The sequence below is a fragment of the Crinia signifera genome, chromosome 6 (genome assembly GCF_055691185.1).
Source record: "Crinia signifera chromosome 6, ASM5569118v1, whole genome shotgun sequence".
Taxonomy (NCBI): domain Eukaryota; kingdom Metazoa; phylum Chordata; class Amphibia; order Anura; family Myobatrachidae; genus Crinia; species Crinia signifera.
In genome coordinates, this window is record NC_139222.1 from 164,260,831 (window position 1) to 164,405,009 (window position 144,179).

At 42.1% G+C, this 144,179-nt stretch overlaps 1 protein-coding gene across 1 annotated transcript; it reads right to left on the reverse strand.

The window, feature by feature from the left end:
- Positions 1-28,474: 28,474 nt before the first annotated feature.
- SLC12A5 (solute carrier family 12 member 5) lies at positions 28,475-100,876 on the reverse strand. Its single transcript, XM_083147886.1, has 26 exons — positions 100,684-100,876; positions 84,510-84,589; positions 82,734-82,865; positions 79,366-79,512; positions 70,460-70,514; positions 69,824-69,954; positions 66,919-67,160; positions 54,320-54,531; positions 53,019-53,183; positions 52,196-52,294; positions 50,736-50,793; positions 49,199-49,373; positions 46,920-47,038; positions 46,677-46,775; positions 46,332-46,451; positions 45,941-46,045; positions 45,659-45,827; positions 45,347-45,542; positions 45,023-45,192; positions 43,267-43,398; positions 41,419-41,526; positions 40,433-40,555; positions 40,098-40,285; positions 35,097-35,111; positions 34,401-34,534; positions 28,475-32,210 (listed from the first exon to the last, which is right to left on the reverse strand). Exons 1-26 carry the CDS (start codon positions 100,733-100,735, stop codon positions 32,119-32,121), a joined length of 3,318 nt encoding a protein of 1,105 aa, XP_083004012.1. The 5' UTR covers positions 100,736-100,876; the 3' UTR covers positions 28,475-32,118.
- Positions 100,877-144,179: the final 43,303 nt, after the last annotated feature.

A 144,179-nucleotide genomic window follows, 5' to 3' on the forward strand; every position in this document is an offset into this window, starting at 1 on the left:
GCTTAGTGCAAAGGGTAGGCCTCATACGCCGTGGCTAGTACCTTGTGCAACAAGCTAACGCCACCTGCAGCAATAAATAACAATATTTGAGAAAACAGAGTATAACAAAAGTATATAATTATTGATGCGTTATTTCAGTTTTAACAATATTGATGGACTTACGGTAGTACACCTTATTACGGACAGAATTTGTAAACCACTCACGAATATAGGGATTATGTCCTGCACTGATTAGCAGATGGGTGGATTGGTCCCTTGGAGTGGAGCCGGCGCAGATGGTGATGCTTGTAATCGGTGCTGGTACCTTGGTGTCCTTTGGTTGGCGCACAGCAGATGTTGATGCTTGCGATCGGTGTCCAAGTCCTGGTTCAGGATACCAATATTTGTATTCCACAAGTGGGAGGATGGAAGAGGGGTGCCTGTACCAAACGCGTTTCACTGGGGGATTCCCAGATTTTTCAAAGGTGTTGCTCCCTTAGTTTTGTCCCTGTATTTATACCCAGACCAAAATGGCCGTTAATTGGAACAGCTGTCAGCTGTTTATCCTGCACGCTGTGGAGTTAACTTAAAACTAAAAGAAGGAATAAATGAAAGAGAGGGACCAAGAATTAGCATTCATATCAACCTTCCATAATCAACACCATAAAGTACAGAAGATTGTTCTAAAAAACTACCATATCTTAAAACAGGATGCAGTCCTGAGTGAGGTTATTCCCCCAAAACCACAATTTATTTTTAAAAATATTACATCCTTAAAAAACATGTTAGCACCCAGTTTCCTAAAAGATAGGAGCACAAGCGATACCAGTAAGGGAAATACATGGCTGACACCGATCCATGGTTTCTTTAAATGTCGAAGAACAGGCTGTATAACATGTTCACATGTACAAAAAACAAAGTACCAGGACTAGTCCCCAAAATCTTCTTAAAAAGTTTCATGAATTGCAATTCAGACCATGTTATTTATATGTTGACCTGCGGTTGTAACCTACACTATGGGCGGTATTCAATGAGGCAGAATCGCCAAGTTTTATGGCGATTCTGTGTTTTTTTCGTGTGTGCCGGCGATTTTTGGAGCTGAAAAAGCGAATCACCCTATTCAACGACCTCTATTCGCCGATGACGACCGGTGAATGAAGCACCAATCGCCAAATGTTATTCTCTGCAAATCGCCGGTTTTTGTCTATAGGAATTTTCATGGGGATTCGCCGGTAGTCGACGGGAATCACCATGAATCGCCAAAAGTGTATTCAATGAGAAGTTGGCGATTCTTATTTCTTGTTTCATATCGCCGTTCCTCACCGAGTGTCCCTCGTCATCTTTTTATGGTGAACTTTTATAGGAACCTGTGAAATAATTGGTTTTAAGTGTTCAATTTAACTCTGCAAGTGTAATGTATTATTATTTGCTGCCCTTGTGTGATGTGATGGTCGTAGAAGTGCTATACAAATATATATTTAATTTTTTCTGGTATTTTTTTTTCTCCCACAAAGCACTGTTCTTACCCATGGTGCACCTCACTTACCCATGATTCTCCTCCCCACCTCACTCCTTCGTTTGGCCTTTGTGGAGATTACACAGCTTTTGCAGTCTGCTGTATTGGAATCGTTTTTTCAGGGTAATTTGCATTTTTCTTGCATTTCACTGCAATTTCTTACAGTACTGAAGCTGTTTAGGGAAACGCCGGATTGGCTGAGAATCGCCGTTGGGGGCGGCGATTCTCAGCCACGTTGAATAGGGTGACACAGCTAGTCCCGGCGACTTCCGACGAATCCCTACGCGTGTCAAAAAACCGGCGATTGGCTGGCGAATGTAAAATCTGAATCGCTGTGACCAACGATTCAGGTCATTGAATACCGCCCTATGTATGAAGGACAACACGAAAACTTAAAACCTGGTTTACTGAACACAGATGAAATATTGCCAATCGAGTCATGACACACAGTGTATCTAAACACTATTTAGAACACCTTGACAGTAACCCCTGTTGCTTAAAAATCATAGGCCTAGAATACATACCTGTTACGCCAAGAGGTGGAGATAGATACAGAAAACTGTGTGTTCAGGAAGTCTTCTGGATGTTTAAAATTGACTGTCTGTATCCTAAAGGCTTGAAGGAAGCAGAACTAAATGTGGTCTTCTAAAGAGTGAAGTTTAAAAGGTCCGACTTCAACCTTATTCATTATGTAACAGAATATGGAACATCCATTATGAGTAACTCTAAAATATTCAAGTAAAACAATAGAAGCAAATAAAATCAGTATGAAAACAAATGTATAAAGTTTAGTGATTTATTCATTTCATTGATTTTATTTTTTTTATATATATTTTTTTTTATATATATAAAATTCTTTATCTAATGGAAAACAAAAAGAAAAGTCCCAAGGCGCTACCTAGCACCTTCAGCCAGGCCTTCAAAAATAGGACCACCAACAAGTCCTTGTTTGGAGCAAATATTTAGAGAAATCAGGCACACGGCGATGGTGTTTTGTTCTTCCACCGAAGATTCGTTTTGATGGGGTTCTCTCGTGACCAGTAGAATATGTCAAAGAAAGAAAAGGGAGGGGAATATAGTGTCTATTGGTTCTAATTCAAAGGAACACAATCAGGGATAGAAATCAAGGGCCATAGAATGCATACCCTCACTCACATAGAGAAGGATAGGTACCCGTGCATAAAGGTTTCTTTATCGGTCGTACTCCGTGATAAAAGTGTTGTTTCCCTCCACCTGGTAAGATTGTACACATACCGTACTCACATTAAGTACACTTTCAACACTCGTATAAAGGTATCTTTGAACAATCAACGATCTTCTCAATCACTTTCCCATGAAGACGAACTCCAATACACATTCAAGAGAGGACGCCGGATGGATATATCAAAGGAAAACAAAAAGATGCAGTGTGTAGAGGGTCTTAACCCTAATACAAAGTAATCTAGAGGGACCCAAGGTGCGTACCCTCACTCACATGCAGCCAAAATATCCCATGTGCATAAAGGTTTCTTTTATTTGGGTCACACTTCGTGGTGAAAAAATGATTTCCTCCACCGGTAAGGTTATAAACATACCATACTCACATATAGTGCATATGGATACCACATATAAGGGTATCTTTTTAGGTGCAGGCTTGTCCTCTAGATAATGCAGAGCTCAAGCACATGGACTCCAATGTATAGTTTGTAAAAATAGAGAGGGTTCCTCTCAGTATAAAATATTTATTTATACATAAAACAGGTGCATAAAGTGCTATTTATTTGAACGCTTTAACCCCTTCCTGACAGAGCTAGTTTTTGCGTTCCTGACAGAGCCATTTTTTTCAAATCTGACATGTCTCACTTAAGTGGGGATAACTTTTTTTTGCTTTTACTTATCCCAGTGATTTTGAGATTGTTTTTTCGTGACACATTGTACTTCAAGTTAGTGGTAAATTTTCGTCGATACGGTCTGTGTTTTTTTGTGAAAAATACCAAAATATCGTGAAAAAATGGAAAATTTAGCGATTTGCAAAATGTTAAATTTTCTGCTTGTGAGACAAATAATCTTACCACTCAAAATAGTGAATAACTAACATAGACCATATGTCTACTTTATGTTGACATCATTATTTCAACTTCCTTTTAATTTTTTTGGACACTAGGAGGCTTACAATATGAATAGCAAATTCTCAATTTTTCAAGAAAATTTCAAACACTGATTTTTTTAGGGACCAGTTCAGTTCTGATGTGACTTTGAGGGACTTGTATGTGAGACACCCCCATAAATGATGCCATTTCAAAAACTGCACCCCTCACAGTATTCAAAACAGCATTTTGGAAGTTTGTTAACCCTTTAGGTGTTTCACAGGAATTAAAACAAAGTGTAGGTGAAATTTCAAAATTTCTTTTTTTTTGCAGATTTGCAATTTTAATACATTTTTCTAAGGAACACAGTACATTTTACTAGAGAAATGTGACTAAAAATTGATTCCCCCAATTCTTTTGTTTTCATAAATATCCTATATGTGGCCCTAGTGTGCACGGTGACCAAACCACAGGCTTCATAATAGAAGGAGCACCTACTTGATTTTGGAGCCTCCTTTTTATGAGATTATTTTTTAGGCACCATGTAGGTTTCTAGGCACCATAACATGCTAAAAGTTAGGAACCCCCCCACAAGTGACCCCATTTTGCAAACTACACCCCTCAGGGAATTCATCTAGGGGTATAGTGTACATTTCAAACCCGCAGGGGTTTCACCAATTGTGGTACAACTGGGCAGTGAAAATGAAAAATTATTTTTTTTACACAAAAATGCAGTTCTGGCTCCAAATTTGTCATTTTCAGAAGGTATGAAGGAGACAAAGCACCCCAAAATCTGTGCCCCAATTTCTCCCGAGTACGGCAATGCCTCACATGTGACCAAAAAATACCAGTTGGGTGCATGGCAGGACTCAAAAGGGAAGGAGTGATTTTTGGATTTTGCAGCTCAGATTCTGGTGGAATTTTGGTGGGTGCTATGTCGCATTAGCAAGACCCCCCAAGCACCAATACAGTGGAACCCCCCCACAAGTCACCCCATTTTGAAAACTACACCCCTCAGGGAATTCATCTAGGGGTATAGTGTACATTTCAAACCCCCAGGGGTTTCACCAATTTTGATACAAGTGGGCAGTGAAAATGAAAAATTACATTTTTTTACACAAAAATGCAGTTCTGGCTCAAAATTTTTCATTTTCAGAAGGTATGAAGGAGAAAAAGCACCCCAAAATCTGTGCCCCAATTTCTCCCGAGTACGGCAATGCCTCACATGTGACCAAAAAATACCAGTTGGGTGCATGGCAGGACTCAGAAGGGAAGGAGTGATTTTTGGATTTTGCAGCACAGATTCTGGTGGAATGAATGGTGGGTGCTATGTTGCACCAATACAGTGGAACCCCCCCACAAGTCACCCCATTTTGCAAACTACACCCCTCAGGGAATTCATCTAGGGGTATAGTGTACATTTCAAACCCCCAGGGGTTTCACCAATTTTGATACAAGTGGGCAGTGAAAATGAAAAATTACATTTTTTTACACAAAAATGCAGTTCTGGCTCACAATTTTTCATTTTCAGAAGGTATGAAGGAGAAAAAGCACCCCAAAATATGTGCCCCAATTTCTTCCGAGTACGGCAATGCCTCACATGTGACCAAAAAATACCAGTTGGGTGCATGGCAGGACTCAGAACGGAAGGAGTGATTTTTGGATTTTGCGGCTCAGATTCTGGTGGAATTTTGGTGGGTGCTATGTCGCATTAGCAAGACCCCCCAAGCACCAATACAGTGGAACCCCCCCACAAGTCACCCCATTTTGCAAACTACACCCCTCAGGGAATTCATCTAGGGGTATAGTGTACATTTAAAACCCCCAGGGGTTTCACCAATTTTGATACAAGTGGGCAGTGAACATGAAAAATTACATTTTTTACACAAAAATGCAGTTCTGGCTCAAAATTTTTCATTTTCAGAAGATATGAAGGAGAAAAAGCACCCCAAAATCTGTGCCCCAATTTCTCCCGAGTACGGCAATGCCTCACATGTGACCAAAAAATACCAGTTGGGTGCATGGCAGGACTCAAAAGGGAAGGAGTGATTTTTGGATTTTGCAGCTCAGATTCTGGTGGAATTTTGGTGGGTGCTATGTCGCATTAGCAAGACCCCCCAAGCACCAATACAGTGGAACCCCCCCACAAGTCACCCCATTTTGCAAACTACACCCCTCAGGGAATTCATCTAGGGGTATAGTGTACATTTCAAACCCCCAGGGGTTTCACCAATTTTGATACAAGTGGGCAGTGAAAATGAAAAATTACATTTTTTTACACAAAAATGCAGTTCTGGCTCAAAATTTTTCATTTTCAGAAGGTATGAAGGAGAAAAAGCACCCCAAAATCTGTGCCCCAATTTCTCCCGAGTACGGCAATGCCTCACATGTGACCAAAAAATACCAGTTGGGTGCATGGCAGGACTCAGAACGGAAGGAGTGATTTTTGGATTTTGCGGCTCAGATTCTGGTGGAATTTTGGTGGGTGCTATGTCGCATTAGCAAGACCCCCCAAGCACCAATACAGTGGAACCCCCCCACAAGTCACCCCATTTTGCAAACTACACCCCTCAGGGAATTCATCTAGGGGTATAGTGTACATTTAAAACCCCCAGGGGTTTCACCAATTTTGATACAAGTGGGCAGTGAACATGAAAAATTACATTTTTTACACAAAAATGCAGTTCTGGCTCAAAATTTTTCATTTTCAGAAGATATGAAGGAGAAAAAGCACCCCAAAATCTGTGCCCCAATTTCTCCCGAGTACGGCAATGCCTCACATGTGACCAAAAAATACCAGTTGGGTGCATGGCAGGACTCAAAAGGGAAGGAGTGATTTTTGGATTTTGCAGCTCAGATTCTGGTGGAATTTTGGTGGGTGCTATGTCGCATTAGCAAGACCCCCCAAGCACCAATACAGTGGAACCCCCCCACAAGTCACCCCATTTTGCAAACTACACCCCTCAGGGAATTCATCTAGGGGTATAGTGTACATTTAAAACCCCCAGGGGTTTCACCAATTTTGATACAAGTGGGCAGTGAAAAAGAAAAATTACATTTTTTACACAAAAATGCAGTTCTGGCTCAAAATTTTTCATTTTCAGAAGGTATGAAGGAGAAAAAGCACCCCAAAATCTGTGCCCCAATTTCTCCCGAGTACGGCAATGCCTCACATGTGACCAAAAAATACCAGTTGGGTGCATGGCAGGACTCAGAAGGGAAGGAGTGATTTTTGGATTTTGCAGCACAGATTCTGGTGGAATGAATGGTGGGTGCTATGTTGCACCAATACAGTGGAACCCCCCCACAAGTCACCCCATTTTGCAAACTACACCCCTCAGGGAATTCATCTAGGGGTATAGTGTACATTTCAAACCCCCAGGGGTTTCACCAATTTTGATACAAGTGGGCAGTGAAAATGAAAAATTACATTTTTTTACACAAAAATGCAGTTCTGGCTCAAAATATTTCATTTTCAGAAGGTATGAAGGAGAAAAAGCACCCCAAAATCTGTGCCCCAATTTCTCCCGAGTACGGCAATGCCTCATGTGTGACCAAAAAGTGGCAGGACTCAGAAGGGAAGGAGTGATATTTGGAGTTTGCAGCACAAATTCTGGTGGAATGATGGTGGGTGCTATGTCGCATTAGCAAGACCCCCCAAGCACCAATACAGTGGACCCCCCCCACAAGTGACCCCATTTTGCAAACTACACCCCTCAGGGAATTCATCTAGGGGTATAGTGTACATTTCAAACCCCCAGGGGTTTCACCAATTTTGATAAAACTGGGCAGTGAACATGAAAAATTACATTTTTTTACACAAAAATGCAGTTCTGGCTCAAAATTTTTCATTTTCACAAGGAATGAAGGAGAAAAAGCACCCCAAAATCTGTGCCCCAATATCTCCCGAGTACGGCAATGCCTCACATGTGACCAAAAAATACCAGTTGGGTGCATGGCAGGACTCAGAAGGGAAGGAGTGATTTTTGGATTTTGCGGCTCAGATTCTGGTGGAATGAATGGTGGGTGCTATGTGGCATTAGCAAGACCCCCGAAGCACGGTGAAATGATGAACCTAATATTCCATAGATGTGTGGTATATTTTAAAACACTCCTTTATACATAGGCCGGGTTTGTCGGGGCAAGTGTCACACTGGAAAATAGTTTGCTTTCTTATTCCCTTTTTATAGCAAACTTTGCACCTTTTTTGTGTCCTGCCCTTTTTTCCAGTGGAGGGGATTTCATCAGGAAAATGCTGCCCTGGTACAATACGGGGGCCAGTACTAGAAGTACTGGGGCCCTCTGCCTGCTGGTTCCCAAATATTAGGCCCTTTATGACTTCCTCTTGAAAGTGCATAAATGTCCCCCTCTGGCCGGTAGAACGGAATAGCACGTAAGCGTTATACAGTGCCATCTGGATGATATACACGGCCACCTTCTTGTACCAGATTTTTGTTTTCCGCAGGGCACTGTACGGCTTCAGTACCTGATCTGAAAGATCCACTCCGCCCATGTACCTATTGTAATCCAGGATACAATTAGGTTTGGAGGTGTGGGTACTGGTACCTCGTACAGGGACGGAGGTGGTACTGTCTCCGTGAATTGTTGTCAGTATAAGGACATCCCTCTTGTCCTTATATTTGACCAACAACATATTTTCGGTGCATATTCCCCTGCTTTCACCCCTTCTCATTACTTGGGCAATGTGCGTTTTTGGGAGGCCTCTTTGGTTCTTGCGCACAGTACCGCAAGCTGCTGTACCTCTTGAACCAAGGGCCTTAAACAGGGGGATGCTGGTGTAAAAGTTATCCACATAGAGGTGATAACCTTTATCCAGGAAGGGGTGCACTAAATCCCAGACAATTTTCCCACTAACACCTACGAGGGAGGGGGGGCATTCTGGCGGTAGAATTCTTGAATCCTTCCCTTCATAAACCCTAAACCTGTGGGTGTACCCTGAGGTGCTTTCACACAGCTTATACATTTTTATGCCATACCTTGCCCTCTTACTGGGAAGGTACTGGCGGAATTTAACCCTTCCTTTAAAATGTATAAGGGACTCGTCGATACAAATAAATTTTTCAGGGATGTACACCTCTTCAAATTTGGCACTGAAATGATCAATGACCGGCCTGACTTTGAATAGCCGGTCAAAGGTGGGATCATCTCTGGGTGGGCACTGTGCATTATCGGTGTAATGTATAAATTTAAGAATTGTCTCAAATCGAGTCCGGGGCATGGCCATACGGTAAAATGGAGTACTGTACAGAACATCTGTACTCCAATATTGCCTAATTTCTGGCTTTTTTACTATGCCCATATGAAACACCAGACCCCAAAACGTCATCATCTCTACTGCATCTACAGGGGTCCACCTAGCAAATGATGACGTGGGGTTTTGAGCAATAAACTGCTGGGCATATAAATTAGTTTGGTCCACCATTAAATTTATAAAATCATCAGAGAAAAATAATTTGAAAAAGTCAATTTCTCTGAGACCTGTGGAATCAAATTGGATTCCTGGCATGGCCAAAAACTCAGGAACCTGGGGCTCAAAATTGTCTGGTGGTGGGGTCCATACTAGATCAATTATTGGGGGGGGAATCTCAGCTGATCTACGGGGGCGTCTTTGAGGGGGTCCCTCATCAGCAGAGGAGGAAGAGGAGCTTAAGGCAAATCCTTCAAATTCCCCGCTTGCATCACTGCCTGTGTCAGAGTCAGAAGCAAGCATGGCATATGCCTCCTCCACTGAATACATTCTCCTGGATGATTGGGAGGACATTTGGGAGGACATTTGGGAGGACATTTGGGATGCCATTTTTATTTTTGTGTTACCGGTAGTGAAATGTTTCAACACGTGTATAGTGTAGGGGGGGGCACAAACTTTATTTCAATCCGGGGGGTATGTAGTGTGTAGTGTGTATGTGGTGCAGAAAAAAAAAAAAATGCTTTATACCAATAAAAAAAAAAAAAATGAAGGGGTTAAAAAAAAAAAAAATTGAAGGGGTTAAAAAAAAAAAAAAGGAAGGGGTTAAAAAAAAAAAAGGTCCTGCGCCAAAAATTGAGCACAGATGTTGGTCAGTAACGTCTGTCACTGAACAGCGCTCAAAGGCAACAGGAATTTGATCAAAAAAAAAATAAAAATAGATCAACCCTGTGCCGAAAAAGATGATCAGTGATGTACGTCACTGATCAGCGCACAGCGGCCACAGGACACCCACAAAATCACAGTGTGTGTAAAAAAAAAAATTAAAAAAATACCCCACAGCACACACACAAAAAAAAAGGTGATCAGTGATGCGACACTGATTACCAGTGAGGTGCAGCAGGTGCACAACCTTTGGTGCAACTGACAGGTATATATAAAAAAAAAAAAACCTCTGTACCCCCAAAAAAGTTGCTGATCACCTCAGATATAGTGATCAGCACAAAAGGCGGGGACAGCAGACACAAAATTTAGCACTCTCTATCACTATCTCTCTCTATCTCTCACTATCTAACACTATCTAACACTCTATGACACTGCAGCAGCAGCACTCACAGGTATATCTATATATAAAAAAAAACCTGCGCCCCCAAAAAGTTACTGATCAGTTAATTTATACTGATCAGCACAAAAGGAGGGGGCAGCAGTCAGTTATATAAAAAATATATAGCACAATCTGTCACTATCTCTCTCTATCTCTCTCTCTCTATCTCTCTCTATCTCTCTATAACTATCACACTGCAGCAGCACAAAATATAGCACTCTGTCAGTAGGCCTCTCTCTCTATCTCTCTCTCTCTATCTCTCTCTCTCTATCTATAACTATATCACACTGCAGCAGCACAAAATATAGCACTCTCTGACACTATCTCTCTCTCTATCTCTCTCTATCTCTCTCTATCTCTCTCTATCTCTCTCTTTCTATCTCTCTCTATCTCTCTCTCTCTATCTATCTCTATCTATCTCTCTATCTATCTAGCTAATACTAATACAGTGCAGCAGCACAATATCACAGTATGGCACAATTAAAGCACAGGATCCAGGATCCAGGAAGCAATCAGCAATCAGCAGCGATCAGGTAAGTATTGCAGCAAGTATTTCTGGTCAGTATGGCGGCAGGGGGGTACGGTGACCGCACTGCACGCTTTCCAGACCGGAATGGCGTCTGCAGTGCAGTCACCGTTAGTTTAAATCTCCCTCCTTGGCTGTGATTGGTCCGTCGGTCCGACGGACCAATCACGGCCTTTGGGGGCGGGCGGGGTGAGGTGGGGTGACACCAGTGTCACCCTTACACCCCGCGGTGATTGGTGCTGTACTTTACAGCACCAATCACCTCTGATCCCGTGTCACCGGCGAACGTTATTCGCCGGTGACACAGGAAAACGCTGTGAATGGCTGTTCACACTGAACAGCCAATCACAGCGATCGCCGACGGGGGGGCGGCATCGCAGCCCCCCCGGGGCATGCACGGACATGTCTGCTGTCAGGGACAGCAGACATGTTGAAACTGTCACCGCGTCTATAGACGCGGTGACAGTTTAAATCCATGACGTACATTTACGCCATGTGTCGGGAAGTGCTTCCCGACCATGACGTAAATGTACGTCAAATGTCGGGAAGGGGTTAAGGACCTTTGCGTTCCATAATGTAGATGGCCGTGCTTCCAGGAGTGAACCACCGGAAATAGAATATGCGTTCCAACGCCATGTTGGAATGCGTTCCAAATAGAACTGAATATTGGCGGTGTAACTGACTGCATCTCACAGTGAGATATCTACACTGTGAGGTAAAGGTACAACAGCGCCTAAACGAACGGTGGATACTTCAACATAAAAAAGTGGACACAAGTTATGGAAATCGTACCCGTTTAAAAACCAGAAGTACGTAATGCGTTCCAGCGCCATTTTTTCCCTTGCGTTCCACATGTAAAGCCACCCAAATCTCGGGCTCTATTGATACAAATTTACCCTGAGTTAATACTGGGCAAAATTATTTTAAAAAAAATCAATTACCCATGATCAGTAATAAAGTTAGAATTGACTTAACTGAATGAACGATAGGACCGTGACATCACTTCTGGCGGAAGTGCACGGACAGCTAATTGGTTAGCTCATTAGGACCTGTATAAATATCCCTACAGGTTGAACCTCTCTCCAGCCTTGACAAAGATAGGAGGACCTATCGAAACGCGTCGGTGGAGAGAGGTGCCAACCATTGTGAAATGTGACTGTAATGGATGGTGGAGTTCCGGTGCATGTGGCCACTGCACGGATCTAGGTACTGCCATTCATTTTCCATCTTTCAGTCACTATTGTACTCTGTCGTTTTATACACCTGTTTTATGTATAAATAAATATTTTATACTGAGAGGAACCCTCTCTTTATTTTTACAAACTATACATTGGAGTCCATGTGCTTGAGCTCTGCATTATCTAGAGGACAAGCCTGCACCTAAAAAGATACCCTTATATGTGGTATCCATATGCACTATATGTGAGTATGGTATGTTTATAACCTTACCGGTGGAGGAAATCATTTTTTCACCACGAAGTGTGACCCAAATAAAAGAAACCTTTATGCAAATGGGATATTTTGGCTGCATGTGAGTGAGCCTTGGGTCCCTCTAGATTACTTTGTATTAGGGTTAAGACCCTCTACACACTGCATCTTTTTGTTTTCCTTTGATATATCCATCCGGCGTCCTCTCTTGAATGTGTATTGGAGTTCGTCTTCATGGGAAAGTGATTGAGAAGATCGTTGATTGTTCAAAGATACCTTTTATACGAGTGTTGAAAGTGTACTTAATGTGAGTACGGTACGTGTACAATCTTACCAGGTGGAGGGAAACAACACTTTTATCACGGAGTACGACCGATAAAGAAACCTTTATGCACGGGTACCTATCCTTCTCTATGTGAGTGAGGGTATGCATTCTATGGAAACAAGGAAAATAAGGTCTTTGGCGCTAGGGGTCAGGTGCTGTATCTTGCTCCCCTGCAGCCACCGCAAAAGAGGATTGCCACCCTCTAAAAACAAAATACACAAGGAAAGAATTGCAGGGCGCTCAAGGGTGAACAAGAATTAAACAATTTATTAAAAAAAAACCAAAACACAATATTAAAACAACGAATACACAGTCATACAATGCATTTAAAATCTCATAAATCGTGCACCATTATATCTAGCTCTGGGAATTATTCGTGGCCAGAGGTTGGAGATTGATTCCTCAAATTAGAGGTGTTTGAGTCCCAGTATAATAACTGAATTTATTGGCCAATGTCCAGATTTGCTTAAGGTTCTCAAATGAGGGCTAGAGAAACAATAATGGACCGATGTCAAATGGCGCTGTTCTGTTAGTGCCCGTGCATGCAGAGGGCAAGGACTTCTGTCTGATGTCTGAGTGACAGTGTCCGTCCTGCCTCTACTTGGTGTTGGTTGCACGGCACAATATAATAAGCACAGTCAATACTTAAAAGTTTAGTGCGCCGTAGCGCTATCTCACCCCTTTCGTGCCGCTCAGCTGTCTCCACTGTGTTCACACAGATAGTGTTAGGGAAATATCCCGGCAGCGGCTGCTTCCTTTTGTATGTAAGCGTCAGGTTAAGTACCTTCCACGGCGCTCTGTCACTGCGTCCTTGCAGGTGATACAGGTGTGCGGCTGGAAAATCTGAAGTTCCTTTTGTGGAACGTGTTTCTCCGCTCACAGGGCGGCTTTCTCAACCAGAGTATCTGGTTGAGAAAGCCGCCCTGTGAGCGGAGAAACACGTTCCACAAAAGGACCCATAAAGGATACTAAAGAAGCACACCCCTGCTGCCGGCTTACGTCTTCCTGCAGAGCCGACTTCTTCAGATTTTCCAGCCGCACACCTGTATCACCTGCAAGGACGCAGTGACAGAGCGCCGTGGAAGGTACTTAACCTGACGCTTACATACAAAAGGAAGCAGCCGCTGCCGGGATATTTCCCTAACACTATCTGTGTGAACACAGTGGAGACAGCTGAGCGGCACGAAAGGGGTGAGATAGCGCTACGGCGCACTAAACTTTTAAGTATTGACTGTGCTTATTATATTGTGCCGTGCAACCAACACCAAGTAGAGGCAGGACGGACACTGTCACTCAGACATCAGACAGAAGTCCTTGCCCTCTGCATGCACGGGCACTAACAGAACAGCGCCATTTGACATCGGTCCATTATTGTTTCTCTAGCCCTCATTTGAGAACCTTAAGCAAATCTGGACATTGGCCAATAAATTCAGTTATTATACTGGGACTCAACACCTCTAATTTGAGGAATCAATCTCCAACCTCTGGCCACGAATAATTCCCAGAGCTAGATATAATGGTGCACCATTTATGAGATTTTAAATGCATTGTATGACTGTGTATTCGTTGTTTTAATATTGTGTTTTGGTTTTTTTAATAAATTGTTTAATTCTTGTTCACCCTTGAGCGCCCTGCAATTCTTTCCTTATGCATTCTATGGCCCTTGATTTCTATCCCTGATTGTGTTCCTTTGAATTAGAACCAATAGACACTATATTCCCCTCCCTTTTCTTTCTTTGACATATTCTACTGGTCACGAGAGAACCCCATCAAAACGAATCTTCGGTGGAAGAACAAAACACCATCGCCGTGTGCCTGATTTCTCTAAATATAAAAATTCTTTATCTGCCTGGCCTAGTATATGATCTTAAAAATATCTTACCATGTTTTATAAACACTTAATGCAACCATGTATCTTTAGATAATTGTGGGTGATTTTTATCTCTTTCTACCTATTACCATTTCTTTGTATCTCAGTAAAAATTATACTTATTGCAACACAAAAAGATCAGCATTCTGGGATTTGTAGTTTGCTTATATGTGGGACTGTACGCATAAGAAATAGTAATAAAAAGGGATGCATATACCCATGTATACAAAAGAAGATTCAATTTAGGTGTATAAGCTTACTAATAAGTACGATGCATAAAAAACTGAATCTATTTACATGATAATATATTCTGCCGATGTACGATGTGCATGTCACGTGACCCAGACACGCAGTCATACTGAGTTTTCCTACTAAGGAAAGAGAAACAAATTGACTCACAAATCAATAAAGTTTTTCTAGTCACGTGAGCGGACCTAAAACGAGGTCTGGAATACAAGCCAGACTGTCCGGATCACGTGAGCTGCTCAGAATCCCTGACCCTTCCGGGTTACGTAAGTAGGCTGGATCACCCGGTTTCCTTTTCGGAGGGTTTTTCAAATAACCCCAAAAGCTACAAGATTAATGCCACTAAAAATGAATACAGCGGGACCTCAGCGAAACGCGTTAGGTACAGGCACCCCTCTTCCATCCTCCCACTTGTGGAATACAAATATTGGTATCCTGAACCAGGACTTAGACACCGATCACAAGCATCAACATCTGCTGTGCGCCAACCAAAGGACACCAAGGTACCGGCACCGATTACAAGCATCACCATCTGCTGTGTGTCAAATTCAGGACACAAGTTGCCGGCTCCACTCCAAGGGACCAATCCACCTATCTGCTAACCAGTGCAGGACATAATCCCTATATTCGTGAGTGGTTTACAAATGCTGTCCTTAATAAGGTGTACTACTGTAAGTCCATCAATAGGAACAGGATCCTTACAAATGAGGAACTTTATTTAGGGGTGCCTATCCCATAATTATATTCACCAAAATGCTACCCTTCTTTTAACAAGTTCATTTTTTTTTTATTGTGTTTTTTTTATTCTGTACACAGTACCAGGGTAATGGGAAGAGAAGACTATGGAGAAGAAAAGGAACTTCTCATGATCCGAAACATACCACCTCATCAGTGAAGCATGGTGGTGGTAGTGTCATGGCGTGGGCATGTATGGCTGCCAATGGAACTGGTTTCCTTGTATGTATTGATAATGTGACTGCTGACAAAAGCAGCAGGATGAATTGTGAAGTGCCTATTATCTGCTCACATTCAGTCATATGCTTCGGAACTCATTGGACTGTGCTTCACAGTGCAGATGGACAATGATCTGAAGCATACTGCAAAAGCAACCAAAAAGTTTTTTTAAGGAAAATAAGTGGAATGTTATGTAATGGCCAAGTCAATCACCTCACCTGAATCTGAGCATGCATTTCACTTGATGAAGACAACTGACGGGAAAATGCCCCAAGAACAAGCAGGAACTGAAGACATTTGCAGTAGAGGTATGGCAGAGCATCACCAGGGATGAAACCCAGTGTATGGTGATGTCTATGCATTGCAGACTTCAATTGTAGCAAAGTGTTTGAAAGTGAATTTTTTTTTTTAGGATTGTTTAGTTTGTCCAATTACTTTTGGTCCCTTTAAAAAGTGGGAAGCACATATAAAAACTGTTGTACAGTAATTTCTACACCATTCACCAGATTTGGATGGAAATACCCTCAAATTAAAGCTGCAAGTCTGCAGTTAAAGCACATTTTGTTTGGTTTATTTGAAATCCATTGTGGTGGTGTTAGTCCAAAATATGAGAAGATATGTGTTGATGTCCCAATATTTATGGACCTGATTGCTGACTATATGTACAGTATACGTGTGTGTGTGTGTGTGTGTGTGTGTGTATATATCTCCTAAGCTCATCTGAAAGAGCACCTAAATGATTTTCGGTGGTAGTGACATGGTGTGTCATTGATTTGAGTTGGGAGGAAATATCTGCCACAACCTGGGAGAACACTGGGGCCATGGTGCTCTTAATGAATCCACAATATACCCGTATGTTACTGGGGAGCGGCATACCTTGTGCTGAGCATCTGTCTGATGTGTCAGCCGTGGGCGTCTTGCAGGCGGGGACAGAGGCTGGGTGCCGGCGTCCGCCTCCATGTTTGAATCTGTATGGCGCTTCTCATGTTGGGGCGGGAGTGCGGTGACCGTGGTTGTGGGAGTCCCGAAGCGGGGCATAGTGTTAGGAGATCTTCGGGTTTGGAGGCATTTTTGGGCATGATAGAGGATTAGTAGGCGGGTTGTGGTGGATAGCAGCCTAATGCCATGAACCTGGAAGTCTCCCCCTGTCTTTTTTTTTATTATTATTTATTTGTTTTTTTTCTGGTTTTTTTGTCATAAACAAAGCGATACATACAAAATAAAATACACAAATCAATACATGCATTAGTGTTTTAGGTAAGTCACAGGTCGTAACCTAAAAAAAAAAAAATTAAACGCAAAAACTTCAGTCTCCTTGTGAATATCATTAAAAAGCATGTCAAAATTTGAAGATTCACAAACTTATATCTCAGGGATCACGATTCTCCACTGGGTGATAACATGTGCTACTCAAGAGAGGTAGCACATCATTCGCTAATATGAGGAATAATTAATAAACCACCAACCAAATGAAATACCAAATAAAAATAGACATATATGAAACGAGAAACGTAGTTAAATAAGGGGAGGGGGGAGAGACATAGGGGAAGCACCTCTTGACTATTTATGACTGTTATTTTTGTAAGAAAATCACATCGTATAAAAACACAGTAATACAGATACAATTAGATATGAAACAGGGCTATGCGGTAGTTGTTAGGAGACTTGTAAGTAAAGACAAATTACGATATAGGTTTTAAGATGTGCATTCAAAAAGAGACATGATTTGGTCATGCTGTTCATATCCTAAGGCAGTGGTTCCCAAACTGTGTGCCGCGGCTCCCTGGGGTGCCACGGGACACTTGCAGGGGTGCCTCGGGTTGGTCGTCCAGGGCCAATTAAAATTAATTATGATCAATTATTTCTGGACAAAATCAGTGCTGGTGGCTGCCAATCATAAAATATGTACAATCAGAAGCAAATCCTGCCCTTTACCACATAACTGAACCTAAGAAGCACATATAAACACAATCTACTTAATTTGATATATATTTTTGGGGGCCTAGGGGTGCCGTGAACAAAATTCTGATACTCTAGGGTGCCGTGATTAGAAAAAGATTGGGAACCCCTGTCCTAAGGATTCAATAAACAGGCTCCATTTTTTTTATAGAATAGTCTGCCATCTTCCTCCATATTGGGTAAAGTAGAATAATGCTCCAGGGATAGGATGAATAAGCAGACATGCAGTGTGTCGAGCCTAGGTGGGGAGCAGACTATCCAGTTGGAGAGTGTTAATTTTTTGACAATGGTGAGGATCAGACATATTAATGGGATAAGATGTTAGATGTTTTTTGTTTCCAAAAGGAAACATTTTAACATTAGCATGGCCAAAGGGTCCATCTTCCACTGGAGTTTTAAAGTGTTATTGATGAACCTCAGAGTGTGAGTGTCAGAAAGTACTCGTTTCTTTGTCTGCAGTGCTGTTCATAGTTTACTGTGTTTATTGTTTGCTCTGTGAGACTTTTGTCTGTGACTGGGTCACTCCTGTCCCCGTTATTTGGCCTGGAGACGGTAGGTAGTCTCCCCTCCAGGTAGTCCCTTATTAGCTGTTTTCTCCTTTTGTCCTCACACCTCTGAAGATCGCTGATTCCTTGTCTCCTCATAAGACCTGGTTGCACCGGAGTTGGGGTGGACCTAATTCGCCCTTTCAAACGTGGCGATTAGAGGTGAAGGGCTCGACGTGGCCGTTCTAAACAGCGGTCCCAGCTGCTGGTTCACGCCTGAAATCAGAATTTTCCCAGATTCATTACAGAGTCTGTACCAGAACTTTTAAGTTTTGGGGCATGTCCAGAAGCAATGTATTAATAAATAATGCATTGGAAGTGCCACATTTCAAACACAGGTACCATGTGCGATCTCTGGTTGCGCAAGCTATATGGCCTGTGAAGGAACCACACTTGTTTCCTGCAGCTGCACAGAATGTAAGGATTTAAGAATCCTAGGGAGATTTTTTAGGTCTTGCTAAGTCTGTCTCCCAGGTTGACACACCATGCTCCCAGAGTTTATTCTTCTGGAGGAGAAGATAGTCCCAGTATAAAAGTCTAATCCTGTAAGGGGCAGTGGGCACAATAGCCACCAATGAAATTAAAGGGTCTGGAGTTAATGAGGAGTCATAAGGTGGTGGTAACGTTTGCACATAATGTCTTAACTGCAAATACATGAAAAAATCAGAATTCGATAAATTAAATTTCTCTACCAAAGAAGCAAATGAGTATTGTGCCACTTGGGTCAAACACATCCTTGATGGGTAATATCCCTTTTTTTTTTTTTTGCCACGGAGCAAATTTAACATTGTCCTGAGGGGTCTGGTATGAAATACTGACGCCGGAATCCTGACCGCCGCAATAGAGACAAGGGGGGCGTGGATTGGCCCCCCTTTGCGGGCTTGCTGCGCTCGCCATGCAGCCGGCCCGGTGCCTCACTACGCTCGGCACACTATTTTATTCTCCCTCTATGGGTGTCGTGGACACCCATAGAGGGACAAAGTGCCGGCATTCCGGCGTCGGTATTTCGACTGCCGGAATTCTGACCGCTGGCATATTGACCGCGTCCCGTCCTGAGCTGCTGGGAAGCACAGATTACCATAGAAAGCAAGAAAGCTGGAGTGTGCTGGATGACGCTTCAGGAGTTTGTTTCCAAATCACGAAGCCAAATAGGTGTCCCGGAACAATGGGTTGGATTTTATTTCTATGAATAAATTGCCCCGGAGGGTGTGAAGCAGCGCAGACCGTCTATAGATTGTAAGCTTGCAAGCAGGGCCCTCCTACCTCCCATGTTGGTTTGTATCTACCCAGTTTGTTTAATCACTGTTTTTTCCAATTGCTACACTATATAATAAACTAAATAAATAAAATAGGGTTGAAAGACAGCTTGTTCAAGAGAAAAAGTCAAGTAAGTAGAGTGAGAAAGTAGCCAATATGATACGTATCTGAATGTTGTGGCCCTCAAAAAGGCTTTGATGTCTGTGACTGCCATACCCCCATCCGCTCACTGTAATTTAGTTCAAGCCTAGCTATTCTCGTTTATTTTTGTTTCTTTTCCAGCCCGCAGAAATTTGGTAAAAAGTAGTTCACAGAGGATTTGGGGTATATCGGGAGCATTTGAATAATATATGATAACTTTGGAAATATAATACTCTTTAATACCGCCACTCTACCTTGCAGCGAGATTGGCATGTGGGTCCAAGATTGGAGGAGTGTGGCAATCTTTATAAACACTGGAACAAAGTTCACCGAGTAGATATCGGCCATATTTGGGGGTATGTGGATACCCAGATATTTCAAAGAAGAGCTATTAAGTTTGAAGGTTAAACGATCTGAAGAAGAGGATGAAGAAATGAGAGAAGCCGCTTTTGTGTTCAGAGGAAGGTGTTCATACTTGTCAGAATTTAATTTTGTAACCAGCAAAAGAGCTAAATCTGTATATCAGGCTCATAATGGCAGGTATCGAGAGCAGTGGGTTTGAGACCAAAATCAATATGCCAGCGAAAAGCGCAAACTTCAACTCCTGTGACGCTACCTCGATGCCCGTATAAATCTGTTTATTTCCATACATCCAGTGGTTCTATAACTAGCGCAAAAAGGAGGGGGGAAAGGGGGTCCCTGTCTGGATCCTCGTATAAGGGAGATTGGGTCTGAGAAGTATCCGTTACATATTAGTCTGGAAGTAGTACCTGAGTATAGAGATTGAAGTATAGTAATTAAGCAAGGAGAGAAGTTAAATTTGGAAAGAGTAAGAGGAGACCATATCAAATGCCTTTTCTACATCTAAAGTGAATAGGAAAGAGGCATGTGAACTTTCATGTGTGGATAGCCAGTGTATAGCTGAGATAACTTTGCTCATGTTGGATGTGGAGTGGCTACCGACTATGAATCCGTTTTGATCTGAATTAATTATATTTGGGAGAAGGATTTTGATACTGTTGGACAGTATGGAAGTAAACCATTTATAATAAACATTTAGAAGGGAAATGAGTCTATATGAGCCTGGAAGATGTGGATCACGGCTGGGTTTAGGGAATAGTCGTATAATAGCATTGTTGAAATATCTTGGGATGGTCTTAGAGGAGATAATATTATTAAAGATGGCTGTTAGCTGAGGTAGGAGTCTAGGTAGGAGAATTTTATAAAATTCCCCTGAAAAGCGATCGGGCCGGGGAATCTTAGTGGTTTTATTTGTTTAACAGCGTATTCCACTTCCTGTGGGTCAATAGGTAATCTCAGTCGTGTACTGATCCAGAGTATGGACAGTAATTATATCCCAGAAGGTGGATTTGGCCTCAACGTCCCAAGGGGGTTGGGAAAAAATATTTGTGTAGAATCTGGATAGTAGAGCAGCAATATCTGAGCCAGACCCTGCTAGAGAGCCATCAGGTTGTCTGATATTTTGAATTAGAGATGATGGAGAGCAGGTTTTCAGTAAACTGGATTATAGACAGCCAGTCTTGTTTCCAAATCTGTAAAAGCGATGGTCTCTATAGAAGGAGTGTTTGTCTCCCATGGCCGTTAATAAAGTGTCAATGTCCATTTTGGCCTTGTTGTAGCTAAGCTTGTGGGGGAGAGAAGGGGAATTTTTGTAATGTTGATATGCCGTGGACACCTTAGATTGGAGTATTTTATATTTATACCCCTTTCACATCGCCGACACGTTTTAAATACCGGTTAAGTCTCATTCAACATAGCAGTCAAACTGTTTCAACCCGAACACGTTTCAAGCCAGAGTGTCAACATTGCCTGTCATTTTAAAGGGGACAGCCTATCACTGCTCTGTAGCTTGTGTTGTTTGCCTGAAATACCGTTTCAGACACATTGTACACATTCACATTGCTCAAAAAACGGCAAGGAACCGTGTAGGACTCTGCTTTTTACACGGTTCGAAATACCAGTTAACTTTAAATGGTAAATCGGCTCTGGTGCATTCACAGTGCAGGCTTAAACGTTTTAAAATGAAAAAAAATCAGCAATTTACCGTTTTAAAAGTGCGATGTGAAAGGGGTATTAGTGTCAAATTCCTTTTTTTCTTAGAGGTCGTATTGTTCAATATGTTTCTCAAAGTGCCGCCTTTGAAGTCTGCCAAAACAAAGCTGGATCATTATCAAAGATCTCCCGATTATCAAGTCTAAACTTCTCCCTGACCGCCTCCATACGGTTGCGAAAACCAAAAGAAGAAGCCAAGTGTGTAGGAAAGCGCCAAATTTTAAATGCACCTATATCTAGGGAGATAGATAAAGGAAACCAAATAAAAGAATGGTCAGAGAAACATTGGTTCTGTATGCGCTTCCACAAAATTAGGCAACATACCCTCAAATACTAGTATATAACCAATTTGAGACAGTGAACTGTGCGCTGCAGAGTGGCACATGAATTCCCGGTCTGTAGTGTGTAAAGCTCTCCATGTATCTAGAAGTGCCAATTTTTTCAGCTAAGAATGGGACACCTACCCTAGGTGGCACTCTAGCATGCGATTTTAGAATTAGTGTCTAAATAGGAGGAGGAAATTACATTAAAATCTGATGAGGAGGAATATATGGTTATAAGGTGGTGAAAAAACTTTTTTGAGCATGAGTTGGGTGTATATATTTTCATAAAAATATATACTTGGAGGAATGCATAATCAAATCTTCTAACAAATATCGACCCTCTGTGGTCAAATGCTTTTTGACCCCATGTGCCTTGGAGGAGTATGGTGCGGAGGCTTAGCGCATAGCGCATTCTGTATCAAGCAGATGGGTCTCTTCTATCATTGCAAAGTCTAGGGCTTGCCTATTGAGATGCATTAAAAGCTTCTTTCTTTTAACGGGCAAGTGGATGCCACCCACGTTCCATGACGCTACCTTAATCACAGACATGTATCTTGATCAGGAATGGCAAATGAGGAAGACCAGAGACGCATTACACATAGAGAAAAACTGTTTTTTTTTTCACGAGAGGGGGACGACGACAACATATATCTAAGAATTGAAAATGGAGTCCAGCCAGTGGGCTCCCAACTAGGGTGGCCAATCCCGGGATCGGGATCGTCGGGATCCCGGGATTTGGCCCCCAAAACGCCGGGATTTCGATCCCGGGATTGGAATTTCCAATCCCGGGATTTCGGGATTAAACTGAGCATGCGCAGTTTAATGCCGGGCAGCGTCTGAGCACTCAGACGCTGCCCGGCTTCCCCATACCCCGCAGTGCGCAGCGTGACGAGGTCACGCTGCGCAGGGCACACGGCACAGCCGCACATCCACGGCTGCCCACCCGCCCGCCCACCCAGCGCTGACGGCCACCCACCCAGCGCTGACGGCCGGCCACCCGCCCTCCCACCCAGCACTCACGGCCGGCCACCCGCCCGCCCACCCTGCGCTCACGGGCACCCAGCGCTCCCTACCAACTACCCACCCAGCGGTCCCTGACAACCACCCCCACCCACCCAGCGGTCCCTGACAACCACCCACCCAGCGGTCCCTGACAACTACCCACCCCCACCCAGCGGTCCCTGACAACCGCCCACCCACCCAGCGGTCCCTGACAACCACCCACCCACCCAGCGATCGGGCGGCCAGGGTGTTTTTTATTATTAGGGAAGCCAATCCCGGGAATCCCGGGATTGAGCATTTTTCAATCCCGAATCCCGGGATTGAAAAAATGCCCCGGGATTGGCATCCCTACTCCCAACATTTCGTCTATAACTTTGACTTCCCAGTGTGCATATTGAAAACCGAACAATAAACATATTAAATGTTAACGGTGGTGGTGGCCCTGAACCAGGCATACCGTAATGTGAAAAAGGGCTGAAACAGAGAACTGCTCAACAGGACCAGTCTCTGTTGCCTACCACAAAGCTGTAAGATCAAAATATCAGGCAATAATATGTTACTATCATATAGCCATACATGGAGCTTGTATGTTGAGTACAGAGAAATAGTGTACTTAAGAATGGCAGCAAAAAGACACTCGGTTAGCAATAAAAAGCAAGAGAGAAAAAATACGTCACCCATCTCTGTATTTTTGTAGTATAGAAATGCTGCAGAGCATCTCAGTAACAACAACAATAATCGTTCAGTGCTGCATATACCAGTGTCCAGAGGTAGTATTATCGGGCTGTAAGGTAGGGGTATTCAATGTAACACAGCCAGTTGCTACAGGGTGGTAATGGTCTAATCAGCAGGGTCAGCTGCCTGTGCATCCTGCTCCAGGAAAAAGGATTCCGCATCAGCCGCATTGGTGAAGTCCGTAAATGTGGAACCATCAAATAGCCTCAGGTGGGATGGGTATAGGAGCGCAAACTTTCTTCCTGCTTGTGCCAGTTTAGAACATAAGGGTTGGAAAGCTTTTCTCGCACGGGTCAATTCGGGGGGGAGTAGTCTTGAAATATTAGGATCTTTTCATCATTCCAAGTTAAATACTTCTTGCAGCGTGATGCCACCCATATAGCTTCCTTGTGAATGTAATTAAGACCTTTAAATAGGACCATTCTAGGTCTAGTAGTAGTGGAAGCATGCAGTTCTCCCATCCTGTGGGCTCTTTCGACTATTAGGAGACGACATACATCTGTGATATCCAGCAATTTAGGCAGTGTCTGTTTTAAAAATACATAAAGTGCTGGGCCTTCAATGATTCAATTAGACCCACAACCCGCAGGTTGTTCCTGAATGAGCGGTTTTCAAGGTCATACAGTTTAGCCCAAACTTGAAATTCTGCCTTCTGTAATGGCAAAGTGGATGTTTGTAGCTCAGCAATGGCTTTAAAATTGTCCCCATTGGTATGCTCCACATGCACTACTCGCTTGGCCAGTTGTTAACATTGGCTTTTAATGTCTGCCACTGTCTGTTGCAGTGCTGCTGCATTAGCTTGTGCCTGCTCTGCAAACAGGCTGTACAGTCTGTGCAGTGGTCATCTTTGGACCATGCACACGGTCTTCCTCATTCTTTCTGCGCTGTCATTTCCCCGACATGGTGGGGAATAGAAACCTTTCCATATACTGCCCGGCTGTTGTGGAAGTTGGGACAGCTCGCAGAGTGGTGGGTAGGGTGAGCCTTGGGGGCTCTGGCAAGGTTTACAGCGTGTTCGGAGCAGAGCAGAGGTGAGAGGCGCCTTGAATCCGTCACATCGGAACTGGAATTCCCCCAGTAATTTCTTTTAAAAAAGCTGCCAAATTTATTGTGTGAGCAAGACATGAGACATGCTGGAATTTGCCCTGCTGTAATGTTTGCACAATATTGGTGGCGTTGTCAGATACCACAAATCCCCAGGAGGGTCTAAGTGGGATAAGCCATTGTGCAATGATTTCCCTCACATTCTCTAGGAGGTTCTCGACGTTGTGCCTTTTAGTGAAACTGGTGATACACAGCATAGCCTGCCTCGGAACAAGCTGACATTTCTAAGATGCTACGCTGATGCTGCTGTTGTTGCTGTGTTCGGTGGTACATCTTCCCAGTGAACTTTCACAGTCCAATAGTCCTTAGTTTGCCCTGAACCACTTGTCCACATGTCTGTGGTTAATTGGTCAGTGGGTACAACCGCATTTTTGTGACACGAAGGACACTGACATCTCTGTACATTCTGGGTATTGCCTGCCTTCTCTGGCATGATGAACGACTTCCAGCAGCAGTAGGTGTAGCACCGTAGGATCCTCCAGAGAGCATGACCTGGCCTGAAGGTCATGACCATTCCGATCCCCCCCAAAAAAAAGGACAGAGAAGAATGTCTTTTTTGTTGGCGCACAAAGATAAATTGAGAGAATTGTATAATTTTAAAATTACAATATTTTAATAAGTAGTATTTAAAATAGGTACTGTCCAATGAGTAAAATATCTCAGATATATAAAAAAGTTTTTAATTTCTTATCTTTTTAATTTTTGATAAACTTTATCAAAAATTAAAAAGATAAGAAATTATTTTTTTTTATATATATCTGAGATATTTCACTCATTGGACAGTACCTATTTTAAATACTACTTATTAAAATATTGTAATTTTAAAATTATACAATTCTCTCAATTTATCTTTGTGCGCCAACAAAAAAGACATTCTTCTCTGTCCTTTTTTTCCCATTGTAACATTTATTGTCTTTGGCTGCACCCCCTCTGAGTCTCACAGATAAGACCGTCTCGTTTGGGGCCAACTGGTGCTATAGCACCTGCCTGTGCGGACATCTTCCCCTTTTCCCTTGAAATTACCTACTTCCGATCCAGATTGAGGAGGAGGCGCTTGGGTACAACAGAAGGACAAAGGGATTTAAGTGTCACTGGACTGCTTACGCTCTTAGCCAAAGTATCTGAACTTAAAAGTGACTTATGAATGCGCAGCAGAAGTATTAGGGAGAATGTTCAAGAAAAAACAGAAAAAGCAGCGCTGTACAATTTTCTCTAATAATCATATACAATTTGCTGGAAAAGTATATGAAATTTATTGGCACATATAAAATATTGATCCGGATAGGAATAAAAAAATACACAATAAAAAACGAATTGATAAAATGAGGTGTGGTGGAAAAGCAACAATATAACCTGCACTGGAACGGGTGTGAGTCCTTGGAATGAGAGTCCTTGGGTGAACCAATGGGAGTTCCTTCTTTTAGAAGCCGCTGGAGGTTTGGAAGCCTTTTAGGAATTAGGGTAAGAAATACCCACACTTGAAGCCACCTCAACGATGTGTGTGGAGGAGAAGATTGTCCCAATTATAGATAGGTTCTTTCAGGTATAGGTACTCAGGTCCAGAGAAATCAGCAGGTGACAAAGTCCGATGGACGGATTAGAAGGATATGGTTCCACACAGCACCTATGCGTTTCGCTGACCTCTGTCAGCTTTATCAAGGTGTCTTGGAAAGTGTGCCTTGGGGGTATTTATACCCAAACTTCCTGTTTGCTAATTAGCATATACAATTGGTTCACTTGTAAATACTTACTTGTATTTACAAGTGAACCAATTGTATATGCTAATTAGCAAACAGGAAGTTTGGGTATAAATACCCCCAAGGCACACTTTCCAAGACACCTTGATAAAGCTGACAGAGGTCAGCGAAACGCGTAGGGGCTGTGGTGCTGTGGTGCTGTGTGGAACCATATCCTTCTAATCCGTCCATCGGACTTCGTCACCTGCTGATTTCTCTGGACCTGAGTACCTATACCTGAAAGAACCTATCTATAATTGGGACAATCTTCTCCTCCGCACACATCATTGAGGTGGCTTCAAGTGTGGGTATTTCTTATTTTTTTATTCCTATCCGGATCAATATTTTATATGTGCCAATAAATTTGTTATACTTTTCCAGCAAATTGGATTCACTTGTTACCTATTAGAGAAAAAATTTCTGTTTTTTCTTGTGTATCTTTATGAGGGAGCTGACTACTCCCTTTTTAGCAGCTGCTTAGCTATTGAGGAAACAGCCGGTGTTAAGCGCTCCTAATCAACCTCGGTTGAAAACTTTTTTGCTTCTTTAGGGAGAATGTTCCCTGGTGGTTAACATCCTTACTCCTACTAATTACAGCTTTAGCATAGGGCGAGACAGTTGTTGTCTGGATTGAGGTAGAAATAATTCCAGAACGATGATGTAGATCTTTTGGTCTTCTGTCCAGGCATGATGATGGATTTTTTTCACCCCATGGACAACTGTTTCGCCCGCTGCCTGATTTAAACAAACCACTTCACCATCAGAATCCTTATCATTTTCCTCCTCAGCGCCACACATCCTGGTGTAGTTCAACATATGACTAGTGGCAGCAGCTTCAGCACTAGGAAGTGGTTATTTACCTTTCCTTATTGTATACGCCAAATTGTTGTCCTCCATAATTTATTTGGAGCAAACACAAGGGCGGAAAACTACTACAGCACACAAATGGAACCCATTTAAATAATTTTGAGTGGAGCACCGCTCCAGCACATGGGTGGAACCCCCTTACTTAAATGGAGAAAACACATAGGGCAGAGTACTAATACAGAACATGGGTGCACTGGAACCCCTTTAATTATATTTTATAAAATTAAATGGAGCGAACACACAGGGCAGAACACCCCTACAGCACACGGATGGAACCCATTAATTAAATGGAGAAAACACATAGGGCAGAGTACTAATACAGAACATGGGTGCAGTGGAACCCCTTTAATTATATTTTATAAAATTAAATGGAGCAAACACACAGTGCAGAGCACCAATACAGAACACGGGTGCAATGGAACACCTTTAATTATTTAAAATTAAATGGAGTGAATATAAGGTGGAGCACCCCTATAGCACACAGGAGAACCCATGCATTTATTTGGAGCACACAATGCAGTGCCCCTGTAAAGTAAAGGTAAAGACAATGGCACCCCTTTTGTTTAAAGGGCACAGCAACACACAGAGCAGCGTTATAGCCCCAGAACTAGCAGCATAGGACACCACAGGATTTCTATACTGTAGCAAGTGTAATTTTGCAGGTTGGCAGCACAGGATACAATACAGGACAGGACTACACCCAATGCCATCCTCCACTCAGACAAATGCCAGACACGTCCATCCTGCTCCCTTTCCCCGGAAATGAAGATGCGCCGAGCCGCGTAGACCTATATAGGGTCTCGTGAGAATCTGACAGTGAGATGGCATATTGCCGTGAGCCATGCTCAGATTAAGAACTTGGGGAGGGGGGGTGTCTGAGATCTGTACCGGCTCATCCCTAGTAAACAAACCAAACGGTCACGTTCCTGCTCTGCCTGTTAACTGACTGGGATGCTGTTGAAATCCTGACGGCCAAAATCCCGGCACTTTGTCCCTCTTTAGGTGTCCACAACACCCATAAATTAGTGTGCCGAGTGTAGTGAGGACAGCGAGTTGTGTAGTCCACAGTGAGCCGTAGTGAGCACAGCGAGCCCGCAAGGGGGGGCCATCCACGCCCCCCCCTTGTTGGAATTTTGTACCAATCCCAACTGACCCTCTTATAGAGTAACCATATATAATCTGTGCTGTCTGGCCCTAAATGCTGCTGAAATTTCTGGCTTTATTTTGATGTTGTAATGCAGAAGTTAGTAAAATATTTACTACAGGCAACATTGAATACAACATTCAAAGGGTGTAAATAAAATGTAAGTTTATTGCATTTTGTGCTGACAGAAGTCTGAAAACAAATAAAATCGGCACATTAAAGCTGTATGAGTAAGTAAAGTAGCATTCAACCACAACGAATCACACTGTAATTAACTACACAAAACATAAAACTATTTCTGGAAGTTACACAAACAAAAAGCAGCAAGTCTATAGCAGTGTATCATTTGGTTTGGAACAATAGTATCTGTACATGGATTAAATCTATACCCTTTGTTATGAACACTAGTTTAAAGCATTTATTTACTAGCCACATAAGAGAACGCTTGTATTAGTAGGAAGTACATAAAACAGAGTGCATGGGGGGGGTCCTAGATCACATTTTTCTGTGGGACTTTCCGAAACACAATTAAATATGTGTGTATATATATTTATATTGCACAAATAGCACAACGTGAGTTTAAATCAATAGATAACTTGAAGCCTTGGGAGTCATTTTTTATTTTTTTTTCTAAAGTTACTGTGTCAGCCAGATAGCATTCTGGCTTTTGTAGTGCAACTTGTAAATGGGAATTGCTAAGTTGCCACATTAGCAAGTTCAAGTTTTACTCCTGCTCTCAAAATTATATATAACATGCCTGTTAGCAGCATAGTTGTAGTACTGGAAGGTTTTCATATAGACCTCCTACCAGCCCTGTAGCATCCTGTTAAGTAATGTCTGCCAACTCCAGTCTGTACTAATGGCTGAAGAGGGCCTAGGTCTCCCCATTCTACTTTTTTTTATTTTATTTTATTTTTTTTAAAGATGATTAAAACTGGTACCAAAATATTTTTTATTTATTTCTTTTTTTCAAAGGTCCCTGATATGTCTGCATAGAAGCAATAATGTGTGCGTTCCAACTCTGAGCTACACAAAATGAGTACTAGGTCTTAGCTGGTTTCTAAGTAATTTCTGGCCTCTGAGTAAGCTGCTCCTCACTACACAACAATAATGTGTATGAGTCATCTTCCAAGTGCATCTGCCTTGTTCAAACCAGTGCATGGTGATTAAAAGCCCTCCCTAGGTGTCCTTGGTAGTCCAGATTGGAGTTGGGCAGAGTTCAGAAAAAAATATGATTGCGTAATATTTTGATGTGAAATAATAATAAAAAGCCTTAACTTGCAAAGCACTTACACCACAACATATCCTTTTTCAAATTTTGTCCAGATGTATGTAACCAAGAAAACTCTCTTTTTCAGTTTTAGTAGTTGACTATGATCTACTCTAAGGAAACAGCATCTGGAGCAAAAAGAGAGCCAGTTTTTTACTCTTAGAGGCACTTCAAGGGAGATATAGCAAAACTCGTGTATGTACAAATGTCAAACAGCCTGTTCAACTGTACACCAGTGGTTGCTCCAAAAGGTGTAATGCACAGCTGCCAAAACTACGCCAACTGAAACTTGCTGAGTCAGAGTGCTGTTACCGGTCAGATTTAGATATTTGCACAAATAATTGCATGCTTGACGAAAAGTAAAAGGTCCCCTTAACCAAAATTTGCACTTCATTCTTTGACATGTGCATGCAAGGCTGGTGAATTTCTCATTTTACACAAGGCAAAATGGACTACACAACATCAAAACACCGCTACAGACATAGTTCCAGTCTGTCACAACTGCTAATGGTGAGCGTGCACCTCTAGTCAATTCTCCACAAAAATGGCATCCGTTTTCCTAAAAGTTTGATTCAAGATCAGAGTTGGACTTTCCTTCAACAGGTGACTTCATGCTGTAGTTCTCTGTTGGATTCATATGTCAGGTTCTCACAAATGGAATACATTTATTACAAATACTACACTTAACATGAAATCACCAGCCAAAAAAAAACATATCAGTCCTATATAGATTTTATTATGTACATTATAATTATGTGATGAGGTGCTTGAGCTGTTAATTAGATTTAAGTATTTTAATGTGCTACACATGAAAATCCATAAAACTTTGTCTTACATGCTCACGCTACCTTTTAAACATCAGTAATCTGCAGCCTAAATAAATCTCTGTTAATATATTAAAAGAAAAAAATATTTATTATATACAATGGTGGGGGGGGGGGTGTTATTTAACACAGTTGCCATGGATCTTTCTGCAATGTTACCATGGCACTTTAAACGTATAAGTTACGTATTTCTTGGGAGTGCTGATCTGAGATTACAGCACTAACTAATATACAATGGTACCTATATAAAAAGGACCCTACATTATACCTGCACTGACACGGGTAAATGATTGACACAAAATTAGGTGAGAGTAAATCAATCTTATCTAACACTGTTCTGGAAGACTGGTCCCTGGAGAGAATTCTTGACTAGAATATTCTAATTTGAAAGTTGATGTTTCAAAGTGTATGAACAATAGCAGCCTTTTATTATTTGATAGTGCTCCAGCAAACAAAATCACAGATCTCATTGTCACACACCAAACCGTGATCAATCCAATCAGTGTTACTAATTCTAGATGTAATGGGGAAAATAATGTTGTTGTGCAGAGGATGAGGACAAGAAGCAAGTGCAGAAATCACAGCTAAAATAAAGCAGATTAGAATGGTGTGAGATGGGTGTTAAATAAGCAGTCTATTCTACGCCATGCAATGTAAGACAATGGAAGCAGTTCACAGTCTCCGAAAGGTGCGGTGGTTTCCCTGCCACTAGTCTAAAACAACAAAAACTCTTGCCCCAGTCTGGTCTGCTTTTCTAAAATATTGGTGTATTCACTGCACATTTCCTCAGTGGCAAGCCTACAAAACAAAGGGTTCACTTAAAAGTAAAAGGCATTATACAATTGTTCTGTTTTTTTTGTTTTTGCATCAGATTATTATTGCAACATGCTCCTCGGCATCAGACAAGATATATATATATATATTTTTTTTTTCTCTTCGAGACAGCCCTTGCTTGATTTCCTACACAGCTATATGGTCCTTGCACAGCTTTGAATGCTGATTCAGTCCTCTTTCTCATTGCTTGTTCCTCATTTTGGGGTGTATGCTGTCTGAACAGTTAGTTTGTATGTAACCCTTTATCTGCTGTTCCACCAAGTCCTGACCAATCAAATTGCTGTAGCCGAGGAGAAAATAACGGCAGTCAAGAAAAGGGCATAGAGAGGAACATTTGGAACGGTAAAGCATGCTGGTGAATACTCCCCTCTCTCCCTTATCTTGTGACACCAGTGCCGTAATCAATGAAAATGATCTTTATCACCAAGAATGAAGATGGTGGAAATATCTCCTGCTTTTTGCCTGTACAACCCATGTGTTCTCCAAGTCTGTCAGGGAGCGATTGGTGTAACAGTGGATCACAGGATGCACAAAAAAGGGCCAGTTTTGATAGCATCTTAAGCAGTGCAGCTCAGTTTAAGAAACGTACATAGACTGTATGTAAAGATTTATATATTAACTTCATCAGTGGCACGCTGATGAAGGTATGAGAAACAGTTGCACTTGTGCTGGAATGGAAGATCTGGTGCTGCAGTTCACATGTAAGGGCATTAAAGGGGAATGATGGAAGCAAGTGAAGTTTCTGAGCACTGACCATAGGCCTCCCCACCATCTCTCCTGATCTCCTTCATGCCTTTTAGAATGTGGAGAGAGGTTCAAAGGCTCCTGCTAAGTGCAGCAAAAACTTCAGCCAGTTTCTGATGTTCAAGAATAGATAGTAATGACCTCACGTCCTCCCCCGCGAACCAACATTACCCGGTCCAGATGTTCTGTGAGGACTTCTAAAAATTCCATATCTGATGACAACTTCTTAAGGTATATAACACCAATATTAAAGGTATAAAAGTGTATACGACCATGTTCTCTCAATGTTTATGAAATAGACACCTTCGTTAATAAGCTTCCTGATACGTTTAAAGGGGGGGGGGGGGATTTTTAGAAAGGTTGGAAAAGTTGCCCATAGCAAGCTCAGTTACTGTCATTTTTGTAGCACTCCCTGTAAACTAACAGGAGCTGATTGCTATATCTCCCTCTAAGCCTGTAATTAAAAAAGTCAATGCTTACAATAGCAAAACAGGTGGACGCCCAAACACTCGAGCGACCGAATACGCCCGAACACCTCAATACCTGAGTGCTGGAGCATGCCTGAATGCCCGAGAATTCAGACACGCCCAAACACAATCAATTACCTGAAAGCCTGAACACCCAAAGTCGCCCGATCGCGCCCCAACTCCAAAATACTGAATGTTCCCAAGACCCAGAACTCTACTGAGCATGCAAAACCCGACCAAACACCCGAATCCATGAGCGCCTCAGCTCATCCGAACACCCCAGCGTGTGAACACACCTGAACACCTAAATCCCTGTGCGCCCGAGTGTGCAAACGTGCCCTGATAGCCCGAGTCCACAAACACGTCCCAAACAAGCCCTGTCCCCAAAAAATCTGATCGTGTGAATGTGGCCGAACGCACCCAAACACTTGAAGCCCTGAGTGCCCAAACTCGTCTGAGTATGAGAACGCGTCCGAACACCTGAGTGTGCGAACATGCCTGAGCACACCAAATACCAAACTGCACAAACGCTCCCAAGTGCCCGAATATCCAAGCATCCAAATGCACCTGAATCCATAAGCGTCCGGACTCCCCTAAATGCACCATAGCACCCGATCATGTGAATGTGGCCGAACGCCCCGTATACCTCACCTGAGCACACAAGTGGCCCAACCATGCCTGAATATCTGAGCAGCCGGACACACCCGAGCGACTGAGCACCTCAACTCCCATATATCCGAAGACCCGAGTCCCACAGATCTTTAGCTGTATCATCTGATCTTCCCTGCAGCAGGTAAGATCAAAACCCCCAGCAAAATATTTGCGGGAGTGCGCATTGGATCACAATCGTTCACTATTGTGAAAGGTTTGCAGTAAAAATCAGCCGAAAAATCGCTGTAATGTGTGAGCACCTCTTAGTGTGCCTTAAGAACCTTGTCTGCTCTTATAATACTAATTTTTGGTTACTGTTTAAGCATCAGAGATGTATTTCTGCCTAGGCTGAACACACAAATTTTATTGTTATGTATCAGATTAATATGTAAATGGAAACATGCAGCGCTATTAAAGAATCAAATCAATCAGTTTACTAAAAGACCTCTTTTTGTCTAAACTTGTTTATAAAGTCACTGTTTTAAAACAGTAAACTTGCGCTTCCCAATCTTTGTCTGCATGGCACTCATATACCCCTTTTTATCGCAAAGCCAGGTCAGACCCAGGATTTCCATCCTGGGTCCAGCACTCCCATTAAACCAGGGTCGCCCATTATACAGAGGGCAACCCGGGTTTAACCCTTTTTATAACCTGGGTTAAATTACCAGGTCGGTCGACCCGGGTTACAAGCTTTGGTGCTTTCATACGTTACCAACCCGGCAATAACCTGGGTCCAAGGTTCGATGTGAAAGGGGTATAATAGTCGAGATTTCAGTTGGGTCAATGCTTGAGCACACATGGTTAAATTAAAATAACAGGTATTATTAAATAACCTGCTCTCAAGTATGGATATGTTTAAATCCTGTACTGTTAGAGCTATATATCGGGTTTTTATGATTGCTACTTTTGCCCACAGCCACTGATCAGTTTCTAGCTATTATCTTCTAGAAGGTACTAGATAAATAAGTAGAATCTGATCAGTTGCTATAGACAATATCTTCACTTCTACAAACCCGCTCTTAAGTAAATATACCCCATAGTGTGCCTTAAGTACTGTCGCTGGGAACCCCTGCACTAATGTTTTAATGGCAGAGCAAGACTATAATGTTTGTATAGGAACAGCAATCATTGCCTAAAGCCGAGCTCATGATCAAAGCTAAATGGGCACCTGGTACCCTGTAGCTTAGCAAATGTCCTGTAGCGGTAAAACCCTCTCTCCCATATTTATAGCTTGCATCATTTAACTTGAGTTCAGTCAACTTACACTCCAACAGAAAAGGATACAGTTTTCATCCCCTTTCCTATTACGAGGTGGTCCAGGCATATTGAGCAGTACAAGTTTTGCATCGTGAGACTTTTTAACTATAACTTCGTTCAGTTTTACAGCTGTGTGCATCCTGCGAACATTTGACTGGTTCCTGGATAAAAAAGAAAAATAATGAAAATATATACCATGTAGCAGGTCCGGCACTCCAATAATGTGTAAATTGCTGGGGCGGGTGCCCGCTCGCTTAGCAGTAAACAGATCCAAAGAAAGAGCAGCACTCCATCCAAGTAGTTTTCAAAAATACATTTTATAGCACCACAGCAATGTTTCAATGCTTTCGCTTTCAAGCCTGATGACGATGCGAAACCATTGAAACATTGCTGTGGTGCTATAAAATTTATTTTTGAAAACTATATATATATATTCATCACCTAAAATAATAATCTTGCTAATGTAACATTTACTAAGGGGGAATTCATTTGTGGATGAAAGCGTCAATGCTGGCAATGACAGCCCAATTTGCACCCTTTTCCCAGGTTAATTTGCGACCCTTTTAATTAAAAGTGCCTGCTATTGGGTAGCAAACACTTTTATTGAGCAAGATCCCACCACAGTAATGTGTGTTTAATGTAGAGCTAACTTTGGCCGGGCGAATCTGATCAGCCACAATTGAGTTCCCTCCTATATATGTAAAACATTAAGGGCCGACTTACAAGTTCTCCCACTCACTTTGATTGCAAGGAGGAAGAGGGGAAAAAAATAACATATTAGTCTAAAAGGCAATTCCATATTTTCTGTAAGCTTAAGCATGTACTTAAACAAATAACTTTTGGTACTTATGTAGTAACTGGGCTGCCGATTTCTAAATCGGGTCGGATCGGGAGATCGCATCGCATCGCATGCGACCATGCGATTCGATGCGATGCGATGCGATGACCCGATGTTTAACATGGAATTCAATGGGAAAAATGGGTCCTTTTTTTATACCCCTACTATTCAAGTGGGCATGGAGTTGGATATAAACCTGTGGCGAGCGTAGCGAGCCACCGAGCCCGAAGCGTGGCGAGCGCAGCGAGCCCCGCGAGGGGACGCAGAATACTGTTTAAGAAATCTGCGTCCCCTCGCGGGGCTCGCTGCGCTCGCCACGCTTCGGGCTCGGTGGCTCGCTACGCTCGCCACAGGTTTATATCCAACTCCATGCCCACTTGGATAGTAGGGGTATGAAAAGGACCCCTTTTTCCCATTGAATTACATGTTAAAATAGACTTGGTCCATTTTAACATGTAATTCAATGGGAAAAAGGGGTCCTTTTCATACCCCTACTATCCAAGTGGGCATGGAGTTGGATATAAACCTGTGGCGAGCGTAGCGAGCCACCGAGCCCGAAGCGTGGCGAGCGCAGCGAGCCCCGCGAGGGGACGCAGAATACTGTTTAAGAAATCTGCGTCCCCTCGCGGGGCTCGCTGCGCTCGCCACGCTTCGGGCTCGGTGGCTCGCTACGCTCGCCACAGGTTTATATCCAACTCCATGCCCACTTGGATAGTAGGGGTATGAAAAACACATATCTCACTCAATCTCACTTGCATCTGACACATTAATGACAACTGTAGTTAAGGATTAATGATATATTTGTGACAGAAAATAAAGCAAACAAACAAATTAATGTGACTTATTAAGCAATGTTAAGGCATGCAGGATACGGCCAAATACATCATCGCCAGCTAGGGACTTGCGCCATACAAATTCGGTCATGTAGCTGGTCAGATTGCTGCGAGCTGTTCCACGATGGCACTTATTCCTCCACTTGACACAACCCCATAAACGTTCTATGTTCTGGGTGTGTGCCCCACTTTCTGGATCCACAAAGTTGAAGCGGTGGTTCACCCTGGCATGAGTGTAGCCAGCCGCCTCCAAATCAGTGGTTCGGTATGCTCGCCAGCAATCCGACATCACAGTGGACCCAGGTTCGATGTTAGCTTGAATAGCAGCCATCAGGGTTGCAGCATCTCTCTGGGCAACTGGCAGCATGAAGCATTGCCCAGTCTCTCTGCAGACACCGCCGAACACCCATTGCTGGGGAAGTAGTCGGCCCACATTGGACTTACGACGGACAAAAAGAGTCTCATCCACCTCGACCACTTTTCCTGGGCCTCCAATCTTGCGCTGCGGCTGAGCAAGAATATCCTGCTCACAGGCCTGACGCATAAACGCATTATATGCGACCACTGTCTTGATTGACAGATTCAGTTCCTTTTGACACAACTCCACTGATGTCAACTCCTGGCTCCACAAATATATGAAACGGACAATTGTGACAAAAGGGAGTCGGCACCCAGGACTAAATAGCGCAGCACGAACACTTTTTTTCTTGCCGCAAGCCTTGATATAACACCGCCACTTTTGATCAGCCATGTTCAGGCGCATGGGATGCCCGTTGTCGCAGGTGGCTGTGGTGGGCAGAAGGCCATGTTGCTGCAGGAAAAGAACAGCAGCTTCTTCAGTCTGCGGCAATGTAAACAGCCTTGCCGACGACGCAGCTGCTGACGTGGAAGCTGTAGCCATATCCGTATCCAAATCTCCTCCAAAATCACCTCTCTCAAAACAGCACTTTCTCCTCTCAAACACCCTCACATTTTACTCCTCCCTAACCTCCTAAAATACCCTTTCTCCCAATTTTTGCCACCTGTGCCAAAGCCTAAATTAAAAATTAGGTGCAATAGGTGAAAAATCGGGCCCATCGCATCGGATCGCATCGCATCGGATCGCATGCGATTTGGTTGTATGCGATGCGATGCGATATCGCATCGCATCGCATCGGATTGTATGCCTTAACTTAAGGCATACAATCCAAAAATCGGCAGCCCAGATACTACATAAGTACCTAACTTTTTTTTTCTATTTAGATTATTTCTGTAATACTAAAATGCAGTTTAAATGAAAATGTCATACTCCTGAGTCTGATTCTTTTGGTCAGGTACTTTGTGTGTACCATTAAAATGCCCTACATTTAATTGATGAAGTTCTACCTACTGTAAAGGCCTACAGTAATTCAGAACTATGGAAAAAGAGAAGGTGTGGACCATAGGCACTCACAGGGCCGCCAACAGATGGGTGCTGTGGGTACAGCTGTCCCGGGCCCTGGCATCTAGGAGGGCCCGGGCAGCTCATTTTGCCCACCGCAACCCCCCTGACTGCCTCCACTGTGCTGCCCTCGGTGCACTGAACAAAGCACAGGCTTCTTCAATGCAGGATGCCGGTGGCCAATTAAAATGCTGAACCAATCAGAGTACAAGCTTTGATTGGCTCACCAGCTGGTGCTGCATTTTAATTGCCCGCCGGCATCCTGCATTGAAGAAGCCGGTGTTTCAGGACCTGCTGCGTTCAGCAGAAGGGGGTGAGGGAGCAGGAGTCGGTCAGTAAGAGAACGGAGATGGGCGAGGGGGGCCCGGACGGGCCTGGACTGGAAATCAGTCCCAGGCCTTGCAATTCCTAGTGGCAGCCCTGGGCAATGAAGTATTTATTACTAAAAGTATAAAGCATAGGACAATAGATACAAAATAGGTATCACGTATAAACCTATAGTTTCTTCTGCCTTGAAGAAAAGCCCTCCATACGCAATTCATGAACCATTGAATGATTTTTCCAGTCTGTGCAAATGTGAGTAAGTCTGACCCTAACACAACTCAGAGACAGGCAGATTGAGACCAGCGTTAATGTCACACAACCTCCCTTAAAACACCTGGGCATGCCTGCATGTTTTTCAGACACTCCCAGAAAACATCCTGTTACCACCCCCAATTACAGAGTTTCTTTCAAATTGCGATTAGATATTCTTGCTACTTTGGCTCACGCATTCACGCTCTGATCCGTATTAACTGATAATCGAGCGTATTGCGCACAACAGTGATCAACTCTGAATCAGGTTCTGGGGTCTAATTCAGCATGAATTGCTACTTAGAGAACAAGCAATTGCCGGCCAACAAAAAGCCGCTGCCCAGAAAGAAAAAATCAACGGTCATTGCAAAATTGTGAATTGTGCACTTCATTCGTAGATCCATTCGCAAAAAATGCAAATAGTCTAGGGCTTCCACTAAGCTGTTTAAGAACCAAGCTGGAAGTGGTCTTTGTTCATGTCAGAGACCCATCCTAAAAATGCCTTGGCATGCCTGCGTTTTTACAAACACACCCAGAAATGCCAAGTTTCTGCCCCCCCAACCCTGGCTTCCTGTCAATCAAACTGTGACTGCTATGTGTATGTATATTTATTTGCAATATGCGGCTGCTCAATATGGACACTGCGCACACCAGTCGTTTGATAATCAACCAGATTGAGAATTCTCTAAATAGGGATCCATTCTGAATTAGGCCCTAAATTCACCCGATCATTATTTTGAATAATGCTGCCCTTTGCTATTTTATTTTCCATATTAGAGAAACCCATATAACAAAGTGCTTTTCTTTGTTTTTCATCGTAAGAGACCTCCTTAATCACTTCACTGGTAATCCTGAGAATTTTCCGGGCTATGTTTTAATGCCAAGACTGGCAAGCCCAGACAATTCTCGGGATTCCCAGTGTTTAGCGCCAGGCAGCGCTGCTGAGTTAATCGCTGAACTCCCCCGCAACCCCCCACGCTCCGGCTGTTGTATTACAGCCTGCGGCGCCGGCTTATGACAAGCCGGGTTGCCACAGGCAGGGCCGAGCAGCAGCTCATTGACTGTTCAGCGGCGCTGCCCGAACCCGGGGATAAAGCAGTGGGTTTTTTTTTACACACCTACCTGGCTTACCTATAACATAATGTTTGTTATTAGCAGTATTACACTATATTTTGTTTTCTCTTTATACTCTTTTTTGGGGTTAAAATCCTGAGAGAAAGAGGAGAAAAACATATACCTCATCTTGATTCAAAGCGCTCTGGAACAACTCAGAATCGATCTGTGGTATTGTATTGTTTCCATTTGGAGTGGTTCTCCAAATACCTGTTTTGTTTCTGGGGCTGCTTATCATAAGCGCATGGTCTACTGATTTGAAACCATCCTATCTTGTTGCATTTTTTTTAGGGAGCACTCCCCAGAAAACACTCGCCAAGAGGGGAGCGCTCCCTAAAAAAAAACCCACCACTGAAGGGGTTAAAACAAAAAAAGGAGGCATAAATATCCATTAACTCGGGGGTAGCTTACAGAGATCATTTCTCTTTGGATGTACCTTAACCCTGACATCCCCTTTGTATCAGTGAATGTGCACAGATATAAACAAAGAACCAATTTTCCTGCAGCTGCACATTTCTACAAACGTAACTACTGCATTAACTGTCACTGCGTATGTGCTTTCAGTTTTCAGTGTGAAATGGCCTTCTGTGCATGATCAGAAGAGTACAGCAGGATATTCCAGAGAGGATGGATATGAAATGCTGGTTCCACTTAGGAGCCCTATAGGCTGCAGTCACACCCCTGTTCGGATGTTACAGATAGGGGTAGTTTTAAAGAATGATTCAGCAATAAAGTTTACAATATTGCTAACACCACTGCAATGTATTATAAATGCTTGACAGTATGGATGACTTTTTCAATATATTTAGACACATTGGATTTCTTTCCACTATTCTTAACTTTGTTAAATCTATCCTTCATATTTATCTTAACTTTTTAGAAATAAGATATTTGGCGCCAAAGCTTGTCAGAATATAATTACTACAAAGATAATACATTATACTTACGGTTTCATGTTGAAAAGGTCTTTTATCCCCTCTGAAGTGCTAGGACTTTTATTCTTGTTTTTGTCTGCTGTGAACTTCTCCTTTGTCCAGGTAAGGTGCACCTTTTCTGGAGCAGTATCTGGTTCCTCTGGTGGAGATTGAGGGGTACTAGAGAAATCTGTTGCATTTGTATCATGTATTAACTGTACCTGAACGTAGAAGAGATCCAGTCATGGATAGAGAAATAGAAAGACGTAGAGGTGAGTAAGGAATTATAATGACAACTTTCATTAGTGCCGCTACCACGACTGCATTTTTCAAGAATGAAGGCCAAGTAAATGTAATGGTAATGTTACCTCTTCTTCAGGTTGTTCCTCACAATCTCCTACTTGCTCCTCAGGAACACTTAGATGAAGCCGAGAGTTTGTGGGGTTCTTGCGTCTTATTGATCCACGTGATTCATCTGTAATGCTCTGAATCTGTATGGAATGATAGATGAGGCATGAACAACAACGGATATGGATTGTGGTTTTCTCAGACATGTTTGTAGTTTTAGCATTTGGTTTCTTAAAACAAATTGACACGAAAGTTGGGCTTGGGGCTGTGACTAATGATGAGTTGGTGCTCATAGCAACAAATAAGAATCTAGCGATTATTATTCTAGTACATTCTATAAAATGATAGCTAGAATTTGTTTAGAGGACAATACCTCCCTTTGTCCGCTAAACAAAATTTGCTGATTCTCCTGCCTAAATTCCAAAATATCACTACGTCACTTATTGTAAATGTATAGGATAAAAGCGCTTTACATATTTAAAATAGTTATTTATATAGCGCACACATACTCCACAGCGCTATACAGCAAATATTTGAACATTCACATCGGTCCCTGCCCCAGGGGAGCTTACAATTTATATTCCCTACCACATGTACACGCACACATTCTAGGGTTAATTTTGTTGGGAGCCAATTAACCTACTAGTATATTTTTGGATTGTGGGAGGAAACCAGAGTCAACCCATGAAAGCATGGGGAGAATATACAAACTCCACACAGTTGGGGCCGTGGTAGGACTCAAACCCATGACCTCAATGCTGTGAGGCAGTAATGTTAACCATTGCACAGTCTGTGCTGCCCGTATGAGTACTGAATCCCTGGCCGGAAACCATGATCAGCAATCCATCTGGGAAATTGTTAATTTTAAGAATTGCTGATCCCATGATGGGTGCATAGTAATTGTTAAACTTAATATTCTCGATTCCTCAACCCAGCTTTCAGGAGATCGTGAATTTGCCGCAATATGACTCTAATGTATGGAGGCCATAACATGTACTATATTTACCTCCCGCTCCCGTTCTGTTTTGGTCAGATGCATTTGCTTCAAGATTTGGGATCTTTGCTCCATCCCTAGAGTCTTCTCATATGTGTATGCTGAAATGTCGCTGTCATGCTAAGAAAAAAAATGTAAAATGATAAAATGCATTATATAATAATATATCAGTATAATGCCCTATATAAACAAGTTAAATAGAGACATATCAGTAATGTTATAAAAGAGAAAAAAAAAATAAGAATTTAGTCTGCATTTGTAATTAGCAACAGATATTGGCATGGCTAATCACATCACAATCATATGCACAACCAGTACTATTTTTCTGAAAAAATAGGTTCAGGAACTGCAGGTCTGGGGGTGGATCAATTAATTAAAAAAAAAACATATATAATAGAGAGAGGGAGGGAGAGATAGATGTATATATTGTATTTAGAAACAAAGGCTCTCACAGGTGACTTTAAAATAAAACTTATCTTATGAAAAGTACATTTTCAGTTCCTGATGATGTCATATTTAATTAGAGGTTCAGGAACTGAGTTCCTGCTGGTTCCTGCTGAAAAATAGCACTGTGCACAACCATATGCAAAGATTCCAGCCATCAGTTATACAGTATATAATATATTACAGAGACATTGGGCCTGATAAACCATGCTATAATAAAATGGGTTACAATGTATTTATTGTTTTTGCATGCAGGGTAATACTGGCTACTTCTGCATATAGGACTGCAGGGTGGGGTTTGGAACCGCACAGACTTTTAGTGTTTGTTTAACAATTTCTGAAGGACCAACATTAAGACTATACTAAGTGAGATTCTAATAGTCATGTGGTTGGTGGTGCACCCACGATTTCAGTATAGCAACTGAATGGGGATTTTTTGTTTGCTCAAGGGAGAGCAAACACAAGACTTGAAAAGGCTTTGTGGGCGCACTCTTGTTTATGTATATGAAGTTAATTAAAACTTAACATTTATTTCGATCTATTAATATAAGGTAGCCAAGGTTTAAAAGATTTAAAGAGTGGAGTATAAAGGGTGAAAAAGGTAGATGAATGTAAATTTTTTAATTCTCGAGCACCAGTCGTAAAGTATATACAAAGTATAAAATGTTGTGTGATGGTACTTTTTGCTGTTCACACCTTACTCTCCATTCGGCGCATTACGTCCTCATCAACATTGATATATGGACAAACCATTCATTTTCGCCCACAATCACATTGTCCATATATCAATGTTGATGAGGACGTAATGCGCCGAATGGAGAGTAAGGTGTGAACAGCAAAAAGTACCATCACACAACATTTTATACTTTGTATATACTTTACGACTGGTGCTCGAGAATTTAAAAATTTACATTCATCTACCTTTTTCACCCTTTATACTCCACTCTTTAAATCTTTTAAACCTTGGCTACCTTATATTAATAGATCGAAATAAATGTTAAGTTTTAATTAACTTCATATATATGAATATCTGCATGATGGAAAGTGTAAATGTCTCTTCAAAGTCTAACATGTATCCACTTTTGGATCATCCCCAAAATAATTGTGCATTGTTTTTATTTTTGTATGTAAGTGACACTATAATGAAAATTACAATAAAAAAAGCTTTTAAAATATAACACAAAATATTTCTTGCCTGTTTATTTAAACTAAATTATATATATAGTTTATATGGACTTTTAAATGTGATGTCTAGTTATGCAGTCTTTCAATGAAAAATGAAATTGAAAAGAAGGTAGTTTGACTGCAGAAGCCACCCCCCCCTGTATACTGAGTAACCGTTCTAATTGTGGAATCACATTTATCAGGCATACAGTATTGGGTATGCTTAGTTGGAAGAGAGGAAAATGAACTTACCATTTCTACTACTTCTACTTCTGCATTAATTCTTAGATGGTATAAGAAGGTGGTCAGATCTTTCTTCATTTGTATACTGTTATCATCCATTTGAGCAACTGTGAAGATCCGCATTGTACATTTCTTCCAGACCTTTTTTTATATGGGATAAATATAATAATTCACTTGCGAAAATAATATAAATAATTTTAATTCATAGTTCTGGTGATTTGTAATTCACTTATCGACATAAATTGTAGTTCATTCACTGTAAACTATATAATGGAACAGAATAGGGCCTGGTCTTTTTTCATACATACAAATCTAACTAAAAAGCTGACAAAGATTATGTACAGTACATATAATATAATTAGATAATGCCCAATATGATGTATACACCATAGAAGCAGAGATGGTAACTATCTCAAGACTGTTTGCTTTAGTAGCTTCTGTTCAACCTCAGTATTGTGCTGCTACTTAATATATTCTGTTCTGCATTGATGTGCATTGCTTATACCGCTTTCACACAGCAGCAGCCATATAACCCAGCAATTACTGAGAATTACCCGGCTTTTGAAGCCCCGGGTTATTCGGCCATCTGCTGTCAGACCCCCTTCACACAAGAGTGCAAATCTCCGGTTCTAAAATTTAGACCCGGAGATTTGCTCTATTACATGGGTTTTTCACCTGTGTGAAAAGGTCAACCCGGATCTTAAACTTCGGGTCTTCAACCCTGGTCATTTGCAGAGTTGGAGACCAGGAGATTAAGATCCGGATTGACCCTTTCACACAGGAATGTTACCTGTGTATTTCATTAAATTCCCGGGTGGAACTGCTTCAGTCAAGAATTTAATTTTCTGTGTGAAAGGGGTATTCATTTCCATACTTACCTAAATCTCCGGGGCAGTCCCCTGAAAAGTTTTGAGTTTGGAATTTGAGGTCCCTGAACTTGTGAATGTCCTTGTTTTTCAAAAATCACCAACCACACAGCAAAGCGATCTGTGCTTAATTTACTATATCCACTTAACAGCAAAACACACTATAAATTCATTAAATGTATTTTTCTCTCAGAGCACTAAATTTTAGGGTTGTGGACTGGTCTAGTGCTGGCCATACACTAGACCAGTGTTTCCCAACTCCAGTCTTCAGGGACCACTAACAGTCTGTTAGACAATTGGAATAATTAACACCACCGGTGAATTTAAAAAAAATGTGTCCCCAAGGACTGAGTTTAGGAAACACTGTACTAGACCAACTTTCCAACTAGCTGGTTGGTTGGCATGGAAATCTGATAATGGATGGGAACAGATTTAACAAATTTGTCTAAATAAGTCGTGGGAACTGAAATATAACTAGATCATATGGCCCCATTAAGCTCCCTACTGATAATGAAGAGGGGATCAGCTAAATGGCACTTACACAGGACACTCTGCCAGCAGGTCAAACGCAGGTGCTCACGCTGTGCCTATACTGGGACATTATGGTAGGTGGATTCTGAATGCAACTCCATAGGCAAAAAAAATGACTTATTATGTCCACTTAAATTTCAGAAAAAAAGGTGCTTTGCAAGCAGGTTTGAATTAGACCCTTAATTAGTTCTGTCAATTTGATGTAACCATCTGTGAAAAGCCATGTATATACTTTAAAAACTGGAACATTCAGGTGCTTTGAGGACCGCGTTTGGTAAGCTCTGGTATAGTGTATGCCAAGCTTAACCACTTGCCTGGCATAGTCGCATCAGACGCTACCACACAGCAGATTTAAGTGAGCCACGTACCTTGTGGTGACGCAGGAGGAATGGTAATAGCATCAGCATGCCACCATCATGGACCACCCACCAAACATCGATATTGCCTTCAGAAAATCTCTCCTGATTTCCAGGGAACATGGCTACATTCTTGGTGACAATCAAAGCCAAGTGAGCAGCAGTTGTTTCCCTGACAAGTTCTGTAATGAATAAATTATACCTGTAACTATTTAAATAGTTTGAATCCAAATCTTATGAAAGGAACCATGGCATGCAAACATGAAAAACACAAAGGTCATAAATTTAAGTAGGTAGGGCATCACAAAGAGCGCGATAAAAATCTATAAATAGTACCAATAAAGTTTCTCCAGGTCTGGTGGTCTTCTTTTTGCCTCCAATTCCTTGGCCACCCAACAAGTGCAGTGTTATGTTGCAGTCCTCCAAGGCCACTTGACTGAATCAAATGAGAAATCCCATCTCTGATATTGGAAGATATAACCACCTGGCAAAATCCCTTTACCTTCTCGGTTTCCATAACTCGGCGGAGAGACTGGATTAAAACAAATTATAATATAATATGAAGATGTATGTAAAATAGAATACATAAATATAATATTTATATACCGTACATGCCTACAGTGTAAATATAAATATGACATCCCTCACCTCTTCAGCACGCTGAGACTGTGGATGATTCTCCAAGTAGGTCCCTTCCAGCACTGATCCAACAATAGTCAACCCTTTACCAGCTTTTAACTGAGAGGTCAAAGAAAGGAGCTGGGGGTGAACAACATTTTGATCCTGATCCACTCGCACTAAGACAAGCAACTGAGGCCTATAATAAAGAATCAAAAATAGTTTATTCTCAAAAGTATATCCATTGTACAGAATCATGTGTAACCTGACCGACAAAAAGGCTTCTAAGCAAGGAAGCTCTCCTGTACGTACCTCCAATTCTTAGTATGTGGGGGGCCCTCCTCCAATCTTAGGAGGGCATATCGAGCAGCACTGAGTGACAATCCACGAATTCCATCTCCCCACTCTTTCTCAGCCCTACATATACACAAACGGTTGAATTAATGCTTTTAGTTCCCTTATCCATTGGATGCAACACAACACATGGTGACTCCTAACGGTTTCTGTTGGTATTCTTTATAAAATAAATACTTCATAAACTAGACTATATTCATTACAGGAACTGTAGAATTAGTTGGGTAAACCTGTCATAATAGGCACAAAACTGGCTTATCAGCACCCAATACGAACATCTGGAGTATTCAACCAATAATAGTGCTTATAAATGATTTATATATATATATATATATATATATTTACTCACCCTCTGTACTCAATGTATTTGTAGATAAGACCAGCTACCAGCATAGCCACCAGAGCATAATACCAGGAGCAGATAAACATGAGAGACAGGCAGAGACTCATGCCCAGGAATGAAAGTGCCCTGTAAGGATGACATGTCATAGCATTATGTAAGGAGAAGCTGAACCCTCACAAATGCCTTCTATGAGTCAGACAAAAAAATGCGTGGGGATCATAATGAATTCCTATTAAAATAGCAAACATCAGCTACATTGCGGAATGGAGCAGAGGGATGTCTTTGAAATGAGGCCTATATCAAACCAGCCATCTCACAAGGTTTAATACAGTCTTCCAGGCCTTCACTCACCAGTGGTAATATTTGAAGCGAGGCCTCCAGTTGGGAGTCCTGAGCAATGTCTGCACTGCACAGGCCAAGTTAACAAACATGTAACACATCAAGAAAAACCTGCAGTTATAGAGAAGAAGAAAAGACAGCAGCTAGAAATGTAGAGCAAAAGGAGGATACATAGAAGCTACAGTAGGATATAGGGTGGTGGAAAAAAGAAAACACTACATATTATTAGAGGGTCTACAGAGATAGCAAACATACATGGAAAGAATTGGAGCTACTTCATCCAGGGATGCAATGAGGATACCAATCTCACAGATACAGGCTGTCAGCAACAGTGCCCATGTGGGTTCTCCATTAGCCTTTCCATGTCCGAACACCTATTTAATGGAATGACAAAAGAAAATCCACTGTAAATGATTAATATCCTTAAGAACAAATCCCTTTAACAATATCTCTTGGTGGTGGAAAAGGCATGTTCAGGATCACAACTAGGCTGGTGCGGACAGTGCATGGCACATAACACATTTGCACTGCGGGCGGAAGCGGACGGATCCACCCACATCTGCTTTTTTTTTATTTGTGTGTGCTGCCAGCTGCTGTGTACAGCCCACTATAAATGTATAATCATACTGGTGCGCTCTGCTCCTTCTCTGCTGGATGCACCGCTACCATTACACATTGCAGCAGGTAGAGCTGCAGCTGCCTGGGTGATAAGAGGGCCAGAGCCATTGGCTGTGCCAGCTTTTAGTTATGAGTGGGTCAGCTTTGTACACAGGGCAGCAGAAGAAGAGAGCCCTCCTGCTGCTGGACAGACAGGAGAAACACTGCAGGACTGTAGGTGCTATGGGCTGATTGCAGGTAATATGGGCTTTGTGTGACCAAATGGCATTGTTGTAATGTGTGGTGTACTGTGTATAAGGGGTTGTACTTCATGGTGTAATGTGAATAGGTTTGCCCTTCTGTGTGGAGTAACCTGAATTTGGGGGTATTATTTTGTGACCATGCCCATTTCCTACAAGTCCACACATTTTATGAGGGTGCATAATGTCCCAATATTGAAGGGAGGGCAGCAGTGATCTTTCTTGCACAGAGCACCAAAATATCTAGTTATGACTCTGGGGGGTAAATTTATTAAAGCTTCTAAAAATGAGAAGAGGTGATGTTACCTATAGCAACCAATCAGATTCTGTATCATTTCTAGGATGCAATAGAGAAATGATAGACAGAATCTATAGGCAATATCACCTCTTTTCATTTTTAGAAGCTTCAGTAAATTTACCCATGGGTATCTTGACAAACACAAATAAATGCAGTAAATATGGCCAACTTATATTAGTTCATAGACTTTCTTTACTGGAAACTTAGCTTGATTCAAAGATGGGTGCAAATCGGATTGCTTCTGCCTCTTAAGCAGCAGATCCAAAGCCAGGTACACAAAAGGCAATGTGTGTACCTGGCAAAATTAGCAGCTGCAGTTGATACACTTGCCAATGCAAGTGGGGAGTGAGCAACGGTGGGGGAGAGAGAGCCTTGTTAATATGGTCCTCACTCGTCTGAACTGCACAGATGAGGGAAGTTCTGAACTATTAACGATGTTGAATGCACACACCTGACGAGAAAGTATGATATCGCTCAGAAGAGCCCTTCTGAGTGAGATCTTTTACTTACTAGTCTATTCTGTATGGGGCTTAAGAAGTTATGCCAAATGTCACAGGAGCTGTCTTTTTTATTGAGACATCCAAAGCTAACTTCACAGATCTGCTGCTTGCGTACAAGGGATGCATCATCAGATGCATTATCAAGGCATCTGAGCCATCATATGGTTGCTGTGAATGTCTCTCGCAACTGAGACTCCGGGGCCAGAACAATTGTGTCCAAAGGTGTACTCCCTGGCTGAGAAACGCCTCTGTTTTAGTCACCACTCCCTGTAACCTCACCCAAACAGTCCATATCATACCCCTTTCAGACATACGGCAAAATCCCAGGTTTTTGCACATGAACGCACATCAACCCCTGATTTTGGTATGTCTGAAAGGGTCAACCTGGGTGTTAAAACCCAGGTATCCGACCCTTCTTTTTACCTGGGTTGAGGACCTGGGATTTAAGACCTGGGTTGACTCTTTCAGACATAACAAAAACCTGGGTTTTTCAGCAAATTACTGGGTAGAACTGCTTCACCAGGTAATTTGCTGCTGTAAGTGTGAAAGGGTCCAGGCTGCACCGTGAAAATGACCCAGCAGTCAAAATGCTGGGTAATTCCCGGGTAGTATGTCTAAAAGGGGTATCAGTCACTCTGCATCTAAACCCACAGTGCACCACAAATAAGCTACAAATTATTTTTATAACAATGTCAAATTTACAAATAAAAGATTAATATCAAAATAAGCAATTAGTAACAGTAGTAATATGCACCAAAAAACACATATTCAGATTACAAAAGGAGAGATTATTTTCTGACTTCTTTCAGGGTTTTTTATTATATACTTTATTTCACAGCCGTCAGGTTTTTATAGTGTAATTCTGAACCTGTAACTCACTCTGAGGAAAGGCACAATACCATCTCGTGCTATAGCTTGCAGGAGACGAGGCGCTCCCGTTAAGCTTTGTAAACCAGCTCCACATGTAGAGAAGAAAGACCCAAAAACAATGACCCAAGGGGAAGGCCAGGCCAGTGTTCCCACTACTAAATTTCCATTTACAGCTTCCCCGAACCTGCAAGAGGAAATGATAGTTGAAGATAAAAGTACATAATAAAATATAAAAAATATGTCCAAGCATTCATATGAAAGAAGTAGAGAAAGATTTACCAGACATAAGTCTATAAACATAGTTAAAGAATCCCTGGGCTCAAGTAACCAGAATGGCAAGAAGCCACTAGGCACAATGGTTGCTAATTTTCGGAGCCCAGTGATCACGTATACGCTGCTCCGCCAGAGTGACATCCCACCCTGTGCAAGCCTGCAAATTGCTTACCACGGCTTGCAAAAGGTAGATGGATCAAGAATTCGCCTGCAAATCCATTCACAAGCCCCTCACCATCAAATGATTTTTCCAGTGTGTGCAGTCTGCGATAAAAGCTGTCGGATCATGTCACACACTATGGGCCGTACGCATGTGCAGTCTATCGATAATCTCCTGGCCTGCAAATTCACAGCTGTGAGATCAGGTCTGAATAAGGCCCAATATTATTAGACACCCTCCACTGCATTCTGACAAGACTGCAACATTTTGTTTGGCCTTTTGCTAGCTAAGAACCTCCAGGCTCTCCTATGGTACATGCAAACACTCTCATACTTTCTTTATAAGAACCTAATCTTCCCAACTACGGAGTGTCCACTCTGGAGACTGCCCCTGATCAGGGCCGGTGCAAGGATTCTCAGTACCCTAGGCAAAACTTCAACCTACTGCCGCCCCCCCCCCCATACTGCCACTAATAACCACTTTCCAACCCCTTCAGGCATACTTGCCTAACATTCTGGAATGGCAGGGAGGTGGGCAAGTCCCCTGCTTTCCCTGGAGGCCCCCCGCACCCTCCCATTTGCCACCCACAACAGACTACAAGGAAAAAGCAGCAGTAAAGTTGGGAAGTACAGTATGCCTCCAGGAAAAGTATGGAGGTGATGAGGTCTTAGAAGTTCCAAAGCTGCCACCTGCATTAAGTACAACAAGGATCCTCATAGACATTCTTGATTTTTTTTTAAAGACAGACATGGCAGTGCCCCCCCAAATCCAGGCGCCCTAGGCAGCTGCCTAAAGCTGCCTAATGGTAGAGCCGGCCCTGCCCCTGATGCATCATGGGGGAGGTAGTATTCCTTCTGTGTGCCAAAAAACAACAGCTAAACTTGGGTACTGGATATCTCTGATACAGAGGAACTAGTGTGCCGCCCCCAGCCAGTGCCTTCCACTAGGCACATGCCTAGTGTGAAATCCACATTTAAATAAATATAGCAACCACATAGAAATGCCCACAAGGACAAGATGCATAATTATTATGAACAGATGACAAAATTGTGTTATTTACCAAATTGTGTCTATTGCATTTGCTGCATGTGTGTAACAATTTTGTATACTCACTTGTCATGCAAGACAACATTTTCAATACAAGCCCCGAAGAGAATAACAGAAGAAACATCTGCTCAGTTGTAAAGGAGAATTTAACTGTAAAGTTTGTGACACCATAGCAGTGAAAGTTACAAAGGTACAAGATTTATTTAGCATTAAGGATGTCAAAGGCTTAAAAACCATTGCCCGGGATAATGAATTTCCATTTCTACTGCAACATACTGATGGTAAGGTCAGAATAAGGTGTAAGCAACTTTAATCATGGATCCCACTTTGTGTCATGATGGTGGTGCAACTGTGTTTGAAAGGTTTATGTTAAAGTTACTGAAATACTTTTGGGAACGCCTCCACAAGTTACTGATTTGGGTAGTATACATTCCCCTGTAAAACAGTAAAAGCATGCAATAACCAGCTTAACGGGACATACTGTATCTTAATCCTCGTACAGAGAAAATGGGCTACGGCCCATAAAAATTACACCTCAAGCTTGATTGGATGCGAACACCTTTTTATATGTTCACCAGTTACAGTATATATATAGATAGATAGATAGATAGATAGATAGATAAATAGACAAATATATGATGCCTATTACTGTATTCAGTCCAGAGTCACTGAAGAGCGTTACTGGTTATATGCGATTTTTTTTTTTACTGTTGGAATATACAAAATAGTAATATGTTGATAATATGCAGCTTTAAATCATCAAAACCTGAGATTGTACTTTTATGTATATAACACTCATTTATTTTATAAGGAAGAGGCCCAACAATTATCCCTACCTCCATGTACTTTTATGTATATAACACTCATTTATTTTATAAGGAAGAGGCCCAACAATTATCCCTACCTCCATGTAGAGTAAAGTGATGCATTTTACTATCAAATACTTGAATCAAGAACTTGGCTACCGCTGAATATGTTGCAGGGAACACAATTGCACTGCAGGCCGTCCACAGCTGTGCAGTAGATCAGTTTGGCAAAAGGCTTTCACTGAGTTCTAGTGTCATATTAGACTGACTTGCCAGTGCTAATTCTGCAGCATGAACCAATTCCACCTTTCCGCTGTACAGAGAGGGGAATTAAAGTGGAAGTGTACAAAAGTGGCGACCCCTTCCATTTCAGAAAACACAACGGGTGAGATTTAATAGGATGAGATATTCAGAAAGTGAGAAATTTGGGAAGAAAGTTCAGTTATTTTTTAAAGCGGCAATCATTTACACTGCAAAATCAAACTGGTGTTGCAGTGTAAATGGTTGCCGCTTTAAAAATGCAGTGTAAATGGTTGCCGCTTTTTGGAGATTTCTTACCAAATCTCTCGCTTTTTAATCTCTCATCCTATTAAATCTCACCCAACTTCTCATCCAAGGAAATTCAACAGTGTATTATTATGGCTGACTGAAGAGCATTAGAATTAAAGTAATTTGTAGCACCTGGTGTTGTTACATGTATAATCTATTGTTGAAGGATACAAACAAAAGATGTAGTGGCAATAGCCATTATAGTGCCAATAGGAATAGACTTTTGGGCATCACGAAGATCTCCAGACCTGTTAGAACCAGCCATAATCCCTGTGTGATAAAAATAATTTAAAAAAAAAGATAAAAAAAAAGGTGAAAAGTTATACAAATTCTAAATATATCAGGACTAAAAAAAATACAATCAAAATTCAGTCGAAAGTGACAAAAAGAGAGTATAAAATAACACATATTAGAATGATTCACTAACACCCTATCTTTCGCAAAATCCTTCATTTATCACCCTATGTATATCCAGAGGTTATTGCACATTTGTAATTAGGACGTTGACTTTAGTAGGGGATATATATGATGTCTGATAAAGTCAGCTTTCTTATCCCTTTAGCTACTTGCTTTCGAAGCATTTGCTTATTGAATCACCACCCAGAAGTGATAACATGGGTTCTCATTAGCACTCAATTAACTCAAACTGTGAAAAGTGACTAAAAAATATTGTCAGGCTGAAATTGTACTGCTCCTCCAATAGATCCCCCTCTGCACTAGGCAGGTAGGGCAGCCAGACACAAGTCATCATATCATTTACACCGGCAAGTAAAACAAGGAGCTGGCAGATGATAGCATCTTAACAAATCATGCACAAGAAATCTATAGAGAAAAAGTAATAATACTGTAATGTATACTGGCACATTTGTTGCACCATCAAAGCAGATTTCTCTTGACATCATTAAAACTGAATTTTTTATATCAGCACATGTAGTTAAATGGATTGTGTGTCTGCATATAGTAACTTTAATAAAACTGCATGAACAGCATTTACCTGTGACTGAGGGAAAATAGATTCCCACCAGGAGGGTGAAGTGTGTTGTCATGTCGGTAAAGACATAAGATTGGTCCAAGTTAAATGGATCCGGAGAGGCCACAGACAGCATACCAGGTTTTTCCACTATAATGCCCTTTGGTAAATAATTCGACCACAAGTTATCTGGAGGGTTGAAACAGAGGAGTTATGGACTTTATAATGTAGTTTTGTTGGAAAGCAAAGTTTTATAGCACATAACCATCTAACCCCATCCAAGCCCCCACCCACACCCTTCCAGCACTATCCTAATGGCAAGTGATGGAGGTCACAGGGGCGGAGCTACCATAGGTGCAGCAGGCGCAGTGCACCAGGCCCCTAAATACTAAAGGGCCCACTGCTGCCCCTGTCACCCTCTTCCTGTCACCTGCTGTTTTTCACTGTCACACTCTGCCTCCCCCTGCCTCTCATTGTCACCCATTGCCGTGTTCCATATTGTGAACTTGGGTTGGGGTAGAGGAGGGGGGGGTCCAAATTATATTTTTGCACCTGGGCCCACCACCCACAAGTTCCACCACTGGGAAGCCACAAAGATGATGCTGCAGATAGACATTAACCATCCTGCCCCTTTCAATCTTCCTCACAGTGTATTTGTACAGAGCACACTGGCAAATCTACTACACATGGAAGAGAACATGGTGGTGATATTTACATGTATAATCACTTCAGGCACATACAGTAATCAGATCCCCTGACATGAAATCTGAAAAAGTGATTTTACTTACCACCATGTGACTAACATATAATAAAATCGATTGGGCGGTTCTGCAATAACAAGGCATATCTTGTATAAAGGGTGACACATAATTGGTCTACTTTCATGCTACATCCTCTTTGGCCAAGTGCACCTTGCTGCTGATAAACTGTCCTGTCAACCGTGTTAAATACGGCGCTCAAGCAAGTGTATCCATCCATGTAAATGATTGTGTTACGGTTGAACCCAGCACAAAGGAACATTACTATATGCAATCTAGAACAGCTTGTTACTCTTTTTTTTACTTTTCTCTATACCAAAAGGTTATTTTTAAAAGCTGCAACCTGGGAAAAGGCAGATTAGAATATGTATCTGTCTCACTGTACAACGGTAGACCAGATGTATATGACTACCAAATGATGTGCCTTGTTCTAAATTTGTTTTCCACAATCTTGTTTTAAGTTTCCATGAAAGTGTTAACTGGTATTTTTCCCTCCTAATAATAACTCTGGCCTTGCTATGTAATTTTTGTCTGACAAATTAGCACAACCCCTGTCACAGTTGTCACCTTTGATAAGTCCACTGGCTAGTCCTGGGATGCCCTGAATCTCTGTCACGTTGTTTTGAGAAAAGTACTGGTCACATGTGGCATTCAAAAATGGAGAGGAGCAGAAAAGAGCCCAAAGCTTGGTAGTGACGGTCTCATTGCCGATGTCGACAAACTTAGCGCAGACATCAAATCCTTTTTGGGACAAAGTACGGTTGCCAAGGAGGCAGATACTGGAGAATTAAATAATGTCAGAGAGTACAACAGAAAGTGAGTACATTAGGATAAGCATTTATTACAGAAAACATTCCATTACTTGGCTATAATAAACTGCTTTGTTTCCACAAATGTATGGTTTAGATGGGATGTCAAACAGAAGAGTTTAGTTCTGCTGGAGCAGTGACTGATGTGAATGGGCACATTTCTGTGATTGGTGGGATATGTTAGAGTATCTCTCTATCTATCTATCCTATCTATGGCTAAATATTCCTCTCTTCTGAGGTGAAGTACCACCAGTTTCCGCTAGAGGCCACTCGACGAACTAAATTAGCCCTTAACAGAAAGTGAAAGCAAAGTGATGTGTTTCAAACTTGCTGGATATGGATAGAGGGAGCTGCGAAGACAGAGATTGGAGGTATGAGCAGCGACTAAGGGACTAAAGGCCCATACACACTGGGTGACTTTGAGCCGAAAGCCGCTCAGTTTACTCATTTAAGTGGCTTTTAGCCCGAAAACGACCCATCGTGTACAGGCAGCGATGAGCTGTGAGCGCTGATGCATGCTCCAGCATCATCACTAGCACAGCCTCTCATCTGCTGGTATTACCAGATGAGCGGTGGAGTGGGCGGCTTTTCATAGTGTCCTGCTATGGAAAGCCATCCACCCTGGGGGGAAATAGCTAAAATGGGCGAAAAACGCTCAGTGTACATACACTGAGCGGTTTTCATCCCAGTGATTCTCCCTATCATTGGTCATTGGTCATTGGCAAAAATGCCCAGTGTGTATGGACCTTAAGGAAGTAAGCCGGCATTTTGACAAGCTTTTAGCTAGTCAGGTAAATAATTGAAATAAATAACTAGATTATTAAACTACTATGAATCCCTAGCAATACCAAATCTGGTTGTACTAGTGCTGACCTGTTTTAGTTCAGAGTAACAATTAATAAAACATTTTTTATAAAAAAAAAATTTAAAATCATGCATTTTTTCAATTCAAAACCAGAAAATCCATATTCTGAACTGTAGGTACTTGGTTTTGATCGGATCTACCTAGGGTTGACACATGTTTGGGGGAGGGGTGGCACAGCATGGTTACTTTTATGACCTCTGCTAGGTCGATGGCCAGTTGAGGGGGTCGAGGTTGGTGCTGGCAGGCTCCTACATGATCTGGGCATTGACATAAATGGGGTTGACGAATAAAATGGTGCCTAGGGCATACCTCCCAACATTTACAAGCTCCCAAAAAAGCATGGTTTAATTAGAATGTCACACTCTCATGCCATGCCCGTTTTCATCAATGTGGGGGCATTTCCAGTGCTCTGAGCTAAGCGCATGCCACCTATCTCTCTGTCTCCAGTTAATAGAAGCTACAGTATACAAAAGTGCACAGCGTCTATTCACCGCTGCTCTGTTCAGCAGAGCAAGGAGTGACAGGGGGTCTCCCAACTTACCCCCCACTGCGGGACATTGCTTCCCGTCTGTGGGCCAGAACCCAGAAAACGGGACAGTCCTGTGAAAATCTGGACAGTTTTGAGGTATGCCTAGGGATAGCCAGACATCTAAATTCACCACTGGCAATAAATGTCAAATTTGCAATTTATGTACTTGTATCTACCATAAACACTGTAATACCTTGATTTACAAAACATGAGACATGAACAAGAGACACAATTAAAAACAGTATAAAAGTTATTCTAATATCTAATTAGTATCCGCCTGCACAAGCTCCTGGTCAAACTTACTTTGCACTGGCATAAAAAAACAATGATTATTTCACTTGTTATGCTGACAATTGTGGATGCATTTTACAGTATTGTTACTTACTTTCCCTTCTATTTTTACTTTCCCACTCCCGCCCAAATTAACAACAGATTGTTTAGCACTGCAGTTTTAGGACTTTGTTCTGCAACACAGCGTTGTTTTCAGTACAATTTTTGCATATATTAAGTGATTATTTATGTTAAACCTTGCACTGCTAAAGACATCTGGTCGTCTTAAAATGCAACGCAAAGACAAATCCAATTACTTTTATTATAAGTGTGAACAAATGTCCTGACACTCTCTTAGGTAATCTATTATGTTTGTTATGGCCGCAAAAACAAATGTCATTTTTGTAGCAATCTGCTTGTTTGCAGTGACCAATGAAAGTGTGTATTTCATCTGCAGCTGTAAAGGCCCCCATACATTAGTCCGACTTGTCCTAGGGACAAGTCAGACCTGATTTCCCCTGCAGCTCCCCGGGAGGGGGAAGCACGATTAGGCACTTGATGTGCCAAGGTTTGCATATGATAAATCGCATGGATTTATCATATGCAGTCCCCGGGAAGCTGCAGGAGGAGGGATTTGTGCGGGGGACGGCAGCGGGATGCCGGATAATTGAGAGCCGAGCAGGGAGAGGCTACATAGGGACCCGGGCAGGAGGAAGCTGTTGCGGTGGGGGGTGACAGCGGGAGGCGAGCAGGGAGAACTTGATGAAGCTGGCTGCCGGGCAGCGCCGCAGCGGCGGGAGCCGGGAGGAACAGATAACTTGGAAAAAAAAACGCCCATAGAGATGACTAGCAAGCCATTGATTGGCTGAGACCTCTCTCAGCCAATCGCTGATTGGCTGAGAGAGGTCTCAGCCAATCAATGGCTTGCTAGTCATCTCTATGGGCGTTTTTTTTTTTTAAAGTTATCTGTTTCTCCCGGCTCCCGCCGCTGCGGCAGCCAGCGTCATCAAGTTCTCCCTGCTTGCCTCCTGCTGTCACCCCCCCCCCCACCGCAACAGCTTCCTCCAGCCCGGCGCCATATGCAGCCTCCCCCTGCTTGGCTCTCTATAGCCGGCATCCCCCGCACGACTCCGGGGCTGGGCTGCACATAAGATTTGGCAAATCTTATGTGCAGCCCGTCCGACCTCTCGACCCCGATCCGATGTGCACGGGACCGCGCATCGGATCGGGGGGGATGTCTACAAGTGCGATTTGGGACGATTTCACTGCCCGATTCATCCGAATCGGGTGAAATCGTTCCCATATCGCATAGTGTATGGGGGCCTTTAAGCTAGACATACTGTACACTACCACAATCCCCCCATGAGTCGCCTGGAACTTATGCTGTCCTTTTGCATACAATATATCTCATGCAATCCCAGCCAAGCCTTCCTGGCTTGGTTGTGATCCTGCAGATTGCTTCAGCTACTCTGATTTATAGGCGCCAGTGCGATACGACGGGACAGCGGATCGCATCAGACTTGGGCCCTTATTCTGGTTCACTCACAAAGGCAAATTCCTTCTCAAATGGACAAAACCATGTGCACTGCAGAGGGGGGAGAGAGTTAGATTTGGGTGAGTTATTTGAGTTTGGTGAGTTTCTGTGCAGGGAAAATACTGACTGCTTCATTTTTACACTGCAATATAGATCTCACTTTGAAGTAAAGCCCCACCCAAATCGAATTCTCTCTGTACATGTTACCTCTGCCCCCCCGCACTGCACATAGTTTTGTCCATTTGAGAAGGAATTTGCCTTTGCGAGTGAACCAGAATAAGGGCGCTGCTGTCAAATACATGCAATTTGGACACTTTTTTTGCTATTGTATGGACACCTTATAAAAATGCATCTGCTTTCAATGGAGGGTTAAATAAGATATGTATTTGAGGGCCTGATTTAAAGTTAGGAAGAAATAAAAAGGTTTCAAAACAGATCTGAAACTCATACTGGGTAGATAGTAGATGATATAGCATTCCAATGCGGATTGGAATCATATATCACCCATATATCTAGAGTGTACCTACTATTGTGTGCTCCTGTGGGTTGTTTGCTTGGTCCTCCCATATGGCATGTTGCATGCCCCATGAGACGATCCTGACAACCACGGCATGCAAATGACTGGCTGCAATGATATGCAATGCGCTGACTCGCAATATATAGTTTAGTGCATACGGTACAATCAATATATGATTATATGGGTTGTGCTGTCAGATATGGTACACATTGTCTAATTCAGGCATTCCCAACCATGGTCCTCAAGGCACACCAACAGTGCAGGTTTTAGTTATATCCAGGCTTCAGCACAGATGGTTTAATCAGAATCCCTCAGATACTAATTAAGTCACCTGTGCTGAAGCCTGGATATTTAGAAAACCTGCACTGTTGGTGTGCCTTGAGGACCGTGGTTGGGAATGCCTGGTCTAATGTGTACACAGTCTAAAGCTCTGTACATACTGGGCGATGTAAAGTGCAATATCGATAATTTTGGCCATTCTGTTCATTATATCACTCTGTCTGCCCAAATGAACGATGTGAGTTCCTGCAGGTCATTAACACCCTCCTCTGGTATCTGTGCTTGCAAGGGGATTGTTAACGAGGGCCATGCTGCAGAATCAGATCATTAACGAGGACCATGCTGCAGAATAAGGAATCGGGATTCAGTTAGGTTACACTACTATTTAACGAATGTCTGCTAATGTATTAAAACCTTCTGTATGAAAGACACAAGGCTAGCTTTTGAAAAATGTCATCAGTGCACAGGGCCATGTATTCGAGCAGTAACCTACACGTATGCTGATATACATATGTGTCACTATGTATAGGAGAAAGTGCTGCCACATAGAAGGGTAGAAAATTGTAATCTTTCCTCGATACCTATTTACCCGCGTTGCAATCCTGTCTGCAAGACATTTTTATTTGGTTGGTGCCAGCAGTCTGAAGACATGGTATGGGCAAAATTTACTAAGAATACGACTACATCTAAGTCGTATTCATATTCTGGATACGACTGAATACGAATGGCATCGGTAGTGTTTTGTATTTGGTAGTCGTATTTTTTTTCCAAATTTACTAACCTGTCGTATTTTTACAATTCATATTTTTCTATGGTGTATTTGATTGTACGTAGTCGTATTTTAATTTGCATATTCATATTTTGTTTTCCCTTATGTATTTTTGCTGTTTTTATGCCTTGTATGTGTGTGTTTTATATGTACATATTTTAAAGAATAAGCACGTAAATTTTGCTTAACAGAAAGTAACTTTGTGGTTGGCTAAAAGTATAAACTTGGGAGTGTTCTCCCAGCCAACATCTATTCGATTGCCTGCGTGTGGGGATCGCGACGTGCAATAGGGGGGGGCGGAAGTTGTCTGGTAGACCCGCAAGGCTGTGAAATTCGCAGCCTCGCTAGTCAGCCAGAAAAACCTCCTAAAAGTGTGTGCTTAAAGAGAAAATAAGGGGCGTTCCATAGTGCATTTAAAGATACATTTTATATATACTACATCAAATAAGTAAAATCCAGGTACAAGAGGTATTTGCTTGTACCAAGACATAAAAATCTGTGGCCTGGCTACCACACAACGTATTAATAACAATATCTGGGTATTACTTATTTGATGTGGTATATTTAATTTATATTTGAATTCCTCTTCAGCTTTCCTTCTATTCCCACAAACAGGTGCTGGAGGCAGGGCCAGGAGCGCACACAGCGCTGGCCATGCCCCCAGAGTGGTGAAAATGGGGCCATCTCTTTGCAGGAGGAACGTGATTTATAGGCCATGCCCCAAAATTCCGGGCATGGGGTCCCACTGGACATTTTCAGAAAGTTGGGAGGTATACGACAATGTGATGTGGTATCTTGGGCTCCAGCTGTGCTCCCTTCTCCTGCTGTCCCGCTCCGTGGTGTTGGATTCAGCTGGTGGGTCCCACTGAATATGCTCCATTGCCAGAGGTCCCGGAACACTGCAGGGAGGAAAGGGGCATAGCTACAGCTGGGTGCTGGGCAGAGAGCAGGGAAGCACTTAGCTTGCTTGCAATTTCTGCACAGATGTGCAGATTCTGCCATCCTGTTATGGCAAATCTAAACACCATGGAAAAGTAGAAACCGCAGATCTAATTTCCTCCCTTCCAGCCGCAGAGCTGGGGTGTCACTGGAGAAGTCAAGAACTTCTCCACGGTAACCTGCTCTGTGAATAGCCCGAAGCTCAGAAAAGCCAGATTTTCAGCAAAACATGGCTTTTCTATATCTTATGTCTAGACGCCATCAGTAGCGGCTCCAGAGAGGTGGCTGCAGCACAGTTCAAAATTGAAATAGAGGAGGTGAACCAACTGCCACCGAAAACAATGCCAGTAATTCACTGCTGGCGATGTTTGGCCACCAGCCATCCTTTTTTGCAAACAAATTGATGATAAGTACCTTTTTCCTGATCTTAATACTAATCGCATTATTTTGTCCCAACTACTTTTTTAAAAAAGGGAACACTTCGGTAAGTTTTTTGGCTTAAGGGTGCCTTGAAAAAATTATGGAGACCCAAAGGGTGCCTTGACCTGGAAAAGTTTGGGAACCACTGGCTTAAATACTTGTTTTTTTAGCAAACTAGAGCATACACACGGTGAGATATGCACTATTTTTCAAAATCGAATAGAAAATGGAATGGGCATCGAATGTTTTTTCAACATACAAAAATAGTCTTGGCAGTCAAGACTATATAGTGGAAATCTAATAGTACAGTAGATAGTGCAAATCTAATGTGTTAACTGCAGCATGTGATTCAATGTCCATCTCCTTCCTGAAGCCAGCATAGGCGTGCGCAGCCCATTTTCTTAGGGGGTGCACCATTGAAGGGGCATGTCAATTACCACCTAATGGGCGTGTCAATAACCGCCTAATGGGCATGTCCATCACCGCCTAATGGTCATGTCTATCAATGCCTATGGGGCATCAATGCAAACTAAATAGAAGATGACTTATTTAGGTATATGCACTTCAGAATTAATCAGTCTCACCCCTCACAGCAAAAACAGGGAAATGCGCGCCAAAGACCTATTACACACCACACACCCATTACATATTATACCACATACCATAATGCCCATTACACGTTATGCCAGAGCTTGACAATTTTTTTTAAAATAGGGAAAGCAGGGACAGTGCGCGCTGAAAATTTACACCATCGTGCCTATTACACGTCACGCAACCATTACATAGTAAACCACATGCCATAATGCCCATTTCACATTATGCCACACAGCGTAATGCCCATTACATGTTATACCAAGCACCGTAATGCCCATTACACATTATTCCACACACTATAATGCCCATTACATATTATGCCACATAAGTGTCGCTTACCTACATGCTTGTTGCTACGGGTTTTATGCTCATTGCTACGGGTATCATGCTAGATGCCAGGGGTGTCTTGCTCGACGCCAGGGGTTGCATGCACTTGTGGTAGTTGTGCTGCCCGGTGTTCTGTGCGGGTGGCAGTGGCTCCTTCACAATCGATGGCTGGGCGACGATGGCCTGGGCTGGCAGGTCTGACATGCCTGCTGGAGCTGGCCCCCAGCTGGGCGAAGTGACATCAGACACAGTCGAACACCAAATAATAAATGACAGTCTCCTTTTGACTGTCCCTTTAATAATTTTCCCTAAACTGCTACTTCTGGATGCTTTGTTCTCTGCGTCCTGGGCCAGTCGGTTGGGGCCTGGACGCCACCCAGGTGCAGTGGCTTATCCCATACCTCCCAACATGACCCTCACCAGGAGGGACACAATACTCTGCTCCTGCACATTCCTCTGGATGTATGATTGCCATCACCTGTGCTGAACAAGGTAATTGATAAGAAAGGTGTTTTTCAACACACAGGTGATTGCAGTTATTCATTCAGAGGGAAGTCCAGGAAGAGAGCATTGTGTCCCTCCCGGAGAGGGTCATGTTGGGAGATATGTTATCCCCCAGCACTCAAGCACCAGCTCACCCCTGGCTTATCCCCAGCACTCCAGTACCGGTGAACCCCTGGTTTATCCCCCAGCGCTCCAGTACCGGCTCACCCCTGGCTTATCTCCCAGCACTCCAGTACCGGTGCACCCCTGGTTTATCCCCCAGCACTCCAGTACCAGCATAACACCTGGTTTATTCCCCAGCACTTCAGTACTGGCACACCCCCAGGGCCCAGATTATCCACTGGCACTCCAGTACTGAATCAACCCTGGCTTATCCCCCAGCACTCCAGTACCTGCGCTTACCTGGCTTATCCCCCAGTACGCCAGTACCTGCGCTCACCTGGCTTATCCCCCAGCACTCCAGTACCGGCGCTCACCCCCTCTAGTACTGGCGCACGCGCATGTGCGGTGCGGGCAGTGGGAGAAAAACTGAGAGTGTGTCCGCCCGCCTCCCTGCACCACCACTGACTACCAGTCACACTCCTCGTCACGCCTGCGGGCGTCACATCACGCAGCGCCGCTGGAGCAGGAGGGCACATCATGACACACATTGTCCCTCCTCCTCCTCCCAGCGCGCACCGCGGTGGTGTGTGAAAGTCACAGACACTGCGGGGGGAGCAGTGCCTAGGGTGTCGGCAACTGGCCAGGCTGTGGGCGGGTGGAAGCTGCGGCTGCCAGGAGGTGCTGCAAGCCGGTCATTAGGAGGTGCCTGTGCACCCCCGGCACCCCCCGTGCGCACGCCTATGGAAGCCAGTGTTGATCTAATAGCAAATCTAATTTCAAATCTAACGCACATCGAATGAAAAATCAAATAGAAAATAGTGGAAATCAAAAAGGAGTAGAAAAAACTTCAGAGCAGGTCGAATATTCCATATCTAATAGAAATCGAATCGAAAACGGAATCGAACCGTGTGTACACACCATAAGATTTTTTCCTAACTTTATGCTAAAGCTGGGCATAAACTATACATTTATCTGGCAGATCATCTCCCAACTTTTGTCCTTTTAAAATCAGTACCTGCTGCACTGAAGGCGTGGCTTGCCCGATGAGGGGGCAGAGCTACACATCTGACAGGCGTGGCCACAGATATATGGGTGTGGCTTAGTGCCGCGACCCCCGTTTTCGGAATTTTTAGGGCATGCACAGCTCTTTCCTAGCAGCTCGGCTCCCTCCTTACACTGAAGAGATGCCGCGTGCCTGTGCTATTCGGAGTGGTGTGTATTATTGGAGAGGAAGGCTTGTTTATGACAGTTCTATTGCACTCAGATTAGAGCTGGTGCATGAACATAAATCAAAAAAAGAAGATTGCAGCTGTTTGCATAAAGTCATTTGGTGGTACAGGTTTCCATTTGTAAGTGCACAAACCCACAGCACTAGCCCTACAAATTCCATGGCTTTCCCCAGCTACAGACTCTTTGGGCGAAATGTAATAGGGTGCGATTTTTTAGACAAAAAAAAAATCGCACCAAATCGCACCTTTAAAAATCGCATTTTTTGCCGTGAATTCGCATATGTTATGAGATGCGAATTTGCGGCAAAAAATGCGATTTTTATAAATGCGATTTTGTGCTAAAAAAAAAAGTTTTAAAAAAAACGGCGTGGGGTCCCCCCTCCTAAGCATAACCAGCCCCGGGCTCATTGAGCCGGACCTGGTTCCAAAAATACGGGGGACAAAAAGCATAGGGGTCCTCCGTATTTCTGAAACCAGCCCCGGACTCTTGGACCGGTCCTGGTTCCAAAAATACAGGGGACAAAAAATCTGGGGGTCCCCCGTATTTTGAAACCAGCACCGGGCTCCAACAGCCCGCGGTGTCATGCCACAGCCGGGGGACACTTTTTATACAAGGTCCCCCGGCCAAAACATGAGCACCGTGGCTGGTCAGCCTTGGACGGGGTACCTGGAGGAGTGGGGACCCCCCCAATAAAGGGGTCCCCCCCCCAGGCTTCACCCGTCCAGGGCTGAAGCCCGGGGCTGTCACCGGCGTCCGTGGCCAGTGGACGCTGGCCTGATACGGTTAAATCGATCATACGTTACATTGCTTTATACCTGAGAACTACAAGTGCCAGAAGACCTCCCCCACCACTTGTAGTCCACCTGTAAAAAGAATGTTTATAAAAAACACACACACAGAGAAGTAAAAGTTTATTGGGGGGGTCCCCACTCCTCCAGGTACCCCGTCCAAGGCTGACCAGCCACGGTGCTCATGTTTTGGCCGGGGGACCTTGTATAAAAAGTGTCCCCCGGCTGTGGCATGACACCGCGGGCTGTTGGAGCCCGGTGCTGGTTTCAAAATACGGGGGACCCCCAGATTTTTTGTCCCCCGTATTTTTGGAACCAGGACCGGTCCAAGAGTCCGGAACTGGTTTCAGAAATACGGGGGACCCCTATGCTTTTTGTCCCCCCCCGTATTTTTGGAACCAGGTCCGGCTCAATGAGCCCGGGGCTGGTTATGCTTAGGAGGGGGGACCCCACGCCGTTTTTATTTAATAAAAACACTTTTACACATTTTATTAACAGGACCAAGCACAGATCTCAATGATCTGTGCATGGTTCTGTCAAATTCGCCTGTCAGAACCTGGTCTATTTTTTTTGCGATTTTTGGTAACATTTACCAAAAATCGCACCCTATTACATTTGCGAGTTGTATACTTTACAATGGGAAAACATCTGGATGCGATTTGAAATGTGACTAAAAATCGCCACTTTCAAAAGTGCGATTTCACGGTAAAAAGTGTGATTTTTTACTGCGATTTTCAACCTATTAAATGTGCGATTTTCGGAAAATGTGCAATTTCGGCCGTTTTTGACCAAAAATCGCACATGTCTAAAAAATTGCACCCTTCGGGCTGTTTCACACAGTACGGTTCCTGCCGCACGGTGAAATCCCGTACGGTCAGGGAGCCGCGCCGCACTCAGAATTTTATAATGGCAGGGATGGCCACAGCCCGGCAGCCGTCCCTTCCAGTGGGGGGATCCGGCTGCAGCCGTGCGGCCGGGCCGTGGCCGTCCCGTGTGAATGGACACAATAGTGTCCATTCACAACTGCTGAGTGCGGCACGGCTCCCTGGCCATACGGGATTTCACCGTGCGGCAGGAACCGTACTGTGTGAAACAGCCCTATTACATTTCGCCCTTTGTGTGTAATGCGGTATCAGTGCCATTGCTTTACTCACTCTGCACCATCAGAATCACTAAGCTGGTTGCCAGGAAGGATATCTCTCTGGCCAGGGTTGGAGCTTGTAACCTCTCTGGGAAGTACTTGTAGCCCTCCTCCCTCATGTTCTCACAGCACTCTTTTTGCCTTTCAATTACAGCTCTCTTACTCACCTACAATCTATACCTGCATCTATTCTCATTCACTTCCCTATTGCCCCTTTCCCACTGCAGCCTTAAACGGTATATTGCCGATTTTTGAGGGCAAAATACCGTTTAAGGCTGCAGTGGGAAAGCGCCAGAGTTGAAATACCGTTTAAAGTTAAACGGTATTTCAACCCGTTTTCAAAGCAGTGTTTTAAATGGTAATCTACCGTTTAAGAGGCAATGGGAATGCATCTTAAACGGTATTCTTAATGTAAACAGGCTACAATTCAAGCGATTGGTTGTTGCCTGTGTTGTGACACTCCCCACAACCCTGAAAAGCCCATTAAAGTCACAGGCACTCATTTGTGCTGTAAAAACGTTTTGAAGAGCTAAAACGTTTTACCTGCAATGGGAATGGTACTTAAATGGCATTTAAAACTGTAATCTGCTGCAGTGGGAATGCTAAATACCGTTTAAGATTACCTGTAACTTAAAACAGGTCTGCAGTGGGAAAGCAGCATATATCTCAGCTGTATTGTGTACCAAGATTCATGCTGTTAATTGTGCTCTGTTTTTGTATTTCTGTCACTGTTATTTCTAGTTCTGTATACCCTGTACTGTTATAATGTGTTCTATATGTACGGCACTGTGTGTGTATGTATGTACGGCGCCTTATAAATAAAAATATAATAATAATAATAATAATAATAATAATCACTGCTCTATGTCAATGACTGCAGCAAGCAAACATTTGTAGGCATAATACAAACTTGTAGACCAGTGGATTTCAAACTCAATCCTCAGGACCCCATACAGGTCATGTTTTCCAGGTCACCCGACAGGTGCACTCATTACTTACTGACACATTTTAAAAGATCCACAGGTGGAGCTAATTATTTCACTTATTCTGTGATGAGACCTGCAAAACATGCACTGTGTGGGGTAATGTGGTCCGAGTTTGAGAACCTGTGTTGTAGACATGTTTACATTTTGCATGATGAGCAAAAATAAATGGCTATTGCTAACTGCACTTATTCTATAATTAAAGCTATGTTGGCATAATACTTAAAATATGTATATAACTAGTAAGCCCGCTCAAAGCAAATGATTTGAAAGCTAGTCTGCTACCTTGTGATTGCCTCTGTGTTTGTGTATGTGTGAGATAGAAAGTTGTAGTTTCATTCGCTGCCAACAGATGGCAGTGTTTCGGAGACACACAATCAGACAATAGACATATATATAGATGATACAGATGTTTTCAGATGAAGAGCTACACAAATCTGCACAAGGTTAAGCAGCATCTGAAAGGATGAAATATATCTGAGAGGTGCTAAGAGCAGACATTGGTGACATGATTGTAATGAGCATAGTTATGGAAAACATTTCGGAAGCTCTGTTATGAAACTCACGGGAAATCTGGAGGGTCAAATGCAGACTTAATCACCCCGGCGTATATTGCCAAGATGGACAGGATCACACAGCCCAGGAACACCAGCGCAAACTTGTTCACATACTTCACTCCCACAAACACCACAATGGCCATACAGCTGAGCACACATGTGCCATATACACGCATGTTGTTGAGTAGAGCCGCAGCCTCCCCACTAGCATCTTCTGCTTTAAAGATGGCCATCCCAGGAAAGAGATACGTCTAGAAAAAGAAAACCATTATTATGAATTAAGAAACACATATATTTTATTATTTGAAAAGCTTTTGTAAGAGGAAGTATCTCATAATAAACAGAAATACTTTCTTTTTGGTCTTCTGACATCTCCACATGGTACTGATAACAGGTACACTTTCATGTTGTGTACCTCATTAAAACACAATTAAATATTTCTTTTTTCTCTGCTTGTAGAACCTAATTTATGGTCCTGCAGAGACAATATATTCATCATATATACTCATCATTCCCTGTGGGATAAAGGAGGTTATTCTGGTTGGTGCGTAAATTTCTGAATTATTTCGGAGCGGACTGCACGCCACGCTGTGCGGACATCGTACGAAGAAACGCCCACCGGACCTCCGCATTCGGACGGACTCACACTTTAAGAGGGCGTGTTTACGGACGACATCCAAACCTTGCGTGTGCGGTGGACACACACATATTCTGCATTCTTACAGCGTCAGAACGGACGGGAACCTGCCCGTACGCACCAATGCGGTGTATTAACGCAAAACTCACGACTATTATCTGAACTGGCATGTGCCAAATAACATGCTCTTAAAATTTTATGTTTTCCCTAACTGTAATAAATTTTTTATTTGATCCCCAAATGTGTGCTGTTATTGGTGAATGTAAAAGTGACATGGATATTTATATTAGTGATAGCAAGTTCTGTCCATTACTTGCAGTGTAAATGTGTGTAAAAAATGCTGCCGTGCTTTCAGCATAGATTTGTGTGTTTTGTAATAGTCCATTTAAGCTGCAATGGTTCCAATTGAAGCAATGACAAGAGTGTAATTAATGAGTAATGAGTAGAGGAGTGGATTGCATTGTGTTCAGCTGACATTGGTTCGGTTCAGGTGCGGGCGTACTAATTGGGCGTTCCGAAAGCCTAGCGCATGACCGAGTGGTGTCCGCAAAGCAATACTTGCATATGGAGACCGCATATTTTCTGCCTTTTGGTTTGTTTGCAGTCGGTGTTCAGTCCTAATGCACGCCTACCAGAATTAGTGCACTCCCTCGTGTACGCCCATGTTTACGCCCAGTTTAGCCCACTTTGAAACTACGCCCCTGTGTACTTCCGAATGACGCCCATATTACGCCCATATTTCCCGAGTGAATGCGGTGCACTTTTCTGTACGGTATTAGTGAGAACGAGTACGGAGACCGTGCGTGGCACATGCGCATAGCGTTGCCCACGCATGCGCAGACGGCTAAAAAACGCCATCCGAAAGAATTCGGAAAATTACGCATTGACCAGAATAAGGCCCAAAGTCACAAACTGATGCTTACTCCACGGTAACCAGTGGCGGCTCCTGCCTTTAGACTTAAGGGGGGCTGCAATTTTCTGGGTGCTGCTCGTTGCAAACGGACATTATATATTTGCAGGTTATTAGTTTGATTTGCTCTGTACCAGTGTTTGTGTGCATTTACTAGAAATACACTCATATTCACACAAACACAGGTACAGAGCAAAATACACACTTTTAATAACTTTAATATTAAGTAAAGTACATTATACTGTTAATAAAGATCTACACACAAATAACAGTTTTAAAAAATATTATTTACAGTGGCTCAATTATGAAAATTAAAAAAAACTTCCACCTCTCTTGTGCAATGCATTCTTTCCTTTAGCTGCATCACTCTGAGTGACTCACTGAAATCTGGGCATGCTCATTGCAGAGGAATTGCTTCTGGGCTGCACAAGCAGCAGCCCATAAAAGCACTGTAGCTCTGGTGATGTGCACAGAATGGCTTCCTGATGGAAGCTATTGCTGTCATTACATCATGTTCTGGCAGCCCAAAAGGGGGAGGGGTTTCCAGTCCTGTGTATGATGAGCAGTAGCAGAGGAGGATACACATGGAGCCTGGTGAGAAGAGAGACACGAGACACACGGAGTCTGGTAAGAGGAGAGACACAGACAGCCAGCACCAGAGCTGCCGAAGTAGTGTGCCCCCCCCCCCCGCCACCAAACACGCTCACCACCCACGATCGCATGGGGTTCACGCTACCTCCAGAGCTCTATTGCTGGCTGTTTGTGTCTCTGTGGGGAGGGAGCATCGGAGCTTAAGTTTACACAGTCAGATTTCAACTTGAGGGACTGCAGCCCTATAGCAGGAGCCGCCGCTGACGGTAACCCACCTGCAGCCTGCAACACCGTACTATAACTATTCAAGACTACTGTTACTTATTTTATACATTATAACCTGTATCCACAGGTGACATTCCTTGATAATAACCTATGTATAGCATTGCATACCTGTTGCAATATACATTTATCGGAGCCTTTGGATAACCCTAGGGTCCAGCTGCTACCATCGTAATTCCTATTGTAGTGAAGCATATAGTCTCTACTCCTAGCTATATATCTCAGTGTAACATGCTCATCTTCTTTGTCCCACCACTAATACCATGTGAAATTATGAGAGCTTTGACTCTCTGGCAGCAATATTTGTTTTCCCTCCAGAGAGGTATTGCAAAAGAGATAAATGTAGCAGACTGCCTAAGAAAAATGCCTGAAAGGTACTTTACTTGCTACATATAGAAAACAATACTTCTATAAAGGACTGCTACTTTATAATACATGTCAGATTTCCATTGTGTTGCTGGTATAATACAGAATACATTTAACTTTTCACTCACCAATAGGATCTCAATGGTCCCCAGGATGTACATAGCTCCTGCGAATGTAGTTCCTAAGTAAAAGCAGAGACCCACAGCTCCTCCAAACTCTGGACCAAGCGAACGGGATATCATGTAATACGAACCACCAGCTGCAGAGAGACAGATGTCTTAATGACAGGCACTGAAAAAGGCATTGTAAATCTGGTTAAAGCTGCACACTGTATCACTGCACTGCACCTCATACCACTGCATTATTTATTAATGCACTGCATTATAATAGCACTGCACCTATGTACTGCTGTGCTTAGTACATCAGGGCTTATACATGGTGCGGCATAATGTACCCCTATACTAAGCTGCAAAATTTATTACAGAAGAGAACCTAGTACTATAAAGCATTTTAAGAAATACCGCAATGCATTACTTCTTTATATTTGTGCACTAAACATATTTATTACTATATATATACATTTCTTCAGCAATAATCCCCTTATTTTTTATATAACCTCATTGATGCACAGCGTCTGCATCTGGCATATAGTCTCCAACACCCCCACACACACTGCTTCTGCATCCAGCAGTGCTAAGTACACCCACCCAACTCCTCCCACGCACTGCATCTCCCTTGTTTTGTTCATCTGAAATCCCCCCTACCTGGCACAACTCCATTGGTAGCGATGGCGCTCATTGAGATAGCAGTCAGCATGGTCTGCAGAGCAAACACAGGTAGGCGCCATGAGCCTGTACCCAACGCATAATGGGAGGGAGATGATGACAGGAGCAGTGCATCATAAGGGGGGAGACATGAGACGCAATGCATCATGGTAGGATAAAAGAAGCAGTGCACCATGAAAAGAATTTGTCTCAGGTACAGTGCGTGGTAGGGTGAAGATGTCAGACGCAGTGCGATGTGGGGGATTTTCTGGTGCAGTGCATGGTGGGAGTAAATGATATCAGATGCAGTGCACAGTAAGAGGATGTGATATCAGATGCAGTTCACACTCAGACTACTTTGCCTGAGATGAAAACCCCACTCAGGCAACTGAGATGTAGTGTACACTTGATGTGATATCAGATGCAGTGCACGCTCAAACAATATAATGAGTTTGCAGTGCACACTAAGAGGACATGATATCAAATACAGTGCACATTCATAGATTATGAGATCAGATGCAGCATACAATCAGGGGATATGATTTCAGATGCAGTGAATAGTCTGAGGATGTAATATCAAATGCAGTGCACAAGTATATATATATATATATATATGAGAACAAGTGCACAACCATAAAATGTCATATTAAAAACAGTGAAATTATGTTGTTTTTTTTTTTTTTTTCAAAAGATTGAAATAAGCCAATGGTTAAGTACTCAGGCTGTATAGCATGCTCAGCCAAAATATGTGACGCGCAATCAGAGGTTATCAGTAAGTCAGTATTAGTGTTTGCTTATATATTTCATATATACGGGCTTCTTGTAAGATTGGGTTGTATACATTAGTGTGCAAATAAAGGATTTGCTATAGGACACAGAGCATCTAGAGTGAATCCCAGCACTGAACCTGCACAATCAGAAGCAAGGATGTAATGTACAATGGAAGGCCTGAGGATTTGGGCACACATCAGACAATGTAATGATTACTTATTATATAAAGCGCACAATGGTGCTGATGCAGAGTTGAAGGCAAGTTAATTTGTGCAGTGCATCTTGCACGTTTTGCACTGCACATGCTGCAAATGCAACTGTGTGATGTACAGTTGTACTCATCTTAGGCGCATCCCAATTGTGGCTAAATAGGTGTAATTGGGCTGCAACAGGCATTCTCACATAGGAAAATATAAGAGACAGCATGTCAGTGGAATTGCAGGGTAAGCAGAGTTGGGTGTAGGCATAAATACTCCTGGTTTCACCAACAATAGGCCTACTGCAAGAAATGATGGTGATGTTGGATGCCTATGGGTGAATATGCATCCAATGTTCTAAAGTTCCAAGTGCAATGTGAAAGCAAATATCTCTTGCGTTCAACTCTGAAGGGTAAATGTAATAGGGTGCGAGTAGTAGGATGTGTGGTAGTTTGCCCGAAAAATGATTATTTTTAAAGTGGAAATCATTTATAAGGCAAAAGCATGTTGGTTTTACCTTGTAAAGGATTGATGCTTTAAAAATATGGTCATTCTCGGACAAACTCCTTCACCGCTGGCTTTTCATGCCCTATTACATTTACCCCATGTCTGATACAATAAGAGAAGATGTAAAATGGTTTTAAGTTGCAAGTAGTCATTTCAGATACTGAGAATGTGATATCAGAGACATGAGGTAAAGTTTTAGTCAGTGAGAATGTAATATCAGACACACAAAGATTATGTTAACACACAGATGGTGTTATATCAAAGCGTGATAATGCAATATCGGACACAGTGATTGTTGTATTACACATAAGTGGTGTGAAACAGACAATAGGATAAAGGTATGTTAGAATGTAATATTAGCAAACATATCAATATTCCATACATAGAGGCTGTGGCATCACAGTAAGATTGTATACCAGACACAAAGGGTCTGATTTTACATATTAAGGGTGACATTTCATAGAAAAAATGCTATCAAACACTTATACACAGTGTGGATGTAAGACTACAGACTGTTAGTTTTTATGGTAACATCTTAGTTGCCTAGGGAGAGTAGGAGTTGGGTTACTTCAGGGAGGTGACATCACGACTTGTGTAATGCAGCCACATCCACCCAATAATAATGCTGTGATTTGCAGGATTGGGCACTGTTGGGACTGGGCCATGATAATGCAATTTGCACAAAACTCTCCCCACACCATCCACTTTACAACAAAATTGTTCATTATCTGTGGCTCATCCTACACTCTCTGGAGAGAAGGAGAACTCCCAAAATGTAGGGCACAGATGGAAAGTAGAGGGACAAGTATGGATTACAGTGAATATTAACAGTTATGAGGGTGCATTAGTTCTGTTAGCATAGGTGGAAGAAGAGTAAGCGCTCATAAAAAGACAGATTATTGGAGATAGGCAGGAAAGTGTGTAGAAGTAAGGTACAAATCTCAGAGGAACGAGCAAAGGCCCACATACACTAGTGCAATTTGGGCCCTTTTCACACAATTTTGACCCATCGCATGAAAAGTCTCAAATCATGTGTCATTTACTGCCGATCCAAAGTTTGGTCCCATGTACACCGGATTGGATCCGGAGATTGTCACGCCTGCCCCAAGGATACATCATATCCCGGGGCAATGAATGTGATTGCATATGATACATTGTATGCAAAAGGACCACATACGATGTACTGTATGCAATCTTGCCATTGGGAGCATGGGTAGTTGCCGAGGTATCGCATGCAATGCCTTGGCCTTGTGTTTGGACAGCTTAAGACTTAGCTACCAAAGACATGTTGAGGCCAAGATCTGAAGTAGATTTTAGTTAGTGATAGTATTTTAAAAAAAAAATGTTGAAATGTATGAAGGGGTGTTTTTCAGGTCATGATGAGTAATGTAACTTGATTCAGGAGGACACTGGGATGTGCAAATTGCCCCATGTGGTGCAGCATGAAAGGAAAATTAGTTGTACTGCCGTATTTAAAAATTGATTGACTAGTCAGAAAATTACATTTAGTGAAAATTTCTAGGGTGGAGTAATGGTGGAGTGAATGGAGCATGAGCACCCCACAAACGGCTAGGTGCTGCACTGCGAGATTACATCACTGAGGAGGGTGCCAGCTCTCTATAACAGGCTGGGACACTGAAGGTAAGGATGAGAAGACTTTAGGAGAGAAAGTGGGTGGTTATCACATTGCCTACATGTTCCATGTCCCTGACTGCAGTGCATTTCAGAGCTGTGCAGTGTCGTGTGGCATGCAGAGGTTCAAGGTTTATCAGAGGAACCTTCCTGGTACCTGCATATAGTAATATGGAACATGGTGACAGTGCAGTGTCCATCTCTACCCCCTACTGAAGACCTCTCCATCACCATTGGAGTTCCGGTGTGAAAAATCACATAAGAAGCTCCGCCCCTCTAGACTAATGAACCATTGAGCTGCTACCAAATGACTACTTGATAAGGTTGATCAGTGCTGGTTGGGGAAAGGTAGTAGGCACTGACTGTCATTTGGTAAATTGGTTGATAGACAGAGTGAATAAAAGTGTTAATAGGTTCTGTGAGGGTAAAATGCTAATGGAATGGATTCCAGAAGTTGTATGTGAGAAATAAAGCAGATGGTGGAGGCAGGAGAAATTAAAAGAAAACATATACTTATCAAGCGCTCCTCTGGGTATTACCTCTGTCAATGACCAAAGTTATCCCAATGTCAATGTTGTAAGAAAGTTCCTTCCTCCATATAAATGTGCTGAATTATTCTCTGTGTCTATCTATCCAAGAACTGTCTGTTGTCCCCCGTAATTATTGCAGGGGTGCTTTATGGTCCTAATATGCGTCTTTCTGGGCCAATTCACCAATGCGTTATGGAAGGTAAACTGCTGGTGGAGGAGCATGAAAACACCCCTATGCCTTACACTTTGCCTTTCTAAAAAGGTCTCCTGTGGTACGCAGCCAATTGTTTTCTGTGTTTGATTACATTTTATTTGAACACATTTTATGGTTGTGTATCGGAATAAACAGTTTTTATGAGTTACCGCACTTCGAGATGTCCCGTCTATTAATTTGAGGTGCGGAGGACAACAGATACATAGAGGAAGAGCAGAGGAAGGAACTTTCTTACAACAATGACATTGAGATTCCTTCGTTCATTGACATTATACCCAGAGAAGAGCTTGATAAGTAAGTATATGTTTTCTATGTATTCTTGGTGATTGCTGATTTTACAACCATATTGAGCTGTCCTGGTCTAACATGGAGCGTATTTATTTATTTATTTATTTACAGTTTCTTATATAGCGCAGAAGATTCCGTTGACAGTGATAAAACAAACTGGGTAACAACGGACTTGGGGGTTAGAGGGCCGTATTTGATAGCACTTTGTTCTAAGGAGTGCTATACTTTTCAATGGGAAAACATCTGGATGTGAGTTCCGGCGCAACTAAAAATCGCACTTTCAGAATGTGCGATTTCACGTTAAAAAAAAAAGTTTTTTGCAACTGATTAAATATGCGAATTCAGGAAAAAGTGCGATTTTGGCAGTTTTTTGCCTAAAATTTGCAGAAATCACATTTTCGCATCTCATTAAATGTCACCCATAGTGTCCCAAGATCATGTTGGAGTGTATAGTGCTCCTATAACAAACAAATGTAAAATTCCCAACTGGAAAATACACGCTAAGCAATATGATAGACTGTGATACCAGTATTAGTCACTGGGTGTCATATAAGATACAGCAGCTAAACTCTTAATAACGGAGTCTGTAAGATCATGTAAGTCTTGTTACATGATAATGTAAGATCCTGCGGTCAGAAGGTGATGTTTTACATGGAGCTGGAATCTGCTACAAATGTTAATCTGAGAAAATTAGCTCAATATATAGATAGATAGATAGATAGATAGATAGATAGATAGATAGATAGATAGATAGATAGATAGATAGATAGATAGATAGATAGATAGATCTATCTATCTATATATATAGTGCAGTTTGTCTAGTCGGCACTCCAAGGGTTACGTCCACAAACAACCAGCGTGGTGCCTTCCATAGGTTTAGGAAATAGTCAGTGGTAAATCAGCGGCACTCACTCCAAATAATAGGACTGACTCTAAGAGCTCTTGGAGTCAGTCTTATTATTTGGAGTGAGTGCCGCTGATTTACCACTGACTATATATATATATATATATATATATATATAGTCAGATTTTTATATAAATATATATATATTTACAAGGGCGTAACTACCATTGGTGCAGAGGGTGCAGCTGCTATGGGGCCCAGAGCTGAGATGGGCCCAATTTGCCTGTCAAAGTTACATGTGCTGTATATATTTTTCAGCATTAGGTGATAAATAGGGGCCCTTACAAACTTTTGCTATGGGGCCCACATGTATCTAGTTACGCCACTGTATATTTATATATAAATATATGTATCACTCCGGGTCTTGATAGTTTTAGTGAAATTTTACTGTTAGCCTATGGCGTTTCGAGCTGTAGCCCGTCTTCAGGACATAAACCTGGCCCAAAATGCCATAGGCTAAAATTTCACTTGACTATCAAGACCCAGAGTGACTTCTTTCACTATATATATCTATATATAGATATCTATCTATCTATATATATATATATATATATATATATATATATATATATATATACAGTCCAGAATGTCCGGCACTCAGCTGTTGGTATAACAACGGCTCCGGTGCTCATCCAAATAAATAACATATATATCCAAAGGTGGATGTCACTCGGAAGGTAAATGAAACAAGCAGAAAACTGTCTTAAGCTGTATATATATATACTGTATATATAAAACCCTAATCTCATGCAAAAGCTGCACAATCTTTTCTAACACAGTAATAATGCCCTGGATGGCAATGTCAATCGTAAATAATAACAGCCAGAATCTGAAACCGCAGCACTTTTATAATCAAAACAAAATTTATCAAAGTGTCGTCTTACAGCGCATCCAAGGACATGAAAGAACTTATGTAGCACCTTATTCCTATGCTTCTGCCAAGGACAGGCCTAGTAGCAGACCTCCCAAAGTAAGCAATTTAAGTAGGTGCACAGAGTACTGCCCATATTAGGGTGGCTATAGATCAGCTAGTTAATTCCATCTTAGGTTATTTTGCAATTGCACAATATGTGGAAGCTGGGCATTCTGTACAGGATGATTTAGGTCATGGTGGAAAGTATTTTATTGGCTTCCTTGCAAAGAGGGGCTATCAATATGTCAGCCTCAAGCAAGCTGTACTCATCCTGACTTTCCATTGCTATAAAGTGTCACTTTCAATGAATCACTGCTTGTAAGATTGCCTGTTTACTGTAAATGCTGCCCTCCTCTCCTCAATGGTTCACACACCTTATATCGCCAGTCGGTTGGGTTGGATTTACTTTATTTTGTGTGTTTTTGTTTACAATGAAATGAAAATGAGGATGTAAGGGCATTGTGTATAACATCCATTGGTTGGATAAAGTATAATGTTGAAATTTGTTTACACGCTTTCTTATTTTATACTGTCTATAGGTATAAGTAAACAGCCCATAAATATACCATTATTAGTTTTGCATTTAAGATGATAAATGTAATCCTTTGGATGAATAGGTATTCTCCAGTCCTGCACATCAATGGGATTATGCAAGGTAATAGGGCAGCACGGATGGTGTAACGGTTAGCATTACTGCCACACAGCATTGAAGTCATGGTTTGATTCCCACCATGGCCCTCAGTTTGTATGTTTTCCCCATGCTAGTGTCGGTTTCCTCCTACAATCTAAAAATATACTGGTAGGTCAATTTCTGTGATTCTGACCCCATCAAGAGTGGAGGCAGTATCATTTCTTTAAAATGTTTAAAATATTTGAAATGTTAGATTTGACATACTACATTGTAATATATATATATATATATATATATATATATATATATATCATTCTTCTGTTATGTATAATGTCTATACAGAGTGCAGCTTTATGTTTATGGTCTTGCAAGATCTTTTATATTCTTTTTGAAATGAGAACAATATTGGGATGCAGAATGATATGTATGCATGTTGCTATTCTCTTGCAAGCTCTGTCTGCTTGTTATGTGTCAGATTGGCAAACGATCTTCATAAAACAGCCTTGGCAGTGTTAATTGAATGACTTCAGTAGGAAACCCCCTGCTGGATTACAACATTTATTGACATGACAGCAGCAGGACGTAGTCAGCCAGAGATGTCCTCCCAGGGATGTGAGCTAATTATGGGATGCTCACATGCAAACCTGGGACAATCTCTTCAGCTATGTGTTCTGCAAGGTTCCCCACCCACACACAAACTCCACTGTAGTAGCCTAGATCAGAAATTAGCAGTTTAACTGCTATGGAAATAGTGTTGTTGTTTTTTTTTTCAATTTAGCACTTGCAATAAAATAAAACTAGGAGATAATTCAAGAAACAGTGTTGCTCAATTAGAGATTAGCTCTGGCAGTAGATGTGATCTGATAGCGTGGGTTGGATATTACCAGCCACAGCCACTGGCAGTAATATCACACAAGATCAGTAGATACAGATATACAATGGATGTGGTATGAAACACTGCCAAGCGATATGACATTCTTCAGCCAGATGATGTGACATGAGCAACAGAAAATCACATTCGCTACATGTTATTATGGGCTGTCTATGAATAAAGGAATACATTATGACACTTTATATATGATATTTATGATATGGAGCGATGTATTTATCAGATAATGTATAGGCCCAAAATAGGTTTAAATGGGTCAATGTTGCTGAATTGAATTGTCCAATGCTGAAATTAGAAAAACTATTAATAATGTCAGGGGATATGGTAGGAGAGAGAAGCATTTAAGGTATGGTTGGGGAATAGGAACGGGAAAAGGGATATGCATAGAGAACACATTGTGAATTCAAGGCTCATGTTGTAAGGAAAAAGAACATAAAACACATCAGTGATAAACACAATTTTTTTAACATAACACCCCCACTAACATATCATCATTTCTACATCTATTGTGTATACAGAATATATAGTGTGTATAAAGGCTTGGGGTGAGATGTACTAAGCATTGGAAAGTGATAAGCCACCAGCCCCCAACTGTTATTTTTCAAATTCAGCCTGCAGGGTGGCAGTTAGGGGCTTACGAGCTGGCAGTTTATCACTCTCCATGTTATCACTTGGCCCTTGGAGATGGATAAACTGGAGAGATTAAGTACCAAATAATCAGCTTCTAACTGTCATTTTTTAAACAGCCTGTAAAAGACAGAAGGTAATTGGTTGGTAATTTACGTTTACAACTCTCGCAAGGCTACTGGTTGATTACTATAGTATACTCCACTATTGTGTGTGTGCCATGAAATCTTATTAATAGCAGCAGATGTAGTTGTTGCTAATGTTGTGGGTGTAAGGGAAAGATATTATGGTGGATGTACTACACATCACATCTGTAATTTCATACATCCTGCCACTTATTGTGTACTTATTGGCATTAATAACACAGGTATGTACATAGAAATGCATATGTAATCGCAAAGGAATGCTCTTCCGATATAAGCTGTCCTTTTTGACTTATGGGTATAGAACCCAGACCCGAGGAGAAGCCCAAATTGTTAAACACCATCTATAGAAGATATTAGCCACCAAGTCCAAGCTCCGAGATGTATCGCCTTCCAGAGCTTGGCACATATGGAAATACACTACAATGCAGAAAACTGAATTTTCAGAGTTGTCAATGCATTTTTACCTTTAGTAAATCCTACCCTTACTTTCTTGTTGTAATCAATGGTATGGTTCCCAAACAATTGTTGTGTTCTTAGTGTATTAGTTATGCTGCTTCTCTAAAATTAATATTTTCATTAGGATTCTATTGTTGATTCCCTAGATTGACCTAATCTACTGTCTCTCCTTCATTTCTTCCCCCCCGGTCCTGTACTCACGCAGGAACAGCACATTATGACAATAATGAAAGACTCCAGGATACCACAGACTCCCACAACCCAAGTAAGGCGCAGAAAAAGGATGACACCGAAGATGTTCTGCAGACAGGGAAGGTACACCCCCATGAAGGTTCCCATCCTTGGAGCCTAAAACAAATACCAAAAACGCTTATATTAGGTCCTGAATATATAAACATTAACATGGTTATTGTAAGATATATGTTTTCAGGCATATGTGTCAAGACTTTTCCTTAAATAATGCGGACACTGCAGTATCAGGTGTCTGAAGCAACAGTGTAATGAATGATATATCATAGATATCTCCTATAAAAGGCTAATAAGTGTTTCAGACTGCAGCCTTTATTGTCCTTCATGGGGTCTACGGTCTGACACTATGTATGCCATCTGCATTATGCCTGAAGCAGATTTTCATCCCTGCCCTCATGGTGATTGATGGCCCATGTCACCAAGATGTGTGGGTTACGTATGGTGGTACCAGGGCAGATTTTAAATACGGAGGCAAGAGTTAAGTCCGGCGCACAACTACAGGCTGGTTTCTAGAGACTGCATCGGCTGCAGCCTTGAGAAGCCAAATAGGGGAGTGGCTTTCCATAGAAAAAACTCTCTCTGCTATTGGGCCATTCCATTGTCACGTATGAGACATTTGAACAAGTTTTAACATATATATTTTTGATAAAACTTAAAACTAGGAAGTTTTGTTTCAAAAATGTAAATAAAAATGCACCTAACAGTGCCCAACGGCTTATTTTTTTTAGGTTGGAAAAAAAACTCTGTTACTGTATACTCAACACAATATCTAATAATGTAGTTGTCATTTACAGGAAAAGTCAAATCCATCCACCATCCTTTTGTAAAGGAAACCTTTTCTTTTTCAATACTGTCTTCTGCTTCTAATGGGACGTCACTATCACTGCTGGAGGAGCAACTGTCCTGCAGCACCTAGGTAAAATCTGTCACTGTCAGGAAACACTTGGAGGCATACTCACAGGAAAGGGATCTTATGATCCCTCTCCCACAGATGCCATCCTCCTTACTAGTTTATCAGTAAATGACACAGTGAAAAAGCCTGCTTGTTTTGTACTGAGTTGAACAGTGACAAAGGACATGCACAACTGCCCTCCTGCAGACATTTTTAATATATACTTGTGATAACTATGTGAAAACTCTAATATACGCCACAGTACTAGGCACTGTTGTGATTTTTTTCTACATAGGTCCCTTAGCAAGAAACATATGATGTACAAATTGCACAAAACATCAAAATCACATAAATTAAAAAAAAAAATTACCATTTGGCAGCTTTAGGGGTTCTGGGCCTGGGCAATAATGGGCACAGGGCTCTTCCAGTTTATGCTTCAGCATGGGGGCCCGCATGGATATTAGAGTATGGGGCCACAAGATTCTGTTGCTGATCTGGGGGAACTTCTAAGATGCCACCTCCACACTTTTACTTGAGGGGCTAGAAAGTGGGTATTGGTGGCAGTTTGGCGTTGAGGGGTAGTAGGTCGAAGTATATCCTTTGGTGCCAAGAAGCCTTACACCGGACCTGCTCTTTCTAGAGTATATGCACTCACAAGAAGAACCCTCGACACTACAGTATGTCCTACGTCTGCCCCTCCTCATTACCCTGACATGTTCTTGTTATGTCTTTTTTGCTATATATATTTGTCATTTTGTTATTCAATTCTGAAGGAGTTTTGTGACATATGGTGATGACTTAAATTGGTTAAATGTGAGTTAACATCTAAAGAATCAAAAATAAATAAACAGAGAATTTTTGGGGGGTGACTAGTCACATGGAAAATATCTGGGGTTAATTTTTGGTGGACCCCTCATAGATTAATCTTGGTCAGTCTGACTTGTATCTGATTAGGGGTGTGCTACCACAGGACACAATTGAATACTGGTACACAAGAAAGAAAAGAATGTCTCTGTATGGTACACCTGAAGAGTTATAAAATATAACTTTTATTCAATTTTCAATCAAAAACTGCGAAATATAAAACAACATATACACATGAAACAAAACAGTGACAAATAAAAAGGATATAGATTCCTCACACCGTGGGGCCCCAGGGTGTGTCTCCCTTCTGATTTTATATTGTCTGAATGTTATTAGGTAGGTGTCTGCACTGTTATTCTAACCCTATCGGTATAAAGCAGTATTCCACAATAAATTGCCATCTCCGATCCGGGATTAGTTTTTATAGCAGATATAGGTGTGATAAAAAGATATATTATTTGCGGCGGCGATAGAATTATAATGTGCTGTTCTGTTCCCCTTATAGCCGTGAGCCTGTAACGCTCAACATTCGGTGGGGAGGGCAGTAATAGGTGTAAGCCGCTGCAGCTTATCTGCTGTGAGTGACAGTTGGGAAGGTACACCACTACACTCTCTATGCTCCGTCTGCCTGGGGGTAAGCAGGACGCAGTGTTATATACTGCGTCTCAGGCTGAGACGGGTAGATAGCCAGAACCGATATACGTATAGTAAAAGGATATATTTCTCTAAAGCTCTTTCTGCGAAGCGTAGGCAGACCACACACACCGTGTGTGTGCTCCCAGCCTCCCCCTCCCTCTTGCAATGTTGAAATTTTGATCTGTTTAGCTTAAATATGTGTGCGGTCTCGGTTCTGGCTATCTACCTGTCTCAGCCTGAGACGCAGTGTATAACGTTGAACACTGCGTCTTGCTACCCCCAGGCAGACGGAGCATAGAAAGTGTAGCGGTGTACCTTCACCGCTGTCTCTCACAGCAGATAAGCGGCAGCGGCTGACACCTATTGCTGCCCTCCCCGCCGAATGCTGAGCGTTACAGGCTCACGGCCATAAGGAGAACAGAACAGCACATTACAATTCTATAGGCTAGATAGGTGGAATACTGCTTTATACTGCTTTATACCGATAGGGTTAGAATAACAGTGCAGACACCTACCTACTAACTCTCAAACAATATAAAATCAGAAGGGAGACACACCCTGGGGCCCCACGGTGTGAGGATTATATATCCTTTTTATTTGTCACTGTTTCGTTTCATGTGTATATGTTGTAATTAAAAGCTATATTTTATAACTCTTCAGGTGCACCACACAGAGACATTCTTTTCTTTCAAAAAGAAATAACAACTCATGTAGAGAAAGACCTAGACACAATTTGTGCCTTTTTTATTTTTATGAAGCTTATTTTTACTACACATGTACAAATATTCTAATGCATCCGTAGCCATGCCAATAGAGACATATTTTGTACGTATAGCCCCTTGGTTAAGTGGCCATTAGACTTATGGTGTGGGTAAGTAAGTGCAACCAAAGTATGGTATGGAGGCGTCGTAGCAAATAGGAGTCTCACCTGGATTGGCTTCTTTTTTGCCCCTTCATTGTTTTCGGCTTCTTCATGCTCTCGTACACCCTGTGTCAGGTTTGTGTAGTTGGCCAAGCCACTAAGAAGAGAGGAAACCATAGGACTCGTGTCCATTTCCTCCTGTAAGAACAGGATGATGAGTGAGAATATTGAGAATTAGCAGACTAGAGAAGGGAAAAAGTAAAAGCTTAACACTTGAAAAACTATTAAAACAAATATGAAATTGCTGAACAAATACTGGGCCTAATTCAACATCCAGTGCAAAAGTGGGAAAATCACTATTAGGCGATTTTTACACTTCTGTGCATGCGCAGCACATGCAACGTGCATGTGAGAAGGATGCGGACGTAGTCTGAGTAACTACGGGGGGCAGTATTTGGGTTGGTGTGGTCTGGACAATGCCGGTGTGTATAGACCATTTTATGGGCGGTTTGTGGAAATGATTGTGTATGCTGGGTGGCCTTGCCCACTGCAGTCCTGAGCGGCCTCCAGCATAATGTTGCTCTTTAAGCAAAAATGAGACAGAAGCTGAATTAGCCCCACTATACATGGGGTTTGAGAATGATGAGGGTACGACTGAAAAGCTCCCCACCGGAAACCCAAACAGCATTTAGCATTTTCTAAGCACTGCAACATTGTTTATGAAAATCAAATGATGTGCTATAAATTTAGATAGTTATGAAAATAGAAGTAAAAACTAGAGCGGGTTCGGTTTTACTCAGATTTACTTTGATCTCAAGGCGGAGTCTCATTGGCTATCCAAAACACGTGACAGCCAATAGCCAATCGGAAAAATCATAAATTGCGATAATTTGGCTATAAGAACCGAGTAAATCAGAGTAAAAACTGAATCCGCTCATCTCTAAAAAAACTGGCATTAAAAATATCTCTGTAATTGGGATTAAGGAATTCTGACACAAGTCTGCTTTTTATTCCAGTTTTTATTGGCGCTACTTTTCTAAACAAAATGAACATGGAGACAAGGGCAGCAGAATAATGCTTAAAGGGAGATTTATCAAAACTTGAAGAGAAATAGAGAAAGATAAAGGACCAACCACTCTGTTAATTATATACTGTAGGCTGTGTTTGAAAAATGTCAGGAGCAGTTTGGTACGTACAGTACTCATCGGTCTCCACATTATCTCTTTACAATGTTGATAAATCTCCCTCTTAAACTGTGGACACACAGTAGGATTTGCACTATCGATTTTGACTATGTAGTCAAAATGGCATAGCACATTGTGCAAAACGCACCGTGCTATGGACCATCCGGTTCCGATTTTGATTCTAATATGCGGACCCCCAACAACGGAATCGAAAGTAAAAATAGACTGCACAGCACAGTCTATTTCTATCTCGGAATGAAGACCATGCTGCTCAATGCAGCATGGCCCCTGCTCCCCCCACCGTGCCCTCCATGCCAGCCGATGTAGGTACTCCTCTGGCTGATATCGGATCAATATTGGCAGTCGCCACATGGGCCCGTGTATCCACAGCTTTAGAAACAACTATATAATAATAATAATAATAACAATAAGTTAGTCACATTGGAAAATATATTTACTACAGTCATGCCACAGTAAGGCAAGGCTAGATTTAAAGAGAACAGTGTGAACATTTGCCATAGTCTTGACCCAAATATATGTTTTTTTTAATACCGGTGCTCATATAACCAGTTTTACCTGCAGTTTGTAGGCCTGTCATGGCTTCCTTCTTGTACCCCTATTCACTAACTCCCATTTCTATTCACAGTCTATGACTTACCTCAAACAGGGCCATATTTTTTCCTGTGTCCATTTCTGAACTGTTAATAAAAGGGGAGCTTTCCTTAGGATTTCCATCTCCTGAAGAGAAAAGAAACAATGTTTGCAAGATATCTCTTTTGATGGTCTCATTACAAAAAAAGTAATATCTCTCTGCAGATATTATATCTTTAACCCTTTGAGTGCCAATTGCATTTGTCAAAATAGGTGTGAAAATTGGCAAGCAAATATATTTCTTCATAATAATTACCTGTAATGTTTACTTTACACATACTTCTCAACTGTTCCAATTACAGCGGGACAGTCCTGCTATTTGGAGACTGTCCCGCTGTCCCTTGTGCTGCTGGCAATTTCCCACTGGTGGGGGGTTGGAGCCAGAGATCCCTTCAGTGGAGGGAAGGCACAGAGGGAGCCAGGGGCTGCCCAGTTTCTAGGGGAGCGCTGGGCACGCCGCCGAAAAGGCTAAAAACAGAAGCCAATGCCAGGCCATGCCCACCCACACCAGAGCTCAGCCCTGGCAGGGCCCAATTTGTGAGATAACAAAGTTGGGAGGTATGCCTTATATAGGAAATATAAACTTTTTTACACAACATTTTTTATTTGAATTTATATAACAAATGTGAGCAACGTTGACATTTTTATCAGATATTTTGCACAGTTCACAGAGATGTTGGCACTCAAAAAGTTAAAGTAAATGATCTCCTTTTAATAAAATAAATTTATTATTTCACTGTACACGGAGAACAGCTAATTTCTTACAGCAAATTAATACAAAGGAACCTGGTGTAAATAACAAATACTACCAAGAAAACATAACCACCTCCAAGGGAGTACTAATACAAGAGGTCATGCTCTAAAGTTGGACTGGTGGAACCTCTGGAGCAATAATAATAACATGAATGCCACTTAAGTGTAGTGAGGCTAGAATAAGTCTCCCAACAGAAATGTAACAATGCTGTACTCATTTCTGGATGAACAGAGAATCAATTATGATTTTGGAAAGCAATAAGCAGAACAATCAGGATTTGCCCATAGTTGTACAGGGTCGGACTGGCCCAGCGGGGAGCCGGGGAAATCTCTGGTGGGCCCTCCCGATTCCTAGCCATGCCCTCTTTTGCATGTGGGCTACCCTCACTATCCGCCGCCGCTTCAGAGGGGAGGAAAGGAGAGCACTCAGCACAGGACGCATATCTCATAGTCCTTCCCCTTCACTCTGTCTATGATTTTGTCCCTGTCCGTGCCGTCAGCCAATCGGAGCTTGCAGGCCGGCTCCTGATTGGCTGCAGGACCGTGAGCCAATCAGAGATCGCGGGCCGGCAGCCAATCAAGAACCAGCACGCGAGATATGATTGGCTGACAGGGAAAGACTTATAGAAACAGTGAGGGGGAAGGAGATATGCGCCCTGCGCTGAGCGCTCCCCTCCCCTCTGATGCGGCGCGGTGGCACTGGCGGCAGGAGACAAAGGACAGCAGGCCAGGACACCGGACTGGGGTGTGGGCAGGAGGGGCATGTACTATGTACTGAGCTCTCTCCCGCACCCCACCCCCCTCCCTAGCAGCAGCAGATGGAGACAGCAACAATGGTGAGTTGCTGGTGGGAAATTCTGGCACTGTGGGGCCTATGTGTTTCTGGCACTGTGGGGGCATATGTGTATTTGGCGCTGTGGGGGAATATCTGGCACTGTGGGGGCATATGTGTATCTGGCACTGTGGGGGAATATCTGGCACTGTGGGGGCATATGTGTATCTGGCACTGTGGGGGGAATATATGGCACTGTGGGGGCATATGTGTCTCTGGCACTGTGGGGACATATGTGTCTCTGGCACTGTGAGGGCATATCTGGAACTGTGAAGGCATATGTTTAATGAACATCACATTGGGCGGTGTAATGGTCATCATGGTATGGGGCGTAATGGGCATTACGGTGTGGGGAGCATTGGGTAATTGCCATCACAGTGTAGGGTGTAATGGGCATCAAGGTGTGCAACATAATGTGTAATTAGCATCACAGTGTGCGGTGTATTGAGTAATTAGCATTGTGGTGTGGGGTGTAATGTGTAACTGGCATCACGGTGTGTGGCATAATGTGTAATTGGCATTGCGGCATGTGGCTTTATGTGTAATGGGTATTACAAAGTTCGCTAAAATGTGCAATCTGCAGGTACACAATACAATCATGGTACAGGCCACGCCCTCTTATGATACCAATTTTTCCATCTTCCAGAAAGTTCCTACACTGGGTGACACCAACCCTAGTGACGCCACTGCTCACATTGATGACCACACCTACCAGTGGTTGACCACACACCTTCAGTGCGCCCCTGCAGCTACATTTCCCTGGTGGGCCCTTAATGCCCCAGTCCGACACTGGTTTACTACATGTTGTCAACTTGTCATCATCATCTTCATTATTCCCCTGATAACTACCGCCATACATCTCTTGTTCCCATTATCAAGGGCTATCATTACAGTCATTCAGGTCAATTTAGAGGGTTCATGCAACTCTTATGCATTTACATTCAAATACTGTGCACCAAACTAAATCAGGATATTAACTTGTTTATTGCATTGTTTACATCTGTACAACAGCACCATCTATATTCATATGGTTGGTTACATCGGAGTCTTCAATACACTTGCACTAGCTTTATACATGGTGCTAGAGATCCTTCTGAAATTAGATGGATCTCAGTATGAACACAATTTAGCATGTAGTTCTTTCTACATGTCCCCAACATGCTCTCATTCAACTTACGCGGCCATTCATCTAAACGGCAGTTCTTTGATGACAATTGATCACTGATTTCTAAGAGGATAGTCAAAATACTATGTGCAAATCCCAACTTGCTGATTACGATCATTCTTGGGCCACAATCAGTGGATGAATAGGGAATTGCCACAATTAATTGCAGATGTATTGGCCCCTTTAGGCTATGTGTTAAGTCCACATTTACACCCTTATTTGCACATTCAACTGCAAGTGACAGTGTAACTGAGTCGGGCATGACGGCATCAATTACAGAAGCATGGCTTGAACACTTGGCTACGTAGCATGCACTGTGCATTCACAAGGTTCATCTGTAGAACTGACTTGCATGCAACTCCGCACCAGGTCTCGGGGCATATATATAAAACAAGAAATCATGGTGTCAGCTCCACCAATATGTTAGCCCCATTCCTCATTATCATTTGAGCCAATATTCATCATAATTCTAATTACCAAACTACAGTTAAATAAGGCAGATGTATTAAGCCTGGCAAAGTGATAAAGTGGTGATAAAGAGGAAGGTGATAATGCACCAGCCAACCGGCTACTGTCAATATCAACCCCAGCCTGTAACATGACAGTTAGGAACTGATTGGCTGGTGCGTCATCACCTTCCACTTTATCACTTCACAAGGCTTAATAAATCTGCCCCAATATTATATATTTGTAATATTACTAGACACTACCTAATGATTACCAATGTGCAACCCCTCACTATTAGCTTCCTATATGCACTTTGGGTTATCATCTTTAGCCTTACTTACAGTACAATCACCATACACATTTCACCATTTGCATGATCTTTCCTATCTTAAATGACATTTCCTATCTTATCCTGTCACAGGCCTTTACCATCAACATCATTCACACGGAGCCAATATTATGTACATTAAAATCCTAAAGCATTACACTAAAATAAATTATAAAAGCAACAAATTAGGTTCTCATTATCATGATATAATGTACAAAGTGACATGAATAATGTAAAGTAGTCTGTACAATATATTCCATTCCCTATAGCTGAATAGCAGTGGTATCCCTCTACTTATATTTGGCAAGCAGTAATATCACTTGTGTGACATGATCAGTTCTGAGGGCACTCCAGGTTTTCCTCCCTCCAGTTGGAAGCAACCCACATGCACCTCACATATGGGACATATGGGAATATCATTCTCTCCTCCTGGGACAGGAAGTGTTGTGCTTTGCTATCACAGCCAAGTGCCACACTTCCAGAGTAATGCTAGGCATACAATCATAGGCGAATCTAGAATTATGGTAATGGGTGGTCCCAGATGTAGACATAATAGTAGGGGAACCTTTGCGCGGCGTAGCCGCATGGCAAAAAGGGGGCATGGCCTCATGGGAAGGAGGCGTGGCATCACAAAAAGGGGTGTGGTATTACACTTTAGACCATACACAGTAATGCCCATTACACATTTTAGCAAACTCCGTAATACCCATTACACATAAAGCCACACGCCGTAATGCCAATTACACATAAGGCCACACACCATAATGCCCATTACACATTGTGCCACACATCATGATGCCCATTACATACATATCAAACTGTAATGCCCATTACATATTTGCCACATAAGTGCTGCTTACCTACGTGCTCATTGCTAGGGGGTTCTTGCTTGATGGCACCATAGTACCCATTACACATGATGCCGCACACCATAGTACCCATTACACATGATGCCGCACACCATAGTACCCATTACACGATGCCGCACACTATAGTACCCATTACACATGATGCTGCACACCATAGTACCCATTACACATGATGCCGCACACCATAGTACCTATTACACATGATGCCGCACATGATTAAAGGGGGGGCGGGCTGAGGTGAAAGCGTGGAGAAGAATTGGAGCGGAAACTGCAGGGGTGACAGTCATTGACAGCTGGGCAGAGAGCAGGGGGCTGCCCGGCTGTATTCAGAGCACTGCAGGCCACGGCTGTTTGAAATAATACCCCTTTCACAATAGAAAATGCAGGGATTATCCCGGGAATATGGTCCCAGGATCATGCAGGGACATTCCCAGGCTGACCCCTTATACACCAGCCTAGTCCCTGCATTTTATGGTATGAGGGGGAGAGACAAACACTCCCCTCTTCCTACCCCCAGCTATATCTTCAGAACCAACTGACCCATTTACACGAGACCAGTATCATATTGAAGAACTTTTGAGTTGGCTTTGAATGATTTTGGTCCCGTGAAACTGGGCTGTTTGGTTCCAGAGAAATCTGCCCTCAAAAAACATAAATAGTCATGAAATTACATTTAAGAAATGAAAAAAAAAAAAAAACCGGTTTAACCTCAATATCCCTGGAACCAATTAACCCATATGGATCCAGCCTGGTATCAGATTGAAGGCCCAGCGATTTGGGTTCGACTGAGATCAACATCGAGCTTCACTGATGCCGAAGGGGGAACTGGCAGCCATTGAACTGGGTGGGGGTCGGAATTAGTGGGTCCCATGTTATTCTATAGGGAAAACGTTCCAGCTTTGCCTGGCTGTATCTCCGGTTCCCAGGGGGCTAGAGACACGGGGCTGGGCTCGTTGGAAAGCCCCTTCCCTCAGCTACAAAATGGGCTAATGGGTGGTCCTGTGCACCCCCGGACCACCCCCTAGATTCGCCTATGCATACAATGTCAGATAAAGTGTCTGTCAGACCAATAGTATTGTATCTGACAACCTGAACCCATCAGATATCATGACCGTACACCACTGTGACATAATTTGTCCCGCATTGTCCGATCATCACTGATTGGTAGTGGACATACACTGATCTGCCAATAAGCTGCATAATGTATGCCAATTTAACACTGAATATAAATATAATATATATTAAAAACACTGGATGACAGATATTGGGGGAAATTTACTAAGATGTGTATTCTACTACACATCTTAGTAAATTTCCTCCATTGTGTCATTCCGTTTCAGATGCCCTCTGTAGCACATGGGTCATTGTGATAGTTTTCTGTGTTGGAATATAATATATCACCTACAGTGAAAGTAAAACATATTAATATATAATGCTCCCCTTATACAACCTATTTTATTGCAAATTGAAAAGTGTACATTAGAAAGATGAACATATGCCACAATATAATATATATAATACAAGTCACCTCAGAGTTTTGCAACTTATATAATAGCAATCAGATTCATTCATTTGGTTTAAAACCTTTACATACTGCCCAATCATTATGAACATACATCTTCAAACCAACTACTAATCAGTAACTTATATACTTGTAATTATAATTACCATCTTATTACTCATTATAGTTCTTCTAGTTATAATTACTCTCTTGGTAATTGTAATTACTCCAGTGTGTGTGTGTGTGTGTGTCAAAAAATCATTGCCATCATCACAAACAACAGTCTACAGAATGACACTATCACTAATGCCATCATCATTGGCTAGCTTATTTCTCAATATATTGTGATGGGTCTGCCTCTTATTGCATCAACTATTGTCATCATCTATAATGCCCCATACACACTAGGCGATGCAGATATTCACGGTGGTGGGGACCTGTCGGGCAATCTAATTCTCTCTGCAAGTTACATTTGCAGTGCACATGGTTTTGTCCATTTGAGAAGGAATTTACCTTTGTGAGTGAACCAGAATAAGGGCCCTAGTGTGTACGGGCTTAGGCTTAAGATTTTTATATGGTAGCTGAGAAATATTCAGCATACTACAACTTACCCCAACATCCCCAATACCCACATTCCAATGGACTTCAGCAACATATTTTGCATACGATCAGCCCTCTTTTCGGGCGCTGTCCCTATTTCACCAAGACAGAAGTTGGGAGGTATGATATTGCACATTCCTCGCATCTTGTAAAGAGATAAAGGACAGGAGCGGATGCATTGGTACTTTATCTCTCTCCACTATATCTATCTCCAAGCTTTGATAAATCTCTTCTGTGCATTGTACAGGCAAAGTAAAGCTTGCACAAATCCCATACTGCCCAGCTTTGGTGTCTCTAGGTTTGGGGCCCGCACACAAAGAGGGGTCAGAGCCTCTGGTAAAGGAGGCATAGCCTCATGGCACCTCTAGTCCGTGTTGCTGTGAGGTTGTGCCCAGCATTCTTCGAGATGCAGGGCTGCCCCCAGACACTCCCTGCATTATGTATAGATGCTGTACAATTGGCATGCATGCCATACTTAGATAAGATTGCAGTATGCATTTTCCTGCACACCTCTAGGGGGCAAGGTTTGGGAGGTGTACAATGCCCTTGCTAGCGTTCAAATGCTGTCACAACGGCACATTGCTGTACATCGTTTCTAATTGTTCCAACCTCCTACTGTGCTGTTTATTACAGTGAAATGACACTGCTATATTAAGAACATTTTATGTCACAATTACAATAAAGTATATTAAAAAGAATCTGAAATAGAAGTACTGCGGCAATTTTCACTAGAATATATGTGTTTATAAGACAGACATCATCCAGGTGCAATGATATACAAATGCAAAGCAATAAAGATATTTTATAATATGGGAATTATTACATCATAAATAAACTATGCTTTGACACCAATAAATCTATATCTATATATAGCCTATTGCACCCCAACCTGATTGTACTCCATCTGAGTATTCTACCAGGACCAGTATAGCATTTCTGTCAGTGATGGGGTCATGGGTGCAATTCTGGCCTTGACCATGTCTATGTGAAGATTGTATGTTTTATCTGTGTTGAGTCTGTATGTTATCTCCCACTCTTTGTTTGTTTGTTTAGCTTTCTTTTGGGGTGTTTCAGTTTCCTCCAACAGTCTCAAAAATATACTGGTTAGTTAATTGATTCAGCTTGGTTAGTAAAGAAAAAAAGCACTCAACTGGGCAAAACTACATTCACTGCAGGTGGGGCTGATGTAATATATGCAGAGAGATGTAGATTTGGGTGCTGCAGCAGCGGCTCCTACCTCATTGTAGGAGTGGGACTGCCACTGTCCACAATGCTGGCACATCCCCCCCCCCCGCCCCCAGCACTTCACGCAGCACTTCATATACAGACTCACACACAAATATACAAATGCCTTATATGAAATTACTCAGCACAGTATCATGGTGTGTCCAATTGTAACTATAGATGCCCGAGTTGCATGGGACCTGGCAGTTCTCCCACGCCATGCTTCTCTCGCTTCATGTCATTTTGAGAATAGATGTAAGAGGACACATCTGTATTAATAATACTACTTAATACTCTATACATGGGGTGAAGATGTACGTACTTGTGAATGTTGTATTTTAGATGTCATAACCTTTTTGGGATATTATTGGTCTCCTAACACAACTTTCAGTGTTAAATATTGCTGACTATTTCAGATATGAAGGTTGAAATTCAATAGGACGAGAAATTCAGAAAGTGAGAGATTTGGTGAGAAATCTCCAGTTTTTTTAAAGCGGCAATCACTTACACTGCAAAACCAGTTTAATTTTGCTGTGTAAATGATTGACGCTTTAAAAAAACTGGGGATTTCTTACCAAATCTCTCACTTTCTGAATCTCTCGTCCTATTGAATTTCACCCCATATGTCTGAAAATATGGGAGGGTTTTGAAAAAAAAAAGTGAGTGGATATATCGTGGGATCCAAAAGGGGGTGTGACCACAGGAAATGTCAGAATAAAGAGGAGGGGAACACTAGCCTATAAAGGGGAAAGATTTTCCTTCCTTCAAGGAGTGATCTTAAAGGGCAATCCCGTGCATCGTCAGTGACATATTCCATCATCGGACAGAGAACATTGCTACAGAATGCAGCATGGCCCACGCACACCACACCCCCACTGTCACTTATCATAGCTGGAATCGGCCATTGTTCACCATACAGCTGATGTGACCTGTGTGGCGGCACCACTGACACACTAGAGATAATGCCCTGTGGTCAATTTATCATATAATATTTGCAGTATATCTCTTTCACGAATGTTAATAATTCCAAGGATGTAAGATGAGATGAAGCACTTCCTCCAGTTCCGACAGAAGAAGCTGTCCCCTTAGCTTTCTATGAGGGCTGCTAGGCTGTCTGATTTGCCAAACTCATTCACTTAGCTTGTTGTTGCCTATGGACTACATTTGCAGTATTTATCTGGAGAATGATGTGCAGGATGCCTCCCCGCTGCTTCCACACATGCGCCACCAGACATTGTGGATGCAATCATTTAACTTTTGCTGGTTGCCACTATGGGCTCCTATAGGTATTGCTTTTGATTGTGGTCAAACATGCTGCATTAGTAAATCTAGCGCTCATCATTAGTATACAGATAGCAATTTATTATCTCACAGAGGGGACCATTTTTCATTGAATATTTGAGACTTGAATACAACGCCCGCCCCCCTTGCACGTCAATTTCCCTGCACACATGTTAATGGATGTTTAGCATAATCATCCATTCACAGCCTTGAAAGCAGGTCAAAATCATTCGATGGTCGTCGACCATCGAATAATTTTGCAAGCGCTCGCAGATCTAAGACACCTCTCTGGTGTCTCAGATCTGCAGGTCTCTGTATGGTAAGCGGGTGGACAGCTGACATCTGCTGACGTCAGCTGCCCTCCCCCACAAATTTCCATGGGAACGCCCAGCGTTTTAAAGGGAACGCCCATGAAACGGTGACCACGGCCCGCCGTCCCACGCCCCCCAGTCGCACTGCTATGTGCGAGCAGCCGGTGAATAATCAATACGCCATATAAACGCGCATGCCCAGTCTATAAGAACCGCTCCCCTGTGCGAACGCACTGGGGAGCGAATCAATAAGAATAACATTCCTAGTACGTGACGTGGGAGATTGGCATAACAGTGTTTCCATTCAAATATAAACCCGCCAGTTGACTTTCCATAATCATCTTAATCATAAAGTTCTTAGAAAGGCCTGGGTTCAGCTAAGTAATGGAAGATATTTCTGTAGCTATTTTTATCAATGGAGATTGCAGTTTTCTCCAAACAATAAAGATAGCTTTTTTGGAGGTTGACAACACTCCCCCCTCTCTCCCTGTCAATGACAGCCACATGACGCGGCCGGGGGCGGCATCGGGACTGGGGTGTTGTGTATAAGATGTGCGTCTCTGGCAATGCTGCCATCCGGGCCCCATTTTTATCTGGGCCCGGGACTCAAGTACCCCTAGACCCCCCCTGTTGACGGCCCTGGGTCTATAGCTAATGTAGCCTGTAGGCTACTTTTTCAAAATGTAATGCAATAGAGAGATAGATCTTTGGATCCATCTCCAGCAGTAAACACTAACACATGCATGTCACAATGGTCACGCATGCGCATTAGGAAATTCTGGTCTGAACACGGCTTTACCCTGGTACTGGCTCTTAAATCAATGTCCCAGCAGGCTTCTAGAAAATCTCTCTAAAAAGTAATTTTGTATCACTCCTATATGTGGCGATAAGGAATGTGATAAATAGGCCCCTTGGGGACAGATGTATCAAGCTTAATAAAGTGGAGAGTGATAAATAACTAGCCAATCAGATCGCAATTGTCATTTTTCAAACCCAGACTGTAACATAGTAGTTAGGAGCTGATTGGCTTCACTTCCATTGTATCACTTTTTGAAGCCTGATACATCTGGCCCAGCTAGAGCATATCATTATGTAGAACCTATTCATGGGGCTTTTCCATATATATATATATATATATATATATATATATATATATATATATATATATATATCTCCTATATATTTGGCTACATCTGTCACTCAAAGTGGGTGTCTGTGTCTATAACGCTCTGTTCCTGGACTTTCCTCTTAATGTGTGATTGCCTTCATCTGTGCTGAACACCTTTCTGAGAAATTAACCTGTTTAAAACAGGTGATGGCAATCATACATTAAGGGGAAGTCTAGAAACAGAGCATTGTGTCCCTCCTGGAGAGGGTCATGTTGGGAGGTATGTGACAGAGAACCAGCCCAGTGAGCCCACAGAGTGCCAGACACCCACTGCCTTCCCATGTTGCCCAGTACTGCTACTCCACAGCCACCAGGTGACCCCCCCCCCCCCCCCCCCCCGATTCGCGGAAAAAACACCCCCCCGCGACCTCCCCTTGCACGATTGGCGGCACCCCCCCTGCGACCCCCCTCCCGCGATTCGCGGCACCCCCCCCCCGCAATTCGCAGCAGCCCCAGGATTAAATGGCACATGCAAAACACTGACATGGCTATGGTCGACAATGAAAAAGGTTGACATGAGTTTTTGAAGATTTATTTCTAATTTTTTTAATTTTTTCATATTCATTGTCATGTGTCGACATGGACACCAATGAAGTGGCACACTTATGTCAACATTTACATGTGTTGACCTTTCTGTGTTGATTTTTTCTTGTGGCGATTCGCGTCACACCCCCCCGCAACCCCCCCTCCCGCGATTCGCGGCACCCCCCGTGACCCCCCACCTCCCGCAATTCGCGGCAACCCCCCCCGCCGGAACCCCTGTGAACCCCGCCCTCCCGCGATTCGCGGCACCCACCCCCGCGACCCCCCCTCCCGCAATTCGCGGCACCCCCCCGTGATTCGCGGCAGCTCCAGAATTAAATTGCACATGGAAAACACTGACATGGCTATGGTCGACAATGAAAAAGGTTGACATAAGTTTTTGAAGTTTTTTTGTCATTTTTTGAATATTTTCATATTCATTCTCATGTGTCGACATGGACACCAATGAAGTGCCACACTTATGTCAACATTTACATGTGTTGACCTTTCTGTGTTGATTTTTTCTTGTGGCGATTTGCGTCACACCCCCCCACCCCCCCCCCCCCCACAACCCCCACTCCCGCGATTCACGGCACACACACACACACACCTCCCCCGCGATTCTCGGCACCCCACCCCGTGACCCCCCCTCCCGTGATTCACGGCACACCCCCGCGACCCCCCCTCCCATGATTCGCCGCAACCCCCGCCCCGTAACCCCCCCTCCCGCGATTCCCACCCCCACGACCCCCCCCTCCCGCGATTCGCGGCACCCCCCGCGATTCGCGGCAGCTCCAGAATAAATTGCACATGGAAAACACTGACATGGCTATGGTCGACAATGAAAAAGGTTGACATGAGTTTTTGAAGTTTTTTTTTTCATTTTTTGAATGTTTTCATATTCATTCTCGTGTCGACATGGACACCAATGAAGTGCCACACTTATGTCAACATTTACATGTGTTGACCTTTCTGTGTTGATTTTTTCTTGTGGCGATTCGCGTCACACCCCCCCCACCCCCCCGCAACCCCCACTCCCGCGATTCACGGCACACACACACCCCCCCGCGATTCTCGGCACCCCACCCCGTGACCCCCCCTCCCGTGATTCACGGCACACCCCCCGCGACCCCCCCTACCATGATTCGCCGCAACCCCCCTCCCGCAATTTGCGGCAACCCACCCCGCGACCCCCCTCCCGCGATTCTCTGCAATCCCTCCCCTCCCGCGATTCGCAGCATCCACCCCCCCACAACCCCCCTCCTGCAATTCGCGGCACCCCCCGCGACCCCCCCTCCTGCAATTCGCGGACACCTAAGTTGCAATACAGGGCATCTTTCATACAATTCTAACCATATTTCTCATATACAAACGTTCACAAATTAAGGGGGCGCAGCCCCTTACGACGGTGTGAAGAGCGCCCGTAGGGCGCGATGAATCACCTAGTATATATATATTTCTTTATCAGTACACATATTTTCATTATTCTCTGATTAATTCTGCTGCAAATAAATTTGTGAATTCTCAGTGGTTTTATGGTCACAGTCATCTTAGAGGCAACATTCCTCCACATTGTCCAACATGCCATCATTCCCTGGGCTCATTGTTAGCACTCCCTTACTAACTATTGCATTACAATGAAGAATTCTTGTGCTATTTATAGCATTTTAATATTTGAAACCAATATATTATAAACGTTCCCAGCTGTGTAAATATTATCATTGGTCGTTTATTACTAATGTACTTGGCTCTGAAAAGGGTATTTTTTTTGTACTCTAAAGCTTGCAATCAAATATGTGTTTCCCTAAGCGAATACAAGCGAGGGGAAAAACAGCTGGACAATCTTTTCTGGAAGCTGTGCGCCCAACGTAACCCTATTCTCAATCGCTGTGTGTAACACATTACAGAACTAATCATTATCAGTATGGTAACACAGCTCATAAAATTCTGCTCAATAAAATAAGCCTGATCTTCTTCCCCACGGGCTACTTGTCCAATATCATTTCTATACAAACCTAAGCCTCTACTTTCATTATGATTACAAAGCTGTCAGTGATCGTCACTTACATATGGTTCATGACCTAGCAGTTGCACACCCTCCCCCATTACCACGAACAGGGAAAGGATAAAACAATGGGACAAAATAATATGATAATAAGGGTCATTGCATCTGGAGGGCTACTTGATTCCTGGGTTAGCTACACTCTCTGACCATTACATGCTCGCTGATTTTCTTAGGTGTCTTGGTGTGTTTATCCTTCTGAATTGTGCGCATGTCAGTGATGCCTGTAACGTACCACTTATAATGAACCTGCCAATGTCACCTCCATTTCTTTCACACAGCATATAAAGTTTATAGCACATCGAGGCAATGTGTGTCATTCACCTCTACATAAGAATACAATTTAGTATTCTTGAATTTCAATTACAAGAAGTGGGGGTGAACAGGAAGCTACATTCGCATGACAACTGTTGGGGGGACAAATGCCCTGATCCTCAAATCAATGAATAACCCGCTAGTGCTTTACACAGCCATATGGTGTTTCCAATGACATGTTGAATATTGGTTAAAAAACACATTTTGAAAATAAAATATGCTACATAAGGTTGGTGACATTTCAGATGACCTATAATGTAGGACAATACTGCTGCATAAAATGTTTAATCTTTATAAATATTAATAAACTGTATTTCAGTGTGCTAGCATAATTTGCTAAATGTCTTGACCAATTATATAAATGCATCCTAGGGGGAAAAAATATGACATATTGCATAAGGCCCGTCTGCGGTGCTGTTGATTCTTCTGTGTATGGCGATCTTTCATCTTTGGCCTAACAACCTTAATCCACGGTTAATAGAAACACTCAGAACTACAAATATAAGCATTTCTCAGAATGCAGGAGGTGTTCAGATTCAAAATCTTAATTAAGAAGATTGATCTATATTTGAAAATTAAAAATGCAAAGATTCCAACCATTTCAAAGGAGGGAATTCCCCAAGCTGCTGTTTAGTCAATTAAATAGATGGTCTGATTAGATAAATTCATAATGAATGAATAAATCTAAACCCAAACCGCAAAAAGGATTGTTGGCTTGCGGAGGCGGCTTGTTTATATAGAACAGCAGTAGATTTAAAAGACGATTGTAGGGTTAAAGGGACACTCACCCAAATGATGTATAATATATATTTATGTTTAAACAAGGAGAACATAGTTATCTATACCATATTGTTTTGTTTTATTTTTTATAAATGAAGTAGATTTTAATTAGTCAGGAAAGAAGATACAAATTGAGTACAGTGGACCTCTGCACTAATTGATCCCAAACCAGTGATCCGAAAGAAAGATATTAATTCGGCATTCTATTTCTGTACTATTGATCACAGTACAGTTAATTTTCAAAGTGGTAATTTGATTTAGGTCAAGTGGGCTTACAGGGTATAATATATCATGTCAAACTCAAGGCACACTGACAACAGGCTAATGTGAAAGGTGTGGTGCTGTACCTAGTTCATTTATTGGTGTATACATAGAAATGGAAACAGGTAGTTACTGGTCAGTCACAGTACATGACAAATTAAGATTCCTTTATTGTAGTCTCTCTGCCTCCTAAGCACTGTGGACGATCTGTTCCAATGGATGCTGTTAAAACACATATTTTACCCTTGCAGGATTATTTAGTTCAATTGGAGCTACCAATTAATTACACATAAGGTACATCCTCACTGTTTCTTCATGTATTTACTGAAGGCTATACATTATTCACTGATACTTTCCAAATGAATGCATCCCTCACAAAATTCCCCAAATACAGTTCTTATAGGCGCAGAAACACACATCCAGTATGAGCTGTTGGAGATCTTGAGACAGAACATGACAAAGTATATGAAGTGTGACTGAGAGTGCATTTGTGAATGGGAATATTCTCTTTCAGGTGATAAATATGTCTTGTAACTAAGGAGAAGTTATAATAACAGCTGATTGGAGACCATAGACCATAACTTGAAGCATATATCATGGTAGTGTCTCTTTAAAACCTGTTAGTGTGATATACAGAAGAGTCAGGCTGCAGGGAGAACTGGCTGATGCTCCATAGTACATAGTAGAAGAGGGGAAAAGTTGCACTACTGATTGTATCATGCCATAGGAAAATGGCTGAATGTGTGATGCAGGGAAAATGTCAGCGATTGCAGTGATTATAAATATGTGAGGAGACAGGCAGCGACGATAACCCGAGCATGCCAAGAAGGGGGAGTCTGGGGCACGGGACACTGCTGTCTGAGTGTGAGTGAGCAGAACAGTGCTAGCTGAGTGTGAGTGAGACTGCGGGGCTGCTGCTGCTGGGGAGATGCAGCATGATGCATGCACCACTGCTGCTGGGGACATAATCGGGCTGGCGCTCTGCTGATCGGATGTCACACGGGATATGGGAAGTAAACAGACATCATCGTGTCAGGGAGACAGCATGAGGGAAGCAGCAAGAGGTCACCCGAGGCAGGGTGAGGGGCAGAGAGCACAGGTCAGCACACACAGAGCACGGCGCAGCATACAGGTGGGAGATGGTCAGAGCATATTACAGCAATCGCTCCTAGTTACTGGGAACCTAGGAAAGGATGCATAGACACTATACAGCAGCTGCGGTATATACTGTATGTACTGTAGGTGCAGTATATATACTGCATGGTGCTCTGCAGTATCCAGGCAAGGGGCTCCCCGTACATATACTGTGGCATTACTGCAGAAGTGTTACAAGGTATCAGCATGCAGCAAGTGCTGCCCCGGAGCCGCAGGGGCGCTGGGGTCAGAAGTGTTCGGCAGAATTAGGGGCAGCCCGTCCAGATTAGCAGCAGCCAGCAAGTGGTAGTATGCGCATACAGGTGAAGAAGGGGGGGGGGGGGGGGGTGACGTGAAACAGTGTGTGTGCTAGTTGGGTTTTAGGGTGTACAAGGGTTACCCAGGCCCCGAGTTGGTCGGTCCAACTAGTCTTTTCGGGTAATGTTTGAGTTATCCGGCCAACCTCATGGCCCCTTTCTGTTTTATGAATGGGCTTTAAACTGAGCATATGATAAGGGGCCCACTTTCCCCTGTCTGGTCACTACCGCCCCCCACTTCAAAAGCAGCACTGCGGAGAATTAGCTCCCCCCTCTCCCCCACCTCCCCGTTGTCAGATTCCACCACTTACCTTGACTGGTGCCCCCCTCTCCTTCCTCACACTCTGTCAGGTTATTCAGCATCCTCTCCCAATCTCTCTCGGGTTCCTTTCCCTCTTTGCCAGGTACTGATGCCTAATACTGCAGCAGCAGCAGCGATGCTCAGTGTGAGAGAGGGAGAGACGGAGAGAGGAGGAGGAGGAGGAGGCTGCAGTGCAGAGATCCTTCAGCGCGCACACTCACAGCCCCATGCCCAGGGAGAGGGGGGAGAGGGAGGGAGGGAGGAGAGCAGGGAGGGAGGAGGAGGCAGGGGGACGTGGAGTGGAAAGAGAAAAATGGGGGAGAAATACAGACAGCCAAATGGGAAAAGGAGGGAGCAAATAACAGCAACAGAAAACATTATACATATAAAAGAGGGAGAGGGGTATTTAGAGGATGTGAGAGGGAAACACAGAGATACGAAATGTGGGAATTCCCTGATCTCTGTCTGGCTGATGAGTGTATGCTGACTGGGATCATGGCTATATACCAGGGAGGATGAAGCACACCGGAGATAAGAAGAGGTGCCTGTATCCTCTGTGTTACACATTCCAGCCCTCTACCCTCAACATCCACAAATGCTTCTTATTCTAATGATTGCAGTGCTCTGTATTAGGCACGGGTCATTACACAGTATTAGTGTAGCTCTGATCTGTGCTACTGACACCTTCATTAGCCGGGTGTCTGGCCACATCCATGCACATAACATTACACATCTCACTTACACCTCGCTTCTTATAGCCAAGTCTAATAGCAGCTACAATGGAGCAGGGTACCAGGGCTGATCAGAGGCTCAGTAGTAATCTCTGCTTCCTCGAATAACTAGCCATCATTATGCTGCCTCTTATGTACGGTAGGTTTTCACCTGTCACCCACCTGCTGGTGGTCACAGGGGTAAGCCTGGCACTCGGTTCCTGCTACAAATGTCATCAATCATTCAATGTTGCAATCTGAATGTTGGGCACACCTGCAAAATGCTAATCTGAGAATGGGCTGGTTACATTTGCAACAGGTCACAAATCCCAATAACTTCCTTTCTCCCATTAATCAATGTTGATTAGATTAGCAAACCCTGAATGCATTTGCTTTCAACAGCTCCTCTTTATATTATCGCTCATTTTTATTATGCTTTTAGTTTGTTTTTTCTCCCAGGAAGGGAATTTTTTTTTTTGCTGTAGAACATTTGTATTGTAAAAATGACTTGGCTCCATCACAGTGATCAGTTTCCACCAATAAATATGGCCTTTGTAGCCAGTTAATGTGCATTAATCACATGGTGTATTATAATGGAGATAAATTAGTATACAATCTTGATAAGTAATTTATGTACAGATTCAGAAATTTAATTTACTTGTAAGTGTATATAATCATATAGAACAAGCAGAAGACATCTTTCCCCATTCCTCCCTTCTTTCGTTCCCCTTCACTTTGATCATTCTTGTATTTCCTTTCTCCTCCACACCCCTTGGGAAGGAATCACTTAATCGTGTATTCTGGAGGCATAGCTGTTCCCCTCTGAGTAAGGATGATGCTCCAGAAACCTATATCCAGAGAGGACACTGCAGAAGGGGGAGGGGGGTGAACTGTCATTTATTTTCAGATGCAGTGACACTGGAAATCCTCACAATTCTGCAAGAATGCTGTAGTCTTCCCCTGTCCCATAGAAAAGTAATCAAATCAACAAGGTGCCAGCAGCATTATTTCATTTACTGTATGCGGAAAGTATGAAAGCAATATGGCCTTTCTACTGAACTGGTATATGACCTATATTAGATTGTGCTCTATGTCCTGCACACAGGATGCATTCAATGCAATGCTTGCTTCTTACCTAGGATATGTGTCCTAATGGGGTAGCTCTTTTGTATCTTAGGGGAAATACAGCTTGTTAAATAAAAAAATGACACATTCCTATACATTTAAGAAAAAACATGCACGAAAGTCAGAAACAATATTATTAAAGGGGTTCTCCACGTTTGTCCCTCGCCTTAAATAATGGCTTCTTTTCCCATAAAGTGGATCGGTTGGGGTGACTGAATTGCTACCTCTCATAAACCCTTATTTGTAAATGATGTGTATTGTCTGAAAGGAGTATTGATGTTAACAGCTCGGAAGATGTATTTAAACAAAGAGGCGTACCATCTCAGGAATCATGGCAGTAATATTTTGCTTCTCATTGGACCATTGTGAATCCAGCAGCATAATGGGATGAAGATGCAGTTTTGCAATGACTAGCAGCAGATTTATTCTGTATACCCCAATACAGAATACCTCTGTTTATATAAAACCTGTGGGTCTGCTGATACAACCTTATGGGATCAATGTCACTATGGGGCCCATTTACTATGTGATTTCAGATTTACTGCTCAGGATCGCATTGCAATATGCAATCCTTACTGTGGTATGTATCATCCTGCAGGTGCAAGGACAGGTTCTTGAAAAGGAGCTTTCCCTGCATTCTGCTTTGCAGAGTGCGGTTGGGGTCTGTGCTGACCCCTGCTGACCGCACTGCCAGCAGTGTGGTCAGCATGGTCGTGGGGGTCAGCAGTGTAGTGCGGTCTGTAGCCCAAAGGCTACAATGGGCTGTTGCCATCTCAGAATGGCAGTAGCCCAGGGCCCCACTGCAATGCTGCCCAATGATGATACATCGGACACCATCACATCTCCATAGTAACCTATAAGGGGAGGGGCTGAGAGCAGGGCTGGAGGTATCGCAGTATTCCTGCTGCGGTCCCTCCTACATACATTCGGGGGATACTTAATATTTGCAGCTAACCCCCAAAAACTAGTGTTTACAGGGAATTAGCCACAAATATTACATGTCAAATGGTCCCCTATATTTTTGAACAAAGATAGGACAATCAGCTAACATTTTGTTGTGGAACCTAACTCTGAAGGTGATACTTTATTCCAGTGTTTCCCAAATCTGTTTTTTCATGCATCCTCAACAGCACGTTTCAATAATTATTTAATAGATTTAGTGTACTTGGCTGGGCCAGTAATAATTCTACCTGTTTCCACAGAGAAAAGTCCTGGATACATGAGATGTTGAGGATGCGTCATGACCGAATTTGGGAAATACTGCTCTAATCCATGCCTATGTCCTAACGCCAAACCTATTTTGAGATTAATCTGATCTAACATCCAAATTCTAAAAATATGACTCACATACTGTAGCTGCAAAGGACTCAGAAAAGGTATTTTGTAGACTAACCCTGAGCATATTTTTCCATTGTTACTGAACGTGCTATGTATGTATCTCGCTGTATTGTGTCTCATTGATATGCATCTTTGTACCGTTTCTCATCTATATAGTATGTATGACTCTACACTGCCTCATATACATATGAATAGCACATAATTGCTCAAAGTTAGATCCATTTGCAAAACAGGCTTGTGTGCAACTCAGCCTCTACATATCCAGTAGGAGTGGGGTTGCCAGCGTTCGGAATACCAATGCCGGCATCCTGATAGAGGGAATAACAACAGGGCCTAACCCTCTCAACTCATGCCTAACCCTAACTCCAGCCATACTCCGGAGCCTAACTCTAATCCCCCACTCTGTGTCTAATCTTCCCTCCCTGCACCTAACCCTGACCCATAACACTAAGTACCCTAGTACCTAAACACCCCCCTTCCTTGGCCTAACCCGCCCCACATACTTACACTCAGCATCCTCATTGATGTCGGGATTCCGGCATTGGTCTCCTGGTGGCAGTCACGATACCAGTGTCAGTATTGTGAACACCGGCATCCCTGCTGTTGGCATGCTGAATGCTTTCCTCCAGCAGTAACAGCAACACTATTTATAATTAATATATTTGGACATCCACATACATTGCCAACAGGTGCATGAAATCAATCATACAGTCATGCAATCTCCATAGTCATACATTAGCAGTAGAATTGGTTGTATGAAAAGCACAATGACTTACAGTAGCACTGGCATAGGATGCCCCCCAGGGCCAGTGCAAAGCTTCTGGGCCCGATGGGCAAAACTTCTTACTGCCCTCCCTTTCCCCAAACTACAGATTGTCACCAATACCCACTTTTCAGCCCCTCAAGTGAAAGTGTGGATGTGGGGGTCTTAGAAGTTCCACAGCTGCCACCTGCATTAAATACAACAAGGATGTCTTCCTCATAGACAACCTTCATTTTGTGATAGGTAGAATCTTTTATTTCCCACAGATCCCGGCACCCTAGACAGTTGCCTGATGCTGCCTAATAATAATGACACCACCTTTTTACCAAGTCTGTTTGGGTCAGGTGGAAATACAGCAGGCATGGTATAATGGTATGGTATAATATGTTGTTTCAGTGGTAGAATCCCAATCGATTGTGTTAAAGGAGGTTAAAGTTTGAGTTCAATTTCTGGGGTCAGATACACAGGTCTTGAAGCCAGGTTTAGACAGGGATCATAAAGGTAATCAGAAAGCTGCAGTCAGATACATAGGCAAAGCTATCAGGGACAGAATTGTATTCAAACACAAGCTTTACAGTCCTGGTATTCCAATTCTGAGCTGAATTTAAGGTTGACAACAGCTGCTATGAAATGGCAACGTACCACTTCATACAGTAATACACCAACACTAAACATTACACAATTACACTGGGGTGGCCGTTCTCACATCCTACATTGGTTGTGGCTTGACACAAAGAGGATGGTCCTGAGAGACCTGTGTGCCCCCCCCCCCCCCCCCCCCATGCACACAATCCATCAGGGAATCACCATGGGAATGCCCAGCATTCTCATAAGAATGCCCAGTCACGAACAATCGGCTCCCCATGCGAACGTGCGGGGGACCGATTGAATCAAAATAACCCCCACAATGTGCAGATATTAGAGAAAAATGGTAGGACTTATGGCCTCAGTGCTGTAACCATTACACAGTGACCATGGTTTGAATGAGAGGGTCAAAATCTGGATTTACTCTCAATACAACACCATGACTGCTCATTTATTTTCTGGTATGGGAACCCACTTGGGCCAATATGACCTGTTCTTTGATATGTGCATGAAAGTGTTGGCACTATAACACTATATTTGCCTGTTTTTTCCATCTCTTTTATGTTGAGAAAATGGCATTACTCATAAGAAAATATCTGAAGAGAAGTAGATTGTTTGTTTTCCTAATATCTGCACATGATTTACAGAAGCTCAGTGCTGAGGTTTCTTACTACATGTGTCTCCATAGTATCTGTCAGTAGTATGTGTGTGTGTGTCTGTACTCTATGTCAGCCCATGTGTCTGCCTCTAAATTGTGTGTCATCTATATATATATTTTTTTTTTCTGTACAATATTATGTAAATATGTTTCTTTGTACTGTGACATCTAAATATATGTAATCTGTATCTGTGCTTTATACTGTACACATCTTGACATTTTATTATGAAAACATGCTTTTCCTGTATATGAAAAAACAACTATTGTAGATGTGAATATGTTACCAAAGTAGCTGTGCTCCTCACCCCCCACCCCTGTGTTAGTAAAACAATATACATTATGGATATGCAAATATTGGTCACTGAATTGGGAACAGATAACCTGGTTGTCACACATTGTGGTCTTAGCTCTATTTATAATATCCATTGTGTTCTTGATTCAGACACAATCAGTGGCATTATTTGGCTGTGGTCCAAGAGAAAGGCTTGGATCACATCCTATGATGCTTATGTTCCCACTGTAGTTGAAAGCCGCATCCTAAGAGGGTACATTTACTAAGATGGGAGTTCTATTGAAGATGGGAAGTTGCCCCGAGCAACCAATCAGATTCTATCTATTATCTTCTACAAGGTGCTAAATAAATAAGAAGTAGAATCTGATTGGTTGCTATGGGCAACATCCCATATTTAGTAGAACGCTCATATTAGTAAATTTACCTCTAAGTGTCTGGTGGCCTCCTAAGGGTGGTGTGCTTCTTCAGACCATCAGCAGCGTTCCGGGGCATCAGCATCTGCATTGTATTCAAACATCCTGACTGCTTGGGTGTAGCCATATTGGATTTGAGTAGGTGAACACTTCAGTCTAAACCCCAGAGCTGTGCTCACATGACCACTAGCACCTGTTCCACTACTTATGCCATCATAGCAGTCCATTTGCTAGCATACCATGGGTGTAGGTGTTTGGTCTCTGCAATACGGTTATCTGGTAACTGGGGCTAGAGTTGAGTCAGGTTCCATTTCCAGCTGTACAGTATATTACTGGGTTATAAGTCATGGTATTTATGTTGCATACAAACATATTTCCCACCTGCAGTCGCAATCTTCAGATCTGAGTTCTTAATACCAGTCTAGTTACATTTCTGATTTTCTACTCGTTTGGGTTCCTGAGTTCCCAGTAGTGAGATCCAAAACCAAATACCTGAATTCAGTCTGAGTTCAGTTCGATTCCAGTTTATTCAGGTCAATTCCAGTTACTAATTCCAGTCTAGTCTCTAGTGCCAATGCTTCTCTGGTCTTGGTGATACATAGATAAGCAGAAGTCTTATGAAAGGGGATTTGGTCGTTAGGTCTACAACAACTAGGTCGACACCACTAGGTTGACAGGCAACAAGGCCGACATGTGTCTAGGTCGACATGTCATTAGGTCGACACAAGCATTAGGTCGACATGGGAAAGGTCAACAGTCAAAAGGTCGACATGGGGTTTTCACTGTTTTTTTGAGCCGACATGTGCCGACAGGGGGTATTTCATGCCCTACCATCCACTAAGGCTTGGTGGGAGAAAAAGATAGTGTGCCCGAAGCATTGCGGGCGAAGCTAGGGGATGCGGTGCACTTCAAACTGTGTCGACATTCGGGTAAAAAAACTGTGAAACCCCCCATGTCCACATTTTGACTGTCGATCTTGCCCATGTCAACGTTATGCTTGTGTCGACCTAATGTCCTGTCGACCTAGACCCATGTCGACCTTGCTGCCTTTTGACCTAGTGGTGTCGACCCAATGCTTGTCGACCTGTTGTTGTAGATCTAACAACCCACACCCTATGAAAGCACCTATTTTCAGCTTTCATCCATACGGATCAACAAATAATGACAACTGTGACACCAATCTAAAGAATCCTGGTGTTTCACCCTGTTAGAGGAAACAGGAAGTGATTTAGCGCTATGGGGAATTAAGCACTAAAAAGGGTACATAAATTTACCAGTGAGAAGTCTACCACAGCATTGAGATACTATTAATCAAGTACATTCTATAAAATAATAAGTAGAAGCTTATAGGTTGCTATTGAAAAAGTTTCTACTGGCCCTCCATTCCTCTCACTGCTTGATATATCAACCCGTATGAATCATCTAAGTCTCTCCCAGAAGTGGGGGAAATTCAATGTTCCATGATCTGATGCCACAATTTCAGGTACACACATTACCACTTATTAAGGCAAGGAATCTTTGCTTAGTTTCCTGTGCCAGTGGGATGCAAATATGAAATAAGTTACATTTCTGCAGATGGATACAAAGCAGGTCTAAAGTGAAAATGTTCACTTCACAAAAAAGTCCACATTCCTTACCTATGAATAGTAGTTACCAGAAGAGTGCAATAAGAGCGTTTCCTTTTAAACAGCATCCTTTCCAATAAGAAGATCAGATGTTTCAAGTGGATATCTTCACTGTTATCATCATATAGAAGAATTACAGCAAGAAAGGAGTAAATATACTTTAGACCTAAAAAGTGATCCAATGTTTTTATCTGCCTTAACAATGATAGTACCCCTATGGGGAGACTTCAATGAAGGCACCTGCTGAGGTGAGTAAATACTAAAGGACCGGTTACTTTGTGCACATCAGCTTGATGGTCATGAAAGACTTTACTATTTTATATTTAAGTTACATCTGGTCTGAACATAGACTTTCACTACAAGGACATTATTCATGTACATTTTTTGGAACTTATTACCCTGTAAACAGGTGTTTTAGGGGAATTAGCCGCAAATATTATATGATACTTTGCAGAAAAAATTACCTGAATCACAGGTTACTGTGTGGTACCTTCACACTCCATTTTTTTCCTCTTCCCCTACACTTCAGCTTTACAGCCATTGGGATTAATTCAGAGGCGGACGTAATCCTGGTGTATGCGTTAATTAATCATTTTTGCTTTTGTGTGACCAGAAAACCCAAATGGCACATGCATACCACTAAGTGTGCGCAGACACTGCTGCTGCCTACAGAGTTGCTTGCAGAATTGCCACCTGGGATGTGCCCCTTTTTTCTCAGCCTGCAGCTTGGTCGAGCGCACTATCCCCAAACACCTGTTTTCAGGGGTTATGCACAAATATTAAGTACCTCTGGAATGTATGACAGAGGGACCACAGCAGGAATCTCAGATACCTGCTGTGATCCCTCCATTCCCACTCACAGCTGCACCCCCCCCCCACAGCAGCTGATCATCAATGAACTGTGCATACATACGTGCTGCAATGCACATGTGCGATGCTGGCCAGTGATTAAGTCCTGCTACTTTTTCTATTCGCTAGCTGTTCTCAAGGTGTTTGCCAGAAAGTAGGCATCTGTGGGTGGTAATCAACCTTTCATTGGAGTGCCAAGAAAAACGGTAGGCATACCAGAAAACATGCTGGGATTGACAGGGAAAATGCAGGCCTGTCCAAGCATATTAGGGGTGGTTGTGTAACATCAGCCGGATATGCCTATATTCAACGTAGCCACCGAGTAAGTCTCTGGCTACTCCTAACTTGGGATGACTGGTGCCTAGTGGAACAACCATTCGATGGTGAGTCTGTAATGAAGGGATTTGGACATTTTAGCTCAGCTGCAACCATAAGCACAGAGAACAAATTATTTCGCAAGGCGGGATTTCACAATAATGATGCAGTGTTTTCCTGATCGCTGACCACTGCATATTCGTGGCTGTGCGATTGAGTCTGAATTACCCCCAATATGGTTTATTTATCAAACCGAAATGAGCACTTCCTCTCTCTCTCTATCTTCTTAAGATTTACCATGGTACAGTCCGCCAGACTATTCCCTGTGATTCGTTGGAGAAAGGATCATGGCGGACCATGGCCCTGTGCAGTGCTGGCTTTGTTGCCATCTCAGGATGGATATAACAGTGGCAGACTGCAAATAAAATATTGACCAAAATAACTAATAATAAAAAAGATGACATGTAAATCATTAGTGTTTTGTGACATTTTTTTTTTACTTGAATTACAATGGACCTGTAACCTGTAAGCTTGAAGCAAAGTTTTTATATGTTGAAGGTGTTTGACACTTCTTACCACTGCCAGCCATTACCACAGAGGAGCTGAATATCACTGAGCTGCCACAGAGATATATTATTAGTTAATAATATGTTATTCTTTTTTATCTCCAAATCTACATTAATAGACCTGATTGAGAGAATTAATACAGGTTGAGTATCCCGTATCCAAAATGCTCGGGACCAGGAGAATTTTGGATAACGGATTATTCCGTATTTCGGAATATTTTAATATTTCAATTATGTATTTTGAAGTATCTTGCATGTATGCTGTATAAACACATAAAATACACACAAATATATTTTATTACCACATAAAATACACACAAATATATTTTATTTGTTCAAAAAACAAGTTTTCAAAACATGAAACAAAATTTGTGTACTATCTCAGATATTGAATTTGAATTCCAAGCAATCATTTTCTTGCACATATATAGTGCCAGTTACATATCATGTCACCAGTAGTGCTGTTACAAATGTCCCCAGTGAGTTTTTAGCAAAAAAAATATATTTTTTTCACTTTCTGGAATGTATGGTTTTCGGAATAATTCGGATAACAGATACTCGGATACGGGATACTCAACCTGTATATGTTTTCAGTGGTAAAGGGGAGAACTGTCGCAGTGTAAGAATGTGTGATAAATAAATGTGTGTGCGTGGCGAAACAAGGGGTTAGCTTTACCCCAAAATGGATGCACCTCAAACCCTCCCACACACACTATTTATTTGATACCTGAGTTCATGGAGTAGGATATCAGGCACGTATCTTTGATTTGTCCAAAATCCCATATGTTATTAATGTAAAAATAAAAAAAACTAAATGAGTGATTTCATTGATTGAGGATTTTTTGATGTGTTCCAAGCTAAAAGTTCCTTGGCAATGAAGATGGACTTTTGCCATGCTGCAAGCAGATCAGAAGGAGCCTTGCCCATGGCCGTAAAAGATCATGACAAATTGGATAGTCCAGGATTGGCTATAAGTAAAGCTGCCAAAAGCACTGAGGGTGTTCTATGCTGACACCTACTTCTTTTGGAAGCACCCTTGTGTTCTTCCTCCAATGCAAACTGCTTACAATCAAGCAGAAAATGGGGAATCATTCTCTCCTTGAACTGGGAATGTAATGCGTGTCTGAGACATCAAAGCCATGCATCACACTCACAGTGTAACATGGACATGGTGGGCCAGCAGCCAAAAGCTTCGCTTATAAGACACCACCTTGGTTGGCTTAATAGTATTACCTGGCTGTAAGGACACTGTTTCCTTGTTGCAATCTTTATTTGAATATTTGCCTGACAAGTGGTAGTCTGAAGATGGATGAATTGTTGATCCCTGGTCATCTAGGGTCACCTGTGCTCCAGCTGGCCAAAGCACTGCATCGCCATTGTAAACAAACAGTCCAGTTACATGGGCGTGGTCACATTGGATTCTGTAAATCTCCTAGTCCAACCAAAATCCAGGCACTGCACTCACATTATCTGATTAACCATTTGACACTGGATACAGCCTATTAAATAAGCTCCAGAGACCAGCTCATTGCCAGAACACAGAGCCGGCCCTAGCCTAAATGATGCCCTAGGCAAGATTTTGGCTGGTGCCCCCTAGCACCGCCACTAGTTCCGCCTCTGGCCCTGCTCCCCTTTCCCAGCACCATCAACCCTCATCATAGCAGTCATCATTTTGGTGCTCCTACCCGCAATATTTTAAATAGAAACAGTGCACACATTCGGTGCGCAGCCCAAACAGGGGTGTGTTCTTGCTGGGAAGGGGCATGGCCACCCAATAGTACCCCCAATTCAAATTATGCCACACAGTAGTGCAACTTATTTCACATTATATCTTGCGATGGTGTCCCTTATTCACGTTACATCACACAGTAGTACCACTTTACCTTATGTACATTACTCCTCACATTATTCACATTATAACCTTAGAAAAATATCCTGAGAAAATATTGTATTTTAAGCACCTCCATGGCCACACTGCAACCCAGCACAAAGCAGTGTGTGCTGGGCAGAGGAGAAGAGCTGCAGCTGCTGCTGTCACTTAAGGGGAGGGGGCCCGGGGCCCCCACTGGGCCCTTCCATCAGACTTTGGTCTTGGTAATTTGTACCCCCTACCCCTTTCTCTCGGCACCCCTGATAATTCCACACAGTAATGCCCCTTACACATGACACACATTATTAATGTCCTTAGCCCCTTACACATTATGCCAACCTTTATTAATGCCCTTCGTACACATAATGACACACATAATGCCCCTTACACATATGTTGCACATTATTAATGCCCTTATACACATGACACACATAATGCCCATTACACATATGTTGCACATTATTATGCCCTTATACACATGACACACATAATGCCTGTTACACATATGTCGCACATTATTAATGCATTTATACATGACACACATAATGCCCCTTACACATATGCCGAACACTATTGCACAACCAACCCACCCGCAGACAGCACTCGCACAGCCGCTAACACTGTGACCTCTGCTTCTGCTTGGATACAGATGTTTCCTCATACATCTTGCCTCAATAGGCCATGCAGCTCCTGGCCAGTTCTGCTAACGTTGGGTGCCTTTTTTGCTGAAAATTCGTCTTATTTGCATTGTTATGTGACCAGGAAACACAAGGAGCTTCCAATGATTAAAATGATATGCAGCATGCCTATATTCTGTGTGTGACTGTGGCTGTACCTGCATACGGAATGCTATGTTACAGTGATTTCCATGATTACACTATTTCATATGCAGATACAGCCTCACTCACACACAGAATATAGGCATGCTGCATATCATTTTAATCAGCAGAAGCTGCTGATGCCCCTAGGCATTCCAAATGCCCTAGGCAATTGCCTAGTTTGCCTATGCCTAAGGCCGGCTCTGCCAGAACAACTCACTTTATTCTGATGAGGGTAGTTCTTTGGCTGTGGGCATGGGTTGCTTCCAGCTATGTTCTCGTGTTCTTAACAAATTCTCGATTTACACTAAGGGGGATTTGTATCAAACATTGGAGAGAGATAAAGTTAAGAGATATATATATACGGGGTGATACAGGTTGGTTTGCATAAGTAAATTTCTTCTTTAATGGACAAATCCATGCTGCACAACAGGTGGGGCTGATGTAACATGTGCAGAGAGAGTTACATGTGGGTGAGTTATTTTGTTTCTGTGCAGGGTAAATACTGACTGCTTTATTCTTACACTGCCATTTATATTCCAGTTTGAACACAACCCATCCAAATGTAACTCTATCTGCACATGTTACATCAGTCCCACCTACAATGCTTATGGTTTTGTCCATTAAAGAAGGAGTTTGCTATTGCAAACCACTCAGAATCACCCCCATAGTACCAACTAATTAACTCCTGTCACTTTAAAATTAAAAAATAACAGCTAGAAGCTGATTGGTAGGTACTGTATGTCTCTACAATCTAATTCTCTACAAACTTTGATATATATATATATATATATATATATATATATATATATAAAGAAATACAGAATACCCAAACCGCGCACAGTAATAGCGTAGCAGCAACTCTGAGGGTCCCCTGTTAGACAGGACCCCGGTTAGTTTAGAGATAGGGAAAAGAGGTTCAGAGTGCGCTATCAGAAATTATTAGACAATTTGTAAATTACATATAATTTAATAAAAGGTGCCTAATTCAAGGCGACATATAAAACAAAAGCACTTTTTACAGCATGTAATGATCAGTTCTCAGTTATTTGTGTTGTTCTTTTGGTGAAGCAGGCCCAACGCGTTTCGTCAGAAAAGTGACTTCATCAGGGGCTTATAAGCAGAGAACTTTAACAACCAAATGGCACTGTGAAATTCAATACAAACATTCAATGAATAAAATGGAGGATAAAGTACCTCTTAACATTATTAAAATCAGCATACAATCCGATGAAGAGATAGAATAATGAATAGGAGGATGAGGAAGAGGAGTGATAATGAAATACATAATAGGGGAGAAGTGATCATGGAATACATGACTATGATGGTATAAATGTATAATAATATTATACCGTTTAATTATAAATCGCTTATGGACCATAACCAGATCCGTGAACGTCAAAATTAAAGTGAAAATAACTGGTGAACGTAGTGTACTTTCATATGATCGCGAGTAAATAGTTAAATATTTAAGATCATTTGTAGTGAGACCATGTTATTAAGTGAAAAATGATATATTATTTACATTTTAGAGAGGCAGTGAATTTTTGTGCCCGTGATTTTTCATATAGTGCGCTAAGGATCCACCGGAAAGAGAGATGGAGTGATATTTTAGGAATATGGATATACCTTTATGTAGGCTAAAAGAGTTTTACAGGATTTCCGAGGTAGTTCCGTAGTGCATACCATTACAATACATATCTGGGGAAAGATGTACAGTAGTGTGTTGAAAAAACCTTTATAATTTTGGGGTCAATACGTGTCCTTTAGTGAGAATGATACTGTAATTACTTACAAATTTACATAGGTAGAAATGATCCGACCAGATCAGTGGGGATAAAGAACTGCCCCAGACCCGAATAAGATCTTAATAAAAGATTTAGGCTCCGCAACAATATTTGCCCATCTATAAAAGAGGAAAGCCAAAATAGGATGGCTTTTAATATTCTCTATTACATACAAATTATTTATATGTGACAGTGACAAAATACCAGAAGTTGAGGTATGACACTTACATAAAACAGGACAACAGGATGTGTACTCTCTGGAAGTGTACCGTTAAAACACATATCTGGGGGAAAAGAAGTATATAGTGATATTTATAACTCCTAAATTTACGGTGATTAGGTGTTCTTTTGGTGAAAATAAGGTATAGTTACTTACATACTATTCAGAAATTTAATAGCACAGACCTATAAGGTCGGACCCGGTTGGCGGGGATGAGACTCTGCTCAAAACTGATACGGTCAGACTAAAGGATTTAATTCCACAATAAAAAATCGCCCATCTAAAAAAATGGGGAAGCCAGAATGGGGTGGATTTCAATATTATATACATGTCATTTTCTTATGACAGTAAAACAACATTAATAGTTAAGATGTAACACTTACATGGGTCAGGATAACCGGATGTGTACTCTCTGGAGTCCAGAACTGAATGAAAACCAGTTGCTCAGACTAGCTATATATAGGGAATCTGAGGATTACCTCACTTCCTGTCAGTGCAATGTGTTGAACTTAGGTTCATTCTAAATAAAGGCATTTTTAACCATATTGGAGTGACCTAATGGTCAAGATCAATACTAGGTTAGCATATTGTATCTTATACGTGAACCTTTTATGAACTAATGTGTATCTAATGTCCTAAAAACCTTTATTGAACGGTGGAACGCAAGGCAGACGCGCCGTGCGTTCCAAATGGCGGCCATTTTTGTTTTATATCGGAGGAAACAACTTACAAGAACGCGAGTGATTATGTATATAATATTACTTATAGAGCTCTAAATGTGGGAGCCAGGTGATTAAAGCCCTGATGTTATCATCGGAGCTTGTAAGCGCGGAATAACGGAGTTCTCTCCGTATTCCGTTCAGGTTATAGCGGAAGTGACGTTCCGCTTGTAAGTCTAGCCGCTGCCCTTACTTAGTTCTGGCGGAAAGCGTCCTTAAACGTCTTCCCCGCTAGTCTCCCTTATTAATCTGCATTGGACCTGGAGTGGATCTTCAATTAAGGTTCCAGGCTTTTAACATCCTATAATGTCTGTACATTCTATTGTGGGTGTTCCGCTATTGTATAATTGCTTTAGATGTGTGTCTTATAGAAAAAGGGGGGACCTTTTATGGTGGATTTGACCTTTAAGGCACACAATTTACTTGAATTCTAAATACTGTTAGTACTCTTATTTGAATTTCTAAAAAAATGAATGAATGAATAAAAAATGGATAAAAAATGAAGGATTGAAAAAATATATAAATAAAGAGTGGTGGTATTCTACAATGAATAAAGATTAGTAGTATTCTCATTAGAATTAATCTTCCTATATTATATAGTTTATCTTAATTTGAATGAATACATACATATATTTCCATGTGCTTATGGATGGTGTTTTTTAAGGGGATTATATATATGGTAACACAAATTATTGGGTAAATATCCTCCAGAATAAGTATTAAGAGTTAGACCATATACAAGGCACCCCTGATCCTATTTCCATAGATGATATCATGATCTAGGGAAGACCTCACTTTTTGGTTATTAGATCACTGTCACATTTCCATCGAGATTACATGTGGGGTCAACATCCTGATTGTAACATCGATGGGAATTCCCATTCGATATTTTTTTAAAAAAATGAGAGCATCTTACTTTCACATTCACATGGAAAAAAAAACATGTATATATGCCATTTACAATTTCAAAGAACCCTATTTTTATTTCTAAAGAATAGGACCAGCCACCAGATAGGGAATTGATTTTGATGTAGCCTTATAGGAAAAGAAAGGGGTGAAATGGACAAGACACAGGAAGAAAAAGTGCGTGAATGGTTTTATAAAAACGCTACTATATCGACTCCTTCATTTAAGCCCTTTGGGCTGAGCGAGTCTAGAGTGTATATCCAGAAGCTCTCCTTCTTAATAAGATCTTGGTCCCGATTGCCACCTCTTGGATTGACAGGAACCCGCTCGATGATAGTGAAGCTGAAATTTTCTTTTGTCACAGTTGAGTTATGTTTGTCGAGGTAATGTTTAGGTAAACTGTGGACCTTTACTTTGTTTTTGATGTTCCTCATGTGTTCTTGTATACGGATCTTCGCTTGTCTTATCGTCTTGCCGATATATATCAAGTTACAACTGCAGGTAATTTTGTACACTATGTGATCCGAGTTGCATGTGACAGCTTCAGCGATTTTGTACTCCTTGCCATTTTTAAAGGTGTGGTGAAACTGGGACTTTTCCAGGAAGGGGCAGCAAATACATTTATTGCAAGGTAGGACTCCTGGCTTTTTACTTAAAAAATGGGTGCCTTTTGCGGGAACTGGGACTGTGGATTTTAGTCTACTGGGTGCCAGAATCGATTTGAGGTTTTTGGCCCGACGATAGACCAGATTTGGTTTTGGGGGGAGGTGTTGCCCCAACACCGGATCCCGCAGTAGTGTTGTCCAGTGTTTCTCCAAGATTTTTTTAAATTGGTGGTTTTCGCAGTTGAAAACCACCAAATTAAAAAAATCTTGGAGAAACACTGGACAACACTACTGCGGGATCCGGTGTTGGGGCAACACCTCCCCCCAAAACCAAATCTGGTCTATCGTCGGGCCAAAAACCTCAAATCGATTCTGGCACCCAGTAGACTAAAATCCACAGTCCCAGTTCCCGCAAAAGGCACCCATTTTTTAAGTAAAAAGCCAGGAGTCCTACCTTGCAATAAATGTATTTGCTGCCCCTTCCTGGAAAAGTCCCAGTTTCACCACACCTTTAAAAATGGCAAGGAGTACAAAATCGCTGAAGCTGTCACATGCAACTCGGATCACATAGTGTACAAAATTACCTGCAGTTGTAACTTGATATATATCGGCAAGACGATAAGACAAGCGAAGATCCGTATACAAGAACACATGAGGAACATCAAAAACGAAGTAAAGGTCCACAGTTTACCTAAACATTACCTCGACAAACATAACTCAACTGTGACAAAAGAAAATTTCAGCTTCACTATCATCGAGCAGGTTCCTGTCAATCCAAGAGGTGGCAATCGGGACCAAGATCTTATTAAGAAGGAGAGCTTCTGGATATACACTCTAGACTCGCTCAGCCCAAAGGGCTTAAATGAAGGAGTCGATATAGTAGCGTTTTTATAAAACCATTCACGCACTTTTTCTTCCTGTGTCTTGTCCATTTCACCCCTTTCTTTTCCTATAAGGCTACATCAAAATCAATTCCCTATCTGGTGGCTGGTCCTATTCTTTAGAAATAAAAATAGGGTTCTTTGAAATTGTAAATGGCATATATACATGTTTTTTTTTCCATGTGAATGTGAAAGTAAGATGCTCTCATTTTTTAAAAAAAATATCGAATGGGAATTCCCATCGATGTTACAATCAGGATGTTGACCCCACATGTAATCTCGATGGAAATGTGACAGTGATCTAATAACCAAAAAGTGAGGTCTTCCCTAGATCATGATATCATCTATGGAAATAGGATCAGGGGTGCCTTGTATATGGTCTAACTCTTAATACTTATTCTGGAGGATATTTACCCAATAATTTGTGTTACCATATATATAATCCCCTTAAAAAACACCATCCATAAGCACATGGAAATATATGTATGTATTCATTCAAATTAAGATAAACTATATAATATAGGAAGATTAATTCTAATGAGAATACTACTAATCTTTATTCATTGTAGAATACCACCACTCTTTATTTATATATGTTTTCAATCCTTCATTTTTTATCCATTTTTTATTCATTCATTCATTTTTTTAGAAATTCAAATAAGAGTACTAACAGTATTTAGAATTCAAGTAAATTGTGTGCCTTAAAGGTCAAATCCACCATAAAAGGTCCCCCCTTTTTCTATAAGACACACATCTAAAGCAATTATACAATAGCGGAACACCCACAATAGAATGTACAGACATTATAGGATGTTAAAAGCCTGGAACCTTAATTGAAGATCCACTCCAGGTCCAATGCAGATTAATAAGGGAGACTAGCGGGGAAGACGTTTAAGGACGCTTTCCGCCAGAACTAAGTAAGGGCAGCGGCTAGACTTACAAGCGGAACGTCACTTCCGCTATAACCTGAACGGAATACGGAGAGAACTCCGTTATTCCGCGCTTACAAGCTCCGATGATAACATCAGGGCTTTAATCACCTGGCTCCCACATTTAGAGCTCTATAAGTAATATTATATACATAATCACTCGCGTTCTTGTAAGTTGTTTCCTCCGATATAAAACAAAAATGGCCGCCATTTGGAACGCACGGCGCGTCTGCCTTGCGTTCCACCGTTCAATAAAGGTTTTTAGGACATTAGATACACATTAGTTCATAAAAGGTTCACGTATAAGATACAATATGCTAACCTAGTATTGATCTTGACCATTAGGTCACTCCAATATGGTTAAAAATGCCTTTATTTAGAATGAACCTAAGTTCAACACATTGCACTGACAGGAAGTGAGGTAATCCTCAGATTCCCTATATATAGCTAGTCTGAGCAACTGGTTTTCATTCAGTTCTGGACTCCAGAGAGTACACATCCGGTTATCCTGACCCATGTAAGTGTTACATCTTAACTATTAATGTTGTTTTACTGTCATAAGAAAATGACATGTATATAATATTGAAATCCACCCCATTCTGGCTTCCCCATTTTTTTAGATGGGCGATTTTTTATTGTGGAATTAAATCCTTTAGTCTGACCGTATCAGTTTTGAGCAGAGTCTCATCCCCGCCAACCGGGTCCGACCTTATAGGTCTGTGCTATTAAATTTCTGAATAGTATGTAAGTAACTATACCTTATTTTCACCAAAAGAACACCTAATCACCGTAAATTTAGGAGTTATAAATATCACTATATACTTCTTTTCCCCCAGATATGTGTTTTAACGGTACACTTCCAGAGAGTACACATCCTGTTGTCCTGTTTTATGTAAGTGTCATACCTCAACTTCTGGTATTTTGTCACTGTCACATATAAATAATTTGTATGTAATAGAGAATATTAAAAGCCATCCTATTTTGGCTTTCCTCTTTTATAGATGGGCAAATATTGTTGCGGAGCCTAAATCTTTTATTAAGATCTTATTCGGGTCTGGGGCAGTTCTTTATCCCCACTGATCTGGTCGGATCATTTCTACCTATGTAAATTTGTAAGTAATTACAGTATCATTCTCACTAAAGGACACGTATTGACCCCAAAATTATAAAGGTTTTTTCAACACACTACTGTACATCTTTCCCCAGATATGTATTGTAATGGTATGCACTACGGAACTACCTCGGAAATCCTGTAAAACTCTTTTAGCCTACATAAAGGTATATCCATATTCCTAAAATATCACTCCATCTCTCTTTCCGGTGGATCCTTAGCGCACTATATGAAAAATCACGGGCACAAAAATTCACTGCCTCTCTAAAATGTAAATAATATATAATTTTTCACTTAATAACATGGTCTCACTACAAATGATCTTAAATATTAAACTATTTACTTGCGATCATATGAAAGTACACTACGTTCACCAGTTATTTTCACTTTAATTTTGACGTTCACGGATCTGGTTATGGTCCATAAGCGATTTATAATTAAACGGTATAATATTATTATACATTTATACCATCATAGTCATGTATTCCATGATCACTTCTCCCCTATTATGTATTTCATTATCACTCCTCTTCCTCATCCTCCTATTCATTATTCTATCTCTTCATCGGATTGTATGCTGATTTTAATAATGTTAAGAGGTACTTTATCCTCCATTTTATTCATTGAATGTTTGTATTGAATTTCACAGTGCCATTTGGTTGTTAAAGTTCTCTGCTTATAAGCCCCTGATGAAGTCACTTTTCTGACGAAACGCGTTGGGCCTGCTTCACCAAAAGAACAACACAAATAACTGAGAACTGATCATTACATGCTGTAAAAAGTGCTTTTGTTTTATATGTCGCCTTGAATTAGGCACCTTTTATTAAATTATATGTAATTTACAAATTGTCTAATAATTTCTGATAGCGCACTCTGAACCTCTTTTCCCTATATATATATATATATATATATATATATATATATATATATATATATATTCCCCATAATGCCTGTTTGTGAGTAAGTACTCTGTTTACAATTAGGGGTCTATTTAACAGGCCTTGGATAGAGATAAATTGGAAAAGATAAAGGGCCTTATTTTGGTTCATTCTTTCTGACAAAATCCTTCTTAGATGGGCAAAACCATGTGCACTGCAGGTGGGGCAGGTGTTACTTGTGCAGAGAGAATTAGATTTGGGTGGGGTTTTACTTCAAAGTGAGATCTATATTGCAGTGTAAAAATAAAGCAGTCAGTATTTTCCCTGCACAGAAACAAAATTACTCACCCAAATCTAATTCTCTCTGCACATGTTACATCTGCCCCCCCTGCAGTGCACATGGTTTTGTCCATCTAAGAAGGATTTTGTCAGAAAGAATGAACCAAAATAAGGCCCAAAGTACCAACCAATCAGCTTTTAGCTGTTATTTTTAAATACAGTCTGTATAGTGACTGGGGCAATTTGAAGCTACAGGCAGGGAAATGAAAGGATGGGTAGAGCTGAGATTTCAAAGAGAGGTGTGGCAGAGGTAAGTACAGTATAAGGACTGGGAATAATGTATACATATTGGGGTATATTCAAGGCTGTTTAGGCGAGCAGTGCCGATAGTTCGCCATCATAGCTCGCGGTCAGTATTCATCTGGCCCCCCTTCACTTTCCATTTCCACCTGGTACTTTTCAGTGAGGTGGAAACAGCGAGTGCAGCCGTCAAAACTGCGAGGCTCGCCACTATATGCTGCGGGCTCGCTGCATTTGTGGCGAACCTCGCTGTTCTGGGGAATCCTCACTGTCCTCTGATGGCAAGGGTTTCTCCAGAACGATGAATACAGCGAACGGCTGGCAAGGGGGTTAGATGGCAAGGATGGCTTGTTTTCGGCGATCCTCGCCAAAAGCAAGCCATCCTTGCTATATAAAACCCATAGGGCTGGTGAGTGAGAAAAATACTTATTCTATTGGAGGCTAAATCAGCATTTGTAAATAAGGATATTGCTACACAGGAGTAAGAGAGAAAGTTGTTACTAAGAATATGTATGAGAAAGTGTGTATTATTATCATTGCTTACTGTGACTATTTTGAAATTAACATCTCAGGAAACTGAAAATACAATTTTAGACCGTTATATACCAACATTGCTTATTTATATTTACCTAAATTTGATATTTACATAGATATCTAATGATCTGCGCAAAATTTGTTGTTACACCACTGAGTAAAATAGTGGCTTAAGAAGCAGCTTACATTTTCTTGATGGATTCTAAAATTCTTTGGGTACAAGGAGTTAATGCATCCATGAAGCTACTCCATTTAAAATGATGATAATAATAGACGCAGGTACACTTTGGATGTGCAGATTATTTTGCCTCTCAGGATTCTCCAGGTCTTTTGTTATGTAATGTATGTGAGATGTACCAAACGATCTCCAATTCATTGTGTAGGTAGCGCATGTCACGAACGACCGTTTCCTGAAACTAATGGTGTTTATCTAGGGCTTAAAGTGGTCATGCCAAGGTGGAGGAACTCATGCCACCTAATTACCCACCCACCCCCCACCAATATTAGGCAGAGACAGGGCCAGTGGTAGGGATTTTGGCATCCCCTTGCCAACTAGAATGCTTTTCTAAGAGAATTTTTGGGCAGGGCCAATGTGGAGATTAAATGTACCACCTCACCATTAGAGGTGGTGGAACTCAGTTCCAGCCCATTCCCCCTCACTTTAATCCCTGTGTTTATCTACATAATTTGGTGGAAAGTGGAGGTGTATAAGAAGTGGCGATGAAGCTGAAAAGTACTTGTCAATAAGTGTAGGGCATAATGCTAATTGGGGGCAGTGTGTTGCATAATGTGTACTGGCAACATTACAATGTGGCATATGGAAGCTCATTCAGGTGCAGTCGTAAAGCAGCTATTGTATGCACATTGGTCAATGTTTTCTTACTGTGCATGCTAGTGAATTGAGATTGCGATCACACTGAGGAGTGAATCGCACAGTAAATGACAGGAAGACAGCATTTGTGGGTGGGAATGTGGAGTGGTCTGATAAACGCAGTCATCTCATGGCCATTCAGATGTTGTACTGTGGGCGCCCATAAATTGTTAACACTTGTGATCCTACTTGCTACTGGGGAGTGTTCTGCATCCTTGTAGAGCATCTTAGTCTGTGCATCTCTTTAGAGACACTCAAAGTCTGTGACATGTTCCAATTTGTGACAATGGTGCAGATGTTTCAGTATTTTTATGCTGTTCAACATTGATGAGATAGAGATGGGTGTCTGTATGCTGATGTTAGCTTCTGTCCATATTAGCGTATAATCACAATTGTCTTTGGCAAAGGTTAGCAGTGGTAGCAGCAAGAATTCCGCGCCTAAATGAGCCTCATTGGGAACTAGAGCACTATTATGAGGTGTAACAGTAACTAGGAAATTACTGTGTGACATAAAATTAACAACTGCTACAGAGAAAGCTGTCTTTCTAGAAGCATAAGGGTGGGGTCCATATCAAAATGTTGCTATGGGGCCCCACAAAATTCTGTCTATGGTTCTAATCCGACCATTACAAATATTTTTTATTTTAATATTGAAGTAACCACACTTAGGGGCTGATTCTTGATCACTTGTAGTGATCCGAATTCGGCCCCAAAGGTCGGGGTCAGTGTTCCCTCTAAGCTGTGCGCACGTGCGCGCGCACACACCTTGAGGAGCATGCACACAGACATTACAACTGAGCGCACAAAGCAGAAGTGGTCCCTTTTTGCAGTTGTGGACTCAATTAATGTGTGTTTCACCCATTAACTACATTGTGTACTGTATTTTGAATGTTTAAATGTTTAATATAATTTTGAAGTAAAGTTAACACAAATGCTGAATGTCATTTTCCAGTTATATATATGTGACGCACAAAAATTTTAATTTCATTCCAAAGTTGCACAGCCAAAATCTTTAGCCGCACACAGCCTTCGTAAAATTAGAGGGAACATTGGTCGGGGTTTGTGCATGTGCAAACCCCGACAGTGAACGGCCCCAACGAGTTACACACTCGCCGGGCTTTTTGGCATATTGGGGAGGGAGGGCAGGGGACGGTCGGCGGCATGGATAGGGATCCCTGCTCTTCTGAAGACATCGCCATTTAATTCCACTAATCTATGTGCATTACTGAGAAACGAGTCGCTATTGAGCAAAAGAGCATCTGCAACGTTGTTTGAAACATTTGCACTACATAAACTACCAATAGGAGGAATTGTGGTATGTCAAATTTCATGATTTTTGCCAATTTTTGCAGTAGAATAAAGCAGAAGTTTGTTTTAGGCAGTCTGAGTTTGCCTTTAAATACATTTCTGATTTGAATCCTGCAGCAAAAGTTGCCGAAAAACAGCAAATTTGTAAAATCTCAGTTCATTACATTTCCTCCATAATTTTGAAAGAACTACTTCCATTTACAGACACAATTTAGCTGTAGAAGTATATTCTTCAGCGCATCAAGTTTTTGAAAGTATTTTTATTTTTTCATTCACTAGGGGCCTTCCATGGCCTAAGGCATAAGGCGGTTACCTCGCTTGCCTTACCCTTCAGCCAGCCTCCATCTGTGCTTAACATTTGAGTAGAAAAACCTGGATGAAATTTCTGCTATATTCCTATCAATTTTATTCAAAATAAGCTTTAAAATGTTGCTAAACAGATTTGTACATGTTTTAAAAACGTATCACGTGCAAATTTTTTCCATTACATTTATTAAATATGCTTTTTTTATTTTATGGTACCATAATCTCATTTTTGAACTCTGTATCATCATGTTGTATTTGTAATAATGCATAAACAGCCCTACAATATGAATGTGCAAAACAAAATGTTGTGTACATACATAGAAATAGTTACCACAACACCTTGCTTATTGTTTTTAGTACATGTGGGAATATTGTGTATCATTTGTGTACCCATTTGCATACATTCCTCACATTCGGTGCTGCAGATCTCAAAACACTTCTGATTGTGATAAATCTGAGCACAGAAATGCAAACAGCCCCTGATAATCCGTAAATCTGACAGGATTACTGTGTGCTCGGCAGGCAGAATGATCCACAGACTGCTCATCTATATCCCCCAGATAGTGTGCACCCGGCACATTCACTGCTCCTTACACATTCATTTTCCTCATGACATGCTTCCTGCAAAACACACACACAAACATAGACACACACACACACTACATACCCCACTGCACTATGCAACACACATTGCATCATGTACGCCCACTCCATGGAACTAAACTGTGCACTTCCACCCCTACTCCTGCCACACTGGGGTAAATTTACTAAAATGGGAAATCTATTGAAGGTGGGATATTGCCCCTAGCCAATAAATCACATTATATCTATTATCTTCTAGAAGGTGCTAAACACAAAAAATATAGAATGTGATAGGTTGCTATGGGCAACATCCCATCTTCAAAAGAACTCCCATCTTAGAAAATTAAATTTACCTCACTGTGTCAAAAACATGACCTGTCTATTACTATGCAGTATGCATGTTCCTGCACCTCATATAATCCATCATACACACACACACTGCCCATCACATGGAACATAATCACACCTACTATCAGTCTACACCAGAGGTAACCAACTCCAGTCCTCTAGAGCTACCATACCAAAGGTGTGCATCTAGCTTTGCAACCGCTTTTTTTTTCTTCTTCTAATGTGTATCATTGGTTGTTAAGATAGCACCCCCACCACACAAAAGTAAGGTGGAACATACACCCAAATATATGGGAAAAAGAAAGAAGAGTGCAGACATCTTCTCTCACATCCTGACTCTAGAGCTACCAACAGGCCATGTTTTCCAGATCACCTAGCTGATTATTATTCACTAACTCATTATTCACTAACAGATTTAAAAAGATCCACAGGTGGAAGTAATTACTTGTGCTTCTGGAGGAGAACTGAAAAACGTGAACTGTTGGTAGCTCTCGATGACTGGAGTTGGCTACCTCGCTCTGGTCTACACTATGCACCATCGAACATCACAGAAACTGCATCATGCATACACTGCATTTCTCCCTATATTATGCGTACTCAGTTTTAATACATATTCACTGAAACTCACACACTCAATTATCCACACACACTGCATATCACCTTGCACTAGCCATCTATATTTAGCCCGCACACTCAATCTTCCATACCATTTGTATTTCCTACACTATGCACCTCACTGTGCCCTAGACACTGCATCTTCCATACTCACTACATACTACCAACACATGGAGCAGGATTCATCAAGTTATATTATCTGAGGTTTGGGCACTTGCAATAAGCTTGGATGCAGTGGACAATGCCATCTTTTGGGTTTCCTATATGAGGGGAATTGAATTTGATAAGGCCATCTAAACCAATTTTTTTATTTTTTTTGTAATAAGGGGGGATATTCTGGTTGATTTGCGAGGCTCCAAATTAACAGCCTTGCAAGTCCACCAGATGCCACCCTGCGAATGCCAGTACGTCCGCCCCCCTTGCACGCTGCCTACACTCGCACGGGCTGTAAATGGATGTTTAAAATAAACATCCATTTGCAGGCTGTGGGGGAAGACCATCGAATGAATGAAAGGCCCATGCACATCTAAGGTTACTCTCAGGTAACCTTATATGTGTGTGGACATTCAGCAGGAAGTGGACAGGCAGCTGAAATACAGTGATGTCAGCTGCCCGCCCCCGGCGCCCATGTCACTGGGCGATTTCAGGGGGCAGACACTAAAGCTTAAGGTACTTAAAGGGCCAGTGAGGTGTAAAATTGTTACAGAAAATCAGAGTGCCCTTGTGCAGTTGCTCAGGTGAAACATGCCTTGTACTTGTACAGTACAGTAGGAATTAGAAGTGAATGAGCTGAAGAACAGTTAGGTCTCTGTACTGTGTAACATTGAAGATAGCTTTTCAGCTGAAATTACATATTTATATACTTTTTGGGTCCATTTGTTGTGAGGAATGCACAGAAGAGTCAGGCAGAGCCAAGGAGTGCACATATACTGTAGTGAAGAGATTATTCATACCCGATGCACTGCCCCCTCTTCTCTGTGTTTCACAATACTCTGTCAGATCTGTTCCACTGTGTGAACTGTGGTGCCATAATTATGCAGTATGTAATAATGGCACTGCATCTTACTGATTTTTAAGCTAGTGTGTGCGATCACCGTTGAAGAAAGAAGAAAGGTCAATCTGTTGGGGGGGGGGGGGGGGGGGTTCTTTAATAAAAGCAACAGATAAATCAATGAAAATAATTACAAACCACCCTAATCTTATGTGTGGGATAGATAGATAGATAGATAGATAGATAGATAGATAGATAGATAGATTCAAGGGCTCCCCTCTGCTCTTCTGCAAGGATGCTGATGCATGATCAGTGAACCTAATTTAATTTCTGTATTCAGAAAATCAGAGCTGAGGTGTTGGGGGAAGGATTAGCATTGACAAGCCCCTTCTCAGTTCAAAACACAGTTTGGTCCAACATTGATATGTTAAGCTCTGGAATAGTTCTGACTGCTTACAGGTTGGTGCCGCTATACTATGTAACCATTACAAAATTCTCATAATAGGATGCTTCTTCCCTTGTCCAATTAAAATAACCCTTGCCCATTGGTAAAGCAAATGTTGGACTGGGAAGAAGGGACACTATGGAAACCAATGGAAGGCACCCACATAATTGCAAATACAGAATGGAACTTAAGGGGACTTGGTTAACCAGAAAAGGGGTCATGACTAGCACTTTACAGTCACACTTAGGGAATGATTACATACATTATTGGTAGCTATACATAAATTGGTTCATATAGAGTTATACTGTATTTATTTTCATCTAAGATGCAGATATAAATGAATGTTGCCAAAATGAAGATAGACTTAGGTCCTGATTGAGATTCTCTCACCAATGACCTATTTGTAGGAAACTGCACACGAATCACAGCCTGCTTAAGCAATTTACAGCAATTACCAGCAACCAGAATATTAATGCAAACTCCCATCCCATATGCAGTTGTGCCAAGATATTATTTAAAACAAATGGTTCTCATTTTCCTTTGCCCTCTAGCACTAAGCATACAGCAATAGGTACATATTGTACTTCTTTGGCTTGTTTCCTGTGGTTCTGGACACACAAGTGTTTTTTTTTTCTTTTGCAGAAGTGGGTTGGTCAGATCATTTAGACTGGTCAGGTCATAAGGACGATTGCAACCCCAGGACCAGGAGGAGGATGTGATGACAGTGGGGAAGGGTGACAGTAAAGGTAAGTGTGGGCTGAAGCTGGAGAGAAGCAGTTAAAGAGACAGAAGGGGGCTGGAGCCTAAGAGACAGAATGGGACTGGAGCCAGAGAGATGCAGGAGGCAAGAGCTGGAGAGATGTAATTGTGCTGGAGGGATGTAGAAGTGTTGGGGAGACACAATGGAGCTAAAAAGTGTTGGAAACTGGACCTGGAGAGACACAGTAATCTCTGGAGCCTATCAAGGGGCATGCGGGGCAATTTATCAGAGTGGCTAGAATATGGCCTATAATCTGGTAAATTACATTGATATAACTTGATTGTGATTGTTGCTATGCCCCCTAACCGGGAATTTAAAAAATGAAAAGGTGGTAACCCTAAATTATTTAAGCTATACATAAAACTATAATCAGTATTACCTGAGGAGAAATGCACAACCTCCAATATAACTTACTACCTGTGTTAAAACCCCAGGTGAGTGTGAACATACTGTACATAACTGGGAGCATGATAGTGGGCGGTGAGACACTAAGGTGTGGTGGACTTGTATTATTTCAGTGGGCCTTTGTGCTACACCAGGGGCTGTTGATAGCGATATCCGAGTAGTCAGAATGCCGACAATGGCACCTCAGAGTTAAAAATTTTGACAGGTCCCTGTGAATATTTCAGCCATAACCCAAATCCTAATCAAACACCCCTCCCCCCCCCCCCCCTCATCAGCCCAACCTTAACCCTCCCCATAGTGCCTAACCCTAACCTCTGTACTTCTTGACAGGATCAGTTGGGATGCCACTGTCGGCATTCTGACCGGTGGGATCCTGAGTATAATGATATTAACTGCATTCCACTAGGGGTAGACAACATGTAACACTACCGTTGCTGGGGAGCTTCACATTCCAGCATGCCTTGCCACAGTTTTGCTGTTAAAGCATGCTAAACCTGTATCTGGGCATGCTGGGATGAATATTAACATTTTGTCATGCACATTGCCTTTTTTTACATGCTGCATTATGCACTAGTACATTAGTATAATACTCCTATTCATCCCATATGCACATTACTGTATCCTGTGCTGGATAATTGTTCTCAATAATGAGTACTCGATAATTATACGCACAACACCAGTGATCACTATACATGCATTCTGTGTGCTCCCCTATACAATACACACACATCTTCCTCCTTTATCTTCAGGTGATTTGGTCAGAGGAGCAGAAATAAAACCTTAGCTCTCCCACCTCCAGCTGTTACCATGGAAACCAGGATAGAGGCTGTATTACATTTTATTCATCAGTTGAAAGAATGAGATAGAAAGGAGAAAGGGGAGACACCGGCTTGGAAACAGATAAAGAGCAATAGAGAGAATAAGAAAGTGAAAAGAGAGTATTATACTTTACCAGGTCATCTGCTTAAGATTGGTTTGCCAAGATAAAGATCATGTCAGCTCCTGACCCTTTCACAGCACTATGGTCAAACAATTTGCAATTTTTTTTCTGTTTTACACAAAACTACCAACATTGTTCTGGGTAGAAGATAAAAATAAATAACAATTCTAATTAACCAGATTGAGTTCCAATCAATTTTATTGGAAATGCTGAACAGTCAGGCTGCCTTATGCTAATGTACGCAATCACCTGCTAGCTGCAGTGCTTAGTTCCCAAGAAGATTGGCCACAATGTTGCAAGTGTATGTCCAGATTCATTTTTCTGCATATAATGTTTCTCCAGTACCAGTCCACTACACTACCGTGACGCAATCTGATGTTGTACTCTCTCTGAAGTCAAGGTATCAGCTTTACCATAGGCTGTGTGTAGAGCTGTTGTCTTGAACAATGTAGGAAAAGTCGAACTGGATTTGGTGCTGGAAGAAACACTAATAGCCCTTTTACACAGAAAACCAAATTACCAAGTGAAGCACTTTTACCTGGTATTTTGCTGTTCAACCCGGGTCGTAAATCCTGGGTCTGTGACCCTGGAATTTACCAGGATAGAGGACCCAGGATTTACGACCCGGTTTGACCCTTAGCAAATTACCATGTTTAAATTTTTAACCTGTTAATCTCCTGTCCAGTGTGAAGGGGGGTCAGGGAGCTGCAAAATTCCCTTTATCATTCTCCTAATCTAGGGCTATAGCTATGAAACTTTGGGGTTGCTGTGTCAAGGATTGAATAGAGTAGAGAAGTGGACCGACCAATGTGGACCTTGCTAAAAGCAACCAATTGGGTTCTGCCTATCATTTTAAGAATGTACTTGATAAATATAACAGTACTTCAAAGCCAATAAATGATTATTAAATAGAAAATAATTGTGGAAATGTTGTTGGAAGATATATAAAAAATATATTAAAGACAATTAACGTTGAGAAACAATAAAAAAAAAAATAGCGGTCAGCATTATTAATCTCATCATTTCTATAATACCACCTTGTTACCCAGTGCTCTACAGAAAATATTTAATGATTCACATCAGTCTGTGTGTCCCCTTGGAGCTTACAATCTAAATTCTGTAACACACACACACACATACACACACACACACACACACACACACACACACACGTCTATTTTTGTCAGCAGTTAATTAACCTATCAGTATGTAGAGTCATTTGGAAGAAAAGGCTATAAAGGAATGGAAACCTTTTATCTGCCTCTCCAGGGTGCCATTGTTCAAAGGTGTAGAAGTAATTCTCACCTCTGCCCTGGATGACTTGAATTAGCTGTCTTTAAGGAAGTGAGTGGAGATAAATAAAGTGTAATGCCTCACGGCAAGGAATGTTGGAACCTCATATCAGATTGTATCAGGCAGTGCTGAATGCTTCTGTGTGAGATAGGCAGAGGCTGCTCTCAGTGGAGACTACGTGGAAATGCCTGAGGGGGCTGGCTGTGTAGCTTGCTACCTCTAGGGACTTGTAATGGTCAGTTATGTCTGTTTTTACTTATCCGGAAAAATATGTTAGGGAACGCATTTTATTTCAAACAGAAAGTTTAATGTGAAAGAAAAGTCCATTTCATCTTTTTATTGATGTTTATGGCTGACATAGCTTGCCCTTTTTCCTAATTATAATTACCAATTTGATTTTAAAATTTTATTTTGATTTAATTTGAGGTCTATTTTATTAAGGCGCTTACATACAATTCACACTTAGCCACCAAGACGAAACAAAGGAGGTGATTCAGACATGTTTGCAAGGCTGTGTATATATCAAGGTACACGCCGCCCACGCTGATTGCCCGACTGACTTTTCCAGCACATGCTATCCGCGGAATTCAGAGCTGGCGCTGCCGTCAAGTTTCTGTAGAGCACTGGGCAACCCCCAAAATGACAAAATCTGGGGACACACCTGCCCATTTGAGATCATGTCCCCTTCCAGATGAGGCCATGCCTCCTTTCTGGGCAGGTGTGTCTGTGGTGCATGAGGGTCCTGAGCTGAGGTCAGTAAAAGCTGGGAGATATGTATGTTTGTCATACTGTCAAACCACAGTCCTTGGAGAGATTTGTGAGCATGGTGGTAAGGAGTGATCATGGAGGTACTACAGAACATATCAGTACAACAGAGGTACAGTAAATTGTGAGAATGTGAACAATGTATTCTCTGTAAAACACGTCATTTAATGAAGGCTTCTGATCCCAGATATAGTAAAGCATGGCGAGCATAACGAGCCATGCCAGGGGACACTGTGTACTTATACAGTGTCTATGTTGACCTATGTTGACATATCCACCAAAAATAAGTGAAAAACTCATGTCGACCATGTGACTACCCATCACTCTCCTGTCTACTTAAAGCTTGCGTCTAACATTCTTTACTGTCAATCTAGATGCAATTAACTATGTTTAGCATGGTCGATCTAGACCAGGCATGTCCAACGTTGGCCCTCCAGATGTTTTGAAACTACACATCCCAGCATGCTTTGCAATAGTTTTAGCATTCTCTAATAGCAAAACTGTGGCAAAGCATGTTGGGATGTGTAGTTTCACAACATCTGGAGGGCCAACGTTGGACATGCCTGATCTAGACACTGTTGATCTGCGATATAATAACCAGGTGTAACTCCCAGAGGCAATGGAGTCAGCTTTGGACTGCAAGCCCTGAAGGAGCACCTGCATGTACAGCAGCACCTGTGTGGTTCAAAGTGTGACCAGAGCTCTGCGGCACACGTCCACTGCAGCCAGAGAGTTATTTGGCTCTACCCCAGGAGCCATGCTAACACCTGCATTAGGGTACAGGATGGCTCCTGTGTGGTACTGCTCAGCCTTCTCCGCAGAAAGTGATGGTGCACTTGCTGCTGCTGGACTGTAGGATGTGACCCACTGGTGAACACTGACCAACTGGCCATTCTCACACTGCATAGCTGCAACCCTGCTAATTCCCTGTGGGTTCCAGCACACATACACACTTGTTGTCCTTTTTTTTGGGGGGGGGCAAACTCCAACTTGCCTTTGGCCAATTGTAATGAACTTCTGCCTCTCGGCACACTGCCATCTGAGGATAGATTAGCAAACCTGACAACTTTGCCGCCCCATCAGAAACCTATGGCGGCTGTTGCTGCTGTCAGATATGGAGGAACTGTAGCATGTATCGGAGCTATCTGCTGCTGTCCCTCCATAGTACATTTGGGAATCGCATGTTTTCAGGTGTTATGTTGCAAATATTCAATGGTAAATAGGTGTTTATTATTTCATTATTAATAATAGTCATATCACAGAAAAGTGTAATTATTTTAATTTGCTTATTGTGGCAATAACAATGACTTATCTGTGTATCTGTGCTTCAGCTTTATTCTTGAGCTGTGGCAGTAAAGCAATATTCACGTGCCATAGCAAAAATTTCAGGAGTCAATTAACCTTCCGGAAGCCACCACTCTATTTTATCCAGCATGTATATATACTAAAACTTATTTAAACACAAAAATGATAAAACAAAGCACATTTTATATGAAATACTGGTTACCAGCCAGTCAAGTGACGTAACAACATAACAATAACTGTTCATGCACGAATGGAGCAACATTTTAAGTGCACTGTCATCGCCATCTAGTGGCCACTGGTGCACAAAACACTTGAATTCCCCCCATAGAGGTGATAAGCAGATTTATGTAAGTTAGTAAGTTTAATTTATATAACGCACTTTCTCCAACAGCACTTTTATTATAGCCTTTTATTATATAGTATTATCAAGTCTACCTACTCTGCCCCCTAGAAAATCTAGGCAATAACTGCAATAATTGTAAAAGCGTCAGGGCAAAAATTGCAATATAAATGATTTGCTTTGGCTTTTCCATCTGGAGAACAGTGCTGTAGAACCCTCACCCTTTCATAAATAGAAGTCCTTGTTTTAAATTTAGCAAAACTAGAATATCTTAGATATCAATTTAACGTAACACATAAGAGATTTTGCTGGGTATATTAAAGTAGCCGCCAGTTTTTCACAGCCAAACTTTTTCCGCTGCTTAGCAAAATGAATCATCTATTTCACAAGGATGCTTAAATAAATAATGAAACCAGGTGTTTGGGAGATAGAGTTGGGATATTGATGGAGTCTGAACACCTGCTTCTGCTGCCCCACTGTGTGCAAAGGTAGTGAGCAGTGGAATGAGAAAGCAAGTGAGCTGACCCCTGAATGGGAAGAAAATAGAGGTAGAATCTGCTTGTTATGTTTGTGCACCTGTGCCTTGTTGATATGAAATCAGAACAGGGATGATGTGACTAGATAATCTAATGGGAGAACACCTACAGTATGGAGAGAATAAGGAAAAGGGAATCCAATTAGAAGTGAGATACCTCATGCTTAATTTTAGATTACCATGGGTATATGCATAATATCTGCAAGATCCAATTAAAGAAGAATGGTCGCTGGGTTTTCAGCTAAAAACTCTGCAGCTTGTGAAAAAAAATATATACAAAATTTTCAAGAGGTCTATGGTGGTCTTTGTGGCTCCAGGCGGTCTCGGCTTAATTTTCTGACTGGGAAGGGGCTGCTGGGAGATTTCGGCGATGCTGGGCAGGTGCTAAGAGGTCCTCAGAAAGTCTCTTGAGGTGCGTGAATATGGAATCACCGTGTCCCAATTTCTGTCCTGCAATTGAATACCAAAACCCTGCAGTTGTGTTAAAAACATTGGGCATCTGTTTTTTTTTTTATAATTTACAGCCTGCAGTTGGATATCTCCTTAATGTGTAATTTATTTATTTATTGTTTATGAACAGTTTCTTATATAGCGCACACATATTCCGCAGCGCTTTACAGAGTATAGTTGAACATTCACATCAGTCCCTGCCCCAGTAGAGCTAACACTCTATATTCCCTACCACATGTACATGCACACACAGACATTCTAGGGTTAATTTGTTGGGAGCCAATTAACCTACCAGTATATTTTTGGATTGTGGGAAGAAAATGGAGTACCCGGTGGAAACCCACGCAAGCACGGGGAGAATATACAAACTCTGTTAGGGCCATGGTGGGAATCAAACCCATGACTTCAGTGCTGTGAGGCAGTAATGCTAACCATTACACCATTTGTACTGCTCACAGGTTCTCAAAGTCTGTCCTCAGGACCCCACACAGTGCATGTTTTGCAGGTCTCCTCACAGAATTAAGTGAAATAATTAACTCCACCCTGTATGTCAGTAATAAGTGCACCTGTCGGGTGACCTGGAAAACTTGAAATGTGTGGGGTCCTGACTCCGAGGACCGAATTTGAGAACCACTGTCTTAGCTCCTGGCTGGGAGACACTTTCCCCGTCTTATTTTGCAACCTGTGTTACATACCCATGCTATAGGAGCTCCAGCAGTTACCTTTAACTTTGTGTATCACTTCTTTCAACACAATGTATATGCCAGTGTTGCCCCTTCCCCCATCATGACTCCATACACCTTTCTGCTCCTCTCCTTTCTAATATATTTTTCAAAATGAATTGAAAACATACACAGTCCTTACATGACATATTCTGTGCATGCATGTGCATGCCTTATGCAGCCCATACACGGTCCGTTTTTGCCGGCTCCGTTTAGTACTATGCGATGCGCGCTCCCGCGCATCACATAGTACGGTACAAAAAGTATGTGCTGCACATACTTTTTATACTAGCTATACATCGCATCGGATCACAGTGCATGCACAAGGCATGCACTAGGGATGCGATCCGATGCGATGCGTGCTAATTAAGTGCCGAACGGATCCGTTAAACGGACCGTGTATGGGCACCTTTATACTGATTTAACATTACCATCTTTGTTTGTATTGTGTTCTAATGTTGTTTAGTTGATTGTGTGCCATGATAAATAATAAATATAAAAAAATGCTTTATTCTAAGAACATTGTTTTATATTTAATAAAGTTTACAGAAATTAAAATGTATTCTCTGGTAGTGGATTACCATATACCAATGTACATTATATTTACAAACTGTTTAATATGTCCTAAGTTTAAGTTCTATGTATATTATTGATATGATCACATGCATTTGTGCAGTGAAACTTTAATAAAAAAGAGTTTAACAAAATATATTAAACATTTTCTTGAACGGGCTGTCAGAATACTTACATTTTTGTCTTCTATCAGAATCTTGTACCTTTTAATTAACAAAGTATCGCATTTTCTGTGCTCTATAGCCATGTTTTCATGCAATCATTCAGCGCTGTTTATTTATTTGGCCCTAGGATATAATGGATGCAATTATTAAGAGAACCACTTTGTGATGTAACCTTAGGGAAATGAAAGTAGAACAGCTCTGTGATGATAAAAGACAAGGATGCCAAACCTTGAAGATCTCTAGGAAAAAAATGCAGTATTTAGATAGCATACATAAGGCCATGTACAATGCTTTACATTATAGTCATCCAAACACAGACATCCCAGTATGCCCTTCTTTAATATGTTAGCAGTCTTCATAAATCATACAGGTTTCCTGCTGCGATAGCTGTGTATGTGTGACCAGCAGTAACATCTCCAGCAACTGGAGGGACCACACTCCATCAAATCAAATATTTACTGTACATATGCACAAACTTTTTTTAATGGATCATCTCATGTCTTTGTGAATTTAATTAGCAAAGAACACTCTGCTGTGTCACTATACAAAGCCATATTTTCTCTATGATAATGGACAAACATAAATTACTTTGTGCAGGGTGAAGCGGGAAGTGTTAAATTGTCCAACTTTTTACAGGTTAGTATTGTGGTAAAACCTGTTACACTATATCATTTTTCTCTCTTTCCTTTTCATGAGAATATCTAAAAATGAAAGTAGGGCAGTACGGATGGTGTAATAGTTAGCATTACTGCCTCACAGCGCTGAGGTCATGGGTTCAATACCCACCATGGCCCTAACTGTGCGGAGTTTGTATATTCTCCCCATGCTTGCGTGGGTTTCCTCCGGGTACTCCGGTTTCCTCCCACAATCCAAAAATATACTGGTAGGTTATTAACCCTAAATTAACCCTACAATGTCTGTGTGCGCGTGTAAATGTGGTAGGGAATATAGATTGTAAGCACCACTGGGGCAGGGACTGATGTGAATGCTCAAATATTTTCTGTAAAGCGCTGCGGAATATGTGTGCGCTATATAAGAAACTGTAAATAAATAAAGGAAAGATTTTCTCAATGACATGTCTTCAGGAATGCACACATTGCCACTGCCATGCAGTGCCCGGAGCATTATTTTCTAACTCCCATGCTATTTGCAGTATAAATCCTACTACTGGGTGAATCAGACATCATGGCCTGGGCCACTGCTGTGCATAATATGCACCTGTTCTTTGCTTTGGCTATTGTACCGAGAGCCCTACCAATTTTAGATGGCTGTTTAGCTGAGCTCCAGAAATAAATGAGGGTCAATTGACTGTGATTAACTTCTTATAAAACAGAGGTCAGCTTATAGTAGCTCCATATCCAAAAGCAAGAATGCAGCTTTGCCAGCTAACTGGGCTTTACCTATGGGATTCAACTGGGTTTAGTATGTGTATAATATTGGCATTTTCCTGCAGTTTGAGTTAACACTAAAACATTAGGCACACCTCTTTCTACAGCATCCAGTCAGGACTCCCATGTGGCCCTTTCTGAAAATGGGTGTGGCCTCATGCAAAAGGGCGTGGTTTTGCAGGAATTTGCAGCATTTGTGAAGCCACGCCCATTTCCGCTGCTGTGGGGCATGGCCAGCGCTGTGTTATCTGCCGGCCATGACCTCAGCCCCTCTGTTTCCCTGAATAGACGCAGTGTGCGCAGCATGTGGGAAAGTCCCTAAAATACGGGACTGTGCCACAAAAAAACGGGACTGTTGAGAGATATGCATTTGGTGATAAACATGATCATATCTTTATTATTTTATCTTAGGAATGTGACAGAATCATACATCAATTCCTTCAGAAGTGCACTCATACTTGGACTACAACATTTCCCTCTACCTTGGTCTCCCAGCAAAGAATTGCACTACTAGCAACTAGTATAAAATGCAACAGTCAAGCTGTTAACCAACCAGCCCAGTTCATGCCACATGAATCCCATTCCCTACTCCTTTCACTGGCTGCCTGTAAAAAGTGGCACATTTATTCAAGTTTGTTTACTGGCTGTCAATTCCCTACATAACCATGGTCCAAGATGTTCGAAGCAGTTTCTGATTCCTTCTTCCCCCATTCCCTTCAATCCACATACAGTATGAAGGAATATTAGCAATAATTGGAATCTCAACCTTCTTTTGGGGCTAAACATTTTCCTTTTTCAGGTAAGACTCTCTGAAACTTGCTAGCGCACAGTATTCAAAAACAGACTCAAGGCTTATCTGTTTACTCATGCTTTTCATTAATGCCTTTTTAGTAATATGCTATTATAAATAACATTATTATAATATGTATACATTGAAAACCGCTTGTTTTGATGCATCCTCCTTCGCTTACGCTGCCTAAAATCAGGCTTAAATTTAACATGGTTTATTTTGTGAGGCAGTGACATTTTTTAGCAGAAACATGTAACTACCTTCTATTTAAAGAAGGCTTTTGCTGTCATTTATTTTCAGCCGCTGGCTTTTAAATTCCTATAAACCCACCTAACCCTAACCTTAATAGCTATCCTATATAATCACACCCCCTCCAACACGCACCCTCTGCCCCCCCCCACCCCCCCCCACCCCAGTAGATTTAATATATGTCCTTAATTACCCTTCATGGGTGCTGATTTGTTACTTTTCACCATAAATTGCATCATTTCAATGTTATATATTGAATGTTATATATAGCTTTGTTAAGTAACAATTGATGTACACTTGCCACAATCCGGTATCCAAGGCTCCAGTGATCCCGGTTTCAGCTGCAGTCATCAGCGAAGAGAAACGTTGGAAGGCTGGTCCCTTTTGTGCATGCGCGGGGGCGCAGACTGGTTAAGCGAGGCTGCAGGGGCTGCTTGGATAGACATTTATTATGCTGACAAATGCTGACATGGTCAAAATGTCGACATGTCATTAAGTCAACATGTTTTTTTGTATTTTCTTATGTGTCTATGTCGACCATATAAGTGTACCACACCCCCTCACATGGCTTGCTGTGATCTCCATGCTTCGGATTGCGCTCAACAAACTATTATAATCCTCCTCTATGCCCCTTGGATCGTGACGCAAGAACAAGTCAATTTCAAAGAAAAATTATTAAAAAACTCAGGTCGACATTTTGACATGTTGACATTTTGACCACATCAACATTTTGAACATGTATGTATTTTCACTGTCTGGCAATTGTCAGAATTTTGACCATCAGGTATTTTGAGTTTCAGTAAATTGCCTGCATCCCCTGGGAAGCATTACGCTTCCCTGTCGCTGTGCACTGCAGTTCAGATGAAGCCATCCTGAAATAGCGAGTCGGAACACATCAGAGATATTGGAATCCAAGCTTTTCGATCTTTAATGAATTGCACTCACCATCCTTAAGCTTAGTGATGTGATTCATGCACAGGGCAGGGGTGCTGCTGGAGAAGTCAGTAATTACTTCTGCATGGAAACCCAGTCTGTGAATAGCAGTAAGCAGAGAAAACCCTGGTTTTCTGCAAAACAGGGCTTTTCTCTGTTCTATGAATAGACCCCTACAGTATGTGTCTGTAAAACACTGATTTAATGGATGAACGAGAAGCATTAATGCCACTTTTAGTCAGAAGATGGCGCTTCAGTGCTCTTTTCCCATAAACAGAAACATTTCATTGTGCTATATTTTTCTGATGTTACTCACAGGAACGCAGTATCCGCATCTTTGTTTTTGGTATCATTTTTCATTGTTAGAAATAGTTCCATATAGAGGAAAAAATCAATATAAAATGTCAGAAATGAATAAACACCCAAAGACTTGTCCAGTGTGTGAGAGCTGCTACTGTATAAACTGTTTATCAACTTCTAGGGCAGGGGCATACTTGCCTACTTTTGAAAACTAGTTTCAGGAAGATTATAGTTGGTAGTAGAATTTTGCATAGTGCCCCATTGAGGGGCGTGTCATGCTCCACCCAAAGGGCATGTCTAGTTCCATATATGGAGAGATTGTGAAAAGAGATTGTGAACATGGCACCTAGAAGCGCGGGTGTGTACTGCTACATCTGAGAGGAATCTTTTAAAATGACATATACAAATGTAGATGAGCCCCAAAGCAGTTAGAAAGAGCTACTAAACATGGTAAAGTGCTTGGAAATGGTGCTGATGATTCAATGTAAATGTATCTATCTCTCATTCCTTTTTTCCAAAAAATGTAACAGTGTAATGAGGGCTAGGTGAAATGAGGGAGATTGCTAGACTAATGAGGGAGAGAGGGAAATTGCTGCTATTTCAGGGAGTCTCCTGCAGAATGCAGGAGGGTAGGCAACTATGGGGCAGGGGTTCCCAATCTTTTTTGAATCACAGCACCCTAGAGTATCAGAATTGTTTCACGGCACCCCTAGGCCAACAAAAAAATTAATTAGATCGGGTTTATATGGGATTCTAAGGGTCAGTTATGTGGTAAAGGGCAGGATTTGCTTCTGTTTGTACATATGTTATGATTGGCAGCCACCAGCACTGGTTTTGCTCATTAATAATTAACCATTAATTATTTGAGTTGGTCCTGGACCACCAACCCAGGGCACCCCATCATGTGGGTACCTGTGGCACCCCAGGGAGCCACGGCACACAGTTTGGGGACCACTGTTCTAGGGCACTGCCTACATGACAGATAAATATTTCTTAAATATAAATGAATTATTAGAAATACATTGAGCAAATCAGATATACACAACAAAATCTAAACATTTATCTAGTTCAGTGGTTCCCAACCTTTTTTTCTCTCTCGTACCCCTTGATAAGGCTTTTCATTTATGAGTACCCCCCTCTCAATTTGAAATATCCACAGTAATTGAGTGAGTGGAGTGGAAGTGAGTGGTATTCGTGTCCCCTTATATGTCCTTATATTAAGGAGTAGTGTGTGGTCAGGAATTGGGGGCTTCTGTATTTGGTCACTGGCTGTGTACTGTCTCTGGCAGGGCCGGATTAAGGTCTGAGGGGGACCTGGACAAGAAAATTGTGGTGACCCCCCCCCCCCCCTTCCCCACACGGAGGCAGGTGGTACCTGGGCACACCACCCCCACCACGGAGGCAGGTGGTATCTGGACAGCAGGGGGGCAGTGGGGATGCGGGCAGCGGACATGCAGGCAGCAGGGTCCCTGTGGCGATGGGCAGTCAGCGGCGGGGTCCCTGCGGCAGATGGGAACTAGCAGTACTAGATGCGGCTGATGCTGCAGACGGAACCTGTAATTAAGTGAGGTGGTTCATCTTCACGTCAACGAGAGACACCTGCCATCAGGAGACTTCTTGCAGAGTACCCCAAGGGTAACAGGTCTGCAGAGTACCTAGTACCCCAGGTTGGGAACCACTGATCTAGTTTATCAAATGGCAGAAGTTTTCAATAGAACTTTAACTAACTTGCTGAGTAAAGGCTTCCATACATCAGGAGCAGATTGCAAAATTTTTCCAAAACCTTGGTGGCCAGGTCAGGGATTCAGGAAATCTAAACATGTTTAAAAATCTTAATTTTCCGATCCCAAACACAAACTGCGATTTTTTTAAATTAAGAATTTGCCAGACAGATCACTGATCAATGACATTGGGGGCCTTTAGACCCGCACAAATAATCGTTTTTGCTGCATGTCAAGGCAATAAGGATTTTTTTCAGGGGAAATGTAAAAATATAACTCACCAGGACACGCGCAATATGCAAATACTTTATTAACTGGTTTTAGCTCCCAACTAGACCACTGCGTCACATGAATGGCTATCGAGCCATGCATGCACAATGCGAAATATCGCACTTAATAGTGTTAACATCTCTAGCGCACAGAAAGGGATTGCAAAATACCTTTGAAGATGACTTTAGCCCACACAGTCAAGATCCAAAAACTGCTTTGTAGATCTTGTTATATAAGTTCACATAGAAAAGTATGGGGATGGCTGATGAGAGAGTTAACACCTGCAGAGCAGGAAATACTTAGAATACTTTATCTTCTGCTTTCTATATCGGTACATTTTTGGAATCTATATATTTATTGTATTTATTGTAAGGGCAATAACACTACAATGACAACACTGTTGTAACTTTGTAAGTACTGTGTCATGAATGTTTACTGTATCCAGAATGTTTACTGTATCCTGAGAGTTTACACTTTCTTGATACAGTAAACTTTCAGGATACAGTAAGCTTTAGATGAAGACATTGTAGAACATGCAATAAAATTATAATTTTTTGCTTGAGTAACACAGTTGACTACATAAATATTCCCATAGACATGCGAAAAAAGCAGCTTCCATATATTTTAAGAACAGAATTGCTAGATAAATAATCAGGGCCGTAAAGAGGAGTGTGCAAGCGGTGCGTCCGCACTAGGCAGGACACCCAAAGGGTGGTAACAGCTGTGCTTGCCCTCAGCTGCATGCTACTCCCTTTCAGCTCAGAGCTTCCTCACTGTGTGGGGATACTGTGTGGGGATACTGTGTCTTCTACCCTAGTGCCGTGGCAACTGTGCAGTTGCTTGGAGCTGCCTTCTGGGTGTCCTCTCCGAGAAAGGGCATCCAGCTTGGACCCTGACGCAGATAGGTAAAGAGTGGGAGGGTAGGCAAGTATGTAGTAAGCCCAGCTAATAGACCCTCTCACCAGCCTCCTGAATCAATTAGTTATGAGGATGTGAGAGCCGTCCAGGGTACTGGTAAAGGAGAGCATGGATGGGCACCTTGTTATGGGACTGTAAATAGGCCCCCGTATCACATAGAATGTATTCCCACACACCGTTTGTAAGCAGTTTGATCTGTATTGGTAATTTGTAAATGTATTATTATTATTATTATCAATTTTGCAATCATACTTCCAACTACATAAAATCTGACAGTGTTACAATGTATATGAATATATATGTTACTTTTTACGATTACTGAAGATGTTTATATTGTGAGAAACCTTACATACAGTATGCTCACTATTACTAGTCCTTTAACAGAGATGTTATGTGTTCATTTAATGTGCTTTAGAATGCAATCTTTTGTACTTTGTTAAGTATTTGAAACCACTGGAGGATGCAGATTTTAATTAAACACCACGCTGTTTTCTGTTTGTTGTAATGAGAACTGCAATGCTCAATAGGAAATAAACTACATTACAAGGGATAGAAACTGCACCATCCATCCCCCACAACTGCAACATGGACGGTGACTTGTGGACAGATACTGGCAGATTTATCTGGCTTTATATAGGCCAGGGAACTTTTTAGCTTTTATCCCAGAATATATTTAGATAAGCCGACATTACTCCCTTGATTTGAAAGGAAATCATATATTGGAGCTATGAGGGGAACCTGCTTGAGGAGGTGGGGGTTTGTGGATGATTCTAAGGGGGGGGGGGGAGCAGTGAGGGAAACCTGATTGAAGAGGTGGGTGGTTGTGGATGATGTTGAGGCGTGGGGGGTGTGGAGCTGGGAGGGGATCTTGCTTGAGGTGGTGGGGGTTGTAGATGACGCTGAGGGGAGGGAGGTGGTTTGGAGCTGTGAGGGGAACCTGGTTGAGGAGTTGGGGGGGGGGCTGGATGATGCTGAGGGGAGGGGGTTTGGAGCTCTGAGGGAAACCTGATTAAGGAAGAGGGGTCCTGGGTGCCACAGAGGGGGTTAGAGCTGTGAGGGGAAACTGCTTGATGAGAAGGGTCTGTCTTGGATGTGCTGGAGGGGGGGGGGGATTCAGGGGGTTGCAGCTGTTGAGAGGAACCTTTTAATAATAGAGGGAGGGGGCTGTGGATTGGAGGATGTAGAGCCATGAGGGGTCAGAGCTGTGTGTGGAGGGGAGTTTGGAGCTGTTGGAGGTAAGGAACAGAGCAGCAATAACAGGTAACATAGGCCATAAGCCTCGGGAAACTACTCACTGTGGGGGGATGCTCTAACATCCGCACCCCCTTACCGTCACACATCGCCCCCATCACCTACATAATTATCGCATATGATCTAACATATGCGATAATTATGGCAAAGGACAGCTCTTGCGTTAAGAGCTGTGCTTTGCGGTGAGAGACAGCGGGACCCGGCGGCTCCCGGCGGCTCCCCCCTCCCTCCCTTACCCGGCGCTGCTGCTGCTGCGCCAGGCTCTCCTCCTCCCTGCACCAGGAAAAGGATCATAGTGCAGGGAGGAGGAGGTCACAGGTCCGGGCAGCACAGCACTGTGCTGCCCGGAGACAGGTGAGGGGGGGGTCGGTGCGGGGTGGCGGGGGTCGGTGCGGGGCGGCAGTGGGTCGCGGTAGAAGCCCATAGGCTTCTATGGGGCATCACCAGATTTTTCTGGCGATGGCCCCCGTCACGATAACCCGATAATGGGCTTTTTAACGCATTTTTAGTTTAGAGAATCTCCCCCTGTGCATGGTGTGTTGCTCTGTGGTGAGTGTTGGCTTGCCGGGTGGGTACTGATGACTGGTGGAGCAGGAGGATCGCCCATTCTTTTACAAGCTGTGGGCCTCTGATATGAGCTGCTGAGCTGCCAGTGTCTGTCACAATGGGCAGTATTCAATGAGAAAAATTTGCCGTGTTTTATGGCGAGTTTGTGCTTTTCTCGCGTTGGATGGAGACTTTTGCTCTCAAAAAGCGAGCAACCCTATTCAATGTGCACTTCTCGCCGTCTTTCTGAGTGATTTTCGCCGTGTCTCTCCGTGTAGCAATTCTCCATCTTTTCATGGAGAAGTGGAACGTGAACGTTTGAAATAAAAGTTTTTTTATTTTCATT

Bases quoted from the DNA above. Each gene is read 5' to 3' on its own strand.
- SLC12A5 (XM_083147886.1), bottom strand. From the start codon at position 100,735: ATGCTGAATAACCTGACAGAGTGTGAGGAAGGAGAGGGGGGCACCAGT. The intron at 54,532-66,918 runs GTGAGTTTCATA...TTAATTCTCCAG, and splicing joins TTTGACCCTCCAGATTTCCC to TATCTGCCTCCTTGGCAACC. The intron at 47,039-49,198 runs GTGAGTTACAGG...TCCATTAAATAG, and splicing joins GTATTGTGCCTTTCCTCAGA to GTGTTCGGACATGGAAAGGC.